General features: G+C 34.1%; 2 protein-coding genes and 3 pseudogenes across 2 annotated transcripts; 4 read left to right on the forward strand and 1 right to left on the reverse strand.

Annotated features, from left to right (window-relative positions):
* The first annotated feature begins 25,909 nt into the window (after positions 1 to 25,909).
* LOC120197123 lies at positions 25,910 to 30,040 on the forward strand (annotated as a pseudogene).
* A 5,113-nt stretch (positions 30,041 to 35,153) lies between these two features.
* On the forward strand, positions 35,154 to 68,779 carry LOC120197106 (annotated as a pseudogene).
* A 2,051-nt stretch (positions 68,780 to 70,830) lies between these two features.
* On the forward strand, positions 70,831 to 71,965 carry LOC120197102 (annotated as a pseudogene).
* A 232-nt stretch (positions 71,966 to 72,197) lies between these two features.
* LOC120197107 (peptidyl-prolyl cis-trans isomerase, chloroplastic-like) lies at positions 72,198 to 96,345 on the reverse strand. The gene is made up of 5 exons (XM_039198722.1): positions 96,288 to 96,345; positions 95,978 to 96,043; positions 73,008 to 73,091; positions 72,798 to 72,883; positions 72,198 to 72,497 (listed from the first exon to the last, which is right to left on the reverse strand). The coding sequence occupies exons 1-5, from the start codon at positions 96,343 to 96,345 to the stop codon at positions 72,342 to 72,344; spliced, it is 450 nt and encodes a 149-aa protein (XP_039054653.1). The 3' UTR covers positions 72,198 to 72,341.
* A 2,128-nt stretch (positions 96,346 to 98,473) lies between these two features.
* On the forward strand, positions 98,474 to 105,064 carry LOC120197095 (conserved oligomeric Golgi complex subunit 2-like). Its single transcript, XM_039198713.1, is given in 16 exon segments — positions 98,474 to 98,631; positions 98,899 to 99,347; positions 99,350 to 99,369; positions 99,448 to 99,645; positions 100,424 to 100,760; positions 101,044 to 101,058; positions 101,061 to 101,204; positions 101,346 to 101,445; positions 101,530 to 101,745; positions 101,823 to 101,931; positions 102,695 to 102,895; positions 103,484 to 103,588; positions 103,902 to 104,027; positions 104,116 to 104,250; positions 104,353 to 104,502; positions 104,716 to 105,064. Coding segments are annotated over 14 exon segments (2,256 nt in total). The 5' UTR covers positions 98,474 to 98,631; positions 98,899 to 98,911; the 3' UTR covers positions 104,467 to 104,502; positions 104,716 to 105,064.
* The last annotated feature ends 10,908 nt before the right edge of the window (positions 105,065 to 115,972 follow it).

Raw genomic sequence — 115,972 nt, forward strand, 5'->3', positions numbered from 1 at the left:
GAACAATATTTATAAATCACTATGGTAGGACCAACTCCCAAACTAAACACATAGCCAAGAATAAAACCAAAAGTTCAAATGGAATTCAAAGGTAATTTAAAAGTTATTTTCCACTCACCACAATTATATTCACCTAAGGCTAAGTACTGCCGTTTACCCAACTATCTTAAAGCCCAAATTAAATTAAATTTGACCTAAAATCAAAACCACACTCTGTCAAACCTAAACCTTTATCCCTCTATGCGTCGTTTATACTCTTTCAAACAACATCTCTCTTCATTTTCTTCATTTGTAGTACACAAAACCATATTCCAGCAGAACCAAAGCCTCCTCAACCTATTTCCCTAAAAGATACCCAAAATCCGGGTTCAAAACCTCAAAGTAGGAAAATATTTACCCTCAGCGACCTATGATACCTAACTGCCGAGAACTACCATGACAACAGCCCCAACGCTCGGTCAAGATAAGTTCTCTTTCTCTCTCGCTCTTACTAATTTTAATTAAAAAAAATTCATTTACTAAGACTAACATCAGGGTTTTTTCTTTGGCGACTGAATCCGAATGGTTATAGCATGAATTTTCCAACTGGAACTCGAACGATTCAGGTAAATCCACCCCAGATCATCTTTGTTTTATTATTATTTTTATATCAACCTACTTATTTTGCTTATGATTGGACATGTAATGATTTCTTTGGGTTAATTACTGGAATATGAAAATAGTTACAAACATAAAGAACATATTTTTTTACTGCTGATTTGGGTTCGAAATAAAAAATAATAAAGCAACATATACTGAAATTAAAAAAAAACGAAACTAGGATTACCTCAAAAATGTTTTTATTGCTTTCGAATAGAGAGATGGAATATTTCCCTGTTTACAATTTTTTTTTCAAAGAAAAAAAATCCCCTTCTTTCCTTTTTTTTTAAGATTCGGATCCCCCCTTTTTATGGTCGAGAGCCTCCTGTTTTTTTATCTTCATTTTCTTCACCAAATTCTTTGTCGTTGCATGTTGATTTTCTTCATTTTGGTGAGACTTTGATTGGAGCAGGTAAAGTGAAATCCCAAAATTTTCGGGATTAAATTGCTTTCTTTTTCTTTTGACTTTGGTTGATGTTGATGATATTTTGATTTCTTGCTTGCTATTGGGTGCAGATTTGGTGGGGAGAATGGCGTGCGTTACTGGCTTCACGTGGGAGGCATGAGTGGTGGCAACCTTCTCTCATTTTCTTCTATTCCCCTTTTTTTTAATCTACTCATTTTCAATCTTGCGTGTAGTTGGAGTTGTTGAATTGGGGTAGATGAAATGTTGACAGGACATGGGTCTACTCAATTGGTAGTGCTTCACATAGGGTGTTGCAAAATACTTAATAATAATAAGTAATAATAATAATAATACTTATATTTAGGACGGAAAAAACGAGTGTCAACAAATCGTTGACCTATATTTTTTTCTTATATTGTATTTTTTATATCATGTCATAATTTTAGATATTATTACTAATGAATCGGTGGGAACGATTTAGTTATTAGAAGTACATAAAAATAATTTATTATAACCTCATTCGACTTTTATTAGTTTCAATAATCACATTAGGGTTGAAAAAGAGTTTGAGATAAGTTTGAACGTGATTTTTAATTCCTGGATTGAGTATTAATATTGAACTAATTGGTACATAAATTGTTCTTGGGAGTCAAAATCTAGGATTTCTATGAGGGATTGTTGATATTCTTTGCACGGGATATCGATATTGATGGTGTGATATTGATATCGTAGCTAATTATTCAAACAAGAGACTAGTTTTGATATCAACACTCATCACGTGAGTAATGATACTAGTGAATAATGTTCAGTTTTGAGAATTAAAATAGTATTGATATCCAAAGAAAGAATCAGTACTCTTCAGAAAAGTATCAATACACGTTTGGTGATATCACTACTATGGGTTAATATTGAGACATATTTTGGTATTAATACTCATCAAGGGCATCAATAGTCATGTATAAGTATCGATATCCTCAGTGAAAAATGATTTCTGTTATCAATAAAGACTTGAGAGAAATGAATCTAGTATGATTGTGATCGATTAATAGTCTCGAGAGAGAGGACTTGACTAAATGTATAACCACGAAAAAGATATAATGTGAGATTTTATTAAACTTATACAATAACACTTTAAATTATGTGTACGACGATAGTCTAATAATGTATGAGGGTTGTCGAAAAATGATAATAGTTTAACATACTTTATAACATTTTATATATATGTTATAGTAGTTTAATATATTATTTGAAAAAATAATATATATTGTAATATATTATAATATAATATTGTTATAATTGATAAATGTTTATCGTATATTTTTATATGTTAGAGTTGGCATTTTTATCTCATTTTAATGTTTGGATTTATAGAATATTTCTTTATTTCTCCACCCATCAGAACATAAAAGAAATGAGGAAAGAAATGCTAGAGACGTGTCAAATTATAAGCTAAGCTCTCCTACATTACTCAACCATGTATATTGCTGTTTTATGCATATTATATTATTAGTAAATCATAATATGCCAACATGACTTTTTGAAGATTCTTTTTATTTCTCCCTTTTTTACAATTTTCTTATTTTTTTTAAATTAATATGAAATTTTTTAAGGATCGAATTGCCTGGTCATTCCCTTCAAAATAATAAGCTTGATTTTGTTTTTATCAGATTTTAAAGTTATTAATATTTCCAATCTCTTTAATTCATTTCAAATTATTATTATTTTATAATTGAGAAAAATATAAAATTATAATGTTGAATATATATATTATTTAATTATTTGGACAATAAGAGTACAATAATGGCGTATTTCCTGAAATATCACCCTAACCCTATATATTTCCCTGTCAGACACCGTTCAGACTATATTTCTCAATCTAACACCCTTTGTAGGAAGGCGCGCCACTGCACCGCGCTTTACGCCACGTGATCGCCTTACCAAATGTGTAAAAACCCCGAGTGCTAATTTTATAAATATTTTTAAACGGGTGCCAAATCGTCATTAATTTCTATTATGATGACATTTGTATAAAAACGTCAGTATTTTGAATTGTGCAAACACCCCACATCGTACGATTCTGGTTGTGAGCTAGATGGGATCTTGTCACAAGTTAATGAAGTGGGCAGTGTGTATAGTGGTTGAGTTTATTAGTAATTTAGTGTCACAAGTTTATTTTTTATAATAATAATTTTTTATAATTTTAAAAATTATAAATTTCATATATTTTGAAAAAATTATTGAATAATAATTTATTTGATCCCTCAATTGTAATTAAAAGTTTATTTTAATATTTTTTATATTTTTAAACAATTAATTTTAAAAGGCAATAATTTTTTCAAAAATATATGAAATTTATAATTTTTTAAATTATAAAATATTTATCATCATCATCATTTTGTAAAATAAATACTAGTTATAAAACTTTTATAAAATTATTCATATTTTAAAATACATATCTCAAAGTTTTTATATACTAGATTATATGTATTGTGTAATTTTAATGCAAATTTTAAATAATTTTATTAAAAATGAATAAATATTATTAATGTTGTTAAAAATTAAAAATTAATGAATAATAATTCATTTGATCCCTCAATTATAATTAAAAGTTTATTTTAATATTTTTTTATATTTTTAAACAATTAATTTTAAAATGTAATAATTTTTTCAAAAATATATAAAATTTATAATTTTTAAAATTATAAAATATTTATTATTATCATCATCATCATTTTGTAAAAGAAATACTAGTTATAAAACTTTTATAAAATTATTCATATTTTAAAATGTTACCTCAAAGTTTTCCTATACTAGATTATACGTATTGTGTAATTTTAATGCAAAAATTAAAATAATTTTATTAAAAATAAATAAACATTATTAAATGTTGTTAAAAATAAAAATTAAAGAATAATAATTCACTTAATCCCTTAATTGTAATTAAAAGTTTATTTTAATATTTTTTATATTTTTAAACAATTAATTTTAAAAGAAAATAAATTTTTCAAAATATATGAAATTTATAATTTTTAAAATTATAAAAAATTTATTATTATAAAAAATAAACTTGTGACACTAAAATACTAATAAACTCAACCACTACACACACTGCCACTTCATTAAAACCCCAGCTAGTTCACAACCTAAAACTGTGTTGTCTCTCAATTCAAAATGCTGACGTTTTTACACAAATGTCATTATAATAGAAATTAATGATGTATCTGTCACCTGTTTAAAAATATTTACAAAATTAACACCCGAATTTTTTACACATTTGGTAAGACGCTCCCCCGGAGGCACGCCTTCGACCACATTGCGTAAAGCACGGTGCAGGGGCGCGCCTTCCTATAAAAGGTGTTAGATCAAAAAATATAATCTGAACGGTACCTGACAGGAAAGTATATAGGGTTATGGCGATATTTCGAGAGAAACGCCTACAATAATTAGAATCGTTATATAATAATTAAAAGTACTTAATTTAATATAAAAGTATTAATGTAAAACAATTTTATATTGATATTGAATATATATAGTAAATTGGAGCTTGCGGCTCGAGGCATCAAATTGTAGCCTATCTTCAATACATTGTATTTACGTATCTTTTTCAACCAATACCAGTAGTTCCAAATAAAAATTTAGGTAAATTATATGTTTAATATCTTAATTATTAATTTTTTCATTTCGATCACTTATTTTTTTTTAAATCATGTCTAACGCTTAATTTTTGTTTTATTTTAGTCATCTATTGTTAAAGAATTAATAATGACGCTAATGTGTCATCATAAAATAATGTCATATCATTATCGAAAAATTAAAAAATCACATCAGTAATTTTATAATTTTTTAACGGTGTGTAACCAAAATAAAATCAAAATATAACTGATAACCGTCGTTTTGCTATCAAAATAATTCATGGCTTCTTAATAAAAAAAATGAAAATTTAGTATAGAAAGCATGGTCGATCCATAGGGATTGTGGTGTTTCTGATTTAATAAAACTCTTTCTTGATTTTCGAAAAAGATACAATTTTAGATGAAGTTGAAAAAATATATTAAAATAAAATAAATAAATAAAAAAGAAAAATAATATAATAATAAATATTAATAGTAATAAATATAAAAGGAGATTTTTTTAAAAGTTGTGGTTAAAATAAAAAATAAGAATTAAATAAAAAATAATTGAATAAACAAGTTAAAGAGATTAAGATAAAGAGAAACTTATTGTGAAAGCAGTCTCAGACTTCAGCTTCGCCTCAAATTCCTCGGATCATCGAAACAAATTTTTACTTCAAGATTCACGTAAGCTTACAAGAACAATTCTTCGCAACCAACTCGGATTATGTCGTTTCAACAACAATTGATTCTGATCTCAGTTTCCTCTTATCAAACAATTTTGCTAAGTGTGTTATCAGGAAGTTGAATATGCTTCAATAAGCAAATTCTTCTTCAAACATTAACCATAACAATATCCGGACCAATGTCGAAATAGTTTTGATTTGAAAAGTAAGCTTCAGAAAACAGCGAGAAAATCTGAAGCGATTTAAGTACCTTACAATTTTCACGTTTGGAATTGAGCCTTCGCTTTAGTCTTCGGCTTGAAAGAAAATTAGCTAAGCATAACCAAAGTCATACTTAGCATAATAGAAAAGTATGCGAAAAATAGAGAGAAAGCTAGAGAGAAAAAGAAGATTTTTTTCTCAAATGAGAGAGATATGTTTCTAGGCTCACCCTTAGAGGGTATTTATAGCCTTCAAAATCCTAAAAACAAGCTAAAACATCTTAAATCCTAATTAAAACACTTAAAATTATTTAAACTAAAATACCTAAAAAATAATATAATATTCTAAATCCTAATTAAAATACTAAAACATATTTAAACTAAAATACAAAGATAAAGATAAAATATAAAAATAATATCCTAAAACTTAATTAAAATACTAAACACCTATTTAAACTAAAATACAAAGATAAAATATAATGTTTAAAATATTATCCTAAATTTGAGTTTAATCCAAATCTGAATTCCAGCCAGCTTTGATTCCGAAAATAAAAAATCTGCAGAATTATGTCCTTTTTGTGCAATTTCCATAATCTTATGTCATGTACAGAAAATGAATTAAAATGAACAAATAAGCCACAAAAATCAATGATTAAAGAATAATTTAAAAGTAAAATATTAACTAAATTAAGCACTTATCAAATCCCCCCTTACTTATTCAATGCTTGTCCTCAAGCATTCTTCAATTAATATATCAAAATCATAAGTTGTCATCTTCAATTTCAATTTATTCCTCAAACTTCCAATCGAATTAAGTCCATAACATTTGTCGAATTCAAGTTACAATCAAGCAAAAACATTACCAAGAAAATTTTAAAGTAGGCAAGATATCTCAATTAATTGCCAACTTCAATGAAACATGACTCAATACCTTACAAAGATTCACACATATCCGCTCAAAGTGTTTGGGGTAAATAGAACCGCTCAAACCGAAACTAACCAAAATATTACATAGGCTTGGAATCCAATCAAGTCTCCACCACGAAAAATGAACATAATACAATAATCAAGGGGTCATTAAACAAGGTGTAACGGGGTTTAAGTTAGGGTAAGGAAAGACCGAAAAGAAAGATTTAAAATACCGAAACAAGATATCAAAATAATTAAGAACAATCCACGAATTAACATGAAGCGCAATGAAAAACAAAACAAGGAAAAAGAATAGGTGAAAGACAATTAAAGCGATCGATTTTTTTCCTTCCTTTTTTTTCGAACAAAGGGTCTTTTTTTGCTGTTCGATACAGTGAACAACTTGTTTTTTTTAAACATTGAATTCATTTTCTTCTGGAACAACAATGATACAAGATCTCAAGTCTCGGTAAGGATGTGAAAAGAGAGGAAAAAAAAGGCTTCGGGTTTAATTATGAGGTGTAAAAACAATGAAAGAGAAATAGGCTCAAATGTGATTCACTAGTGGATATATAAATGGGTAGGTTTTTTGGGAAAAGTCGGTTTATCCTAGGTGCCCCTATCACATTAAAACATTACGTTCAACATGTAGTCTCGATATTCATTGTGATTACAAGTTCTAGAATATCCTAATTAGTTCTGCACACAATATTCAAACAATGAGCTAGAAAGAAAATGTATGCTCGTTAGGCTCAAATCTCACAAGAAAAATTTATATGCATTCAATCAAGTTCATCTCTATTGACAAAAGCATGAAATATCAATACTTAAAAAAAAATTTACTAGCTATATCAATCACCAATCATGCAAATTAAATTCGATAAAAAACATGGTCATAATCCAAAAGGAAGCAAGAGTATAAAGCGAAATTCAAGACTAGCAACCAACGATTACAATATATCAACATCAGAATAACTCAATTCCAAACGATTAAACAAGTCAAGAAAAATTTGACACATGTTTATCCTTCCCCCCTCACTTATTACGTTTTGTCCCAAAACGTATATCAAATTTAAAAACAAAGAGAGGAAAAAAATACTCCCCAATCTAATGGCGATCACGGCCACGTCGAGACAAGCTGTTGTAGAGTAAACTGTCCGATGATGCACTGTTTTGTTTGAACTTTTCTGCACAGTTCGAACAAATCTATTTTTTTTGCACTGTTTTTTTCTACACTTCGTATTTTGAATCTACTGTGTATTTTTCTGCACTGTTTGAACCAAATCAGTTTTTTCTGCACTGTTCTGTTCGAATTTTTCTGCATAGTTCGAACCAAGTCAGTTTTTCTGCACTGTTTTTTTCCGTTAAATATTCGATCGAAATTCAGATCTGTTCAGAAAAAATAAAATTAATCAAAATAAAATAAATAGAATGAAATAAAGTTCGCTAAAAAATAATATAAAAAAAGCGAAAATAAAAAAAAATAAAAACAAAAATATAACGAACTGGGTTGCCTCCCATCAAGCGCTTTTGTTTAACATGTTAGCTCGACGACCTGATTTTTTAAAGGTGGGTTCCTCTAAATTGATTTCTTCGATTAGACCAACCGGTGCATTTTCATAATTTGGCTTCAATCTTTGACCATTAACTTTAAATCGTACTCCTGAGTTACCTTCAATTTCAACAGCACCATGAGAAAATACTTGAGTAACTGTAAGCGGTCCGAGCCATTTTGATTTGAGTTTTCCTGTAAAAAGTTTAAATTTGGAGTTAAATAATAAAACCTTTTGACCGACAAATTTTTTTTAAAGAAATTCTACTATCGTGAAATTCTTTTGTTTTTCTTTAAATATTCGAGCATTATCATAGGCATTTCTTCGGATTTCCTCAAGTTCTTGAATGTGTAATTTTCGAGCTTCACCAATTGCATCAATGTCCATGTTACATTGTTTAACGGCCCAATAAGCCCGATGTTCTAACTCGACTGGTAAATGGCATGGTTTACCGAAAACAAACCGGTATGGTGACATCCCAATGGGACCTTTATAAGCAGTTCGATATGCCCAAAGTGCATCGGTTAATTTTAAACTCCAATCCTTTCGGTCCGGTTTAACAATTTTCTCAAGAATTGTTTTAATTTCTCGATTTGATACTTCTGCCTGTCCATTTGTTTGTGGATGGTAAGCATAGCAATTATTTGAGTTACTCCAAATTTCTTCATTAGCGACTCGATTACTCGGTTGATGAAATATGTTCCTATGTGCTTATTATAGCCCGTGGCGTGCCAAACCTGGAAAAAATATTTTTCAAAAAATTAACAGTAGTTTTAGCATAATTATTCCGAGTGGCTTTAGCTTCCACCCATTTAGAAGCATAATCCACAGCTAAAATAATATAAGTATTTCCAAATGACAAAGTAAAAGGACCCATATAGTCGATTCCCTAAACATCAAAAATTTCACAAACTTGTATAGAATTAAGCGGCATTTCATTCCTACGGCTTAAATTACTTGTACGTTGACATCTTTCAAAGTTTTACAAAATAGATAAGAATCCCGAAAGATGTTAGGCCAATAGAAACCGCATTTAAGAATTTTATGAGCTGTACGTTTTTATCCAAAATGACCACCGCAAGAGTAAGAATGACAAAATTGTAAAATTGAGTTTACCTCACTTTCGCAATACATCGTCGAATTACCTGATCCGAGCAGTGCTTCCATAGATAAGGATTGTCCCAAATATAGTATCGTGATTCTCGCTTAATTCGATTGATTTCAGCTCTCATCAAATCTAATGGTAACTTACCTGTGGCCAAATAATTAACCATGTCTGCAAACCATGGAGTTATGCTTTGCGCCACCATCAGGTTTTCTTCAGGAAATTCTTCTCTAAGTAGTGGTTCGGATGTGGAAAGGGGAATTCGACTCAAGTGATCTGCTACCAGATTTTCGCATCCTTTTTTGTCTTTAATTTCCAAGTTAAATTCCTGTAAAAGCATGATCCACCGGATAAGCCTTGGTTTTGCTCATCAAATACCTTATAGCTGCATGATCAGAAAAAAAACAATAATTTTAGTACCAAGCAAATAGGATCTAAATTTTTCTAAAACAAAAATTATAGCAAAAAGTTCTTTTTCCGTTGTCGAATAATTTTTCTAAGTCGAGTCCAAAGTTTAGGACGCATAGGCTATGACATATGGCTCTTTCCCTATTTTTTGGCCGAGAACGACTCCAACGCTAGTGTTCGATGCGTCACACATAAGTTCAAAGGGATGATTCCAATCTGGTGGCTGAACAATTGGAGCGGAAATAAGCTTTTCCTTTAATGAATCAAAAGACTCTTTGCATTTTGAATTAAAGTCAAAGTCTTGATCCTTTTGAAGTAGATTGCATAAAGGTTGTGCTATCTTCGAAAAGTCCTTAATAAACCTGCAGTAAACTTCTGCATGGCCAAGAAAAGAATGAATTTCCCTCACAGTTGTGGGGTAAGGAAGTGAGCGTATAACATCTGTTTTAGCTTTATCAACCGCAATCCCTTTTGAGGAAACAATATAACCTAAAATTAACCCTTTATCAACCATAAAATGACATTTTTCATAATTCAAAACAAGGTTATATTCTAAGCATCTTTTAAGCACATTAGTTAAATTATCAAGACATTCATTAAAAGAGTTACCATAAACATTGAAGTCATCCATAAAGACTTCGATGCCCTTCTCCACATAGTCAGAAAATATACTTAGTATGCATCTTTGGAAGGTGGCTGGTGCGTTACAAAGACCAAAGGGCATTCGTCTATATGCAAACGTACCAAAGGGACAAGTAAAAGTCATTTTTTCTTGATCCTCTACGCCATTGGGATTTGGAAAAAACCTGAAAAACCATCAAGACAACAATAATAAGTTTTCCCAGCTAATCTTTCAATCATTTAATCTATAAAATGAAGAGGAAAATGATCTTTTCTAGTAAGAGAGTTCAACTTCATGTAATCAATACAAACTTGCCATCCATTTTGAACTCTTGTTGGCACTAACTCCCCTTCTTGATTTTCGACCACTGTGACTCCCGTTTTCTTGGGAACCACATGAATCGGACTAACCCAATTACTATCCAAAATTGGATAGATTACGTCAGCGTCAAGGAGTTTCTGAATTTCTTTCTTTACTATTTCCATCACAGTGGATTTAATCGACGTTGTCCTTCACGTGATGACTTTGCTCCTTCTTCGAATTTGATCTTATGCATGCAAGTCGAGGGACTTAATCCTTTAATGTCGGCAATGGTCCATCCTATGACTTCTTTGTGAGAGCGTATATCTCTACCAAAGCTTCGTCTTCTCCTTTGGATAATTTACTTGAGATGATCACTGGTAAAGTTTCATTTTCGCCCAAAAAGACATATTTCAAATGCTCCGGTAATTACTTCAATTATACCTCAGGTGCCTGTAAAACAGAAGGTAAATTTTAGTTTTAGAGGAATATAAAGATAAATCAGAATTGATTGAATTAATATTTTCAAACTCCCTTTCTTCATCTTCGTGGCAAAGTTTAGGATCCTTAAAAAGATCATAAGAAAAATTAGATTCAATATATTCATCAATTAAAGGATCTATAATATCAACAAAATTAATTCTTTCAACATGATCAGGGCATTTCATTGCTTTGTAAACATCAATTTCAATGATCTCACCATCAAATTCCATTGTTAGTATACCACTTCTAACATCGATCTTTGTATGTGCTGTTAGGGGTGTGCAAAATTACCCGACCCGGTTGACCCGACCTGCCGACCCGGATCTAAAAAAACCGGGTAATTCTCTAAAAATAATTACCCGGCCGGGTCAGGTACCCGGCCCGACATTTCCCGGGTCGGGCCTGGGTCACAAAATCTAGTTTTTCCGGGTACCCGAGTACCCGGTTAGTTATTATTTTTTTATATATAATTATATGAAATATAATGAATTATTTATATTATGGATTATTATATTTTGTATTTTGAACTTTTAAATTTTATGTTCGGATATTAGAGTATGTAATTCGAAGTTTCGAACATTTAAATTTGTGTATATATATTTTTTAAATTAATAATTTGAAAATAAAAATTAAAAAATGGGTATCGGGTACCGATTACCGGGTACCCGCAAAATCCAGGTCGGGACACGGGCCGAGAAATCGTCGACCCGAAGTTCCGGGTACCCAGAAATCGGGTACCGAAAATCCGGGTACCCGATTTGCACACCCCTATGTGCTGTGCTTAGGAAGGGTCGGCCTAAGAGTACCTCATAATAAGAATTTGACCTATCATGTTCCATGTCAATGACATAGAAATCTGCATGAAAGAATAATACATCGACCTTTACCAAGACGTTTTCCATTACTCCCACTGGATAGATCACAGATCGATCAACCAACTGTATGGTTATTCATGTTTCCTTCAAAGGCTCGTTAGTAATCATTTTATATATAGAAAATGTCATAACATTAATTGAAGCTCCTAAGTCACACATTGCACGTTTAATTTTGAAATTACCTATTTTGCAAGGTATAACGAATATACCTTGATCCTTCATCTTTGGTGGGAGTTTTCGTTAAAAAATTGCAGAAACATGTTCTCCAAAATTTACCTTTTCGTGTCCCATTAATTTTCTGTTTGTAATGCAAAGTTCTTTTAAAAATCGAGTATACCTTGGTACTTGTCGAATTACTTCAAGAAGAGGTATGTTGACTTGAACTTTTTGGAAAACCTCTAAGATCTCCCTTTCTTCAGCTCTTTTATCACGCTTCATTAATCTTGATGGGAAGGGTGGTGGCGTGATTTCATAAGAAGAAAGAGAAGGATGTGAGTCAGACGTACCTTATATTTATGGAGGTGGTGTTTCCTCTTGTTCTTCCTGATGTGCGTCTTTTTCTGTTGGAACTTCGGGTGAGATAACTTTTCCACTTCTGAGTGTGATGGCACTAACATTCTCTCTCGGATTTAACTCCGTTTGAGAAGGTAGTTTTCCTTGTGATTCCAATTTTCCCATAGTTTGAGCTAGTCGGTTTACTTGATTATCTAACTCTTGAAGATGTGTTTCGGTTCAGTTTTGGAATTTTTCTTGGATGCAATGATTTTTTCTTGTGAAATTGCCAATTTTCCTATGAGTTCCTCCAATGATGAGTTTTGCGTTTGTTGTTGAGAAGGAGGCCTTTGTTGATAAGTTGGTCTATGATTTGCCGCATAGTTGAAGTTTAGGTGGTCTCGCCATCCTGGATTGTAAGTATTGTTGTATGGGTTATATTGTCTTTGTGAAAGACCTGGAAAGTTCCCTACTGCATTATTTATGCATTGCCTCTTTCTTGTATCAGCGGGCAGCAATCCGTCGGATGGTCTAGCTTTGTGCGTATCCCACATGCTCTTGTTACTCCAGATTTTCCTGCAACAAGTGAATTAACTACTTCAGTTAATTTATCTAACTTATTTTCAAGGGAAAATGTACTTATCTCGTGAACCCGTCGGCTGGGTTCACTCGAAAATTGTTGAGAGTTGGCTGCCATGGTTGAAATCAATTCCCTTGCTGTTGTTGGGGTCATGTTAACTAATGCTCCTCCACTGGCAGCATCCACCATTTTCATCTCCATTGGTAAAAGACCTTCATAAAAGTATTGAAGTAATGTTTCCTCACTTAATCCGTGTTGCGGACAACGTGCGCAAATCTTTTTAAATCGCTCCCAATAGTCATAAAGACTTTCTTCGCTCTTTTGCTGAATGGAAAGAATGCTCCTTCGCAACTCACTTGCTTTAGCCACTGGAAAGAACTTGTCAAGAAAAATTCGATTCATGTCAGCCCATGAATTAACTGAATTTGGAGGTAAATAAAATAACCAATCTTTAGCCAAGTCAGATAAAGAGAAAGGGAAAGCTCTCAATTTAATTTGATCCTCGGTAACTCCTTGTGGTTTCATGCTAGTGCAAACCATGTGGAATTCCAACAAGTGTTTGTATGGATCTTTAGTGGGAAAGCCGTGGAAAATGGGAAGAAGATGAATGAGTCATGTCTTTAATTGAAACGAAGTCCCGCCACTAGGAAAATTAATGCATAATGGCGTCTGAGTGACAGGAGCTGTGGCTAGCTCTCGGATCGTTTGTTTTTCTTCTGCCATCGAGATGTTGTATGCGTCTGCTTTAAAATCTGTCTCTGGAATTGATTATGCTTCTGAACTTTGCTCTTGTTCTTCTTGTCTTTTTCTCTTTTCTCGAAGCGTTTGTGAGTGGATTCTTCGTGCTCGTGCTTCGATCTCTGGATCTAGATCTACTAATTCACCTGGGTTACTTCTGGTCATAAATAAAAAACTAGAAAAATAAATCAGTACTTGCCGTTAGTCCCCGGCAACGGCGCCAATTTGATAACCGTCGTTTTGCTATCAAAATAATTCATGGCTTCTTAATAAATAAAAATGAAAATTTAGTATAGAGAAACAGGTCGATCCACAGGGACTGTGGTGTTTCTGATTTAATAAAACTCTTTCTTGATTTTAGAAAAAGATAGAATTCCATATGAAATTGAAAAGATATATTAAAATAAAATAAATAAAAAAAAGAAAAAATATAATAATAAATATTAATAGTAATAAATATAAAAGGGAGATTTTTTTTAAAAGTTGTGGTTAAAATAAAAAATAAGAATTAAATAAAAAATAATTAAATAAACAAATTAAAGAGATTAAGATAAAGAGAAACTTATTGTGAAAGCAGTCTCAGACTCAGCTTCGCCTCAAATTCCTCGGATCATCGAAACAAATTTTTACTTCAAGATTCACGTAAGCTTACAAGAACAATTCTTCGCTGCCAACTCGGATTATGTCATTTCAACAACAACTGATTCCGATCTCAGTTTCATCTTATCAAACAATTTTGCTAAGTGTGTTCTCGGAAGTTGAATATGCTTCAATAAGCAAATCCTTCTTCAAACATTAACCATAACAATATCCGGACCAATGTCGAAATAGTTTTGATTTGAAAAGTAAGCTTCAGAAAACAGAGAGAAAATCTGAAGCGATTTAAGTACCTTACAATTCTCACGTTTGGAATTGAGCCTTCGCTTTAGTCTTCGGCTTGAAAGAAAATTAGCTAAGCATAACCAAAGTCATACTTAGCATAATAGAAAAGTATGCAAAAAATAGAGAGAAAACTAGAGAGAAAAAGAAGATTTTATTCTCAAATGAGAGAGATATGTTTCTAGGCTCACCCTTAGAGGGTATTTATAGCCTTCAAAATCCTAAAAACAAGCTAAAATCTTAAATCCTAATTAAAACACTTAAAATTATTTAAACTAAAATGCCTAAAAAATAATATAATATTCTAAATCCTAATTAAAAAACTAAAACCTATTTAAACTAAAATACAAAGATAAAGATAAAATATAAAAATAATATCCTAAAACTTAATTATAATACTAAAAACTTATTTAAACTAAATTACAAAGATAAAATAATGTTTAAAATATTATCCTAAATTTGAGTTTAATCCAAATCCGAATTCCAGTCAGCTTTTATTTCGAAAATAAAAAATCTACAGAATTGTGTCTTTTTTGTGCAATTTCCATAATCTTACGTCATGCACAGAAAATGAATTAAAATGAACAAATAAGCCACAAAAATCAATGATTAAAGAGTAATTTAAAAGTAAAATATTAACTAAATTAAAAACTTATCAATAACGTTAAATATGATTTAAAAAATAATTAGATGACTAAAACAGAACAAAAATAATATAATATAATTTATCCCAAAAAATTGTGCAAAGCAGGTTTCAATATGTATGGAAAACAAGGGAGTACTGAGATTCGTGTAAGAAAAAAAGTAAAATAACCTCTAAGACCCGTCAAAATTTCAAAATGGGTAAATTAATCTCTTAAAAAATTGAACAAGATGATTAATACTATAATTTAATAGTGAAATGGGGATTTTGTCATGGAACTCGAGGTGTTAGTATAATAAAACTCTTAGAAAAGTTTGATATTTCCATTTTGAGGTACAAACGGATATAACTAAAACTAATGAAATTCAATAAAAGATGTAAAAGTCTGAGGGGAAGAACAGAGTGGAATGAGCAGGGTTTGATGGTGGATTGAGGGCATTAGCCATTTAGCATAAACTGAAAAAGAAAGGGAAAGAATAATTTGTAAAACAGCTAAGGAAGTGACAAGCTCTTCTTTCTGTACATGTGATGGAAAGACACGATTGACTCACTATTCACCTCTAATCCCAAGTTGCCCCCACGTTCCCTTCCCACCATTTGTGGTCTCTCTCTCTCTCTCTCTCTACCAATTTCCTCAAAAGAAAAGAATAGGAGGGGGGCAGCCTTTTCCTTTTCGGCTTTCCCTTTGTTTTATTGCCCAAAATCAACGGGATTGTCTCAGAAAGGCCGGTTAATATATGGCTAATATACGATATTACCGATACATTAAAAGATATTTAATAAATTTGGTTTAGCGCTACCGGAAATGTTGATTAATAATAATGTAGTAGGTCTAAGTTATGAAGAAATATTAAAAAATTATGCAACCGGCAAACTTAACTTGTCGGTTCGTGTCGATCCAAATTAAAAATGTGTCGATCCAAAACGATATAACAGGTAAAACTACGACAAAACCGGTATTGAAATGATAAAACTGGTAAAGCGCTACCGAATACATTTAAAGTGTCGGTACTTTAATATAAGGATCGACACTTCGTGAATTTAAAAGAGAAGCAGTTTTAAATCCTATAAAGTGTCGATACTTTTAAAAAATGTATCGATCCAAAACGATATACCAGGTAAAAATATGATAAAACCCGTATCAAAATGATAAAACCCGTAAAACGTTACCAGATATATTGAAAGTATCGATACTTTATATAAGGATCGACACTTTGTGAATTTAAAAGAGAAGCAGTTTTAGCGCCTATAATGTGTCGATACTTTAAAAAATATATCGATCCACAACGATATAACAGGTAAAAATATGATAAAACCGGTATCAAAATGATAAAACCGGTAAAATGATACCAGATATATTGAAAATGTCGATACTTTCGTAAGTACGTGTAATAAATTATCGACACTTTCAAAGAAATAGGTAATTATCCTTTCGAAAGTATCGTCACCTGACATAAAAGTATCGACACTTTTGTATTTGTATCGATTAAATATAAATAACATATCCGATGAAAATATAAAGGCCATAGCTAAATATCCTCTGAAAATAGATAGAACGGACGAGTTTTTGAAATCGAAGCGTAATTGTTGCTGCATTTCAGAATGCGTTTCTAAAGCGAAGTTTGTTTGTTTGTTGCTGCAGTCGAATCGAAAAGTATGTTGTCGAAACCCTATTTTTTTATTATTACAGTAATCACGATAGGGTTTTTATGTGTTGTTTGGGGTTTTGGAGTAAAGATGCATTTGGGACCGATTGCAGGTAGAAAGTGATATTCAAGGAAAAATATAAATGTCGATACTTTTATTAAATATTATACGTAGAAAATGATATTATAGGTTGTATAAATGTGCCGACACATTTTGGTGTGGCCATTCAAATTCTTTTGAAAAAAACTGTTTTACCACAAGAGTAGTTATCTATATTTGTATATTGAATAAATGTATGTAACAAAATAATTTGATTTGCGTAAACTGATATATGAAGGAAAAATGGAGTCAATGGGTTGGAAAATTGTTGGTGGAGCAGATGACTTTGAAATTGAGGCGGAGACTCGAAAGCAACCAAAGGGTGGATATATGTACTTCTAGTAAGTATCAATGTCTTTTTGTTATTATTGTTGAAATGGTAATTGGATTAAAGTATCGATAAACTTTAAATTGATTACAAATTTTAAATGTTGACAGTATGGCCGAATGCAAAAGGATGAAGGAAGATGGCACACAGAGCGGTTCGGTATGTAAAATGAAATTGACATTGAGTAGTATTTAGTGTTAATGTATTGATTAAGAAACGTTTATGTTTAATATTAGGTGACAAAAGATGTGAGGTCCAAATGGAATTCAATGAGTGATGCTAAAAAGGAACCTTACATCACACAGTCAATGAATGATAGTAAAGAATACAAAGAACGGAGGAAAGCACATGAAAATAAGGTATTCATTAAACTTGTAAATACGTTGATACAAAATATAAGAACTAAACATTATATATTGTTAAAAAATGTAGGAAGTGTCGACAAGATGCAGCATTAAAAGGGTGAATTCATTAATTAAACACCTTAAGGAGAAGGGTCAGTTGAATGTGCTGGGAGAAACAGGTTTTGGATTGTTGGTAGGAGTAAGGGATCGACCTATTCGGAGGGAATTGTGTCGATCCTTGATGGCGCAATTTGATGTCAGACAATGTATTGCTAAGTATGGTGATTTTTCATTTCCTCTCAGGATCCCATGTGCTGCAGCCGTATTGGGGGTAGAAAATGAAGGCAAAAGTGTTGTAGAAGTCTGTAAGAGTAAGGACTGGAAAGCACTTGCCTCCAAATATGGTTTGAAGCATAAGGTGACATATGCTGAAATTGAAGAGGAAATAAAAAGTGGATCTTACGTTGGGGATGAGCTGAAGGCCAGAGTTCTATTATACCTTGTCGGTATCTTTCTTTGTCCAACGGGTAATACGTCAACGAACAAGGAACATATGAAGCTCATTTGCGATGAAGGCTTGAAGGGTGAATTCAATTGGGCTGAATATATCCATTCGAGATTGATTGAATCAATAATCATCTTTAAAAAGGGCAGCCAGAGATACCTCAAAGGGTGCATAGCAATCTTAGAGGTAAATGAGTTGAAGAACTTTTTTGTGTTTTTATATAAAAATATAAATTTTATTATAAATGTAGGTTGCACTGTTTGATTTTTGGTCGGGCTGTGAGGCAGTGCCGGCTTATGAAAGAACCGGAGTGGCACGCATCCATGCATGGGGGAAGGAAGAGGTGGTTAGAGTGATGGTGAAGTTGAAGTTGGATAGAGCGAAGAAGCAAGAAAGGGTAATAAATGTAATTAAATAATATTAAGAATATAGTCAATGTCTTAATATTGTAATTTAATTTTGAAGGTTATTGGCAAGGATGTAGAGGAGGCAGTGGAGGCAGAGGAGAAGAAAGGAGAGATGGTTGTATTGGGGGATGACGGTGAGTGGGACGATGGTGAGGGAAAACATAGTAACTTCGACATTTTGATGTCTGAATTGGCTGATATCAAAAAAATCCAATTTGATATCATGCAAAGACAATCAAGAGTCGAAGAGAAACTTGATAGAGTCGAAGAGAAACTTGAGAGAGTCGAAGATACACTTGAGAGGCATAAGGGGGTAGTGGAAGGAAAAATAGATGGAGTGGTGAAAGAAGTAGAGGTGTTGAGGGGTGAAGTGGTGAAAGAAGATGGGGTGTTAAGGGGTGATATTAAGATGGTGACGGGTGAAAAATTTGAGGGAGTGGTGAAGGAGGTTGTGGAATTGAGGAGTGAACTTACGGGGGTGAAGGGGGTGGTTGATAAATACTTGAATGAAGGAGATCAATTGAAGGGTGAAATAAAAGAGATGAAGAGCTATGTAGAAAAAAAATACGATGAACTGAAAAAATATGAAGAAGAAAATAGGGAGGAGGAAGAAGAAGAGATGGAAAAAATGAGGAGGAAGGAAGTCGATGTCATTTATACACCGGAGAGTGTTGTAGCAGCAGATTTGGATTCGGAATGTCCTGCACCCCAGAAGAAGAAGCAGAAGGTAATTTGAATAAAAGAAAACTTAATTTGTTTTTTATTATGTTGTTGTGACAAAAATTTGTATGCAAAATTGTAGGTTGAAAAAGCGGATATTCCAAGCGGAATGATGACATCGAAGCTGCAATTTGTGATTATTTATGGAATAGTGAGTTAGAATCGGAGTAAGTGAAATATATTGCTTTGTGAGTTATATTTAAATATTTCATGACAACATATTAATCTTAATGATTCATACAGATATTCTGTAATCTCAATGGGAAATCAATTCGCTAGTGTATACGACGTTGCAACGTTGAAGCCTACGGAATGGGTTGGCGGTGTGGTAAGTAGAAAGTAGAAAATGTTAAAACTTATTGAATATGTTCTGATTGTGTAATTAGTTTTGTTAGGTTATTGATTTGCTCGCCTGGACAGTATGCTACGATTCTCAGAAGTCACTCCGGAGGATTGGCTACCTTCCATACCACTTAGCGGTGAGTTAAATTAATAAATGGATATAAGTAGTGTTATAGACGGTAAATTAATAATGTTTGTTGCGTAATTGCAGCAGCATGCGTTGGATGCAAACAACAAAGAAAGTGTTGAGAGTATTGCTACCTTCTGGGGTCCCATACTGAATAACTATGTGAAATTCACCGACTGTGAGAAGGTAAGACACCATACCAATTGCAAATGATGTTTTCGGATATAGAATGTTGAATTTTGTCAAATTGGGTGTGAAATTTGTTGCAGATCATGATCACAATAAACTACCATAATTCACATTGGTATCTGTTGGTGTTGGATATGGTAGATCGTGTTGCAACAATATATGATAGTATGTTTACAACTGAAGCAGCTAAACAGAGAGTGAAGGATGCTAAGAGATTGGTATATATGTATGTATGAAAGGACATTATGTAAATTATAATGCATAATTTTTTTGGATCATAACTTCTTCTATTTTAATGCAGATTAAAATATTAGATTCTTATAATAAGAAACGCATTTGGTTTGAATCCTGTGGATCTCTAGGAAAGTATCCCTTGAAAAATTTCAAATTTGTGGAGCATAAGAAGAATAAGCAATTGAATGGGTATGAGATGTTATCACAAATAGAAAGCTTAATTTATGCAGTATTCATCATAATTGACATGTGTGGTTTTCAAATTTTGTAACAGACATGATTGCGGCATGTATGTGATGATGTGGATGGAATCGATCGGTTCTACAGGGGCAACTGGTGATTTTGTAAGTGGAAAGAAAAATTTGTTTGTGGTAAAATTGTTAAAAGTCGTAGATTGAATGCTGTAGTTTACAATACTTAACGTTCTGACAATTTGAATATAGGTTGTTGGAGAGTGGGATCGATCGCGAATATTAAACGATCTCGTAAGCCACAATCAAAATGAACGAAGACAGGAGATAACAAAAACTGCCATGATACATAAGAATAACAAAAGGATGCAATGATGTAAATATAGGGTTAATTTTGTATAAGATTTATAATTTTGTATACGATTTATAATTTTGTATGTGAATATAATTATGAATGAGATGAGAAAAGTTAGCAGTATATTGTTGTACATGTTTCTTATACACATTAAGGGTCATGTTGATACTTTAAAGTAAAAGGCAAATTTACAATATGGCAAACAGGGTGCAACCATAAAGTGTCGATCCATATATAAAAAGTGTCGATCCCAAAAACATCGAAAACCAAAAGTATAATGTAATATGTAATTTTTCAATCTAATCTAACCGGTACAAGTATACCGGTTTTATGAGAGAATATGTCTAAATAATGTGTCGACACTTTTTTAGTTTGTGTCGATATTTTTGGTCCATAATGAATGGAAAACAGGGTGCAACCATAAAGTGTCGATCCATATATAAAAAGTGTCGATCTCAAAAACATCGAAAACCAAAAGTATAATGTAATATGTAATTTTTCAATCTAACCGGTACAAGTATACCGGTTTTATGAGATAATAGGTCTAAATAATGTGTCGACACTTTTTTAGTTTGTGTCGATACTAATTTAAATATCAAGTGTTTTTCCACCGTTTACTATATATAGTACTCTAAATCGAAAAACCCTAAACATAAAGGCAAGCAGGCAGAAGATAACTCTTCCTCTCCGAAGAATACTAGCGTTATCATAACAGTGACGATCAGATATTTAGGTAAATTTATCGATATTTTATGGGTTTGATTGATTTCTATATTGGAGTTTTTTTCCTGAATGTGTTTGTGTTCCATTGTAATAGCATCCAACCAAAATGGATCCAAAACGTCAGCGTCAGAAGCGCGGTCTTTATCAAAGCTCTTCTCAACCACAACCTCCTTCTATAACAAACGATTCTTCTGAGGAAATCAGGTCCTTCGAAACTCTGAACTTTAGATCCGATATGGAGAAACAAAGATGGCAGACGAGTTTTAAAGTAAGGAAGATTCGTCCCAAACGTGTCATTGACCTGGGTTTCTTGTTTGATGATAAATATGCATTTAGTTTTAAATCTACATTTACATCTTGGGGTTGGCTTGAATTCCTTGGTGTAGAACCAAGATATTATCCCAACCTAGTTAGAGTCTTCTACAACAATGCTTCCTTACAGCACGATCCTAATAAGACTAATATAATAGGAATTAATACACATGTCATGGGGAAGGATATATATATATCTCTGGAAACTATTGCGGAGGGTTTAGGTGTAGCGAATAAAGGGGATTCAGATGAAAATGGTGTAGATTGGTCTACAATTAAACGGGTTGCTAGAAATAGCCCAATTCACCTCGATGTAGAGTCGAGAGTGTTTCACAAAAATACTCACATGGTATATCCGGCTTAGTGGGGGAAAACATTCAACGCTTCGAGACAACCATTATTGGTGGATAGCAAAGTATAAATCCAAATCCAAAACGGCTCCAAACATTGCAAAACTCATATTTAATACAATTGTATATATGGTCACAAAGGGAGCAACAATTTCAACTACACTACCATATGGATGTGTCATCACCCATATGTTGAAGAAGAAGGAAGTTGATTTTTCGCATGACGCCCCTGTTCTATTAACCCGCAAGATTGACATGGTATTTATTAAAAAAGCGGGATATGATTTTGTTGAAAAACTCGGTTGGAAGCGTGTCAAGGAGGTCGGATTAGATCAAGAGAGGGAGGAAATAGACCCCGTTGGCCATGAAGAAGAGCAACCAAGTGGAGACGCAATGATGGAAGAAGCTCCAGTTGCAGAGGATGTCACAATTAAGACCGTGATGGAATACATGGTCAATTTTCGGGAGCATATTGATTCCCTTGTGAGTGGAATGCGATCCGATATTTCATCATTGCTACATGAAGTCTCCATGTTGCGTGACGAATTACGTCAACGACATCAAACGAGTTAGGTAATTCATTATTTATGTTTCTAAACATTTACACGTTCTGAACTGTATTTTATTTTCTTTTAACAGATGTGGACAACCAAGCGGTCAATGAAGATGAAGCTGACGATGAAGCTGACGATGAAGATGACGATGACGATGACGATGATGATGACGATGAAGCTGACGATGAAGATGACGATGAAGATGATGACGATGATGATGATGATGATGATCCAAACAAGTATATCGTGTCTGCAACGCCGCCTTCAAGAAAAATTTTAATTTTTGATCTCAATGGTGTCCTTGCCTACATCCCAAGACTGCCTGCAGGTTTTAATTCTATTATTTTGTATCCATTATTTTAACATATAAGCGTAGAACTTTAATCTCATTTTCTTCATGTTGTAGATGTTGTCCTGAGAAGAGGATTATTTGAATTTATGCAATTTTGTGTCGACAATTTTGTTGTTGCCCTTTGGTCTTCAAAGATGAGGTTAGAACATGTTTGGAGCAATTGAATTACTGTAGTCAAAATCGTTAATATACATTTGAATGTTAACATTCAAACTTGATTACAATCTCAGGCATAACGTCGACCGTGTACCTGAGAAACTACATTTATTTTCTGAGCATTTTCTATTCGTATGGGTAAGATGAATGTCATTATAGTTTGCTGACTTTTCGTTGTCTATGATTCCTACATATTTATTTTCGACTGTTTGTGAACATGATCAAGAAAAATGCAAAACATACGATTCTGTTACCTACTGTAAAGATCTCAATGATGTTTGAAACGCGTGTCCAGATTTTAACGAGCTAAATACACTTTTGGTCGATGATTCAGCGGAAAAAATGATTTATAATCTGGTAAGTTGCATTTATGCAATATGTTTTTCCAGTTGAACAGGTGTTCAGACATTTATTATTTTAACAACTTATGTGTTTATATAGAAATACAATTACATATGTCCACATACCTTTGACGCTGCTTCCCATTCGAACGACAATGCTCTAGGTATGACACAAATTTATTCATGCTTATGCGAATTTAGTTTATTGTTAGTAAAATTGCACCTCATTAGTTTGATAATTGAAATTATTTATGTATGTCATCAGAAAAAGACGGAAACATACGATAGTATTTGGAAAATTTGTTGAAGGCCTCTAATGTTCCGGACTTCGTTAGAAATAACCCTTTTTCATCAGATTAATTTCGTTTGTCGGTACATTATTTGAACATTCTTGTGTATTTATATTTTGGTGTGATTATATTGTGTGTATATTTTCATTAATTATTCCATATTTGCTTCTTTGTATACATATACATTTGAGGATTGTTGAAATATCAATACTAGTTATTAATGTATTTTACATCTGCTTGCAAATGTATCGAAACACATTACTATATCATTGTTTTCCATGATATCCACAACAAAGTTTTGACACTTTTTAATATTGTGTCTGTACTTTATGTCCAGAATGGAAGAAAAATGTGTCGATACCTTGTCAAAAAGTGTCGACATTTACACATCGGAACCCAGAATTATAATGTAATAGATAATTTTGTAATATATACGGTATAAATATACCGGTTTTATGAGCGAATAGGTCTACAACCTATATCGACACTTTTTAATATTGTGTCTATACTTTATGTCCAGAATGGAAGAAAAATGTATCGATACCTTGTCAAAAAGTGTCGACATTTACACATCGGAACCCAGAATTATAATGTAATAGATAATTTTATAATATAACCGGTATAAATATACCGGTTTTATGAGCGAATAAGTCTACAACCTATATCGACACTTTTTAATATTGTGTCTGTACTTTATGTCCAGAATGGAAGAAAAATGTGTCGATACATTGTCAAAAAGTGTCGACATTTACACATCGAAACCCAAAATTGTAATGTAATAGATAATTTTGTAATATAACCGGTATAAATATACCGGTTTTATGAGCGAATAGGTCTACAACCTATATCGACACTTTTTAATATTGTGTCGGTACTTTATGTCCAGATTGGAAGAAAAATGTGTCGATACCTTGTCAAAAAGTGTCGACATTTACACATCGGAACCCAGAATTATAATGTAATAGATAATTTTGTAATATAACCGGTATAAATATACCGGTTTTATGAGCGAATAGGTCTACAACCTATATCGACACTTTTTAATATTGTGTCGGTACTTTATGTCCAGATTGGAAGAAAAATGTGTCGATACCTTGTCAAAAAGTGTCGACATTTACACATCGGAACCCAGAATTATAATGTAATAGATAATTTTGTAATATAACCGGTATAAATATACCGGTTTTATGAGCGAATAGGTATACAACCTATATCGACACTTTTTAATATTGTGTCGGTACTTTACAATAGGAGTCATGTTGATACTTACGATATATGGAGATCGTTGTCATTCTATTCCGTCTTCGAAAAAATCAGTTGATGTAGGCTGTGTGCTTGTACTCAAACTGAGCTTGACTTGAGGACATGTTAGTTTGTTATGTCCCTCACCGTTTATATAATGTAATAGGTAGTGCTTATATTGTAAAGTATCTATCATTTTTATAAAAGTGTCCATACTTATTTCACTGTGGAAAACATTGATTTAAGGTTATCTTTTGAGTGAGTTTTAAGATATCAATTTAGTAATTATATGTATCTAATGATTTATTTTTTATGTTACGGTATATATTATCATTAAATTAAAAATAATAAACATATATATTACATATTTATTATTATCTTTGGTTAATATTGTTAAATTTAAATTCTAAATATTATTTTATAAAATATCAAAACAATCAAATAATTTTTTGTGCAAATGAAATTATTAAATTAATATTATAGGTGGAAAACATGAAATACTATTAAAAAATTGAAACATAAATTACATAACTTTAAAAAAAATATCGATCTTTTTTATAAAAAAGTATAGACACTTTTAACATATTATAATGTAATACGTAAATTTGCAATCCTATCGGTATAAATATACCGGTTTACTTATAAAATAGGTCAATATAAGCGCTACCTATTACATTATATAAGCGCTATCTAGTATGTTATTATACTTTAAAATATTTTCGATTAAATAATATAATATAACCGGTCTAAATTTTAACCGATTACACCGTATATTAACCGTTTTTTAGACGCAGCACCGGAGAACTACCTAAAATCAACACCTTCATCTTTTGATGCTTTTTCAGATTCAAGTTTTCTTCACTTGTTGGAGACATTGGTATGCATTTCTTCTTCACTTTGCACCTTCTTATTCTTATTTTGCTTTTAATTTCCAGTTTTCATCCATATGGTAATCTTGCATTTTGCTTATTAACAGTTGCTTTAGCATTCTGGATTTGCATGGAAGAGAGAACTTAGTCCACTGATGTAAAATTTTGAATTTGGTGAGCTGGGTATTTCTTGTAGAAGGATTTTGAGCTCTGGGTTTTCCTCATTTCTGGTGAAGTTTTAGGTTTTAGAGGTTATTGGAGTATACAATCTAGTTGGTTTAGTTTTTTTTTTTTATTTGGCCGAGACTGATTTGTTGAGACATTTCTTTCGGTTTTTTTGAGGGTTTCTGTTGTCAATTCTTTGTAGTTTTCTTTGTAATTTTAGCCAAGGAGCTTTCGATACACGTTTAGAGGCTTGGATTTTGGCTTTTGGTGCTGTGGAATGATAAGAGATTTGGGTGTTTAGAATTTTCTAAAATGGATATGACAGTGTAGGGAATTTATATTAGTGTTGATCATTTATAGAAATATGAGTTCAATTTTACCTTCTGTAATTGCACCAACTTCTGGTGATATCTCACCACCACCTTCACCTCCTACCTTGTTCTCTAATTCCTCAACCACTTCACCATCCCCCACATCATCTCAGCCAAATCAAACTACTGATCCCCCACCATCCTCCTCACCACCCCCAGCAGTCCCTACAACTCCTCCTCCATCACCGCCTATTTCGCCCCCACCGGCATTGACCGCTCCTCCACCTTCGACCCCAGCTTCTCCTTCCCCTCCAGCTTCCCCACCTCCATCACTGCCCACATCTCCTCCACCTTCAGCTCCTGTTGTTCCCCCACCCTCGGATAATTCACCACCATCTCCAATTTTATCTCCCCCACCGAAATCCAATGATCCTTCCCCTCCCCAAGCTGCACCGGTACCTCCGGTTGCAACTTCACCTCCACCTCAGGTCGTTTCGCGTTCCCCGCCGCCTCCCTATAATGTTCCAACACCTCCTTCCTCAAAGTCTCCACCTTCACCATCAGCAACACCGCCAGAAAGCTCGTCCTCGAATCCTGCTCCTGCTCTTACACCTCCACCATCTAGCTCTCAGGCTGCTCCCCCTGCTGCCACAACTTCTCCCACGACACCCGCATTATCACCTCCTCCTCCAGTTCCCTCAACCTCATCACCACCTACAATTTCATCTCCGGAAACTCGAAGTAATCCATCGGTAACTGGAAGCCCTAGTTCATTGCCTGAAATTCCAACTTAAAAACCAACTGCTAAGTCAACTAATGGCACCAGTGGATCTGTAACAAGTAAAAATGGTTTAAGCAGTGGTGTTGCTGCGGGAATTGGCATTGTTGTTGGGTTTATAGTGCTCAGTCTTCTTGTGATGGCTGTGTGGTTTATAAAAAAACGAAAGAGGAAGAATGCTAGACCTAAAATCGGGTACACCATGCCTTCTCCATTTGCCTCTTCTCAGAATTCAGGTAAATAATTGAAACACTGCTTTTGTACGGGATTTTATGTGTTTGATATTTGGCTTCTTTATGCATATTATGTGTTAACTTGCTATGTTATTGACAAATGAAATATGTATTCTATGATGCTTGTTGATCGATCTATCCTAAATTGTCGGTTGCCAAAAATTTCAAGTTATCAAAGGGTAAAAGTATATTTCTGGTTAATTGTTTCAGGGGCTCTTAGGTCGCATGTAATTTGTGCAGATGATATTTCTATTCCTTTTGAATAGTACTTCAATTGCACCCTATAATGATATAGGAACTTCTATTGCTCCACAGATTCAGCGTTTCTCAGGCCCCAGTCTCCACATAAACTAGTCGGAGGTGGTCCTAGTGGTACATACTATTCATCAGACACTGGTGGTGTCAATAATTCCAGGTCATGGCTTGCATATGATGAGCTAGTCCGAGCGACCGATGGATTTTCAGAACATAATCTTTTGGGTGAAGGTGGATTTGGTTGTGTATACAAGGGTATCCTCACAGACGGTAGAGAAGTGGCTGTAAAACAGCTAAAAATTGGTGGTGGACAGGGGGAGCGTGAGTTCAGAGCGGAAGTTGATATTATTAGCCGAGTACATCATCGCCATTTGGTTTCACTGGTGGGTTACTGTATATCAGAGCATCAAAGGTTGCTTGTCTATGATTATGTCCCGAACGGTACCCTTCATTACCATCTCCATGGTAAGACAACTTCCATACATGCATTCTTTGGTTATGATGAAGTAGGTTATAATTAAGTTCAAAAATCAAAGTAGTTTTCAAATTCAGTGAGAGGATTCCCTTTCATTACCTTGTTTGGAATCTGCTTGAGCATCCGTGCTTGAATTGCGCGGCTCCATAGTCCTTACTCTCCCCCAATGAACACTTTCATGAACAAGAACATTTGTATGGATGATGATGCTTTAGTTTCATGCACTTTTATGGAATTTTGCAGGTAGAGGCAGGCCAGTTATGGATTGGGCTGTCCGAGTCAAGGTCGCTGCCGGTGCAGCTCGTGGGATAGCTTACCTCCATGAAGACTGTAATGCTTTGTTCTTCTTTTTGTCGTTTCTTTTGTACTTTGAGACCCTGACATATTCAGCAAACTACTATTAATTAAACTGAACAAGAACAGTAAAGTTTAAACACCTAAAAGATCTGTTTGCTAGGTTATAAAGTAATATATACTTGAAAACCTATAAAACTTATTTTTCCTTTGATCAGGTCATCCCCGTATCATTCACAGGGACATCAAGTCATCAAATATTCTTCTCGACAACAATTTCGAGGCTCAGGTATGCCTATTTCAGCAAATATAAATTCTTGCAAATCCCAATATTTTGATCTTGAATTGCTTTGGAGGATTTGGCTACAATTCTACTTTAGGACCTACATTGGCAATTTTTTCCCATTATTTTGATTTACCTCTTTCCAGTCTAACTTTCTGTCTTGCAATTCAGGTTTCAGATTTTGGGCTTGCAAAATTAGCTTTGGATTCAAACACCCATGTAACCACGCGGGTGATGGGAACCTTCGGGTAAGTTAACATTCGATTTTGATAATTGAAAAATTAAATACCAAATCTGTATCATGAAAATTATTTAGTATATTACTGAAAATTAAGTATTGAATATTCAGGTTTTTTCTGATAAAATGATTTGTTCTTGTACAGATATATGGCACCAGAGTATGCAACAAGTGGCAAGTTAACTGAAAAATCCGATGTTTATTCCTTTGGTGTTGTTCTCTTGGAGTTTATTACCGGGCGCAAGCCTGTCGATGGTTCTCAGGCACTAGGCGATGAGAGCCTCGTTGAATGGGTAAGGCTACACCGCTATGTTTAGGGTCGTTATAAAAAATTTATGCTTGCTTTGTCATGCATTTTTCTTTGATTCTTTGTAAGTAGTTTTAGCTTATACTGTTCTAATCTTTAAGAAATTCGATTTTTCTCGAATTAAATCCGAATTGGCGATCTAATGTCATATGACATTGATCCTTTGTTCATAACGGAACCCTTGGCAATATTCCGATTCCAAACGTTATTAATGTGATACAAACTTGTTATTCAGGCTCGACCATTGCTTGCTGAAGCAATTGAATATCAAAACTTTGATGCGTTGGTGGATCCAAGGTTGGAAAAGAACTACGTAGATTTTGAAATGTTTCGAATGATAGAGGCAGCTGCTGCTTGCGTACGACATTCAGCTGCTAAAAGGCCGAAAATGAGTCAGGTAATTAGGTTTGAGTACTAAGGAACTATGTTGCTCGGACTCGAATATGTTATTTTAAAGGTTTTTCATATATTTTGAGGATCATGTCTCGTATCCACATCCGAATGTGTAGGATCTGGATACTTAATGCAAACTGAAGAATCCAAGCAATAAAGGTAAGGAACTTATACGTTTATTATTGTTTCGACTCTACTTTCTTAGGTGGTGAGAGCTCTAGACTCGTTGGATGAGTCATCGGACCTCACAAACGGAATGAAACCTGGCCAAAGTGAGGTTTTTGGTTCGACACAACAATCGGCTCAAATTAGAATGTTTCAGAGGCTAGCATTTGGCAGTCAAGATTACAGTTCAAGTTTCTATAATCACTCTCAGAGCAGTTGGAGGAGTCGAGACAGCGGTAGTCAAGGTAGTTGGAGGAGTCGAGGTTACGGGAATCCAAGCGGCGGCTGGAGTCAAGGGCAGAGGGATCGAGACATTCCTTAATGCGACGAATGCGTCGCCGATTAAAGCAAATCTGATGGGTTTTTAATGGTTATGGAGATTGAATTGCCATTACATGACAGAGTCCAAAGGGGGATGCTTTAACTCTAAATTTTGGATCAGAATTCATTAACATCACTGAATCAGGTCACTTGATGTGTAATAGCTGATAATTATGGTCATTTTTAGCCTCTCTCACGTGATTTTTTTTTGGAACAAAAAAAACCTTGTATTTTTTCCCTGTAAGAATGCGTGTATTTTCTGCAATATATAATTTCCTTGTATTTGCAGTTGTTTATAGCTCAACATAAGTTTCCTTCACGTTTGTAAGTCTTCTTTTTCTTGTTTGACTTCTATTGCGTTATGATATTCTTGTTATAAATGATGTATTGATTAATAAATATTTTTTATATGTTAAAAGTGAATCTAAAAATAAACATCAATATATATTTGTTTTTGTATTTTGACAGTTTTTTTAACCTAAAAACCAAGTTTATTAAGATCATAATAATTTGTTTATACCGATAATATAATGGCATGCATATATTTTTAAGAAATTTTGACAAAAAATAAACGTTTTTTAAATAAAAAATAAAAACATTTTTTTATCTTTGAATTTGGAATGAATACCGCAGAGAGGAACGTTCGCGGTTACAGAAATCGAGAGTCGGATGGTTAAGCGAAAGAGATGAGAACACAAGGTATTTTTCACCTTTCAGCATCAAATAGAAGAAGGCTGAATTCGATCGCCCCATTAAAGTGAATGGTGTTGCAATTAGTGAGCCTGATCAAGCCAAACATTTTGTATTCAAATATTTCCAAAACACTAATTCAGCAATAGGGGTAGGGGATCTCAACCTGCAGTTTAATAGACTAAGTGCTGATCAATCTTTCCTCCTGGAGAAAAATTTTCGGAAGAAAGAATCTACCACGTTATAAAGGGATTAGAGGGGAACCGTGCTCCGGGACCTGATAGTTTCAACTTAATTTTTTTTAAAAAGTATTTGGCCAGAGTTAAAAGGGGATATCCTTCTTCTTCTTCTAATAATTCCAAGAAAAAAGGGAGTTGGAAGATGGGTTAAATGAATCCCAAAGAAGTCCATTCTTTCCTCTTTGGACGAATACAGATCCATAAGCCTTATAAGCGGACTGTACAAAATTTTGAGCAAGGTATTGATCAATAGAATGAGGTTGTGCTTGGACTCTCTCGTGAGTAATGAACAGTTCGCATTTATACCAGGACGTCAGATTCTATACTGTTCGTTGATAGATAATGAAGTTATCGACGCGGTAGCTAAAAGCAGCAGAAGTGGAGTAATTTTTAAGATCGACTTCAGTAAAGCATTTGATTCGGTGGATTGAAACTTTTCAATCTGACGCAAATGGATATATAATTGTATTTCTTCGGTTACTATTTCGATTCTAGTCAACGGGTCTCCTACAAATAAATTCGTTTTGTCGGGAGGGCTTAGACAAGGTGTCCGTTATCCCCATTGCTGTTTATTTTAGTTAGGGAAGCGCTGAATTTGATTATCAAAAAGGCAGTCACGACTGATCTATTTTCGGGCTGCATGGTGGGTAATATCGAAAATAACATGGATGCTACTCATTTTGATTATTTATACGTTTTAATTATAATTATTTATCAATAGAATCTCTCAAGTGATTTCAGTGCTAATACCCCAAACATCGGTCAGTAAATATAATGTAATGATTTAAAATTTAGTGGTTTAATTTGAATAAATTGAAAAGTACAATGACTGTTTTCGAAAATTATGTTTAAGACTTATCAGTAAGGATGGATGAATGGAGGGGTGTTATGATCTTTTAGAAGGAAATAAATTTAATATTAATTTCTTTTATAGATATTTATTAAGTGATAAATAGGGGAAAAAAGCTGGAACTTTGATTCTCTACTCTTCTTCTTCTTTCCCCGTAACTCCATTGCTAAGGTAAGATATGTTCAAGTTGGTTTTTCCTTTCATTTTTGGGATGATTAAAACTAAGAGATTAGTGAATTAGTAAAATGAGTTTCTAAGTGATTTGATGAAATTTAGTCCATAATTGGATTTTAAAAGCATATTTGACTTGTCAAATATGTAAGCAAGAGATTTGGAGTCTTAGAAGTGATTGAAAACATGTTTGAATATTTGATGTGACTTTTAGTTTTAAGTGTTCTTTGGAGAATTTGGATGTTATAAGGATATTTACGAATGTAAGTTAGTTGGGATAATGGATGATGAGTTTGATGGCATGGTTGGAGATAAAAAAAAGAGATTTAGGTGAAAATTGTGTAAAAATCAAAGTGAAATAAATAAAATATGGGTAAGGGTATCGGTATACAAGAACAATACCGATATTATAAGGTTAAATTGCAGGAAAGAGTATGAATACGATGAATAATATCCATGATTGAAGTAGTATCAATACTGATGTGGAGGCATCGATACCAAGAGGAAGGTATCAATACTGTAATTGAAAAATTGGATTCCAGAAAGAAAAAATGGTATCAATATTGAAGTGAGTATCGGTACCATAGAAGAGAAGTATCGATATTGTAGGAGGGGTACCGATACTTTTCAATCTGAAATTTTAAGTTGATGGTTTATTTCGTTTATGTAAATGTGAATTTGTTAATATTAATGTATACTACTGAAATTATTGTTTGAGGGTTGAAATTGAAATTAGAATGTGAAAATAAGCCATTCTGGAAAGTGGTAAAGTTTAAAGCCATTCTGGAAAGTGGTAAAGTTTAAGTACAAATGGCGAACATTTAGAAAGTTAATAGCTTAAGTGATAATTTTGAGTATTATTACTTGGTATAAATGTTAGTAAGTATACTAACATTATATTTTATATTTGTATGTGTGATTATGGATGTTGGTGTAGATCGAAATCAAATTCATGAGTCAAACAAATAAAAATGCAAGGATAAGGTTGCAGAATAGTCGGATTACTTTAAGGGTGCGTTTGGTTCACGGAATGTAAGATTACCAGGGAATATGATTACTGGTTGGCGTAGCAGGAATGTAAGATTACCGTGTTTGGTTAAAAGGAATAAAATATTATTGGAATGTATATTTCACCAAATTGTCTTTATTATATATTTGTTTTTTTAACAAGTTGGAAAATATTTATATATTTTCTTTAAAAAATTAAATTCATAAAATTTATATAAAATTTTTTACAAAATTGAATATTTCACCAAAGTTTATGACTTCTAATGCATATGTTGCATTTTCGTGTCAGTACTATGTGTGCATCCATTGTATTCATAATGAGTTTGTGAATTATCATTTCGACACTATTTGTGCATCCATAGTATTCATAATGAGTTTGTGAATTACTATTTCGGCACTATGTGTGCATCAATGGTATTCATAATGAGTTTGTGAATTACCATTTCGACACTATGTGTGCATCCATGATATTCATAATGAGTTTGTGAATTACCATTTCGACACTATGTCTACATTCATGGTATTCATAACGAGTTTGTGAATTACCATTTCGGCACTATGTGTGCATCCATGGTATTCATAATGAGTATGTGAATTTTCATTTTGTTACTTTAGTATAGTGTTGTTGTCACCACAGAATCTATGCTTTCGTTTAGCACTTAAGTGCAACTCACGTACCTTGCATTTTCATTTGACATACATTGGGAAAATAAATTGATACTTTGGAAAATTACTGATTTATGTGTATGTTAGGCATACTAAATATTGTTTCGCAGGTTATATGAAAGAAATTTGGCTTATCAAATCAGGTTTATGTATTACTATTATTTATACGATTAAATTCGTATTTTGATATTTTATGATATGATTATGTTTTGATTTACCTTTTTATATTATTATGCCTCACTAAGTGAATACTTAGCGTATAATGATTTCATGCATAGGAAATAGTGTACGAGCGGAGTAAGGAGTGCAGCTGACATCGTGAATCAAAGCTTGCCTCATCAATAACTGTATGACAATTATGTCTACTTTTGATATTACTAGCTGGCATGTAATAATTTATGATAATGCTCTGGAATGTATTTAACTTATGATGTTGTAGTATTTATTATGTTAGAACTTTAAGACTATTTTACATAATATTAGTTAATGAACGATTTTATTATTATTATATTAAATTATTTATTTATAGAAATAAAATTTTTACTGATTTTATAATACAAAAATGTTTTAAAAGTCATATGACATCTCTGACTCGTGTACTGAGATGTATACATGAAATGAGTGTAACATTTATTGGTATCAAACTATAGGTTTAGCTGATTCTCAGCCGAAATCGGGTGTATTTTACTTTAAAAAGGGTTTACATGTCACTAGGATGTTAAAGTTACTGATATGATGTCGTTAGGATATGATTGATGTCACTCCTTACTAACTTGATGTTATTATTATGTATGTCGTATAAGATGTCAGAATCTATGAATTCACGGAGAGCGTCTGAACAAGAAGTTTGAGAAGGGTCGGGCAGCAAGAGAAATGAAGTTAATAGTGAGCTTCTGATCCAATCTGAAAACGTTAGCACACCGGTACCTCAAGGTATGCCAGTGCCAGAGTATAGAGGTTTTATGCAGGCTCTTGATGCGATCTTTACTCGATTTCAACCTCCTCCGCCTCCTTTACTCCTCCAGTACCACAGATGTTAATCCCAAAAGAGCTGAAAAGTTTGAGAGCAGCATAGTTCGGGGAGAAGAGGATGAATATCCTATAAATGCTGATTTATTAAAGCTGGGTGGAGCTGTATCTTTACTTCGAGTATCAGCTCGAGTGTGGTGGATAAATATTACGATGTATGCACCACTTGAGCAAGTGACCTGACAGTTCTTTCAGGATGAATTTTCAGGATGAATTTAAGAACAAGTACATCGGTGAGTAGTTTATGCGGGCGATGCTGCTGAAGTTTGTTAATTTGAAACAAGGTGATCGAGCAATACATGGGTATGAGGCTGAGTATAACAAGTTAAACCGTTTCGCTACTGAAGTAGTTCCCAATGATAAGGCTCGACGTGATTGGTTTATCGAGGGATTAAGGCCTAAGCTGAAAGAGATGATGTTGGCTTTAAACTTTCTACCCTGCAAGAAGTCTTTTTAGTGTTTTGAACTCAACCAACATGTATAAAAATATAAAACAGATCATATTACGGCTGCCCGATGACTCAGAAGTGAGCGATGAACTATGGGACGAGGTGATAGAGTTAATGAAATTTCGGGTGGTGGACAAGGTTCCCTTAACTTGTACACTTGCAGTTAGGGCGCTTTCGCGATTTGTAAACGATTCTGAAAATACTGACATTCTTGATGTGTTTCTGGAGGTCCTTCCTTTGGAGCAGAACTCGGTCAGTCTCCTAACTTATACTTTGTTTCTTGTTTTCTGGTCTGCTGGTTTTGGCATGGATACTTTAATTTATTGGAACTTTTAATAATCAAATTAATTAATGTTCTTTTATAAGAATTCTGGAGCTTCTGTTTACAGGAGGTTCGTAAGACCATTGTGTTATCTTTGCCTCCTTCGAATACAACTTCCCAACTAATCATAGATTGTACAATGGATGTTAGTGAGCCAGTCCGCAAAGCAGCGTACTGTGTTATAGCTAACAAGTTTCCTCTTCAAAGCCTAAGGTAGGACGACCTTAATCTCGTGGTTTTGCTATATTATTTGTGTTTTTTAGTGAGTTCTTAAATCTTCTTTTTCTTAATTTGCTTGGTCCCCTAGTATCAAGCATAGGACAACAATTCTTCAGAGAGGACTTGCTGATCGTTCTTTGGCTGTTTCAAAGGAGTGTTTAAAGTTAATGATAGATCAGTGGCTTGCAAAGTGCAGCAATGGAGATCCTGTCAAACTTCTCAAATATCTCGATGTTGAAACCTATGAATCAGTAGGGGAGTCTATTATGGAGTCTCTTCTGAAAGCTGGTTTAGTGAAACCGCAAAATCTGGAAAGTATCCAGCAGTACATATTAAGAGCATCAACAAATGAAATAAAAGAAGGTTTGTGGAGATTTTAGATATTTTTTGCCAAATGAATAAATATTATCACCTTTATTTTCATTTCCGGTCCTGCCATTTTGGTAACAAACTATAATGGTGACTTTGTAAACATCAGTATAGTGATGGTGTAACACGTCTGTTTATACAGAAATATTCGCATGCCAATTATCTTGATTATTTCCTGATATTATTCTAGGATATTCAGTGGATCATTCTGTTAGGATCAAGCTAATGGAACCTGAGGTCTCTCTGTATTGGAGGATGGTATGCAAACATTTACAGATGGAAGCACAAGCAAGCTTTTAATTCATTTGTTTTTCTGCTTATTTATTATTCCCAGTGTTGTGGAACATATATTTAAGCAAGTGATTTATTTATTTATTTTTTCATTCATCTGGTTTTGTGATGAATATAAGTTGTTTTTATTAATATTATATCAATATCCTCTTCTTTCATACTTATATAGCATTTGCAGACGCAAGCAATTGATTTTGGACAGAGAAGCTGATTGAACAAATCAAATATCTAGTTCTTTTTTAATTACTCTGTTTATGTTTTGTTGCATTTTTTTAGTCTCTAGGTTATTCTGGGGGTAATATTTCCAGTTCCTTGTTTCTTTTTTCCCCACAAACCTCTCTTTCTCCTCGATCCCCTCTTGCTTCTTGTTTCTGTTATCCCTTTTCTTGGTCTTCATTTCTTATGCAATGATCTTATTTCATTCCTCGTAACATATAGTTGTTAGACATAACCTTTAACGGTCTATATCCCTGTTATTCATAATTAAAACTAAGTACAACACTCTAAAATATTTATTTGCAAATGTACTACTGCGTCACTTTCTTATACTCTTGAATTGGTTCTTAGACCTTTGGTGATTATGACTTGTTTAAGTATTATTTGTGAATTTAATGACAATACATGCACTTTCATGATAATATGCAAAGTACCACCTTGTTGAACAGGGAAAAGGTTCTGATGCTGCTGCTACAATGGGCACTGAAGAGCTATATACGCTGCTGAAGCCTCAGACAACAATGATTTGTTAGATAGAATTCTTCCTGAAACTGTCTCCGATTACGTAGATTTGTTCAAGGCTCATATTGATGCAGGTGGCTCAGGTTCTTTTGATCAGCAAATGTATAAAGAATTTATTCAACTTTAATATTCTAATTTTACCAAATAATTTTAGGGGTGAACTACCACTTTGCATCTCGACAGCTACTATTGCTAGGTGAAATGCTTGATTTTTTGATTCTACAATCAGAAAGATAGCTAGTTCCTTTGTGCAGGTGTCGTAACCGTTTTTTTGGCGGAACAATCGTTTAATGTTTAAAAAATAGTTTCGACTTTAATTTTGGAAAAATCTGGTAGTTTTGAATTAATTTGGATAGAGTTGAAAAGAGTCGCCATCGACCTTTGGGTTAGGTAGGTCAAACACTTAAAAATATCTTTTAAAAACAATTTTAAGAAAAATCATTTTAAGACAAATCATTTTAAGACAAAAATTGGTATGTGTTTACCAAAAATTTGATTAAAATGGGTTCGGGAGTCAGTTACACGTGGGGAAGGATTAGCACCCCCACAGCGCCCAAAATTGGTACTGTTTCGCTTACACGTTGTCGTAAATAGTGGAAATCCTGAATCAAATATCAAGTTAAAATATGATACATTTATTAAATATTGATTAACTTGCTTCAAATTAATTTTACTAGAATAAGAAATCTTGAAAACATGAACTTAAAGTATTAAAATAACTTAAACGAAAATTTAAGGGATTAAATAGCAAAAACATACATTTAAATGACAAAAATAGAAAAAATAAAAATTTGTAGAATAGAACCACAAATATAAATAAAAGAGTTTCTATCATGTAATCTAATATATCAAACCAACCCCCCACTTGTTTTCAATAATTGCATCCGTTTTCTTTATAAGGAAAACACATCTAGCAAATATTAATTTATGGGGTCTAACTTAATGTTGTTATTAAATAATGCTTAATTAATTATTATTTATATGACATTAAAGTCAAAATTGAAAGACAATGGCATGTGAACTGTCGGCAAGCATGGTTTCCAACTTTCAAATATCATCAAAATTAACATTATTTTATTCATACTTTTTTTTCTCTTACTTTTATAATATTCTAATATTATAAACTAATAAAATAATTATTAAAACTTATGGACAACATAAACTATATACTTCGTTTATAATTTTCTTTTAAAATTGAAATCAATTAATCTATTGCAAATTTCTTAAATCAAAATATTAAATAATACCTATACTAAAAGTAAAAATAATCCAAGAAAAAAAACCTTAGAAAAAAATAAACAAAAAAAATTACAAGGATTAAATAATAATTAAACCTAATGCTAGATATTGACTAAAATGAATTATTTACTAATATGGTATCTAAATTCGAATATTAATAAAAATTATAAAATAAATAAATTAGGACTAAAAAGAAACATGCAGAAATATAGAATCCTAATGTCTAAACAACAAAAATTAAATAAATTAACATTTAGACTAAAATTAAATGAACATAAAATAAAAAGACAAAATTGTAAACTCACAAACTATTAATTAGGGACTAAAATGATGAAATTAAAACATACAGCTTAATTTAAGATTTATCCTAAAATACAAAATAATGACTAAAATACAAGTTTCATAAACCAAGAGAATAATTTATAATATATACGAAATCCATGTAGTAATATTCAAGTGATCAAAATATAATATTACAAATGTGACACATGGAATATAATATAAATAAAATATAATAGGTAACTATATCATAAATGTACAAAACAAGGAAGTCGTTTAAGTATAATTAACCCATAATAAAATTACAAACAAGTCCCTTGTTAAACTACGTCGTTTTAACAATTGTATATAACTCTAAAACAAAGCCAAAAATTGGCTAAACACTTCATTTTACCCAGTTTCAAAACTGAGAAAGGAGAGAATTTGAAATTCTCTCCACTTATTCATCGGAGAGGAGAGAACACCTGCCGCTGATGGCGGCATACATCGGACTTACTGTGGTCAGAGGGACCAAATGGTCCCAAAAGCTTCCTCTCGCTCCCTACTTCCCGATTATCCCCTTAATTCGGCCTATAAACAACCCTACAAGTCTAGATCTAGAATAATACCTTTCGAAAAACACCACTCTGACGACTTTTTGATACTTCTCCGATCAAGGTAAGGGTTATATCCCTCTCTCTTTGTTTTTTTTCTTTTTTCTGTTCGAAAGCCCCCAGTTCGAATATGGCCTCACCGTTACCCCCTCCTTCGAATGGTTACCTCCTTTTATACTGAAATTTTGTTGTTGCTTAATGGATGTTGCAATGGTATACGAAATAGTGGTAGGGTATTTTAGGTGATAATACCTAAATTTCGGGATTTAATTTGTTTTAAAATGTTTTAGTGGATGTTTATGATGGATGGTTGATTCAACTGACATGGTTTTGTGGTTGCTGATGTAGGCAATGACGACTATGACCTTTGGTGACTGGTGACTCGGCGATGACTCGGTGGTGGTTTGGTCGTCGTGGCGTCCGGCTGGAGCATGCGGCGACGTGGGCAGTGAACTGGTCAATGTTGGAGGCGGCTGAAGATAATTAGGGTAAACCCTAATCTGCATCTGGGTTACTTGAACAGGTCTGGAACTGGGTTTGGGTCAGCATCTTAGTGTTGGACTTGTAATGGACTATTGGCTTTTGATTTGTAATTTGGGCTGCACATTAAGCCTGCCAAATATGTAAATAAAATGATATTAATAATAATAATAATAATAAATATAATAATAAATATAATAATAAATATAATAATAATAAATATAATAATAATATTTTTTTAAGTCTGGTAAAAAACGGGTGTCTACAGCTGCCCCTCTTTGCACATTCTTGTGTTAACAAGAATAGGACAAAGATGAAAAAGACAACCAGTTTTTGTCCGGCTCTTTTTTTTTGGTTTTGAAATTTGTTGTTGATTCGAAATGTCGTGAATCAAACAATGGAAATGTTGAAAACATCCAGCACTGAAGGTCTTACGGATGGCCCAAAGGACTTATCATCTTGCTCGAAAGACTTATAGATGACCCGAATGATTTAAAAATCAAGAAACCCCCGAAGGCTTAGTTTCTTAAAATCTCATTTGAAAACATCCTGCACTGAAGGTCTTATGGATGGCCCGAAGGACTTACGCATCATGCTCTGAAGACTTATTGATGGCCCGGAGGACTTACAAATCAAGAAACCCCCAAAGGCTTAGTTTCTAAAATATCATTTGAAAACATCCTGCACTGAAGGTCTTATGGATGGCCCGGAGGACTTACACATCATGCTCGGAAGACTTACTGATGGCCCGGAGGACTTACAAATCAAGAAACCCCCAAAGGCTTAGTTTTTAAAATATCATTTGAAAACATCCTGCACTGAAGGTCTTAAGGATGGCCCGGAGGACTTACGCATCATGCTCGGAAGACTTATTGATGGCCCGGAGGACTTACAAATCAAGAAACCCCCGAAGGGTTAGTTTCTAAAATATCATTTGAAAATATCATGTTATTTGGGTAACGTGACCCCACATCAAAGTAATGATTCTTCTTGGATTGGGCTCCTCAATTCTTGAGGTTTTTCCGATCGAAATATAATTCCCTTCATTCAAGGCTTGAATTATGTCTTTTTCTTCTATTCTTTTCTTGGAAAACCTGTAAAAAATATGCTTTGATCCATGCAATATGAATGCAACATGTAATGCATGACTTTCTTACGTGCAGAAATATTTATCAGTAATCATCTTTTGACTTCAAAACAAAGATCTTGGTCTTACTTCACTCTTGTATGGAGTTGGCCCCTAACATCAGCATGGTCAAACTAATCTTGTGGAACAATCATGTCCCTCTCATATTCTATCTTTTGTATTGCTTCTTCAACATGATTCTAGAAGAAGTACTTCCTCATTTGAAATCTTATTGCAATCTAGTAGATGACTGGGCACCTTACATGTCTTTGACTTGATTTTTCACCCAGAATTGTTTCTCTAGAGTCATTGGCTAACTGTAGCATGAAGTATTCATTTATCTGGGTAAGCTCTGCTTGTGTTCATCTTTCGACCTTGGCACTCAAGGTGACTGGGGTCATTGGTTTGAATCTTGTTAACGAAATCTGGCTTTGGTAATGCCTCAATGTGGGTTCTCATGGCTCTCTTTGTGCCAAAATATTTATCTTGAAGGTTCTTGCTCTTGTATCGCTAACCTGTAATGTTAACGAATAACTTGAGGGCTTCTCTTCATGATGCCATCATCAGATCGACACTTAAGGAATGATCAATTCCTCTAACATGATTATCTTCCACCTTTGCTATGAGCTAGGATATGTGTCACCTAAGGCGATCATCTGATTCTTACAATGTCACATTGAAGAGTTAGAAGTTCCGTCCTCTAGTCCTTATGATCTCTCAGACTATCTTCTTTCAAGAAATGCTTCATTATTCTGGAATTGTTTGCTCTTTTCTTCGCTAGAGGTAGAATGAGCTTTATCAGCTTCAAGAACCTTTTTCACTTGAGACTGTCCTGCTTGAAAATGTTTCTCTTTCTTTTATTTTAAAAATGTGAAAAAATGTTATCATTTTCTTCTGACTCACAATCAAAACAAATTGTAAAACGAGAATTCATTGAATATCAAATAAACTAAATTTTCTTTCAATCCTTCAAAAATTATATACATTTGAAAAGTGTAAAGATTAATACTGATAAAAGGCTTAGGCTGACTTAGGAAGGTAATGTGTTTCAGTTTAATTTGCGGAGGTAATGTGTTTCAGGTAGGCTTATTGAGTTCTCGATTCAGGTGTTCATTGATCTGATGAAGCAACAATCATGCTTCTCTTCTAGAAATGTTCACTGGTTCCCAGTCCTCGCGAGCGCCTTTGGACTGTGCAATGCTTTATCAAGAGATGTATAAGATTCTCCTTCTATACAATGGTTGACAATCTTCGTGTTCGAGTTGCCTTTTCAGGTTTTCAACTCAAATCCTACTTTGGTTTCAAGACATCATCTAAAATTATGTCTTGAACCCTCCTTTTATTTTTCCCCTATCATGCATTAAAAATTTTAGAAAACTAATTTTTGCAAATAAAATTAACCCTGAGGGGCAAAATAAAATTTGAAGATAATATCTCTACTTTAAATCCATGTATAATTAGAATGGAATTTTCAGGCACGTAACGTAGGCTAGGGTTCATGGTTATCAAAGAAAAGGATAAAAAGGCCCAAACAAGTGTTTAAGGGTAATTGAACCAAAGATAATTCATTCTGATGCCTTCAATCTTGCCTTGCTTGACTTGGATATGCTTTGCTACTTGTATTTCATCATTTCTTTTTTCGGATCCCTCTAGACTGTCAATTATGTTATATTTCCAGCATTTCTTACGCTTCTTGTTGAATATGAATCTTTGAACTTGATAAACCTTAAAACTTGAGGTTCAATGAATCATCCATCTTGATTCAATTTAATTTCTTTTTTCATTTTTTTTCATTTTTTTTTTTTTTTCTTTTTCTTTTCTTTCTTTTTTTCTTTTTTTTTTTTTTTTTTTCTCTCTGATGGATGAGTATAAGACTTCAATTGCTTTGAGTACCTCCTTTTACTCTTGTATTCTTTATTATTGACTGGATTTGATCTTCAAGCACCTCATATTTGACCTGCCTTGTGGTTCAAAACTCTCTTTATTTTATGGAGATTTGCCTTCGTAATAAAACTGGATTGACAATTTTTATTCATGCGAACAGATATCCTTCACCTTGCCCCCCAATGTGAAGGGTGATCCTTGGTTAGGATTGAATCAGAAAAAAATCATCCAGGCTCAAATGGGGACAACAAAAGATATTTTTTCTCTTTTTGCGAAGGGATAAATGAAAGAATGTCGTTCATCATCTCATACACGAAAGTCTTTGTAAAAGAGGTATCCCCAGGGGGTGAGTTTTCAGGATTAACCTTATTTACATGAAAACAATGCATGATAGAATTTTTCAATGATTTCCTTTATTTATACTTCAGTTTGCTCCTAGTATGCCCCAATTATTCGAATTCTCAAAACTTGATCCACAACACTACATCTTGTCTTTCTTGCAGGAAAGGTCCTCGTCATGCCCCCAGGATTTATTGAGGATGGGAAACGAATGTTGGTTCTATGTCTATGAAGGGAAATATGTGACTTTAAAGTCTTTATTCTGAAAAAGGTATTGTTATTGAAAGGTTATTTCTATCTGGGAAGGTAAAAATACAGATTTCTGTGCCTCGGGGAGGATAAGAGCATGACTTTATTATTTCGAAGGAAGTGATATCAAAGTTCGGTCTTTTGGGAGTAGATGTGTGTTGTTTCGGGTAAAGAACCCAACAATGGTTATTTCGGTTTTGGATGGGGTATGAAAGGTCTAATCTTGCCCCTTGTCAAATATCTATAATTAATAAAGTAGTAAAAGAACCTTTAATTCATTTGATATTCAAAGAATTACAAGATTAAAACTTGATTTATTGCTCATAATCTTAGAAAATGAGTTTATTTAAAAATCCTTTCAAAAAGCTAGGAAAAAAGGACAAAAACAAGTCCTAAACAAGATACTGCAAATGACATAAAGTTTCATGATGGATGAAATGATTTCTGCATAGTCAGGATGTCCCCATTACTCATCTGATGCAATGGCGTTCAATTCGATCAGATGTTACATATTGGCTCTGATGCCCCATTCGAGTTTGTCATCCATTGTTCAACCAACTCTCAAGTTAACGTTCTATTACTGACGAGCATCTCTATTTTTTTCATCAATTGACTGCAACTTTCCGTAGAATGCCCAGATGCCCCCATGTGGAAATCACAAACACTGTCTTCGTCATAACTATGACCAGAAGGATTCGGTATTACTTTCATCAGTCTCGGAGTGATATGCTAACTTTTAACAAGATGCAAGAATAATTCTGATATGGGTGTCTGGAACACCTCCAATTTTTTTCTAACTCAAGGAATATTCTTTGGTTGATCTGAGTGACCTCTCTTGCGGCTGTGGGGGATCTGGACGTGACATTCATTTACCTCATTATCTTTTGATTTTTGAGTAGTTGATCCTTCGGAGGTAGTCTTCAAATTCCCCTTGGCGATTACATACTCTATTTGTTCCCCACTTGACACAAGATTTTCAAAATCGTTTGTTGAATTTGCAAGCAACAACTCAAAGAAAGATCCGGAAGGGTGCTATGAAACATACGTGACATTTCCTTTTTTAGCATCAGAGGCTGTACTTGAGCCGCCATGCTTCTCCATCTCAGTGCGTATTCTCTAAAGCCTTCAGTAGCTTTCATCTTCAATTTCTGGAGATCTTGACGATTTGGAGCCAAGTCTTTAACATATTTATATTGATCCAAGAAAACATTGGCCAAATCGATCCATGACTTAATTTGGTTTCTGCTCAAGCGGTTATACCACACCATTGCTGGTCCTGCAAGACTTTCGTGGAAGCAATGAATTAGTAAATTATCGTCATTCAAGTACCCCTCCATCTTTTTATAGAACATCTTCAAATGTATTAAAGGGCAACTGGTACCATCATATTTTTCAAACTTAGTGTTTAAAACATTTTGATATTTCGATATAACAAATTAAGTTAAATGAATTTTAAGATTTTCCAAAATGATTTTCTAAGTATATCGATATAATTATTCGAATATCAAAACATTACTCCAAATATTTCAAAATTCATTTTTAATCCTTACTTAAGTGTAAAATTAAGTTTTAATCTTAAAACAATTTCAAAATAATCTTTCAAAGTATTTCGAACCATTTCAAAGCCAAAAATTCCAGATTGCTCAGAGGGAACCGATTCCCCCCAAGGGGGTACCGATCCCCCCAAGGGGGTACCGATCCCCCCTGAATGGTTTGGCTCCGAGATTTCCAGAATGCTCGGAGGGAACCGATTCCCCCATAGGGGGTACGATTCCCCCCTGTTCAAACGGTCGAAATATTTGAATTTTACACTTAGGGAACCGATCCCCTATGAGGGGGAACCGATTCCCCCCACGCTCCAAGCATTTTTATTAAATGTTTTCACACTTAAACGGCTATATTATCTTCATTAATTATCCCCAACGTTCAGAAGTGATTCAAGGTGTATTTAAACAAGTTCTTAAGCCCTTGTTCAACAAGAAATCATAGAGAAACAAGAGAGAAAGCATCAAACACCAAGTTTGTGCAAATCAAGCCAATTTTCCTTTCAATATTCATTTTGCTTTCAAGAACACCATTTGTGCTCATTTGTAATTATCTTTGAGTGTTCTTTTCTTGTTCTAGAATTGTGCAAACATCTTACCTTGTGAGGTTTTCCTTGTAAGTTTGCAAATTTGTAATCTTCTCTTTGAGAAAGAGTGTTCTCAAGAATTGGGGTATATTCTTGAGGGTGTTGTAAGGTTATCTCTTTGGCCTCAAAAGAAAGAACAAATTAGTGAATTTGTTGGGAAATCCTTAGTGTGGATAGCTAAGGTAGTGGACGTAGACTTTGATTGAGAAAGTCGAACCACTCTAAATCGCTGTGTAATTACTTTCAATTTTCTGCAAAAGCTTCCACCAAATTTTTAATTGCCAATTCACCCCCCTCTTGGCCAAATCTGTCAATTGATTAACTCAACAATTGGCATCAGAGCCTAACTCATTTGAAGGTTTAATCGCCTCTTGAGTCGATTCGGGAAGAGTTATATCAATTATCAAAGTCATCAATGGCCTCCGCTTCAAACTTCGACTCTGGTCTCGATTCGATGCCCGTCAACAAGCCTCCTTTCTTCAATGGAGCCAACTATTCTTATTGGAAGAATAGAATGATGTACTTCATTCAAGCAAGTGACATGGGAGCATGGAATGCTGTAGAAGAAGGATACATCAAACCTCTCACTCATCCAAGGTTGTGGAGTGAAGGAGAGACAAGAATGTTCCAGCTCAACTCCAAAGCCATCCATATCATTTTTTGTGCTCTTGGACCAGATGAATACGGAAGAGTTTCATCGTGTACAACCGCAAAAAAAATATGGGACAAACTTCAAGTAACTCATGAAGGTACCGATGAGGTAAAGAAATCTAAAATTAGTATTCTAACGCATAGCTATGAAAATTTCAGGATGAAACCAAATGAAGATATCAAAGCTATGACGGGTAGATTTTCAACGATTGTCAATGGTCTCAAATCATATGGAGAGATCATTTCAAATGAAAAGCTTGTGAGGAAGTTAGTCTACTCCCTCCCAAAATCGTGGCAATCAAAGAAGACGACAATCATCGAGTCTAAGGACTTAACGTCCTTAACTCTTGAAGAGCTAATTGGGTCACTCCTGACTCATGAAATGATGCTCGAAGATGAGGTGAACCTCGACAAAATTGACGAGACACCAAAGGAGAAGGAGAAGAAGAAAAACATTGGAGTTGCTCTCAAATCCTCAAAAGATGAGAGTGATTCGAATAACGATGACGATGACGAGGAAATGGCATTATTTGCCAAACGGTTCAGAAAAATGATGAGACCTTATCGAGGAAGAAAATTCAAACGAAATGAAGGCCTAAAAATGAACCGAAAGAGAAGACCCAATCATTTGCTACGAATGCAAAAAGCCAGGGCATGTTAAATATGATTGCCCACAATTGAAGAAAAAGGGTCAATCAAAGAATAAGCACAAGGCTCATGTGGCTACATGGAGCGATGAAGAAAGTTCGATGAAGAGGAACAAGAAGTAGCTAACTGTGCTTGATGGCATTTGGGGAAGATTCTAAGGTAACTTCTAACTCATCCGATTTTGATGATTTATCCTATGATGAGTTATTAGAGGATTATAATGGGTTGGCTTGATTATGAGAAATTATATTTAAAATATAAAAACGATGTTTCAAAATTGAAAAATGAAAACAAACTCATATCCAAACAACAACGATCTTGAAAGTAAAATCAAAGATTTGCAAATCAAACTAGAAGAGTTTGAAAAGAAAAAATTAGATTTGCAAAATTTACTTTCAAAGATCAATGATGATCATCAAAAGAAAATTGATGATCTTAAAATTTCTTTTGATAAAGTTGGAACAAAACATTTTGAAAAAGGTGGAAATTCAAAATCCAACTTTGTTAGAAAAAGTTTTAGAAACTACAATCATAGAGGTCCCCAAAGAACCTCTAATGGAAAAATCATTAGAAGTATGTGGGTTCCTAAAGAACTCATTACTACTAAAGATAAAAATATCCTACACAAATGGATACCTAAGGGGACTAGGATTTTGGAAACTAATGAATATGGACCCAAAAGAATTTGGGTACCAAAAATCAAAAATTAATCTATGTTTGTAGGGAAAGGAGCATTACTACAAGGCACGGGAAACAAATTCAAATTCATGGTACCTTGATAGTGGATGCTCAAGACACATGACCGGAGACAAAAGCCGGTTCATTGAGCTTAACGCTAAAAATGGAGGAGAAGTGACTTTTGGAGACAATTCAAAAGGTCACATTGAAGGTATTGGTACAATAGGTAATACCTCTTCCATACAAATTAAGAATGTTTTATATGTGAATGGATTAAAGCATAATCTATTGAGTATTAGTCAATTATGCGATAAAGGATTCAATGTCTTATTTGAAATTAATGGTTGTAAAGTCATTGACATTGCATCTAATCGGATTATGCTTATTGGTCATAGAATAGGGAACATTTACATGGTGCATTTAGATTCTTTTGATATGACTAATTTATGCCTAGTTGCTAAGGATGAACATGATAGTTGGTTATGGCATAGAGACTAGGACATGCTAGTATGAGTGTTTTGCAACGGCTAATTCAAGGTGATTTAGTTCGAGGGTTGCCTAAGCTTAAATTTTATAATGATAAAATCTGTGATGCTTGTGCTAAAGGAAAACAAAAGCGTGTTTCTTTTAAATCTATTAATGACGTATCAACTAGTAGAGTATTACAATTGATCCATGTAATCTTTTTGGGCCAACTAGGACTACTAGCTTGGGTGGAAAACAATATGCATTTGTCTTGGTAGATGACTATTCTAGATATACTTGGGTTCTATTTTTAAGTACTAAAGATGAAGCATTAGAACAGTTCATCACATTTTCAAAAATAATCCAAAATGAAAAGGGTTACTCTATAACTAGTGTTAGGAGTGATCATGGCACTGAATTTGAAAATCTTGGATTTATTGAATTTTGTAATTCTAATGGTATTAGTCATAATTTTTCAGCACCTAGAACCCCTCAACAAAATGGAGTTGTTAAGAGGAAAAATCAAACTTTAGAAGAAATGGCTAGAACCATGCTTTGTGAAAATAATTTGCCAAAATATTTTTGGGCGGAAAGCCACAAATACTGCTTGTTATGTTATTAATCGAGTAATGATTAGGCCAATTTTAAAGAAAACTCCATATGAAATTTTCAAAAATAAAAAACTAACATTAGCTATTTTCATCCTTTTGGATGTAAATGTTTTGTTTTAAACAACGGTAAAGAAAACCTTGGCAAATTTGATGCTAAAAGTGATGAAGGAATTTTTCTGGGTTACTCCTTAAATTCTAAAGCTTATCGAGTATTTAATAAAATAACTTTAGTTGTAGAAGAGTCTATACATGTTGTTTTCGATGATAATCCCCTTCCAAGGAAGGATTCTTGTGTGAATGATGATGTAGGTGTTATAAATACAAATGATGTTAGACATGAAGTTGGAGAACCATCATCAAAGGAAGAAACGAAAAATGAGGAAACTCATGATCCTCTTGAGAATCCAACCATTGAAGAAAGGGAAGTATCTTATCCAAGAGAGTACAACTATGTCAAGGGTGGTGAGATTATAGGTGATCCATCCAAAGGGGTAACAACTAGATCTTCTCTTAGAAATATTTGTAATTATGTTGCATTTATTTCATGCATAGAGCCTAAGAATATTAAAGAAGCATTAAATGATGAACATTGGATTATGGCTATGCAAGAAGAATTAAATCAATTTGAGAGAAGTAAAATATGGACATTAGTTGAAAGGCCTAGTAATAAATCTACTGTAGTACTAGATGGGTATTTAGGAATAAGCTTGATGAGAGTGGTAATATAGTGAGAAACAAGGCTAGACTTGTTGCTCAAGGGTATACTCAAGAAGAGGGTATAGACTATGATGAAACATATGCTCCCGTAGCTAGGATGGAAGCAATTAGAATGTTATTAGCATTTGCATGTTTTCATGAATTTAAATTATATCAAATGGATGTTAAAAGTGCATTTTTAAATGGTTTTATAAAAGAAGAAGTGTATGTGGAACAACCTCCAGGATTTGAAGATTCAAAATTTCCAGATCATGTTCTTAAATTGACAAAAGCTCTTTATGGTTTAAAACAAGCTCCTAGAGCTTGGTATGAAAAATTGTCAAATTTTTTAATTGAAAAAGGTTTTTCAAAAGGAAAGGTTGACACTACATTGTTTTTAAAGCATAAAGGTAAAGATTTATTAGTAGTTCAAATTTATGTTGATGATATAATATTTGGTTCTACTAATGATGTTCTTTGCCAAGAATTTTCTAAGCTAATACAAAGTGAGTTTGAGATGAGCATGATGGGGGAGCTCTCATTTTTCTTGGGACTCCAAATCAAGCAAAGAAAAGATGGCATCTTCATTAATCAAGCTAAGTACGTCAAAGATATGCTCAAGAAGTTTGGACTGGAAAATGAGAAACCTCATGACACTCCAATGAGCTCTTCAACAAAGCTTGACTTAGATGAAGGAGGTAAATGTGTAGATGTTAAATTATATAGGTCAATGATTGAATCTCTACTTTATCTAACTGCAAGTAGACCAGACATTATGTTTAGTGTTTGCTTATGTGCTAGATTTCAATCATGCCCTAAGGAATCACATTTACTAGGTGTTAAGAGAATCTTTAGATACCTTAAGGACACTCCTAGTTTAGGACTTTGGTATCCTAGAGACTCTAGCTTTAGCTTGCATGCTTTTTCTGATGCGGATTATGGAGGATGCAAATTAGATAGGAAAAGCACCTCCGGTACTTGCCAATTCCTTGGAAATATGCTGATTTCTTGGTTTTCAAAGAAACAAAATTGTGTTGCATTATCTACCACTGAAGCAGAATATATTTCAATCGGTAGTTGTTGTGCACAAGTTTTATGGATGAAACAACAACTTTTTGATTATGGAATTGAAGTAGGTACTATTCCTATCAAGTGTAACAATACTAGTGCTATTTGTCTCACTAAAAATCCCATCCAACACTCTAGAACTAAACACATTGAAATTAGACATCACTTCATTAGAGACCATGTCACTAAGGAAGATGTAGTTCTAGAATTTGTTGATACTTTGCATCAATTAGCGGATATTTTTACAAAACCCTTAGATAAGGAAAGATTTTGGACACTTAGGAGAGAATAGGTTTAACTGACCTATCTTCACTTAGTGTTTAAAATAATTAAGCACTTTTAATAAATATTGAAAAATGCTCATAATAGTAATTTTTGATTGCATTCATTACTATTAGTTAGGGGGAGTTTATGATTCTTGATTAAAAAAATTAACTTTATGTTCAAATATTGATTAAAGATTAATTTAATTGTTTGAACATAATTTTTTTCAATATATGAGTTGCCTATACCACTAGAGAAGACTAATTTAGCATTTTGTGTGCTTAAAAGTCGGATTTTAGCATTTTGGTGCAGAGGGAATCGATCCCCCCATGAGGGAACCGATTCCCCTTTGAAGGGGAATCGATTACCCCCCACAGGGGAATCGATACCCCCCTGGGGTTCTGTTAAAATCGGGCAGAACACCCCAAAACCCAAAACCTTTCTGCCGTTTCTCACCCTCAAACACTCAAATCTCCATTCTTGCCTCAAATCATTGATTTTAATCGGAATTCACTTCAAATATCATCTCCTAAACTTGAAATCATCATTAAAATCGTGCAAACAACATCTAAATCCCCTCAATCTTCATCTTTCAAGGTAAATTTTTCTAAACTCTCTGTTTCATTGATTTTGAACATATGATTAGTTTTAATTAGTTCTAGGTTGAAATAGTGATCGGGCATTGATTGTTTAGTGATTAGAAACTAGATGTTACAACTAATTTCATCAAAAACACAAGAATTTTCCAAAAATTTTAAATTTTCGAAATTAAAAATTTTTTTTTGTTGTTTTTCAAATTATTGTGTTTTGATTAGGTTATGTTGTTGTTATGAAAACTATAATATATTGTTTCTCAAAACCATATTTTTCAAAAGTTTTCAAAAAATTTGCCCATTAGGATTGATTTAGAGAACCTTGAAATATTGAGGGCTCAATTAAGTTTTGGAATTAATTGAATTGCATACATTTGTTTTTAAAATTGCAGGTTATCAATCTATTCCGATTTCCTTCACCATATCTAATCCTAAACGTGCTAGGTCTTCATCTAGTCATTCTAGTCGTCAACCAAATCCTCCTCCTATTCCTCAAAATCTATTCCAAATCTTGATCCTAACTTGACTATCCAAAATTCTTGTTTCAATCAACCGGTCCTAAAGATTATCGTTATTGGTTTTACCAATATTTTACTCGTATAAGATTAGGGAAGAACGTATCCCATCTCTTCAAGCTATGGTTGCTATTAACTTTAAATATCTCCCTATCTTGCACGAATGGAAATTTGATAAACTTTTCGAACTTGAACCCATTGTCTATCATCAACTTGTTCGTATCTTCTACTGTAATGTTTTGTATCAAAAATCGTGACAAAACCAAAACAATAGGAGTACATTCCTACCTCCTAGGTCAATATTTCCATCTTGATCCGGATTACATAGCCAATGCCTTAGGCTTGGATAATGAAGATTTATCAAATGAAAAACAAGTTTTAGGCTCACGATATAAACGAAATGATAGTGCAAGTGTTCTAGATCTTCATGAGCGTTTTCTTCATCTCATGATCACTTGGTGGTTTCGACCATCCGGGGGTCATTATTCCACTCTCATAGCTTTAGACCTTTGGTGGTTGCATTGTTTTGAACACAACATAAAAATAAACCTTTCCGAGATTATCTTTGCTGAGATCGTTGAAACCGTTAACCTAGTGCCAAATAAGAAACTCTGTTCTTCACTAGTTTACGGTTGTATCCTTAGTAATCTCTTTTCTAAAGCCGAGCTTCGAGTTGGTCTAGATGCCGCTTTTCCTCTTAAGAAACAAATCAATTTCTTTCTTTAACAAGAGCGGGATGGGTCAAAAATAAAGAAACCGGTGAATGGGTTCGATCTTCTGCAACTACTCCGGGAGCTAGTTCTTCACAAGCTCCACCCGAAGCTGACGAAGATCTCGAGCTTGAGCAATTAATGCGAGACATCGATGAAGCTGAAGATGAACCTGAGCAGCCCGAGGAGCATCCCGAAGAGCAAGCACAACAATCGACTCAAATGCCTCCATATTTTCAATCTTTTATGGAGACATTTGATTACCGATATGCGACCATGGATTCGTGCTTTAATTCAATAGAGTCTCATTTAATCACAATGGGAACTCAACAATTAGAAATTCTTCAGGAAATACGTGCAAATAATGAAGCAACCAACGCACGTATTAATGACCTCACTAACGAAATGACCGCTATGCGAGCTCGTTTTCCTCATCCTGACCCGGATATATGATTAAATGTTTTACTTTGAACTCCAAATTTATTGTTTTAACATTTTTGAATATTTTGAAATGTTTGAATTTGTGGATTGTGAATTTGTTTGGATTTATGGATGGTGTGAACTTATATGTTTATTGCATCATTTATCATTATTAGCAATATGACCAATTTTACCATATCACATTGTTTATGAATATTGATTATGGAACTAATGGCTAACGTTTCTCTTGATTGTGATCTTAGCAGCTTATGCATACATATACCTAATCAATTGGCTAAATGTTTTTCACGTTTCTTTGAATCTTTTTGATTTAACAAAAAGGGGGAGAAGTGTGTGTTTTAAGTGTGTTTTAAAAATGATAAATGGAGAAGTGTTAAAGTAAGGGGGAGTAATTTCAAAACTTGATTTCAAAATCTTAAAATTACTAAAATGTTTTGTTATATCAAAAAGGGGGAGATTGTTGAAAACATTTTGATATTTCGATATAACAAATTAAGTTAAATGAATTTTAAGATTTTCCAAAATGATTTTCTAAGTATATTCGATATAATTATTCGAATATCAAAACATTACTCCAAATATTTCAAAAATCATTTTTAATCCTTACTTAAGTGTAAAATTAAGTTTTAATCTTAAAACAATTTCAAAATAATCTTTCAAAGTATTTCGAACCATTTCAAAGCCAAAAATTCCAGATTGCTCAGAGGGAACCGATTCCCCCCAAGGGGGTATCGATCCCCCCCTAAATGGTTTAGCTTCGAGATTTCCAGAATGCTCGGAGGGAACCGATTCCCCCCTATTCAAACGGTCAAAATATTTGAATTTTACACTTAGAGAACCGATCCCCTATGAGGGGGAACCGATTCCCCCCATGCTCCAAGTATTTTTATTAAATGTTTTCACACTTAAACGGCTATATTATCTTCATTAATTATCCCCAACGTTCAGAAGTGATTCAAGGTGTATTTAAACAAGTTATGAAGCCCTTGATCAACAAGAAATCATAGAGAAACAAGAGAGAAAGCATCAAACACCTTTGTGCAAATCAAGCCAATTTTCCTTTCAATATTCATTTTGCTTTCAAGAACACCATTTGTGCTCATTTGTAATTATCTTTGAGTGTTCTTTTCTTGTTCTAGAATTGTGCAAACATCTTACCTTGTGAGGTTTTCCTTGTAAGTTTGCAAATTTGTAATCTTCTCTTTGAGAAAGAGTGTTCTCAAGAATTGGAGTATATTCTTGAGGGTGTTGTAAGGTTATCTCTTTGGCCTCAAAAGAAAGAACAAATTAGTGAATTTGTTGGAAATCCTTAGTGTGGATAGCTAAGGTAGTGGACGTAGACTTTGATTGAGAAAGTCGAACCACTCTAAATCGCTGTGCATTTACTTTCAATTTTCTGCAAAAGCTTCCACCAAATTTTTAATTGCCAATTCACCCCCCTCTTGGCCAAATCGTCAATTGATTAACTCAACACTTAGGTACCCTAAACTTATGGGGAATGACCAAAGTGGGGACTAAGCTTAATTCTCTTGCGTCTAAGTTTGCACGAGATGCCTCACCAGCTTTTATTGCCTTAATCGACCCTTCTAACTGCTTAATTCTTCATTTGACATGCTCAATGACCGCGAGATCTTTCCCTCCAGCCCCATAGGATGCCCCAGGGTGGTCAACCAACCTTGATGTGCCAATTTGTTGATGTCTCTCAGCAGACACCTTTTCTCGGTTATCAACCAATATAGCCAATACTCTAGTCATCTGACCCAATACTTCTTCTTGAGAGACTAAGGCTTGACTCTTTATCCTCTGTTGCAGATGGTCGTTTGATACCGCATTTAATCCTGTAACTCTCCTTGGGACTGCTCTATTCCTTCTAACCTCTTATCCATCGAGAGTGGAAGAAAAATGTAAATGGGTGATCTTGGTATTACTGTCATGTAAGCTTTCAAAAATTAATCTGATGATTTTTTATATTAACAATGTATTTAAAAATTAAATCAAAATAAATGCAATGCATGCAAAAGAAAGATGTCAATCCAGAGTAACCATCCTAAAATGATTTTCATTGATCACAAAAGGTTTTAGTACATCGGATAACCAAGCTACAGATAATGAATAACTTTAGCTCCTAATTTTTCTATCTCATGTAGGAGCCAGGTTGTCTTCCAAGCATGGTCTGGTGTTGAGTCATCAATCTGCTTCAAATCCCCTGCAAAGGCAGCTAAGTCGACCAACTTGTGAGCCACGTTGCTTGCTTGAGTAATTGCTTCATTTATCGCGTTATCTTTTTTCTCCAGTTTACATTTAAACTCTTGAAGCTGTAGGCGATATTGGTCATTTTCTTTTTCAAAAGACTCGACACGATCATAAAGTTCTCATGCCAAGTTCTTACAGTCAACTATTAGTTCGGTCAATGTTTTATTTTCAGCTTTACTAGCTTCTAACTTGGTTTTTGAGTCAATGAAAGAGGTTGTCCACAATTCAATCTTCTTTTTCCAAAGCCCCAAATCTTGTAAGGCTCCCTACGTTCACCTTCTGCAATCTGCAGATCTTGAGAGTACTTCTTAGCCCGTCCTTCATGCATTTTGCAATTTATTTTCCATCGTTCAAAATCATTTTTTAATTTAGAGGCCTCATTTACCCACTCTCCCAGAATAATGCCTAAACCAATACTTTGGAAGGTTTGACTGATTCTTTGAAACTATCTTTCATAGCTTCCAAATCTTTGTTATGAATGTCATTTTCTCTCTGCAACTGTTGTACTTGAGCTTCGTATTTCAGCAGATGCTCTTCATTTTGGCTTTTCTCACTTATGCTTTTGTCATTAGACTTCATTGGCTTCACTTTAATCAGATGTTCAGTTATTGAACCAGGATGACATTCCTTCTCGAATTCCAGTATTCCATGCTCTATTAGGCAATAAACTCGATGTTTAAATGCCACACAGGTATCAATATAATGTCCTTGGGCTCTTGCGTGATATTCACATTGGCATTGGCATTGTACCACTCTGAATACGGAGGTTGTAGAGGCTTCACATACTGCGGGGTCACTTCTCGTGCTTCTAGAAACTTAATATACAAATCTCCATATGCGATAGGAATAAGATCAAAGTCAGGTTCACTCCCTCCTATATCTCGGTCATTCATGAGGCGCGTCTCTCATTTGAAGTGATTATATGTTTTTTCTTCCTCCATATTTCCTTGAAAGTTTACAGTTGTCACTGTTTCTTTTGTACCTCCTGATAACTTATTGATGCGGGCAATGATTGTGCGAGGCTTCTTAAGTTTGCTTGGGTCACTTTGTTCACAAGTAGCCTCTTGTGTTACATTTTTATTTTTGTCGAGTTCTTCCTCTAATTGCACATCAACCTCTTTTCCTTTGGCCATCATATTTATTCTATCATTATCTTGGACATTTGTTCCCTCATTTGTTGCAGTTCTCTTTGTTCTTATTCAGACATGTGATCCTCGAATGTACCATTCTCTGTTTTTATTAGAACTTCTTTCGAATGCCATTTCTTGGTTGTATCATGGTTTGCCTGATTATGAAACCCCTTGTCCATTGTGAAAACCTTTTAATTGGTGACTACTCAGAATTGACACCTTTTATGTCATGAACATGTGATGCAAGAAAAAAAACAACATATAAATTAGTTAGTACAAAAATGAGAATAAGATGACAAGAATTATTATAGGAGCAAATAACAAAATAAATAAATTAATAAGCTAATGCAAAACGAGAATGCAAATGCTAATACAAATGCACAAGGTGTTAATCCCGAAAGTGACCACCATAGAACAACCTTCATTTAGACAACAAGATTTTATTACACTATATAGTCAAAATACAATTGTAACTTTTCATTTCCTTGAGTCGTACTCTTCATGGAATCTAACATTGCATCCAAAGTTTTTGGTGTACTTTATCACATTTGACGATGTCTGATGTCCTTAAATTGAATCTTGAAATCTCCATTTTTACTTCCAATGCGAAGTAGTCTTCATGTCTTTGTGAAGGGTCTTCTCGTCCTTGATATGACTGTATCTGTCTCCTGAGGGAGCATCTCAACCTTTGCACCTTTAAAGGAAGTCTTCAATCAGCTTTATATTTCTTCATTCATCGGATGACCTTCTTCATGGATCATTTGAACATTTTTGGATCTCCCGATATTGACTACATGGTTAAGAATTTCTTGTCTCATTATGACCAGCCTTCTTATTAGTCAATCACTTGCGAATTAACACCTTTGGATGACATGAAGATGCAAATGCAATAAATCCATAAAACCAAAATAGGTTAGTACACATAATATAAACAAAATAATAAAACCTACCCTCACATGCTAACTACCCAATCATGCTTTAATAGATCCTACCCAACATGATATCTACCCCCATGCTTTGTCATTTACAAAAAATCCTAACCGCATGATATTTAATTCGTATACTTTTTTGAAAAACAAACCTAACCACATGATCTCTAATTCACATGCATTTATTCGAAAGGAAAAATATATTCTACGAATTTAAAGCAAAAGGGTTTAGAAACACTCCTCCTATATGTACACTTAATTTTGAGTACCTACTGGCAGATAGAGGTTCAGTATAGTTATACCTAGGGTGACCGTTCTATGGTTCATTATATGCATGGTTTCATCTCTATAAGGGAAAATGTAATCGAATTGTCCTTGATGTTAGTGCCCCTTTGGGCTGCCAAACCCTCAATCCTCACCCATTATAGGCTTAAATGGATCGAGTTCAATTCAAGAGGATACATTCCCTTATGCCTATGCGGAGAATAAATTTACACGAAGACATAAGGTATATGAATCCCGAAGGTTACTTGCTAGGCCTGCACGGAGAATAAATTCTCACAAAGGCGTCGCTTTGCCCCCACTTAGAAAGGTTCGGAGCTCGGGTATAGAGCTTATGTTATGCAAATGCCGTGACGTGTGTGAGAATGAACATTCAATCCTTTGACTCAAAAGGAAAACAACACCACTCGATAAAAATTTGGACAAATCTGAAAGAAAAAAAAAATCAAATGTTAGTATGACAATAAAAAATGAAGCAATTAAAAAACTTCAATAAATGAATCATAAGTTAACTAAAGACTTGAACTCATAATTTTCACCACAACAACAATGAGTAAGCGACTTACAGACTGACTCTCTAAAAATCCCCAGCAGAGTCGCCAATCTGTCGTAACCATTTTTTCGGCGGAACAATTGTTTAATGTTTAAAAAACAGTTTCGACTTTAATTTTGAAAAAATCTGGTAGTTTTGAATTAATTTGGATAGAATTGAAAAGAGTCGCCATCGACCTCTGGGTTAGGTAGGTCGAACACCTAAAAATGTCTTTTAAAAACAATTTTAAGAAAAATCATTTTAAGACAAAAATTGGTCTGCGTTTACCAAAAATTCGATTAAAATGGGTTCGGGAGTCGGTTACACGTGGGGAAGGATTAGCACCCCTACAGCGCCCAAAATTGGTACTGTTTCGCTTACACGTGGTCGTAAATAGTGGAAATCCTGAATCAAATATCAAGTTAAAATATGATACATTTATTAAATATTGATTAACTTGCTTCAAATTAATTTTACTCGAATAAGAAATCTTGAAAACATGAACTTAAAGGATTAAAATAACATAAACGAAAATTTAAGGATTACATAGAAAAACATACATTTAAATGACAAAAATAGAAAAAATAAAAATTCGTAGAATAGAACCACAAATATAAATAAAAGAGTTTCTATCATGTAATCTAATATATCAAACCAACCCCACTTATTTTCAATAATTGCATCCGTTCTTCTTTATAAGGAAAACACATCCCATATGAATACAAAACCTTGTAGAAAACATTAATTTATGGGGTCTAATTTATATGCTATTATTAAATAATGTTTAATTAATTAATTATTTATATTTATGACATTAAAGTCAAAATTGAAAGACAATGGCATGTGAACTGTCGGCAAGCATGGTTTCCAACTTTCAAATATCATCAAAATTAATATTATTTTATTCATACTTTTTTCTCTTACTTTTATAATATTCTAATATTATAAACTAATAAAATAATTATTAAAACTTATGGACAACATAAACTATATACTTCGTTTATAATTTTCTTTTGAAATTGAAATCAATTAATCTATTGCAAATTTCTTAAATCAAAATATTAAATAATACCTATACTAAAAGTAAAAATAATCCAAGAATAAAAAACCTTAGAAAAAAATAAACAAAAAAATTACAAGGATTAAATAATAATTAAACCTAATGCTAGATATTGACTAAAATGAATTATTTACTAATATGTATCTAAATTCGAATATTAATAAAAATTATAAAATAACTAAATTAGGACTAAAAAGAAACATGCAGAAATATAGAATCCTAATGTCTAAACAACAAAAAATAAATAAATTAACATTTAGACTAAAATTAAATGAACATAAAATAAAAAGACAAAATTGTAAACTCACAAACTATTAATTAGGGACTAAAATGATGAAATTAAAACATACAACTTAATTTAAGATTTATCCTAAAATACAAAATAATGACTAAAATACAAGTTTCATAAACCAAGAGAATAATTTATAATATATACGAAATCCATGTAGTAATATTCAAGTGATCAAAATATAATATTTACAAATGTGACACATGGAATATAATATAAATTAAATATAATAGGTAACCATATCATAAATGTACAAAACAAGGAAGTCGTTTAAGTATAATTAACCCACAATAAAATTACAAACAAGTCCCTTGTTAAACTACGTCGTTTTAACAATTGTATATAACTCTAAAACAAAGCCAAAAATTGGCTAAACACTTCATTTTACTCAATTTCAAAACTGAGAAAGGAGAGAATTTCAAATTCTCTCCACTTATTCATCGGAGAGGAGAGGATCACCCGTCACCGACGGCGGCGTACGGCAGACTTACAGTGGTCAGAGGGGCCAAATGGTCCCAAAAGTTTCCTTGCTCCCTACTTCCCGATTATCCCCTTAATTCGGCCTATAAACAACCCTACAAGTCTAGATCTAGAATAATACCTTTCGAAAAATACCACTCCGACGACTTTTTGATGCTTCTTCGATCAAGGTAAGGGTTTTATCCCTCTCTCTTTGTTTTTTTTCTTTTTTTGTTCGAAAGCCCCCTGTTCGAATATGGCCACACTATTCCCCCCTCATTCGAATGGTTACCTCCTTTTATATTGAAATTTTGTTGTTGCTTAATGGATGTTGCACTGGTATACGAAATAGTGGTAGGGTATATTAGGTGATAATACCTAAATTTCAGGATTTAATTTGGTTTTAAAATGTTTTAGTGGATGTTTATAATGGATGGTTGATTAGCTGACATGGTTTTATGGTTGCTGATATAGGCGATGACGACCATGAGCATTGGTGACTGGTGACTCGGCGATGACTTGGTGGTGGTTTGGTCGTCGTGGCGTCCGGCTGAAGCATGCGGCGGCGTGGGCAGTGAACTGGTCACTGTTGGAGGCGGCTGAAGATAATTAGGGTAAACCTTAATCTGTATCTGGGTTACTTGAACATGTCTGGAACTGGGTTTGGGTCAGCATCTTAGTGTTGGACTTGTAATGGACTGTTGGCTTTTGATTTGTAATTTGGGCTGCACATTAAGTCTGCCAAATATGTAAATAAAATGATATTAATAATAATAATAATAAATATAATAATAATCTTTTTTTAAGTCTGGTCAAAAACGGGTGTCTACAGCAGGACTTACTGCACAAGCCTCTTGAACATGAAGTGGATGATGAAGGCAACAGAGTTGTGATTGGAGATGGCATAAATCTGGGTGGCGACCGAGATTGGGTTGTTGCAGTGGCAAGGTTGGCTAGGAGTTTCACTCTGCTGCTGGTCCTTGCAGGGAGAGAACTGCTGACTTTATAAAATGGATGCACTGCCTCACTGTTACTGGTCTTCTATTGGAAAATGCAAAATCATTCCATTGGAGTATTGAACTTACTGAACTGCTTCAATCTGTTGGTTTTTTGGCAAAATCCCACATTGGTTGTGTATAAGGAGGAGGGGAAATTCTTTTGTTATAAATAGAGCCCTCTTCCTCCTTAGTTTAGTATCCCACAAATATAAGCCTTCTTCACTATTAAAGGCTATTGTACTCTTTCTCTCTTTGAAATATTTACTCTATTAGTGAAATATTATTTTAGTAGTGTTCGAGGAGGTAGGCATAATTTTGGCCTAACCTCGTTAAATTTTGGTGTTCTCTTTATGTCTATTTAATAGCTATTATCGGGTATAGTTGTTGTTAATTATTTTCCTATTAAAATTACTTGTCTTGGTAGTTCTGTCTAAGGAAAGTGGATTTTAAGAGGGACCATTGTGACCCCTCCTCTTTCTTGGGAATCTACCTTGGGGTGATTTTTAGTACAACGTTTTCACACTAGTCACCTAGATAATAGTTTTCAAGGTGAATTTATTATTATTGGTGGAAATTAACCCGAATCCACAACAATTGGTATCAAAGTTCTTGGTTTATTTTAGTATGCTCTGTGGTTGCGGCTTAGGTTGATCTTCACATCAGAAAAAATTTCCTTGGGGTAATTGACATTCCACATTGGCAACTATTAAATAGAATTTATAGCAGAAATGGCAGACGACACAAAAACATCCGCAAGAAATGTTGTGACAAATTTTAGATTTGCAATGGAGATTTTTTATGGCACCGGTCATTTCGGCATGTGGCAAAGTGAGGTTCTAGATGCCCTATTTCAGCAGGGTCTAGACAGTGCTATTGAAGGAGAGAAACCAGATGATGTTGAGGAGAAAAAATGGAAGAGGATCAATAGATTGGCATGTGGTACTATTTGATCGTGTCTTTCTAGAGAGAAGAAGTATGCATTTTCTAAGGAAACTTCTGCAAGTAAATTGTGGAAGGCATTGGAGGAGAAATTTTTGAAGAAAAGCGGTCAGAACAAGCTCTACATGAAAAAGAGATTGTTCCGCTTCAACTATGTACCAGGTACCACTATGAATGATCACATTACTAGCTTTAATCAGCTGGTTACTGATCTGATGAATATGGACGTGACTTTTGAAGACGAAGATCTGGCTCTGATGTTGATGGGATCACTTCCTAATGAGTTTGAGTATCTTGAAACTACTCTACTTCATGGGAAAGTTGATGTGTCTCTCAGTGAAGTAACTGCTATATTGTATAGTTATGAATTGAGAAAGAAAGACAAACAAGAAAATACAAGTGTCGAAGCAGAAGCTCTTGTTGTTAGAGGTCGTTCGAAGAGTCAGAATAAAGGAAGGAGAGGGAGATCGAAGTCAAAGTCCAGATTGAGCAAAGATGAATGCGCCTTTTGTCGAGAAAAAGGGCACTGGAAGAAAGAATGTCCCAGGCTAAAGAATAAAGGCAAACCTGAAAGGGGAAAGGCTGTCTCAGAATCAAATGTGGTCAAGTATGATGATACAGATTCAGATTTCGCATTTGCTGCTACGCCATCAACCAGGTGTTCCAGTTCATGGCTGTTAGATTTAGCTTGTAGCCACCATATGACCCCCAATAGAGAATGGTTCTTTGATTTTAAAGAACTAAAAGGTGGAATTGTCTACACAGTAAATAACTCCCCTCTTGACACACATGGGATTGGTTCAATTCATTTGAGGAATCAGGATGGATCAATCAGAACCTTAACAGTGTCCATTATGTACCAGATTTAATGAGAAATCTCATCTCTGTGGGAACCTTAGAGTCAAAAGGTTTAGAAGTGAGGGCAAAAGATGAGATTATGAGGATTATCTCTGGTGCACTGGTGATAATGAAGGGAATCCAGAAAAGAAACAATGTGTATTACTTTCTGGGTAGTACAATTGTTGGGACAGCAGCATGGATAGCTTCTACTGATGAACAGGAGTCAGAAACAACCAGGTTATGGCATATGCGCTTGGGGCATGTTGGTGAAAAATCCTTGAAATTGATGATAGATCAAGGATTATTGAAGGGTGCTCGGGCTTGCAAATTAGCTTTTTGTGAGCATTGCATCAAAGGGAAGAAGACGAGGGTGAAATTTAGAACAACAATCCATGATACTAAAGGTATTTTGGATTATGTTCATTCAGATGTATGGAAGCCTTCCAAGATAACTTCATTGGGAGGAACACACTATTATGTCACCTTTGTTGATGATTTTTCCCGGAGAGTTTGGGTGTATACAATGAAGACAAAGGATGAGGTGCTAGGATTTTTCCTTAAATGGAAAAAGATGGTGGAGACTCAAACAGGCAGAAAAATCAAACGTCTCCGTACAGACAATGGTGGAGAGTACAAAAATGATCCATTTCTGAAAGTCTGTGAAGAAGAAGGTATTGTCAGGCATTTCACTGTCAGATCTACACCACAACAGAATGGGGGTGGCAGAGCGTATGAACCGGACATTAGTGGAGAAGGTTCGGTGTATGTTGTCTAATACTGGGTTAGGCAAAGAATTTTGGGCTGAGGCTTTGGTCTATGCTTGTCACCTTGTCAACCGCTTACCATCGACTGCTATTGGTGGTAAAACACCATTAGAGAAATGGTTTGGAGAACCTGCTATAGATTATGATTCCTTACATGTATTTGGTTCCACTGCATACTACTATGTTAAGGAGTCAAAGCTGGATCCAAGAGCAAAGAAGGCGATCTTTATGGGGATCACCTCTGGTGTGAAAGGCTATCGTCTTTGGTGTCCAGAAACAAAGAAAATAATCTTCAGCAGGGATGTTACCTTTGATGAATCTATCATGTTGAGAAAGGTGACTTTAGAAAAATTAGAGCATACAGATGGAACTCCCAAACAGGTGGAGTTTGAAGGAAGCAGAATTGACCCAGCTAGTAAAGAAACTGATGTTGACTCTCCTATGGTAGAAGAAGAGTCAGATGAAGAAGAGGTTCAGACCCAAGAACCTCCACATCAACATGAATCAATTGCACTCAGAAAGGGGAAGAGGACCATTAGACAACCTGCTCGTTATACTGATATGGTCTCTTTTGCATCACTAATTGCAATTGATGACGTTCCTGCTACTTTTAATGAAGCAGTCCAAAGTTCAGAACATAAAAAGTGGAGGATCGCCATGAATGAAGAAATGCAATCCCTTCAAAAGAATCAGACGTGGAAACTAGCTAGTCTTCCAAAGGGAAAGAAGGCAATTGGGTGCAAGTGGGTATATGCAAAGAAAGATGGATTTCCTGAAAAGAATAACATCCGCTACAAAGCAAGATTGGTGGCTAAAGGCTACGCTCAAACGAAGGGAGTTGATTATAATAAAGTATTTTCTTCAGTTGTAAAACATTCCTCCATCAGAATTTTGTTGGCTTTGGTAGCATAGTTGGATTTGGAACTAGTTCAGATGGATGTAAAAACTGCATTTTTACATGGGGAGACTTGGATGAGGAAATCTACATGACTCAGCCAGATGGATTCAAAGTTGCTGAAAAAGAAGAGATGGTGTGCAAATTAGAAAAATCGTTGTACGAATTAAAGCAATCTCCAAGGCAGTACAAGCGATTTGACAAGTTTATGATAGGGCAGAAGTACACAAGAAGCAAATATGATCATTTTGTATATTTACGCAAGCTATAAGATGGATCTTATATATATCTTCTTCTTTATGTTGATGATATGCTGATAGATTCTAGGAGTCAGATAGAAATTGCGAAACTAAAGACTCAATTGAACAGGGAGTTTGAGATGAATGATCTTGGTGAAGCGAAGAATATTCTAGGCATAAAGATATCAAGGGATAAGAAATTGGGGAGGCTTTGTTTTTCTTAGAAAGAATATCTGAGGAAGGTACTAAAACGTTTTGGCATGAATGAGAAGTCAAAACCAGTTAGTACACCTCTTGCTCCTCATTTCAAGCTCGATGCATCCATGTCACCTAAGGATGATGCAAAACGGGAATACATGTCAAAGGTTCCGTATGCAAGTGCTGTTGGTAGCTTGATGTATGCAATGGTGTGTACAAGACCCGATATTTCACAGGCAGTTGGGGTTGTAAGCATGTATATGCATGATCCTGGAAAGGAGCATTGGCAAACTGTGAAATGGATTATGCGGTATATTCTGAATACCGTAGATGTTGGTTTGGTCTTTCAGCAAGACAAACAAGATGGTCAGTGCGTAGTTGGGTATTGTGATTCAGACTATGCAGGTGATTTGGACAAGCGTCGATCAACTACTGGTTATGTGTTTACATTTGCAAAGGCACCAGTCAGTTGGAAGTCCACCTTACAGTCAACAGTGGCTTTGTCTACTACAAAGGCAGAGTATATGTCAGTTACAGAGGTTGTGAAGGAGGAAATTTGGCTTCATAGGTTGCTTGGTGAATTGGGAATGGAACAGAAGCACATCAAAGTGTATTGTGATAGTCAGAGTGCTATTCATTTAGCAAAGAACCAGGTTTACCATGCAAGGACGAAGCACATCGATGTTCGATATCACTTTGTACGAGAGATTCTAGAAGAAGGTGGAGTCATAATCCAGAAGATTCGGACCACTGAGAATCCTGCTGATATGTTGACAAAAGTGATAACTGCGGTCAAGTTTAAACATTGTTTAGACTTGGTCAATATTGTTACAAATTGAAAGATGAATTTACAGCACTACTGAAGATTGGATTTTTGAGAGATGTGTGTGGAATTTGCCAAGGTGGAGATTTGTTGGTTTTTTGGCAAAATCTCACATTGGTTGTGTATAAGGAGGAGGGGAAATTCTTTTGTTATAAATAGAGCCCTCCTCCTCCTTAGTTTAGTATACCACAAATATAAGCCTTCTTCACTATTAAAGGCTATCTTTACTCTTTCTCTCTTTGTAATATTTACTCTATTAGTGAAATATTATTTTAGTAGTGTTCGAGGAGGTAGGCATAATTTTGGCCTAACCTCATTAAATTTTGGTGTTCTCTTTATGTCTATTTAATAATTATTGTCGGGTATAGTTGTTGTTAATTATTGTCCTATTAAAATTACTTGTCTTGGTAGTTCTGTCTAAGGAAAGTGGATTTTAAGAGGGACCATTGTGACCCCTCCTCTTTCTTGGGAATCTACCTTGGGGTGATTTTTAGTACAATCGTTTTCACACTAGTCACCTAGATAATAGTTTTCAAGGTGAATTTGTTATTATTGGTGGAAATTAACCCAAATTCCACAACACAGTCGTTGTTGCTTCTGGGGTATGTGCCTGGTCTCATCTTTTTGTCTATTTGCATTCCACTTTGTTATTTGTAATCAATCAAATCCTTAAGGTCTAAATATAACAGCCTCAACTTTTCAAAAGCATGGTTTTCTATTTGCACATTTTAATTTATATGGAAGACAAAATAAGAGTTTGGCTATTAACCTGTGATTATGTTCATATTTCCATGTGTGATTTTACTAGGAAGTACCTATTCAAAGGGACTTAAGAATTTGTAGTTATTGACAGGCAGCTTCTCTTTAGGCGTTAAACTTGACATAATTTTACATGATATGCATCCCATTTACATGTCATTTTCATGGTTTGAACAGATTTTGGATATTTTAAATTGCCTATTAATAAATCATCTAAAAATTGTTTTTGGAAGGATTTAATAACTGATATGGAGTATAAATTGCAGGCAAAACATGTTCACTTGGATGTGCAGAGGGTATCTGTCCGGTGCCTAGGTCTGTTTGGGTTGTTAGAGAATAAGACAAGTGAAGAACTAGTAAAGCAGTTGAGGATATCCTATGTTAAGGGCCCCTCTCCAATTAGAACAGTTGCTTGTAAGGCTTTATTTGATATTGGGATGTGGCATGGTCCTCAGGAAGTTGATAGGGCTTTGGGACTTGATTTTTCATCACAGTTTGAAGAAGATACTCTGCCCTCTAGTCCTGTAAACTTTACAGACACAGATGGAGATTTGGATATTAAATTGGTTGATCTCTTATATGCTGGATTTGCGACAAAAAATGGGGGCAGAGCTCTAGAAAATGATGATAGTGAATCAGCCCAGGCTGTTCTTGGAGAGGGGTTTGCCAAGATTCTTCTTCTTAGTGAGAAGTATCCAAGTATTCCTACCTCATTTCATCCTTTGCTCTTATCCAAGCTGATTAGCTTATATTTCAGTAATGAATCAAAGGACCTCTTGAGGTGGGTATATATGATTCTGTCTCTACCCCTCTCTCTTTTACTTTTCTTTTCCAATATGACTGCCATTACAACATATTTGTCTTTCATTGTTGACTAGATTGAAACAGTGTTTATCTGTTTTCTTTTCGCATCACGCTTCTCTCTCAGAAAATCACAAGGTATTTAGCACTGATTCCTCGATGATATGCATCTCTTGTCACACAGAAGTAATATGTCTATAGATTCATAGTCTTGTTTGTTGATGATAAATAAATTTGATTTTTCAACTACAGAAGTGATTGTCCAAGGCTTTCATTCCTGTCATGCGTTCTATGTGGCCTGGAATAGATGATAATTCTGGTGGTTCTACTTCTATAATATACAGCATGCGTAAGCGTGCCATACAAGCTTCAAGATTCATGCTACAGATGATGCAGACTCCCCTTTATGCAAAGGGGACTGAAGCAGAGGATGATAATGGTTGTAAGGGATCACCAGAAATCATAGATGGCTCGGCAAAGCCTTCAGTTGATATGGGGAAGAGGGGCTTTCAATACGCATAGCAACAGAGGTAATTCTTTGCGACTGTTAATTTATTCTGCAGTTATATAGTACCTGATGAACACTCGGACAAAATGTCTTCACTCAATCCTAATATGAAAATTTCAATTGCTTAAACTCAATTCTTCAGTTTTTTCCAATTCAAATCTTGATTCACGATATAAATAATCAGAATCTGACTTCAACGTCTTATAAAACCTACACCCACCCACTAATTCACACACAGACTTGTTTAGAAATTTCACTTCATAGAAAATCTCATATTCTAATGATTTATGTTTCTCCATGGATGCACAAAAAAGTGTTACGTTGCTGCATTGAAAGCCAGGAATTGCTGTTTACGAGGAATGCCTAATCTATGAACAAAACAACTTGCTACTTGCGAATTTGTTATTGTTATATTTTTCCGAAGGTGTTGAGGTTCCAAGCAAAGAAGACATCTGCAGAGAAGTCATATATGTTGCTGCTCTTTGCAGAATACTTGACTCTCTCCATTTCAGCTCATCAGAGCAAGGGCCAGTAAAGATTATGAGGAGGCTTTTGAGTAGTGTGTGTGAATGTGTTCTAGGTGAGAAATATCTTTTAAAGGAGTTGAAGCTGATGGCTGAACGTCTTAAGGACTAGATATAAATCCAGATCACGATTTGTTGGAAGACGAAGCTAAGTATATTTTCGGTGAGTAATAAATATATTCATGTCAAGTGGAAATTTTAGAGTATATTATACAAAATCTGCTTCATCACATGAAGAATGCTTTTCTGGAAACAAATTACAAAAAATGCTCAGAGCATTTATTACCTCTGTTTAATTCTCGTGTTTCGGATGATAAATATAAAATCTCATACCAACTTATTTCATGCGATATTTTTTTGTTTCTCGTTTTCTTTTGGTTCTTACTATTTATTGGGTTTGTTTTTGGTCATTAATACCAAACTATATTGTCTCCCAATATTTTGCAGGAAAGTTAGACCTGGATTTCAACATGGATTTTGATGGTTCCACTGCAGTTCCGCAAACGCCAGCCCCATGCTCAACTCGGTCGAATTGTTTGAGGAGACGAGTGAGACGTGAAGAAGTTAGTTCTGATGAAGAAAGCTCGCCTGAGTATGCTAAGTCTGTGGCTCCTACCAATCCTGGCACTATAGGCCCTCGCTCACAAAGAGCAAGCAAGACTGCAGCATTGACCAAGATAACCTCAAGTAGAGCTGTAAGGATACAAGAAGGTTTTGACGAAGAAAATGATGAAGACTCGGATGTTACATCTGATGATTCTCACGAATCAGATTCGTTAACCGAATAAAATCAAGGCGGTTAATTATCATTGCCTGAGCCATTGTCCTTTATCTGTTGCTGCATACGATCATGTTTACTTCTAAATATCAAAATAGATCTCAGGGTCTTATATAGATAGATATGCAGTACTTTTGCTATATTTGTTGTATCAATATGCATGATGTTTGTGCCTCATAGGTCATTACAGACATGGTATTGTTGTTGTATGCATTTGGGGTTAAGGTTTGTTCGATTTGTTGTAACACAATTCGGGAAATGTTTGTTAATCAGAGCATATTTTCCATGCTTTTTTAGGATGCTTCAGACAAAAAGAGAGTATAAAATGCATTGTGAATTTGTGATGTGTCATCTGCAGATAAGAAGTTGAACTTGAGTTGGTTTATTTGAAATTTGAAGTTTACTCGAGTTTAATAAAAAGTTTTATATGTAAGCCATATAAATAGTTACTAAAGTATGAGTAAGTTCTATTTTTAGCACTAAAATTTTAAAAGTAAGGAAATTGTCAATAATACTACTGTTTTGTAATAAATTAGTTATTTAGTCGTTAACAGTCATTGTTGAGGTTACAGAAGTCAAACGCGGAATGTTTGGCCAACCACATTGACTTCCACTTAAGAACCGTAAATCTCGACCATTCTTCCTCTACTCGTCACTGACTAGTTTCACCAAAGTTTGGCTTAGCTGTGCCCTCCATGAGACGAAGGATTGAGTTGAACTGTTTGCGCACTTCCTCAACCATCTTCTGAGTTGCACTTTCCACTCATTTCGTGGTCATAGCTAGGGGTGTTTATTGCGTTGAGCAACTCGAATTCAACTCGGTCAAAATTCTCGACTCGAACTCGACTCGAAACCTTAACGAGCTGAGTCGAACAAAGTTCAACTCGACTTGATAAGTTCACAATCAACTCGTTAATTTTTTTAATAACTTTTTAGTAGTTATATTAAAAAATTATTTCATTAACAAAATTACTAATTTACTAATAGATAATATACAATATGATAAATTACTAATATATTAATTTTCTAATAAATAATTAAAAATACTAAAATTTTAATTAATAATTATTATTTAACTACACCCAAAAATCAAACTCTAATTATCATTTTAATTTATTTATGGATTGTTATTTTGGTGTTTAAACTTTAATTTTATTTCATAACTCTTTTAATATTTTTTGGTTAAATTTATTAATTTATGTTTATATTAAATGCTATATAATATTAATAGATTTTATTTTAGGGGTCAATACATCCATCGTTGTGATGGCAGCACGTCTCAGAAGACACCAAAGAGAGTTGGTGAACCGATGGCAAAACCCTGAAAGAAATGCATCATGTTCTTCCCAACTGCCTCTAAATCCAATAATGTAACTCCTCAAAATATTATGTAGAATTTGTACTAATAAGTTGGACTGGCCATCGTTCTACAAATGAAAAGTCGTACCGAAATCAAATCTGTTTTGTACAATTTCTTCCATGATTAGAAATATTCAACACTGACACATTAGGTAATCCCACAATCTTAATAATGTATAGTTTAACTAGTTTCTGTAAAGGATAATCTGTACGAAATGATAGGAAATGAGCCGACTTAATCACATCATCCAATGCATTTTTCTTTTGAAAGAAACCCATTGCATTAACCCTTCAAAGCATTCAAAACCACAAAGTTTGTAATACAAGAAGGAAGATCTAAAACAAACCGAACAGGAGTTGTGCAACTAAATGCCCATTGAGTTTGTAGGTTCCATACATGTCGTTTATTTGTAGTTAAAATAATATTGGTGTGTTGAGTTTGTATTTTTTTATACTCTTAATCATTTAACCGTGAATATTCGATCACCCTATTACAGTTGTTAGTGTTTGAATCCGTGATTTTTAGAAATAACAACAATTCTTTTAACCACTAAGATAAATTAGTTTGTGATACATACTTTTTTTTTATAATAACTTTATTAAAATAATTGTATTTTTTTACAAATAAAGTTTTAATATAAATATAAAAATTAGTATATGTCCAAATATTGATTGTTTTTCTATTTTCTCTCTCTCTCTCTCTCTCTATATATATATATATACCAATCGGAAGACGAGCCAAAGCAATGGATGCCCCTCCAAAGTCGAGCACTCTTTCACCCAATTTCTGATTCTTTTTAATTCTTTTATCGACAAATCTCCTCACTTTGTTCCTATCTTCCTCTCTTTACCCTTCTTGTTCAGTCCGGTCCCTCACTTCCACCGCCGCAGCCACTACCACCGCTGACCGAGTCGGATTTTCCGGCCAGCTTACTTCACAATCCGACGATCGATTACTTACCTTCGTTTCTCAACAGTCACTCCCTTTAGGATTCAACGCAAATTTCGGCTCCAACATAATCTATTCTCCCGTGGGAAGCGCATGCTCTCTCTTCCCAGATGAACTCCGAAGTTACATGTCTTACAACGTTAATGGTTCATGTCCCGACGATGAGCTCCTTGCCCAGAAACTTCTCCTCAAGGACTGCGAGCCACTGCCACGCCGCCGTTTCCGACCCGCTGCTCCGCTTCGATACCCCGAACCCCATCCGCTACCACTCAGCCTATGGACAACGCCACCCGATTCATCAGTCGTGTGGACAGCTTATTCTTGAAAGAACTACACTTGTTTGATCAACCGAAAGAAGAACCAAAAGGGCTTCGACGATTGCAAAGATTGCTTTGATCTGAAAGGTCGCGAGAGAACTCGTTGGACGACACCCGACGGCGAACTTAATTGATCCATCGACAAAGTGCTGACGACGGGAAAACCGGGTACGATCCGAATAGGTCTCGATATCGGCGGCGGGGTGGTGACTTTCTCCGTGAAATTAAACGGTCCGTTCAATAGTTTCATTGCTTCAAGAGGGGTTGTCCCTTTGTACATGAGCATATCGCAGAGACTGCCGTTTTTCGATAACACGTTGGATATAGTTCACTCGATGCATGTTCTGAGCAACTGGGTTCCGACAACGGAGCTCCATTTCTTGATGTTTGATGTTTACAGGGTGTTAAGGCCGGGAGGTTTGTTTTGGTTGGATCATTTCTTTTGTGCCGGCGAGCAGTTGGAGTAGGTGTACGCGCCGCTTATTCGGAGCGTCGGATTGAATGAGTTGAAGTGGGTGGTCGGAAAGCTCGATAGGGGAGCGGAGCTTAGGCTGTCGGCTTTGCTGGAAAAGCCGTTGAACAACTCTTGGTGATTTATTTATGGACATTTGTCCAAAGTATGGTGTTGAGGAGTAGGGCTGGACCACTGCCTCGGAAACTTTTAATCCCAACTTCATTCCGATATGTTGGAATGGCTCATTTTTACTACTTTAAAATTAATAAATTGTAAAAAGGATAAATTACAAATTTGGTAACTAAACTTTACTTTCTCTTCTATTTCACTAATTATACTAATTAATAAATTGTAAAAAGGATAAATTATACTGATAAGAACAACACTGTCCTGGGCTCATGGCAAGAGCTTACAGAGTATAAATCCAAAATTCTCATAGAAATCACATATTACCAGGTAAAGTCATCCTGCTGCAGGAAAAAAAAGCAATATTAAAATGTGCATTACTTGTTTTTGTGGTTACATGAACAGGCTGTGTTAGCCTTCTATCGGCAGCTCTCCACAATTAACAATTCTGCATGGAAACTTTGGGCTATCTGACCTGCTCGTCTCTTGGGATTCCAGTTTGCGCACAACATCCATTCCATCAATAACATGCCCAAAAACGACATGTCGATTATCTAGCCATGGAGTCTGTAAAACACAGACACAATGAGCCTGGGGGGGGGGGCAAAAAGTGAACGAAAAACTTAAACCAGATAAAAATTTTGGGGCAACTGAAAATTCAAGCTTTGCAACTGATTCAGCAGCATGATCAATTAGGTAAGTATCAGCAGAGCTGAGCAGTAATCAGCTATAAGTGAGTATACACAAAGAAACATCTATCTTCTAGTGAACATTTACACATTCTTGATTCCCAAAGACCATCATAAAACATACTTCCAAAAAATAATGGTAAAAATGAAGGAATCAAGGCAGCAGAAGTTAGCTCACCTTTACTGTGCAAATGAAGAATTGGCTCCCATTGGTATTAGGACCTGCATTAGCCATGCTTAATACTCCAGGTCCAACATGCTTCACTGCAGATAAAAAGCTCAAAATATCATAACCAGGATAACAATTCATTAAGGAATATAGATTAGCATAACAACACGGAATGAAGCTCCCAAAATTTGAGCTTAGCATGCTCATTCTACAACTTACAGGCAAAGCTCTCATCTTTGAACATGGATCCGTAAATACTCTTTCCACCAGTTCCCTGCAACCAGCAAAAGCACCAGTTTTCTACTGATCAACGGGAAGTTCCTCTTACAAAAAGATAGCAATACATCTTCAGAAAGCCAAAAGATAAATAAAGAGAGGGCTTACATCGGTTTATCGCCACTAACGATTTAAAGACAGAGTGACAAAAAACCCAATGTATTAAGTTTAGTGAGGAAATTAAAAAAATTTAAAGTTCAAGGAGAAAAATAGGAGAGAGGGTAAAATTTTGTGATGAAATTTGTAATTTACCCTTGTAAAAAAATACTTTTACATTAACACTTTTTTTATTAGTTTGCATTAACACTTTTTTTATTAGTTTGCATAAATTACAAGAGATTATTTATTCGAAATATTCTTAACTATTTAAGAATGAATGTTTAAATATTTATGTAAATAACATACTAAAACCTGAAATCTTTAGATATAATTATCCCTCCAACGACTTGAGTTGTTTGGGTCGTACAGTTTTACATTAACATTTAATTGTTGAAAAAATGAATGAATTTCATTGATTGATTTAATAATTAAATTAAATTCATATACCTTTTGAATATTTCAAACTAAAAGATATTTATCTCTTTAAATTGAATATCAGTAGGATAATTATTATTTTGAAATATTTCAAATTAAAAGGTATTTATTATCTATTTAACTTTGAATATTAAAAGACAATTATATTCTTTTGATTATTTCAAATTAAAACAATATCTATTTAAGTTTGGATGTTAAAAGGTCTATATTATTTGAATATTTGAAATTAAAATATATCATTATCTATTTAAATTAAAATATTAAAAGATATCTATTTTGAGTAAATATCTTTTGAAAATCCCCTATAAATCTTGAGCTAATCTATTAGGTTAAACACATCTAAGAATTCAAGAACATCAAATAACTTAAATTTCTTTCTCTTTATCTAGTTTTCCGACGATAGACAAAGGCAAGGGATAGTTTGTGATCTCAACAGTTGTGCTATTGTACGTCAATCATTTAGTTGTTGTATCGTGGGAGACAAATGACTATTGATCTTGAGCACTAATGAGTGACTGAAAATCTATCTTAAGGAAACTGTGTTGCGATAGGCCTCAACTCATTTCTGATCGATGGAACAATAAAAAAGTATTTCTCCTTCTATATATTTTTATATTATTTTTTAAAGAAGTTTAACTTCTTTTGTTTTATTTTTTCAAGTTCGATTTCATCTCGGAATGTTATTTTTATAACAATCTTAAGACCGAAAATCTATCTTAAGGAAAATCTTTTTTTTGACCAAAAATTTATTTTGGGATTTATGTTGTCATCTTAATGGGTTTGCTTAAATCCCAAAGTGGATAAATCTATTTAATGTAAATTATCATGCAAGTAGCATTGATTAATGATGTCATTTAAGAAAGTTGATTCTATTCAATAACAAGATCAAAAATAAACAAAAATTAATTTTCTATTTATTGAAGTTATTACTAATTCCAATTTCGTTTCTTTTGCAAAAATAGAGACAATAAACTCCCCCGGTTTACCTAACTTGGATGCTAAAATGATGGTAACGATTCATAATTCAAATATGAATGTGAGTCAACCAGCAGTGACAGTTAACCACAACGATAAGTAGACAAATTTTTTGGAGAGGATTTCAAGATGTGAAAATAAAAGATGTTTTTCTATCTGACCGCAATGAACCTTTCTAAGTTCTTGAAGGAAGATCCTCCTATTTTTAAAGAGGGAGAATGTAACACCTCGAAAACTGGGTTAGTAGATTCAGGTATTTTCGTTTGGATTAGAATGCTTATAAGATTAATTTAAATCATTTGAGTCAAAAATAAAGGGGATTGGGCTTGTAAGAACGCCCAATAGTTGATAAAAATGGCATTTTTTATTTGGATTTGGAAGAGCAATGACTAAAGGGGAAATTAGACCATTGTTTAAAAACAATGTTGATTTTCATTTAACTTCGATGATGTAAACGGGGAAGAAAAAGCTAAAAAGTCTTCTCTCATTTTCCTCACCATTTGTCTTTTTCTCTTCTCAATCTTCTTCATCTTTCCTTCTTGTAAGCTTCAAAGGTGGAAATTTTAGTGTCTTGTAAAATTAATTTATAAGTTTGAAGGTAAGAAAAGAAACCACATTCCTTAGAGCTTCAATTCAAGCTCACTATTACAACCTTTGGTTATGGTGGCTTTAGAGGGTTTTAAGGTTTTAGGATTCTAAAATGTTTCCAATTCATTTTTAAGGGCTTGGAAACATGTTTCTAACTCCTCTTAAGTTCTGAAACAAGTTTTAATCCATTCTCTTGCTTTGTTTAGTGAGAGAAGTGGGGGATAGCTCCAAGAGAAAGAACAAGGAGAAACTTGTGCTAGGTGACCTTTGTGGACTCTTCCATCAGCTAGAGATAAGGAAACACATAAATAACTTCCCTCTACCACATGTAGGTCATGAAACTATGTTTTGTTCGCTTGTTGTGTTCATGGGTTTTATGGTAGCATTCCTATTTGATGTTTTGTTGTGTTAAAATGGCTCTATATGATGTTAAAAACCCCATATGACTTAACAAACACTGAGTAGACTTAAGAGGGCTTATGAGAAACTCTAGAAAGTCACTTTCGTTCCTAAACATGTATTTTCGAGCAGGGGTATCGGTATCGAAGAATTGTACCGATACTTCCCTTTTTAATAGGGTAAAAACAAGGGAATTGTGAAAGAGGTATCGATACACCTTCAAGGGTATCGATACTCTAGGCCCGATATCGATACTCAAAGGGTATTATCGATACTGGTGACAATTTAAGGATTCTAGTAGCCAATTTTGATATCAATACTCATGAGTGTATTAATACCAAAAGAATAGTATCGATACTCTCTATCGGGGTATCGATACTAGTAAATAAATTGAAATATAGAAGCTAAAATTGGTATCGATAGTCGGGGCAATATCGATACTCTAAGGCCAATATCGATACTGAAAGGACCAATATAGGTATTGACATCTTATTATTGGGCAAAAAACTTTGCTAACTTCGTAAGCTTAAAAAGGGGGATTATGAGGGCATCAAGGTTTCTTAAATAAGACTACAAGTGAGAATATTATTGAAAACTTTTATGAACAACAACATTAAATTATCTGGCATAAAAACTAGCCTTTGTTTGACGCTCAGGAAACAACAAGGACACATTGGTTACTTGAGCGTATGCATGTACTATTCGAATATGTTTGTAGAGATATCCATATTCTCTTCCCTAGTGCTATGACACTTTTGTATCAGTGTTAATGCACTTTTATATTAGTGCCGAGGCACTTTAGTATTAGTGCTAAGGCACTTCCGTGATTTAATGGCAAGCCTATATTATGATTCATATGATGTATCGTTACATATCCTATTGCAATGATCTATACTTAATGCATTTCGTTGCAACATGACTTAACTTGCTAAGCATTCATAGTTAATGGATGCATGTAGTATAGTGGAGTCGTCTATGTAACACTAAACTCGTAGCACAATGTTCGAAATTGTTTCTGTTCGCAAATTAGTAGATGCCAGACTCGAAAGCTTAACGCCAGTTAGTCAGATTCCAGATATCACCAGCTGCAGAGTATATCTTGATTTTCTTTGTGGGCATGTATTTTATAGACACTTTTGTATTCGAGTCATAACTTTGGATTACTATATTTTGATATTTATGTTTGGGAGCTCCCCGCTTTTGTAAACCTAATTATTATTATCTTATTTTGTTTAATGTGATGATTTATGATTTGGAAAATTGGAATGTATTAAGAAATTTTTTGGTTAGCCATGTAATACCCCAAGTTTTGGTTAGTTACTAAAATATAAGTTTTGAAAGTTTAGTGGATAAAGTATAAACTTTGAAAAAGTCAGGGACCAATATTGTAATTTTAAAAAGTTATATATTTAGCCCGTAAATGAATTGTTTGGCCTAAAACAAGATTTTTCGTGGTAATCAAATTTTCAGTACGAGATTTGTGTTAAAAGCTATAAAGCAATAAAGTTCGGTATAAAAATTGGGTAATCGGATCGAACAAAAATATTATGCAAATTTGAAAAATGTGAGATAAGGGTTGGAAATATTATTTTTCATATTTTAGATCAGAGAAATTTAGCAGATATCACTGTAATATTTCAGATTTGGCAGAACAGTGAAAATTTAGTGACTAAAATGCAATTTTTGAAAATTGCATGGCCAAAGTAGAAATTCAAAGCTAAGTTGATTCATTTTTGGCTATTGAATATTTTAATGGAAGATAATGCAATGATAATTGGTAATTATAAAGTTTCATTAATGATAATTTTGGGGTTTCTCATTAATTGAATTTTAAATTCAATTATATTATAAATAAGGCATGTGTTAAGGATTATTAATACTAGAATAATCAACAAATAAACACATTTTCAACCATATTCAATCTTGGGGCCGAATACACCATAGCTAATACATAAAAATTTTATTTTTGATTTTTAAAGCTACATGATTGATTTTTGGACTAAGTTGTGAAATAAAGAATTGATCTTACATCAAAATCTCTATCATTTGGTATAAGAAATTCATGTTAAACATGTTTTGATGTTGAGATTTGGTGATTAGGGTTTATGAAGGGTTTATAGATTTTGAAGATTTAATAGAAGATCATTATGTTAGTGATGTTGTGGATTAATTCTAGAGCATGTGTGATGATTAAAACCATGTAAAGAGCCTTGTAGTAGATTCGACCATGACTAGGGTCTTATGAGATTAGTTGATTTTGATTCAATTTGATGTTATAATAGTTGAAATTGCATGAATTTGCTCATAGGAATTTGAATTCATGCTTGAAAATGAATGAAATCTTACAGTAATGCACTAGGAAAGTTCAAACATATTAAGAAAATTGGGGAGGGATATTGAAAAATTTACGATGGTCTAGAATTGATATTGGAAGTGTTCTATGTGATTTGGAGATCAATTTGGAAGCCTGAAATAGAAGAAGGGCTAATTTTCAAGTTTTGAGAATTGTATAGCATTACAACAAGAATGTGATAATTGGGGTGTTCAATGTAGAATTTTAATTATGCAATGTTGTAATTTAAGTTGAAAAGTTGTTTGGAACAAAATTATAAATTTGGTAAATTACAAGGTGGAATTCGAAAGGTCTGGACACTTTAGGGACTTAGTAGCAAGCTTATTAAATGTGAATGTATCATTTGGGTAAAATATTGGATTACTGAAAATTTTATTTACATTTTAATTTTTTTTAGTTTAAATGTTGAGTTGGGATCAAGTTACAAGTTTATAAAGATTGATGGTTGAATTCGAAAAGTCAAAGAAACTTTGGGATGAAATTGCAAGTTTTTGAATGTTATAGTATTGATTTGAGAATTTTATTAAGGCGATGGAAATTTTAGTAATTAAAGTGCAATGATCATAATGGTAAAGGATCATTATGAATTTAATGGAAAATTAAGGTGAATTCTAGAAAGAATTCATAATTAGTGACTTGATTGTGTAATTGGCAAAAGTTGAGGGGTTAATAATAGAAATCAATATTTATGGAATTTAAAGAGTATGTTTGAGAAGTTTGAAATTATGATGAGAGTATGGTTTAGTTTTATATCAATTAAGTATTGATTTTATTTTACATATTTTTATTTTATATTATTAAGTTTAGATTATATTAGTACGTTACTAACATATAGTTGAATATTTTATGTTATTATATGACATTGTCAGATCACGATAAACCTAGAAAATCAAGTGATCCGAATGGAAAGAATAAATCACAAGAGTAAGGAGCATTATATAAAAGTTAGGTAGTGAGGCAAAGGTGAGTGCAATTTATTTATTTAATTATTTTGAACGAGGATGACTTGCAATATGTTAACCTCATAGTATTTTTCAAGTATGTTTTCTAATTTAATTAATATTATTTTTGTAATGTTTATATAAATGTTTTATGGATGATTCAGGGTATGAACTGCCCAAATTTATGTTTTTATGATGATGATTTAAAAATAATTATGATATGATCTAAAGCCCATTGCATTTTGCATTGAGAGTCGTTGGTACATTTGACATGTCATTAAGTTGAGTAAATTCAAGTTAAGTTATGGTACATTCGTGTACATTATGATTAGCACTTTTGATTCATATGTACTGGTATGCACTTGGAGTGTATCTTATGATAAGTTATGATTGACACCGTGATGTGTCTAGTGTGCACCTTTTGTTATATTCACGTACCTTATATTCTCTTAAATATAATTTGGGCTAAGAAAGTGAAATATGAAAGTTAAGAATATATTTTATGTTGGCAAAAAATATGATATGTACATGTTATTTTTTAATATGATTTTTATAAGAATTTGAAACAAGTTGATTTTCAAGTTACGATGAAGTATCGAGCATCTTTTTGGGAATCACACCTACTACATGTATCAGTAAGACATATTTGTTGTTACTTTTGACTAGTATTGGCATGTATACTTATGTTACTAGTTTTTTGTTTGGATTTTAATTAAACAACATGTAACAGTAATCTAGGACCATTTTATCTTGTCTAGTTTAGTTATCGATATTTATCAATGAGTATATATATATATAATATATTATGTTTTAAATGGTTTGAAAATTTATCATAATTTAGGTATTTTAAAATAGTTTGAGAAATATCACTAAATTGTCTAATCGTTTCTTGAATATGGATTTATTTTCAATGTTTAAATATTAATTTATGACTTTATTGATTTAGAAAATAGTTTTAAAGTTAGAAAGGAACATTTTTTTAAAGAAACAAAATTTTAAGCATTTATGTTTAATGAATGTTTGTAAAGTTGGTGAGACATCTTTAGCTTGTATTTCGAGACGTATATGGGCTATGGGTGTTACATTTATTGGTATCAGAGCTGCAAGTTTAGCCAATTCTCAGCCTAAACCGAGCCTATGTTATGTTGGAAATATGTACATACCACTAGGATGTTGAAATTATTGATTTGGTATGGATTGATGATTTTATTTATGATGTTACTCCTTACTAGCGTAAAGTTTTGTGATTATGTTTATATGAAGAATTTGGAGGGCTCGAGATGAGCTATCGAACAGGAGGTTCTAGAGGGAATCGATTGTGGAAGTAGTAATGAGGTGGATCATGTACCTCAGCAGCAGGGATCCCAGTCACATCAGAGTGTGCCAGCTCCAGATCAGGGGACGTTCTTGCAGAAGTTATAGGCTATCTTGGCTAGATATCAGCCAGCAGCAGCACCTCCCCCTCCTACTTCTCCGGCCTCAAGAGTGTCGATTCTAAAAGAATTAAAAAATTTAAGGAGCAACTAAATTTAAAGGTTAAGATCATGTTAGACAATCTTCATTGCTTTTCATTGCTTAGAAGAGGAAATACTGGAGGGCGTAGTCTCACGTTGCACAACCAGGCTTGTATATGGTGGACGAATGTGACTACGTGTGTTTCTGCTGATCAGATTACTTAGCAGTTCTTCCATGAAGTTTTTCAGAAGAAATATATTGGGAAGCTGTTTATTACCAAGATGAAGCTATAATTTTTCAATCTGATACAGGGTAACATACATGTTTATGAGTATGAGTGTGAATTTAATAAAATTACTTGATATGCTTCTGAGATGGTCCACACGGAGAAAGATGTATGTCAGAAGTTTATTCGAGGTCTTCATCCTAGACTGAAGGAACTTCTACTGACTACAAATCTGACCACTTTTCAAGAAGTGGTAAATAAAGCTAAGGATTTGGAACTCAAGATGAAATTTATTATTGATCAGAGATGACAGTTAAAGAGATCATGAGCATGATCCTCGTCCCAATCTAAAAGAGGTCAAGTTTCAGGTTTTCAGTACCATAATAAGCCTGAAGGTGGAGCTTCTAGTCATAAGGGATCTAAGGTAAAGGAAAAAGGTCGTTAGACTCAGACAAAAACTATTGGAACTGGTAGATCAGCTCAGCGCAGGGTCAATTTCCACTATGTCAGCAGTGTGATAAATATTACCCTGGAACATGTAGAGAGGTTCAGGAGCTTGTTTCTGTTGCGGAGATACTGGCCACTTTATCAGAGATTAATTATTAGCAGGTGAGAGATCAGTGCAGACAAAGAGGTTTGTAGCCGTGTCTCATAGAGGTGGTCGAGGCAGAGGTAGAGGAAGGGGATATTCAGAGACAACCTCCTTGTCCAATGTTCATGCTCCAGCCAAAATTTATAATATCAAGACTAATGAGGATCGCGATGACCCCGGGATTATAACAAGTACTTTCTATCTTTATGATGAGCATGTATTTGTTTTGTTTGATTTGGGTTCTACACATTCCTATGTTAGTTTGAAATTAGTGACATATAAAAGTATTCAGTTAAAACCCATTGACAGTGAAATGTTAGCCACGAATCCGCTGAGTCATAGTGCTAGAGTTACACAGATTAGTATAAATTGTCTGGTAAAGGGGTTGTATTCTGGACGAATCTTATGGAAATATCATTTGACGAGTTCAATAATATATTGGGCATGGATTGGTTATATCGGCATTATGGTTGGGTTGATTGTCACATTAAGAGATTATTTATAAAAGATGCAGAGGGTACCGAGATAATATTAATTGGTGAAAAAGAGAAATCATTGCCCAACATGATATCAACATTGATGATAACAAACTTTATGTCAAAAGGTTGTACACATTTTCTGGAAAATGTGATTGACACCCTAACATTTGAAGTTCGACTGGAGGATATTTTGATAGTTAGAGAATTTCTAGATGTATTTCCTGATGAGTTACCTGAATTACCTCATGAGCGAGAGGTAGATTTTAAGATTGATATTTTTTTGGGACTACGCCTATTTTGATGGCCCATTATCGAATGGCTCTAACAGAACTCAAAGAGCTTAAGGCTCAGTTACATGAGCTACTTGACTGAGGCTTTATCAGACCAATTGTGTCTCTTTAGGGTGTACCAGTATTATTTTTTAAAAAGAAATACGGACTGATGCGACTATATATAGACTACCATCAGTTAAATAAAGTGTCAGTAAAGAACAAGTACCCTCTTTCAAGGATCGAGGATCTGTTTGATCAATTCAATGGTGCTTCAGTATTTTCGAAGCTTGATCTTTAGTCTAGGTATCACCAGTTAAAGATTAAGGAAAAAGATATTCTAAAAACGACCTTTAGAACCTAATATGATCACTATGAGTTCGTAGTGATGCCATTTGGATTGACCAATGATCAAGTAGAATTCATGGATTTGATGAATCGGGTATTTCAGCCTTATTTAAATCAGTTCATGGTTGCATTCATCGATGATATTTTAGTGTATTATAAGACCAAAGAAGAGCACGATGCATATCTCTGCATGGTACTTCAGACTTTGTGGGATAAAAGCTTTATGCCAAGTTTTTAAAATGTGAATTCAAGATGTCAGAAGTTACTTTTCTTTGTCACGTGATTTCAATTGAGGGAATCAGTGTAGATCCCAAGAAAAATACAAGCTATAGTGGAGTGAAAAACTCTGAAGAATGTTTTTGAAGTTTGAAGTTTTTTGGGATTAGTCGGCTATTATCGGAGATTCGTGAAAATTTTCTTGATGATTGTTTCTATGCTTACCAAGTTACTCAGAAAGGATGTACCATTTGTCTGGACTGAACAATGCCAAGAAAGCCTTGATATACTTAAAAAGATTTTGACAGAAGTCCAATTTTAGTACAACCAGAGTTAGGCAAAGATTATGTGATTTACAGTGATGCGTCTCATAATGGTTTGGGATGTGTTTTGATGCAAGATGGTAAAGTGGTAGCCTATGCTTCAAGATATTTAAAGAAAAACGAATGAAATTATCCAACTCATGATTTGGAGCTAGCAGCTATAGTGTTCGTTTTGAAGATTTAGTGCCACTACTTATATAGTGAGCAATGATATATTTATATAAATAATAAAAGTTTGAAGTATTTGATCACCTAGAAAGAATTGAATCAAAGATAAAGGAGATGTATTGAGCTTCTAAAAGACTATGATGTGATTATTGATTATCATCCTGGAAAGGCTAATGTGGTAGCTGACGCACTTAGCCGAAATACATTTTCTACTTTACGAGCTTTGAATGCTCGATTATCAATGAAAAATGATGGTGCACTTATTGCAAAATTGATATTGAGGCCTGCACTACTAGATCAAATTAAATATCTTTAGAGCAAAGATAAAAAGTTTCTAGAAAAGATCAATCATATGAATAACGATGAAATGAAAGACTTTAAAATTAAGTCTGATGGATGTTTGTATTATCAGGGTCGAGTTTGCTTACCTGATGATGAAGAACTGAAGAAAGATATTCTCTCTAAAGTTCATTATAGTCCTTTAACTATGCATCAAGGAGGAAATAAAATGTATCAAGATCTAAAGAGTCGATTTTGGTGGGCAGGTATGCAAATGGCTATAACTGAGTTTATATCTAAATGTTTAACCTGTCAGAACGTAAAAGAAGAGCATCAGGTTCTATCTAGATTGCTACAAGCTATTTTCATTCCTCAGTGGAAGTGGGAAATAGTTACCATGGATTTCGTGATATACCTTTGACACCCAATAAGGAAAAATTGATCTGGTGATTGTGGATAGATTGATTAAGATGAAACACTTTATTCCAGTTCAAGAGGATTACTCGATGGATAAGTATGTTGAATTATATATCAGAGAGATTATACGACCTTATGGAGTAAATGTCTATATAGTTTTTTTACCGAGATCCGAGGTTTACTTCGAGATTTTGGAAGTCTCTACATGAAGCCTTGAGAACTCGATTGAACTTCAGCATAACTTATCATTTTCAGACATATAGTCAATCTGAGCAAACTATCCAGATACTTGAAGACATACTAAGGGAGTGTGTTATTGATTGCAAAGGATCATGGAAAAAGTATTTGCCATTAGCAGAGTTCGCTTATAACAACAGTTATCAGTCGAGTATCAAGATGGCTCCTTTTGAAGCAATATATATAAGAAAATGTCAGATGCCATTGAACTGGTATGAACTAAAATATCGAGATATAATTGGTACATAAATGATCAAGGAAGTGGAAGGCAAAGGAAAGTAATTCAAGATAATCTCAAGATAGTTGTTGATAGACATAAATCTTACGCTGATTTGAAGAGAAAATAAATCGAATATCAAGAGGGTGATAAAGTATTTTATAGTATCACCCTAAAAAAAGGTTCTGAGATTGGGCACAAAGGAAAGTTAAGTCCGAGATTTATTGGCCCATAGGAGATTATAAAAAAAGATGGTCCGATAGCTTATCAGTTAGCATTACCACAAGAGATGGATAAGATTCATAATGTGTTTCATGTATTGATGCTTCAGAAATATCGATCAGACCCTTCACTGTTATTACACCAAAGGAAATCAAAATTCAGGTGGATCTATCGTACGAGGAGAAACCAATAAAAATTTTAGCTTATGGAGTAAAAGATGGATGGTTGAATTCGAAAAGCCTAAGAAACTTTGGGATGAAATTGAAAGTTTTTTAATGTTAAAGTATTGATTTGAGAATTTTATTAAGGCACTGGAAATTTTAGTAATTAAAGTGCAATGATCATAATGGTGAAAGATCATTATGAATTTATTGGAAAAGTTAAGGTGAATTCTAGAAAGAATTCATAATCAATGACTTGATTGTGTAATTGGAAAAGTTGAGGATTTTATGATAAAATAAATATTTATTGAATTTAAAGAGTATGTTTGAGAAGTTTGAAATTATGATGGGAGTACGATTTAGTTATATATCGATTTTATTTTATATATTTTTATTTTATATTATTAAGTTTAGATTATGCTAGTACGATACTAATATATAGTTGAATATTTTATGTTATTATATGATGTTGTCAGATCATGATAAACCTAGCAATTCGAGCGATCCAAAAGGAAAGAACAAAACCCAAGAGTAAGGAGCATTATATAAAAGTTAGGTAGTGAGGCAAAGGTGAGTTCAATTTATTTATTTAATTATTTTGAACAAGGACGATTTGCGATAAGTCAACCTCATAATATTTTCCAAATATGTTTTATACTCTAATTAATATTATTTCCATAATGTTTATATAAATGTTTTATGGATGATTCAGGGTATGAGCTGCCCAAATTTATGTTTTTAGGATGATGAATTAAAAATAATTATGATATGATTTAAAGCCTATGTATGTTGCATTGAAAGTCTTGGTACATTTGGCATGCCATTAAGTTGAGTACATTCAAGTTACGTTATGATGCATTCGTGTACATTATGATTAGCACCGTTGGTGCATATGTTATGATTTGCACTTGGAGTGCAGCTTATGATAAGTTATGATTGACACAGTGATGTGTTTAGTGCGCACCTTATGTTCTACTCACGTACCTTATATTCTATGAAATATACTTTGGGCTAAAAAAGTGAAATATAAAAGTTATGAATATGTTAAGTTGGCAGGAAATATGATATGTTCATGTTATTTGATATTAGTTATTATGATTTTTATAATTGGTATTGAGGCCTACACTACAAGATCGAATTAAAGATCTTTAGAGAAAAGATAAAAATGCCTAGAAAATATCAATCAGGTGAAGAAATATGAAATAAAAGACTTTGAAGTTAAGTCTGATGGATGTTTGTATTATCGAGGTCGAGTTTGCTTACCCGATGATGAAGTACTAAAGAAATATATTCTCTCTGAAGCTCATTATAGTCTTTCAACTATGCATCTAGGAGGAAATAAAATGTATCAAGATCTGAAGAGTCGATTTTGGGGGACATATAAGAGCTATAACTGAGTTTGCATCTAATTGTCTAACTTTTCAGCAGGTAAAAGCAGAGGATCAGGTGTCATCTGGATTGTTGCAACCTATTTTCATTCCTTAGTAGAAGTGGGAAAAAGTTACCATGGATTTTGTGATAGGTTGACCTTTGACACCCAATAAGAGAAATACTTGATCTAGGTGATTGCAGATAGATTGAATAAGAAAACACACTTTATTATAGTTCGAGAGGATTACTCAATAGACAAGTATGTTGAATTATATATTAGAGAGATAGTACAACTTCATAGAGTATCTGTCTCGATAGTTTTTGAAAAATATTCGAGGTTTACTTCGAGATTTTGGAAGTCTCTGCATGAAGCCTTGGGAACTCGACTGAACTTCAACACAACTTATCATCCTTATACAGATGAGTCAATCTAAGCGAACCATCCAGATACTTGATGACATGCTAAGGGTGTGTGTTATTGATTTCAAAGGATCATGGGAAAAGTATTTGCCTTTAATAGAGCTTGCTTATAACAACAGAGTCGAGTATCAAGATGGCTCCTTTTGAAGCATTGTATAGAAGAAAATATCGGACGCCATTGAACTGATATGAACTAAAAGATTGAGATATAATTGGTCCAGATCTGATCAAGGAAGTGGAAGACAAAGTGAAAGTAATTCAAGATAATCTCAAGATAGCTGCCGAAAGACATAAATCTTATGCTGATTTGAAGAGAAAAGAATCTGAATATCAAGAGGGTGATAAAGTATTTATTATAGTATCACCCTAGAAAAAGGTTCTGAGATTCGGGCGTAAAGGAAAGTTAAGTCCGAGATTTTTTGGCCCATACGAGATTTTAAAAAGAGCTAGTACGGTAGCTTATCAGCTAGCTTTACCATAAGAGATGGATAAGATTCATAATGTGTTTCATGTATCGATGCTTTAGAAATATTGATCAAATCCTTCACTATTATTACACCAAAGGAAATTGAAATTCAGGTGGATCTATAGTACGAGGAGGAACCAATAAAAATTTTAGCTTTGGAGTCAAAGATGGATGGTTGAATTCGAAAAGTCTAAGAAACTTTGGGATGAAATTGCAAGTTTTTGAATGTTCAAGTAGTGATTTGATAATTTTATTAAGGCGTTGGAAATTTTAGTAATTAAAGTGCAATGATCATGATGGTGAAGGATCATTATGAATTTAATGGAAAAGTTAAGGTGAATTCTAGAAAGAATTCATAATTAGTGACTTGATTTTGTAATTGTCAAAAGTTGAGGAGTTTATGATAGAAATAAATATTTATGGAATTTAAAGAGTATGTTTGAGAAGTTTGAAATTATGATGTGAGTACCATTTAGTTTTACATCAATTAAGTATCGATTTTATTTTATTATAAGTTTTGAAAATTTGGTGGCTAAAGTTTAAACTCTGTAAAAGTTAAATGACCAAAATTGTAATTTTGAAAGTTATATATGTTAGCCCGTAAATTAACAGTTTGGTCTAAAACAAGAATTTTTTTGGTAATTAGATTTTCGATACGAGATTTGTGTTAAAAATTATAAAAGCGATAAAGTTCGATATAGAAATCGGGTAATCGGATCTAACTGAAATTGTACAAAAATTTGAAGGATGTGAGATAAGGGTTGGAAATATTATATCCATATTTTAGATCAGAGAAATTTAGCACAAATCAATGTAATTTTTCAAATTTGGTCGGATAGTGGAAAATTTAGTGACTAAAATGCAATTTTTAAAAATTGCATGGTAAAATTAGAAATTCAAAGCCAAGTTTATTCATCTTTGACTATGGAATATTTTAATGGAAGATAATGCAATGACAATTGGTAATTATCAAGTTTCTTTAATGGCAATTTGGGGATTTCTCATTAATTGAATTTTAAATTCAATTATATTATGAATAAGCCATGTGTCAAGAAATAAACACATTTTTTATTTTTAAAGATACATGATTGACTTTTGGAATAAGTTGTGAAATAGAGAATTGATCTACATCAAATTATCTACTCATTTGAAGAAATTCATGTTAAACATGCTTGGATGTTGAGATTTGGTGAACAGGGTTTATGGATTTTGAAGATTTAATGGAAGATTATTATGTTAGTGATGTTGTGGATTAATTCTAGAGCATGTGTGATGATTAAAACCATATGTAGAGCCTTATAGTAGATTTGACCATGACTAGGGTTTTATGAGATTGGTTGATATTGATTCAATTTGATGTTATAATAGTTGGAATTGCATGAATTTGATCATAGGAGGTTGAATTCATGCTTGAAAATGAATGAAATCCTTGCCTTATTGCACTAGTAAGGTTCAGTCATATGAAGAAAATTGGGGTAAAATGTTGAAAAAATTACGATGGTCTAGAATTGATATTGGAAGTGTTCTATGTGGTTTGGAGATCAATTTGGATAAATTTAGAAGCTTGAAATAGCAAAAGGGCTAATTTTTAATTTTGAGAATTGTGGGTCATTATAGAAAGAATGTGGTAATTGGGGTGTTCAATGTTGAATTTTAATTATGCAATGCTGCAATTTAAGTTGAAAAGTTGTTTGGAACGAAATTGTAAATTTGGTAAATAACAAGGTGGAATTCGAAAGGTCTTGACACTTTAGGGACATAGTAGCAAGCTTATTAAATGTGAAAGTATCATTTGGGTAAAATATTGAATTGATGGATATTTTATTTACATGCTGATTTTTTAGTTTAAATGTTGATTTGGGATCAAGTTACAAGTTTAGAAAGTTGGGTGGTTGAATTCAAAAAGTATAAGCAATTTTTGGATGAAATTGCAAGTTTTTTAATGCTAAAGTATTGATTTGAGAATTTTATTAAGGCGCTGGAAATTTTAGTAATTAAAGTGCAATGATCATAATGGTGAAGGATCATTGTAAATTTAATGGAAAAGTTAAGGTGAATCTAGAAAGAATTTATAATTCGTGACTTGATTGTGTAATTGGCAAAGTTTAGGGGTTTCTGATAGAAATAAATATTTATGGAATTTAAAGAGTATGTTTGGGAAGTTTGAAATTATGATGGAGTACGATTTAGTTTTACATCGATTAAGTATCAATTTTATTTTATATTATTAAGTTTAGATTATGTTAGTACAATACTAACATATAGTTGAATATTTTATGTTATTATATGATGTTGTCAGATTACGATAAACATAGCAAATCGAGTGATCCGAAAGGAAAGAATAAAACACAAGTGTAAGGAGTATTATATAAAAGTTAGGTAGTGAGGCAAAGGTGAGTGCAATTTAATTATTTAATTTTTTTGAACGAGGACGACTTGCGATAAGTCAACCTCATTGTATTTTTCAAGTATGTTTACTACTCTAATTAATATTATTTCCATAATGTTTATATAAATTTTTTATGGATGATTTAGGGTATGAACTTCCCAAATTTATGTTTTTACGATGATCAATTAAAAATAAGTATGATATGATCTAAAACCCATTGTATGTTGCATTGAGAGTCTTAGTACATTTGGCATGCCATTAAGTTGAGTACATTCAAGTTAAGTTATGGTACATTCGTGTACATTATGATTTGCACCGTTGGTGCATATGTTATGATTTGCACTTGGAGTGCATCTTATGATAAGTTATGATTGACAATGTGGTGTGTCTAGTGCGCACCTTATGTTCTACTCATGTACCTTATATTCTCTTAAATATACTTTAGGATAAGAAAGTGAAATATGAAAGTTATTAATATGTTAAGTTGGTATGAAATATGATATGTTCATGTTATTTGATATTTGTCATTATGATTTTTATAAGAATATGATTTTCAGGTTACGATGAAGTATCGATCATCTTTTTGTGAATCACACCTACTACTTGTATCAGTAAGATAGCTTTGATGTTCCTTTTGACTAGTAGTGGCATGTATACTTATGTTATTAGTTTGTTATTTGGATTTGAATTAAATGGCATGTAATAGTAAACCGGGACATCTTATTTTGTCTAGTTTAGTTATCAGTATTTATGAATGAGTAGAATATATATATAATTGGTTCAAAAATTTAGCAGAGTTTAGGCAGGTTTAAATAGTTTGTGAAATATCAATAAACTGTTTAATCGGTGCATGAATATGGATTTGTTTTCAATGTTTAAATATTAATTTATGACTTTATTGATTTAGAAAATAGTTTTAAAGTTGGAAAGGGACATTTTTTTAAAGAAACAAAATTTTAAGCATTTATGTTCATTGAATGTTTGTAAAGTTGGAGTGACATATTTACTCGTATTTCGAGATATATACGAGCTATAGGTGTTACAAGCCACTTCGATGGTCCCGTGTAATGGCTAAACCCATCGGGTTTCATTTTAATCGGACTTGGGTGTTACAGAGAAGAAGAAGAGGTAGATAATATTACTACCTTCAATATTGTTGATTTGGAAGCACACTGATTATATATGTTGAAACTATATTTTGAATAGTCTACTACGATTCACTATATTCGGAATAGGTTGGTTATAAAACATCTAAGAAATTGTGGGAGGCATTGGAGCACAAATACAAAGTTGAACATGCTGGAGCTAAAAAGTTTTTAGTTGTCAAATTCTAGAATTTTACTATGGTTGACTCAAAACCAATAGAAAAATAAGTGGAAGAACTTCAACTAATTGTTAATAGAATTACTGTGGAAAGGATGGTCATAGGCGAGCCCTTCTAGGGAGCCACTATTATTAAAAAAAATTACCCCTCAGATGGAGTGACTTCAAGAATTATCTAAAGCACAAAAGGAATGAAATAATTGTGGAATAACTTATTGTCAGACTTGAGTAGAAGAGGAAAATTAGGAATGTCAACGGGTCAGGTCGGATTGAATTTTTGTCTGCTCTGACTCTGATGTGACATAGTAAGACTCTAATATGACTTCGACCCAACTCTGACTTTAATATTATTTAATTTGACATGATTCTGACTGTAAAATTAAAATTAAAACTCAATTTCAACCCAAATACATTACTAAAAAGAAAAAAACAAATCGAACAAAATCACTAAAGAACAATATTCAACATTGTTAAATATGAAGAAAAGAATCGGTTTTTTATAACAGTTTTTTAGAAAAAAAATTGCTAACTAAAAATAGAAAATCAAGTTAAATAAAATGGTAAAGAAACATTCAAAATTTTTATGAAATAAATGAAACGAAACAATAATAGGAATAAGAAGAACAAGAGAAAGAAGAATAAAAGGGAAGAATTGTATTATTATCTCAATATGAGTGGTGTACAATGTTTTCTCTGAACTCCATATTTATAAGCATAAGGAGTAGATATCTTATAGAAATCTAACTCTAATTGATATTAAAGTCCTAACAATAAAGTATATAAAAACCCTATCTTATAGATAGAGATAAAAGATAGAGATAGACATCCATATAAATAAATATTCATAATACCCCTTTAGATGTCTATGAAGATAATGTGCCTCGTTAAAACATTACTAAGATAAAAACCCTGTGGGAAAAAAACCTCAATGAAGGAAAAAGAGTACACGTATCTTTAATACATATAACATGTTGCCTCATTAAAAACCTTACCAGGAAAACCTAGTGGGACAAAACCTTGGTTAAGGAAAAAGAGCACAACGCGTATTTACTCCCCCTCATAATAATATCACATAAGATCTTTGAGTATTACAACTCAATCTTGAATATAATATTCAAATGTTCAAGTAAATGATATATCAATGAATAAATCTTTTCAAATTACTACTTGAAAAGATTCTTCAAATATTTATATTATTCTTCTTTCGAAGACCATGAGGGAGGAAACTTAAAAAAATGTTTGCTTTTATTTATCATCTTTTCAACTTATCTAATTTAAGTACTCGATCTATATGTCGAGACAAAACTTGATTTCAAGATTCTTTATCTCAAATATTCTTTAAACAATCAAGATACTTTGAAACTCTTCAGAAAATATATTTTAAAGCCTTTCAGGAGTTTCAATTCAAAGTAAACATTATCATAATTTGATCTTGATGTCTTTATAGAACATATGAGCAAGTAGGCTCTCAGCGATTCAGATATACCATATACACTAATAATGATCCATTCTATCTAAATATTTAAGCAAATGTATTTGTACAAATTTCCAAAAAGTTTTTAAAATGTTTCAGGCATTTTAGTCCTTCAAGATAAATATCACTACATATGGATCCACGAATCATTAAATGTGTCCTTTAACTTTAACACAATTATTAGGCGCGGAACAGGGGTCGCGTCTTAGCTTTATCTGATATAATTATGTAAGGCGCGGTGTAGGTACCGCGTCTTGTAGTTTTTCCTGGCTATAAATACCCTTTCCCCAGCGTAACTCCTCACATCTCCTCTCGATTAGAAAATAATTAATACAACAATCCAACAATCTTCTCATATTTAATTCAATGTTCGTGCGAGTTTTCGTTATAAGTTAATTTTGTGATAATTTTTTTATTATACTTATTGTTTATTATGATTATTTGAAAAAATATTATACTAATTGTTGTCAATTAATTTCTATGTTTATAAAATTAGAAAATGAGAATATACGTCGAAATAGTTTTGCGGTATAGGTAATAATATAAAATTATATTATTTAAATTATTTACGTTTATGTGTAAAAATTTTATTGTGTTATATTTTCGTTCATATATTATTTATTTAATCACATTGTTTCAGTTGTTTTTTTTGCATATATAATATTACCGCACTTTTAAACTCAAAGAATGACGCGGCTTTCAGCTATTGTTTATTATGATGGAGAAATTCGAGAAGATGAAACCGGCATTGTTTTCGTATCAAATGAGCGTGTTAAAATATCATTGAAGAGAAACATAACTCTTGAGGAGCTGATAACGAAGATTTCGAGGAAGATTCATGTTGGAAGTAGTAGAAGAATGTCGTCGTTGCAGTACAGATTTCCAACATCATTGTTGACATTAACTTATACATCGTTCGAACTTTCGAACAATGATGATGTTGAAATGATGGTTGAAGCTCAAAGTAATTATTCAGACGCCGATATTGAGATGTATGCAAATTTTATTCAAGTGCATGCTGTTGAGGTCAATCATTAAGCTCCCACTATGGGCTGGCTGAACAAGTTGATCAAGTTGATAGCCCGACAACAGTAATATGTAATGATTTTAATGCCATAATGGGGAGAGATTCATCCGCAACTCCTTACGATATGTACCGGGGTGGGTCGACGAACAATTCGTATGGCAACATTGCATCCAGTTCAAGGGGAATGCATTCATCTGCAAATCCCTTTGTCCTTAATATGAAGATGCTATCGACGCAACAATCTGTTCAGTTTCTATTTGACACGATGGCTTCAAGCTCCAGGGGGAGGCATTCGACTACGAGCTTTTTGATATGAATGTCGATATGCCTTTCAGTTCAAGGGAAAGGCGTGCAAGTAGTAGTTCTTCGACCTAAATATGGAGAGCATGGAGGAACCATCATCTCCACTAGAAGAACCGCTTCGTGAGCCTGGTACGGATGGTGCTGAGACTGGACTATTCATTCACCCAGAATCACCGCAATTCAACTCTGATGATGATGATAATGTGGATGAAGTTCCAGCAAATATGGAACAAACTGACCCTCCAGCACACATGTATGAAGCTGATTATGGTGCAATGTATGGGCCAGAATTTACGGATATGCCTCATCTTGGTGACTATGGATATTACTCATCAATAAATAATGGTGAGTTATATTTAGGCATGGACTTTTCAAGCAAAGAAGAAGTGATGATGGCTATAAAAAATTACAATATCTGTAATTTTGTTCAATCGAGAGTCGATCGCTCCACGACAGAAAAATATGTATGCTACAGTGTCCGACACAAAAACGGATGCAATTGGATGGTTCGCGTATCGAAGAGGAAGAGTAAAACAACAGATGGGAACTAACAGTATACAACGGTCCTTACACATGTTGTGCTGAGGGGTCAACCAAGATCATCCCAACTTAGACTCTGAAGTGATATGCCAAGCCATCATGCCCATGGTAAAAGCAAGCTCTCATATAGTTGTTGTTGTGTTGATTTCAGCTATACAATCGCAGTATGGGTACACTGTCTCCTATAAAAAATCTTGGTTGGCAAAACAAAATGCCATTGTCAAACTTCATGGCGAATGGGATGCATCTTACAACGAACTTCCAGGCTGGTTTAGGCTGGTGCGGAGGTTGAATCCTGGGATAATTATGGACTTCGAAACCTCCTATGCATACCATAATGATCGATTTCTCCGCGATCGATGCCAATTCTACCGGGTTTTTTGGACTTACCCACAGTGCGTTAATGCTGTCAAATACTGCAAGCATGTGGTCCAGATCGACGGGACTTTATTGTATGGAAAATACAAGCAAGTTTTATTATTGGCAGTTGTCCAAGATGGCAATCGCAACATTCTTCCAGTTAATTTTGCTCTTGTCGAAGGAGAAGATACAAATTCTTGGGCTTTTTTCCTCCGAAATTTACGTGCACATGTTATCACGAGGGAAAAAATATGTGTCATTTCAGATCGCGGAGCTGGGATCAAAGCAGTAATGGATTCTTTGGGTCCAATGTGGAAACCACCCTTTGTCCAACATAGGTATTATCTCCGACACATTGCTGCGAATTACCATGGAAGATACAAGAAGAATGATGAGCGTCAATTACTTGTGCGCATGGGTAAGTGAAACTGATGTAGTTTGTTTTCTTTCGATCCTTTTGATCATGTTAGTAAATTATACATTTTTTGATCAGGTTACGAACTACTTCCTCGAATCTTTGAATCAATACTTCAAGATTTGCGGGCGAAGAACGAGGAAGGATATGATTACATCAGCCTCATCGATAAATAAATATGGACAAATGCATATGATGGTGGATATCGATATGAACACATGACGACCAACTTGGCAGAGGCAATCAATTCAACCTTAAAGGGTGCACGTCACTTACCTGTAGCGGCTTTGGTAAAGACTACATATTTTTGTTTAGGGGCACTTTTTGCGAAGCTCGGGGGACAAGCTCAAACCTGGATGCAAGGCGGTCATGTGTATCACCCTAGATTAGTTGCAGATATACATAAAAAAAATTACTGCATCAAATGGGATGTCTGTAACAAGTTTCTCTAGAAGGCATGAAATGTTTCGTGTCACAAAGTTGTCGCGACCTCTTCAAAGGATTGAAGTTGTGTCGTTAAGAGTAAATCTAAGGGATAGAACGTGCGACTGCGGGTTTTTTCAAGCTCTGAAATATCCATGCTCTCATGTGATAACACCTTGCTCGCATACACGTCAAGACTATAACCATTTTATGGATCACATATACCTACTATATGAAGTTTTTAAGGTATACAAATTTGAGTTCCCCCCATAGGTAATGACAAAGACCCTGATGAGGTTCAAGATTGGCTTCCGATTGTATCAAATCCGATTTTATTGAGGGAGCGTGGTCGTCCAAAAATCCAATTGAATTCATTGCGATATGGATATTCGAGAAAGATCTAGACAAGACAGAAGATGTGGGCATTGTAGAAACCCAGGACACACTAGAAAAACATGTCCACTTCTGTTGTCATCAAGTAACAATTGATGAGGAAATGATGTAGTTGTTTATCAATTAATAATTATTATACTTTAATTTGCATTTACTTCAAGTTAATGTTATTCGATAACGCTGATGAAGATTAAAAAAATGATACAATTATACGAGATTGGACGTTGGCGTTATATTAACAAATAACTGATATTAACGATACAATAAGTATTAAATGGTAAATGATAACCAAATTACAATAACTAATATTAAATGGTAATAAACAAAATTAAGCAAAATAAATTAACAAAAAGTCCACAAATTTATCAAAATAAATTAAAATAAATCCAACTATATTAACAAATTAAAGTAAGTATTAAATGATAAATAATAAAAAAATTACAATAAAAAAGTCCAATAAACAACTACAATAAAAAGTACTAAATACAAATATAATAAAAAAACAAAATCTATCGATGCCTGCGACACGAATGTGTTACGCAGGGCGGTGGTTGTCGGTCTCGAGGAGGATTTCTTCATATCACTAGTTGTGACTCCTCGCTGTCATCACCATCATCATCATCGTCGTCGTCCTCCTCGTCGTCGTCATTAGCAGCAAAATTTTGTTGACGAGGAGCTGATGACGATGAAGCACCTCCATAGAATAAGGACCCTGGAGGTGTATGACTGACTATCCCACCGGCCTGAAAACTAGGAAAACTCATAAAAACCAGACATCGCTGAGTGTGAAAACTGTACAGGAGGTGTTTGTGCTATGGCCATGGGTGATGAGGTTGAACCCGCTAAATATCCAGTATATGAACCCCAAGTCGGATCTACAAACATCGACCCATAATAGCCTCCAGGAGGGGTCATATAACTCTGTGAAGGTGGCGGCGGTGGGGTCATAAAACCAGGTGATGGTGGCGGCAACGGCATCGGTAAGGGAATGGCGGTGGCGGCATAACATATGGCTGCGGTATGTAAGTTGCTGTAGACGGTGGCTGCTGTGAAGGTCTTGCTGGTGCAGTTGAGGATGAACCGGAAGCACCTGCTCTCCGTCCACGAGTCAGGGGACGATGGTGTTGTGTCAGTGAACGTCTCTATCGACGTCATGGAAATGTCCGCCCTCGTACATCATCGGGAAGTAGAAACGGTTTCCTGTTTCTGTTGAACCACTCATAATAATCATCACCAACCGTCAAGTCATCAACATAAATGGGCTCTCTACGGGGAATGCACCGATGTCGATCTCCCATAACACGACCCACTCATGATGCCTCACCAGCCAATCTGTATCGGTCTTGCCGCGTCTATCTGTGGCATGCAAGTCGTCCATATTGTGAGGTGCTTCCGGAATTGGTTGAAAACAACCAAATTGTCGGAGCACGCGATCAGTGGAGTGCCACTCGATGGTCGCATAACATATCAAATGGACCATCACCATTCAAACATTTGATAGGCCCCTCAACTCAGGTTGGATCACCGTCCTCACATCATCATTAGAATATGACACCCATTCAACTAAAACAAATATATATAATTTTTATCAAAATAATAATCTAATTATATAACTATAATCTAAAATCAATTTTAAACATTTAAATTCATACCTATGTACCAGCCTTCTGATCGATGAGCACCCTAATTTTTTTTAAATCATCAGGTAGCTCCTGATGATTTTTCCTATCAGTAGACCACATATTCAAGAAAAAAAAATTATTATACGCTATATAAAATGATTAATATACGAAATCAGTTTTATAATTACCTCAAGAGTAGCAGAAATATGAATGTGTTCTTCATAACGGGACATAAAAAGGGCAATCGATACCATGTCCAAGACTGCAGCAGGAAGAGATATCCGCCGATAGCATTTCTCCTGTAGTCAGTGGCTCGACACATCTCCCTGTACAATAAAGCCAAAACTGCCGAGCCCCAACTGAGTGATCCATCCAGACGAAAGTCGACAAGATATCGCAACCACATACAGTGAACTTGGTTGCTCGATTTGTCCGACATCAACAACCCTCCTATCAGCTGCAGTATGCATGCCCGTGCATACATTTTAACTTCATCATCTGACGCGTCATCGCTCAACTCTCCAAAATTGGCATCTAACCAATTTAACGGTATCGACAACCGTTAAAACTTTCGGGACACGTCCTAGATTATCCCGACACAAAGCAGTCCAGGAACCCTGCGCTATCCCCGATATCACATCTCCATCCACCGGAAGCCCCAGGTGCATAGCAACATCCTCAAGTGTAATCGTGCACTCTCCGCACGGAAGATGGAATGTATGAGTCTCCGGCCTCCACTGCTCTACTAAGGCAGAAATAAGGTATGGTTCTATCTTACAATGACCATGATATCTACCTATGTAACTGAATCCACCTCTACTAAATACGGCAAGACACGGCTAGGTATCACTAACTTAAGATTCCTAATAAATGGATCTAATACACGGTCATTCTCTTAAAATTAAATAATTACAAAAATTAATTCTTAATCTAATAATCATGCATTAAATAAATCAACAAATAATTACTAATAATTTAAATTAAATTAAAACGTTAAAATGTTACGTATCAGCAAAGTGTCGAGATATATAATTTCATCCAAGCGAAGTAGATCGTCTTCAATTTTATATATGCAAAAAAATTAATTAAATAAAATATTAAATAAATTAAATACTTAAATAAATTAAATACAAAATATTAAAAATATAATAAAATATACCTTAGACAGAGATTATAAGAGTATTTGAGAGAAGTTGAGAGAATTTGATGTGATGAAAGTGATTGAAGATGAAGGTATTTATAGGAGACTGAAGTGTAAAACGTCGGGGAGGTTGATAATTATATCCAAGGCGCTCGCCTGACGCATGACAGATTCTGGGGTAAGGCGTGACATCAAATCAACGTAAAACATCTTTCTATAAAAAGATATTAGATCGATAAATATAATCTGAATGGTTTGGTGTCTGATCGACTGTTCAACGGTGATATATAGGAAATTCGCTTCTGGATCTGCCTCGATTGTTTTTTCTTTTTCTTCTTGCTTAAGCAGTCCCTCCGCTCTCCCCTTTACTGACGCCTCCTCTTGCTGCTGTACTTCTAACGGCGGTGGCCTCCTCCCTTTCTTTACTTCTTGTTTTACCATTCATTTGTTTTAATCCGACGCTTTGCCTTTTAGATTCGTCCTGCTCACGACGTTGTATAGGTCAGCTTGTCCTTTTTCTTGCTATTAATCTATAGATTTCTTATTTGGTTAGAATTTTTCTTCATTTTCGAAGTAATTCATTCAAATTTATATCTGGAGATCGTTTATTTCGTATATTTATTGATATTTCAGTAATTGAGTTTGAATGGGAAAAAAAACAATATCAAATCGGGTGCATATTGATTTTTTTATTTTATTTATGGCAATATGTCTGTTTACAATATAGGAATTGTTATAATTTAAATCTGATTTGGACTTGAATTCCAGTCGAAGTGTGAAAATGTCGGATCAAATCCCATCTCCAGCCCCAAGATCCGCCACGGATCTGTTCTCGGACCCGCTTGACTCTCACCCAATGTGGTTCAAGCCCTCTCTCTTCCTTTCCCCTGATTTCGACTCCGAATCGTACATTGCGGACCTCCGAACCTTTGTTCCATTTGACACCCTCCGATCTGAACTCCAGGCTCATCTCTCATCTCTCAACCATGAACTGATCGATCTCATCAACCGTGATTACGCCGACTTTGTAAACCTTTCCACCAAACTGGTCGATGTGGATTCTGCAGTGCTTCGGATGCGTGCTCCACTTCTTGAGCTCCGTGACAAGATGCAAGGCTTTAGGGGAGCTGTTGAGAGCTCACTTACCTCATTGAAGAACGGACTGAGCCAACGGGCTGAGGCTACTGCTGCCAGAGAGGTGCTGGAGCTGCTGCTTGACACTTTCATGTTGTTTCCAAGGTATTGCAGTTGTATACTTGATGATCTATTTCCATTTCAGTTTCTAATAGTTTTGATGTAAACCAACTCCTTTATTAGGTTGAAAAGCTTATAAAGGAGCTTCCTAGCGTGTCTTCAGATTTGTCGAATGGAGATGTTGATTCAATTCAAAAGAGTAATGCTTTGAACTCACATGTTGAGAATGGAACAACAAATATCAGAGAGACCCAAAGCATGCTTCTTGAGAGAATTGCCAGTGAGATGAATCGCCTCCACTTTTATATTGACCATGCACAGGTACCTCCCTTTCTTTTTAGTCTCAAATTTTATGTTGTAACTGCTGAAATATTTCACATCTAATTATGTAATTTCCTTTAGAATTTGTTTTCTGAATTTACTTTTATATTTTTTGTATTTATAGTAATGGAAATTTATTACAAAGTAACTTATTCTTTGATTCTCTATATCATAGAAAGAAGAATGTGCTTAAGAGTCGATATACAGCCAGTTTAGATATAAGTTTTTTGAAGAACATTGCATAAAACTTATTGGTCTAGAGTCCAACATCCTCTCCATATTCTTACAGTTAAAAAACTAGCACTATTTAGTATGGTTAATCAGATCATCAAAATCACTATTCTTTAGAAAATCCAGAACAACTTTGGTAACATCACCATTAACAGCATGCCAATAGTTTTGTAAAACATTTAATTCATACCATCAGGTCATGGCAATTTAGAAGGATGCATTTGAGTAAGAGCAGTGTGAAGTGTGAACCTCTTCATTAATAAACGCATGAGCCAAATGTTTTTTAAGCATAATGTATTATGTATATATGGCTCATATCAGCTATAAACATAGCATTCATATCAAATCTCACAACTTATAAGAATGGTTGACAATTAGGGTAATTTTGCTTCGTGGTGACTGACACTAAAATGATTTTACTAAAGTCGATATCATGTGCATTATGGATATGTACCTCATAATGATGTGACCAACAGCAGGTCAAAATCTTTTTTCTTGGGATGTAGAAATTCATAGAATATCTGTTTTCTATATTATGCAAATGCAGAACCTGCCTTTCGTTCAGAACATTGAGAAGAGGATTCTGAGTGCTAGCCAACTGTTAAATGCAAGCTTGGGACACTGTTTTGTTGATGGGCTGGAACACAGGGATGTCACTGCAATTTATAATTGCTTACGTGCTTATGCTGCTATCGATAACACAGGTAATGCAGAAGAAATTTTTCGCACAACCATTGTGGCTCCATTGATACAAAATGTTATTCCACATGGATCTTCTGGAGTTGTCGCTGGGGCATCTGGAGATGAACTTGAGAATGATTATGGACAAATTAAAAAGCTTGTTGAGAAGGATTTTAAGTTCCTACTGGAAATTGCTTCTGCAGGTACATATCTACTTGTTTCTATCCCATATCAATCCTATTAATACTGTGACTTAATCTAGTTTTTCATTGGGTCTTTACTATCATTTATATTGAATTTGGTGCTAGACATGTTTGTGTCCTGACAAGAATTTGTTTTGAGCTTGTGGAATATAGAAACCAGAGTTGTTAAAACCCATTGTCCATTTGGTGCATGATATCTGTCTTCTCATGGTCTTTGCATATCTAACTTCAGTTTGCTACATGTAAAGGCTGTTGAAGTTTTGTTATGGTTTTTTTTTTCCAGAAAATTCAGGATTACATTATTTGACTTCTTGGCAAATTCAATTCTGAAGGAGGCCTTAGAAGCCATCCAAAAGGGAAAGCCTGGTGCATTTTCTCCAGGAAGACCTAAGGAATTCCTCAAAAACTACAAATCAAGCCTAGATTTTGTGGCTTATCTTGAAGGTAGTCATCTGACTTTTTGTTTTCCATCTAAGACAAAAAATTTCATAAAGGATAATTTGGTAAAGAATTAAAGTGTCTAAATTAAAGTGTCTAAACTTTAGTCCATTTTATTATTTGTATATAAGAATTTTCCATTTTCAGGCTATTGCCCAACCAGAGCTGCTGTTACTAAATTTCGTGCAGCATCTTTTTATGTTGAATTCATGAAGCAGTGGAATGTTGGTGTTTATTTCTCGTTAAGGTATTGAGTGGAATGTAGATGTTTATTAATACAGTATCGTATTATTACTTAGATATGAACTGCTCTTGTTTTCAACTGCTTCAGGTTTCAAGAAATTGCAGGTGCTCTGGACTCTACACTTACAGCTCCTAGTATTGTTCTTGTCCAAAATTCTGGTTCTGGTGAAGAATATTCCCAGAACTTATCACTTAAACAAAGTGTTACTCTTTTGGATAGCTTGAGATCCTGCTGGAATGAAGAAGTTCTTGTCCTTTCTTGTTCTGACAAGTTTCTTCGCTTGTCCCTGCAACTGCTCTCAAGGTCATTCCTCAGATCAAATAGTTTTGAGTAGTCTAGATACACCGGCTATCATCATCTGATTGTATTTTGTGTGATAGATATTCAAATTGGTTGTCCTCTGGATTGGCTGCACGGAAGAAGGGTAGTGCTGGCTCCAACCCGGGATGTGAGTGGGCTCTTTCAGCTGTTCCAGATGATTTTGTTTATGTACGCCCATGTCTTTATTCTATTATGTTTCCAACTTAAATTCATTGAGCCTTATTTAACCCATAGATGTTTGATCAATGGTGTTCTTATGTTTGAGTTTTGAGATTTAAAATTTAGAGAATTGAAGGAAGAATTAAGAATTATTTTTGTTCGGGTACCTGAATGGGGAGATAAATATGGAGAAACTATTAGTTCTCCACTTATCCACTTGATTATTTCTAATCTAGAAATATCTAGAAAGAAATTAAAACTGGTAATTATACTTTCTTATAACTTTAAAATATATACCTAAATTTCTTTATTAAAAATGTGGGAAATAAGTAACGTAGTTATGTAATTATTAGGCATATACAGAGATGTGTTAATTGGAAGGCGGATAAGTTAGCTAAGCTAGGCATAGGGTAATTGGTTTGTATCTTGTATGGCTGGTTAGGTTGTTTTGCTTCTTTGAGGGATGGGTTTAGGTTTGTGGGTGTGTTGGTTGTAATAATCTGGTTGTGTATGCTTGGTGTACTTTTTATTTTAGCAATAAAATTATGAGGTACTCTTTTCCTCCTTCCAATGTCCGTTGAGATACTTATGTAGCTTGACGGTTATGAAGGGGTTTTTTGATGAGATCTCTTATTCTTATCAAAAAAAAAAAAATTCTACTTATAGGTTACTTTCATTCTCCAAGTTGAGCACCATATAAGTATATAATGTAGACTTGATTATTGTTTATCCAGACTTTTGAGCATATGTATGAACACACTCGTGCTTGCAGGTTATTCATGACATAAATTGTCTGTCCAAGGAGATTTCTGGTTCTTACCTTGATCATGTACTTCATGTTCTATCTTCATGCTCTGCTGAAGTCTGTGACCTCGTAAAGCAGAGCATTTTGTACTGTGGAAAATCATTGGATGATTTGTTACCCTTAGTTATCAACACAATTAAAGAGGCTTTAGTTCAGAAATCTGTCGAGGTAAGCAGTACAATGTTAACATTTAACTTGTTTGCACGATGGTTGTTACGGCGTGTGCCTAGGTCCTAAGCTGCCAAACAACGAAAGCATCCATACCCTTTCAAGTGAGGCACATGCCTGCTGTACATAGACATGTTTTTCTGTAAGGCAATAAATGCAAAAGGAGACCTTCTAACTGAAATTCTCTTGCGTTTGTTTATTTTTATTTTATTTTGCATTAGCCGTACATTTAATAGTAAAATTGAGTATAATATCAAACTCCATGCTCAATATGAAAACATACCTGATATCATAGACAAATCATGCATATTAGCAAAAAACGCTGAAAAAATAATTTTTGCATATTTGGTTGGATTTCTGAAACCCTTTGAATTTATTAACAAAATCATGTATCTTGAGTGTATTTTCTACACATCCACATTGCGCCTCGCCACTATGAGCACATTTCTTCTTTTTGTCTAGAGCCTTGAGTCACCATGTGCTATGAAATGACTGTGACAAGCTTTATGGGTTCAATTTTTTTTTTCATGCAATTTCATTATACTCGGTAATTTTTTGTTCATTCTTTGCTTATCTTAAATTCCACAGGAATTGAGACAGCTGAAGGGTATAACTGCAACTTACAGGATGACAAACAAACCTCTTCCTGTCAGACATTCACCTTATGTGGCAGGAGTATTGCGCCCATTGAAGGTATGTAATCTTTTAATATTTCCATCAAGACACACACACCCTTTCTCCACCTTTTTTACTTAAAGAAAAGAAAATAATCCAAGGAACATAAAATTGAAATACAAAATCTGATAGAAAATATATATATATATATATATATATATTTGCTTAGAAATATACAATTTTAGCCGCAGTCAGATTATTTACTTATTTGGCATGTATTTTCCATGGAGAATGTGTTTTATACTTTTACATCAAGTGTTTGCTGTCTGCTGCACACAATGGCAATCAGTGGATATTACTTTGTTTAATCAGCATTTTTCAATGCTTTCAGACTTTCCTGGATGGTGAACAAGCTAAAAAGTATTTGACAAGCAATGCGAGGAATAATGTACTGCTAGGTACTGCAACAGACATAACTACTCGCTATTATGAATTAGCTGCTGACCTCGTCAGTGTGGTTAGTATCACAAACAATTTCTTTCCCTGGTTTTTTTCTCTTTATATTAAACATGCTTTGAATAAAACCTTTAAATCGTCTTGTCCAGGCACGGAAGACAGAGTCTTCACTTCAAAGAATAAGGCAAGGTGCACAAAGACGGGCTGGGGCGAGCTCAGATATCTCGGATCATAATGTGTCCGATACTGACAAAATTTGCATGCAATTATTTCTTGATATTCAGGTGAGAATGACATCCTTAGAATTTGGAATCCTTCCCTCAATCCTGTCATTGAATATCTTATGCAGCTCGATTTTATTGTATTGAACTGTATACTGTTACCAGGAGTACGGGCGGAACCTTGCTGCCTTGGGAGTGGAAGCTGCCGGTATAGATGCATATCGATCCCTATGGCAGTTTGTCGCACCTGCAAATAGGCAGAATGAGATCAAGTTTTGAAATCAATATTGCATTGGCATCTGGTTGCTTCACATGGTAAAACATTTTCCCTGATCTTTAAGTAGATCTTATTGTCATTTTTCTTTGTGAAAAAGAAATTGGACGCCGTTGCTCTGCATATATTATATTTATTGTTGATTTTTTTTCTACAATAACATGAAAATTTGGACAAAAAACTTCTCAACATCTTAAAGGTATTTGATTAAGTTGTGTCGGATGAACAATGATCATTTTTTCATTCCCTTTCAGAGATCTCGAATTTGTCTCTACACTCTGCAGAGGAAAAAGAAAAGAGATAATAATATATAATCACCAAAAAGATTGAGCAACTTTGAAACTGTGATTCAGGAAACCATTTCAAGCGTCACAATATTCATCAGCCACACAATATGTGTTCAGATTTAGTGCTGGCAGAGGCTGCGGCAGAGACCAAAAGTCAAGAGAATGAGAGATTTGAAAAAATAGGGCAGCCTTGACATCTTTGCACTTAATTTCCTCGACGTTTACTTGTTTGCACTTTTCTTTATAACAGAATTAAACCCATAAGAAAAGGGGAGTTTCGATCCACCAATCAATCCATGTAATTCTTTTATGTTTTTACCTTCAGATTTTGAATGCATTTTTAGATCAAATCAAGTTTAGTCATGCAGCAGATTGAACCAAAAATGTCTTGAAGCCACCTGATATGAGCTCCTAACCGAGACCACAACATAGTTTAAACATAAATTGCGAGTTATGCAAAGGAAGCAAGCAAAAGAAATAAAAGCACTAAGGATAACATGTTCTACAATAAGTTTTGCAGATTTCACTTCAGTTTGCCCCCCCAAGGGACTAAATATGTGTACTTGAACCAACACATTTAACATACAAGAGTAGAATTAAAAGACTTGCCATAAATAACTAAATAAAACTCGAACAAAAGTTATATCCGTAGATGAATGTTGTACACCCGCCATTGAATTCCTATCCTTCTACATATGACACTATGGGTCATAAGTTGGTATGTGAACGTCATCATCCAAGGATAAAGAACAGTCTGTTATGTTTTAGGATCAGAAATAGAAGAATTTTAGGGATTTCAGAAATAGAGAGATTTTAGGTACAGAAAACGTTCTTCATTCATAAGATGAAAAAATCCTTAAAGGATTGGTACAAGTTATATATCTACAGTACCAGCTGTCCAAACAGAATCTAAAACAAAATAACCACCTATGCTGACTCACCATTCCCTCTTTTATCACCAGACTCTTCTAACAGACTCAAGCCCCATCTTAAAGGCCCAACAGTAATTAAAAGAGAATTAACCTATAGACCCATTAACCCCTCATATGCCTCAGCCGACTCTTCTAATTTCTTCAATTCCCAATTCTTCAGGTATCTCGATCCCTAGCCTTCCAGAGAAATCCCTAATTTCCTTCGAGTCTCCCCCAATTTCTGCTGTTTCTTCCCAACTCTTCCCTTCGCAATTTCCCCCAAATCAACACTATCAAACCCTAACCTTCCTGTCATCATAACAATACCCCCTTCTCTAGATGATTCTTGTCCCCAAGGATCGAACTGAGGAAATTGTTGTCTTAAAACTGTATAATCCTCCCAAGTTGCCTTTGTCTCTCCCATATTCGTCCACTGAATGAGCAGTTGAATGACTGCTCGATTCTGTCTTGTAATCACTCGCTGATCCAAAACAAGGGCTGGGTAAATCTTCAATTGTCCAGCCGGCGCGACCTCTGGAGGATCGATCGAGATAAGTCTTTTGTTCCCTACTTTCTTTTTAAGTAAACTCACGTGAAAAACTGGATGGATCTTCGAATTTGCTGGCAACTCTAGTTTATAAGCAAATTGACCAATTTTGTTTTATATCTTGTAGGGTCCAAAATAACGAGCAGCAAGCTTCAAATTTCTTCTGAGGGCCAGTGATGTTTTCTATATGGTTGAAGCTTCAGGTAAACTTCATCTCCAATTTGAAACTCCCTGTCTGTTCTATGCTTGTCACTCATCTGCTTCATTTTGTTAGAAGCTTTAAGTAATTGCTCTCGTAGTAGTAAATTTAACTGTTCCCTGTGTTGCATGACATCTTTCACTGCTTCCACCCTAGATTATGTTGTCCATGTCACATTAGGGGCTTTATACCCATATAAAGCTTCAAATGGTGTCATCTGTAGAGCAGAGTGGTAGTTAGTATTGTACCACCACTCAGCCTGAGCTAACCATTTGGACCAAGTCTTTGGTTTCAAGAAACACATACACCTCAAATACTGCTCCAAGCACTGATTCAACCTCTCTGTCTGGCCATCTGTCTCAGGATGATAGGCAGTACTAAATAATGTAGTTGACCCCAATTGCTTCATTAATTCTTGCCAAAACAGACCAGTAAAAGACTTGTCCCTATCAGAAATAGCCACCTTATGAGGACCATGTAATTTGTAAACCTGATCAAGATAAACTCTAGCAACCTCCACTACTGTATAGGGATGAGATAGTGGCATAAAATGAGCATATTTAGTGAATTTATCAATCACCACTAAAATGCAATTATACTTTGTTGAAGGTGGCAATCCTTCAATGAAGTCCATTGTAATCACTTCCCAAGCATTGTTTGGGACTGCAATAGGCTGTAACAACCCTGGCTTAGAAATATGTTCTATTTTAGTCCTCTGACAAATATCACACTACTGTATATGCTCCTGAACTTGAATTTTCATCCTTGGCCAGAAAAAATAAGACTTAATTTTCCGATAAGTAGCTTGAATTCCTGAGTGACCTCCTTGTGGTGAATCATGCAAAGCCACAATTATATTCTGCCTCAAATTCCTTTGCTGCCCACATAAATCCTATTTTTGAAATACAAGACTCCCTTCAGTAATTTCCAGTACTGTAATTGATCTGGATTAATAACCAGAATAGGTTTATTTTCTTGAGCTAGAGCATCTTCTTCATAACACTTTTCAATATCTTGTATCCAAGTAGGAGTTATAAAAGTAACTCCCATTTGATCAAATTCACCAGAATCCATTTGTTGTCTAGAGAGTGCATCTGCAGCTTTATTAGACTTACCCTTCCTGTACTGAATAATATAATCCAACCCCAATAACTTTGTAAGCCCTTTCCTCTGAATAGTTGTAGTTAACTTCTGATCAAGTAAATGTTTCAAGGACTCATGATCTGTTTTAATGACAAAAGAACCACTCTCTAGATAATGCCTCCAATGTGAAACTGCCATCAAAATGGCCAAATACTCCTTCTCATAAATGGATAGATCTGCATGCTTAGGACCCAAAGCTTTACTCAAATAGGCTATAGGTCTTCATGCTTGAGAAAGAACAGCCCCAATCCCTTTAGAACTCGCATCAGTTTCCAAAAAAAAATTCTGCTCAAAATTAGGCAAAGCCAAAACTGGAGCATTACACATAACTTCCTTTAACCTTTCAAAGGTTGTAATAGCTTCTTGAGACCAATAAAACCCATCCTTTTTCAACATATTTGTTAAAGGCTTACTCAGTTCCCCATATCCTCTGATGAATTTTTGTAGTATCCAGTTAAACCCAAAAATCCTCTTAAGGCTTTCAGATTTTTAGGCAAAGGCCACTGCTGCATGGCTTTAATTTTTGTAGGATCTGTAGCCACCCCATCAGCTGATATCAAATGCCCTAGATATTCCACTTACTGTTGTCCAAAGAAGCACTTACTTCTTTTAGCATATAACTTGTTTTCCAACAGCACCTCCAACACTGTTCTTAGGTGCTGTTTATGCTCTGCCAAGCTAGGACTGTAAACCAAGATATCATCAAAAAATACAAGAACAAATTTCCTTAGATATGCTCCAAACAAATCATTCATTAAAGCCTGAAAAGTAGCTGGAGCATTAGTAAGACCAAATGGCATTACTTTAAACTCATAGTGTCCTTGATGAGTCCTAAAAGCAGTCTTGTAAATATCTTCCTCATTGATTCTAATTTGCCAATATCCTGACCTCAAATCAATTTTTGAGAAGAAAACAGCCCCATTCAATTCATCTAACAAATCCTCCACTATAGGAATAGGAAACTTATTTTTAACTGTAGCAGAATTAAGTTTCCTATAATCCACACAAAATCTCCAAGTTCCATCTTTCTTTTTAATAAGTAAACATGGAGAAGCAAAAGGACTTTTACTCACCTGAATAATAGAAGAGGACAGCATTTCAGTAATATGTTTCTCAACTTCAGCCTTATGATGATGAGCAAATCTATAAGGTCTAAGGTTTACTGGTTGTGTTCCCTGTTTAAGGACAATTGCATGATCATGTTGTCTACTAGGAGGCATTCCTCTTGGTTCTTTAAAAAAACTTCTTTAAACTCTTCTAGTAGGTCTTCTAGTGGTAAAGGAATTTCACTGCCTTCTACTTCAGCACTTAACAAATAAATCTCTCCATTCAATTCAGTGTCCTTTTCTGCTAACTTCTGTAATTTGTCACCTGTGATAGATCTGATTAATGGTAGCTTCTGAGACCCTTTAATAACTACAGTTTCTTCATTCTTCTCAAAACTGATAGTTTTAGTTTTAAAATCCATCATTATAGGGCTGAATTCTTCCATCCAATCCACCCCCAAAACCATATCACTACCTCCCAAAGCTAATACTCTGAAGTCATGTTGAAAATCATAGCCTTGCATCTTCCAGCTCACCTTATTACTCCTAGCAGTACTGAACAGCTTCTCCCCATTAGCTACTGTGATGACTAATGGTTGGGTATGTACTAATTCAACCCCTTCCTTGGCCCATTTAGGAGTTACAAAACTATGGGTGCTGCCACTATCAATTAGCACATTAATAGGTTTTCCTCTGATAAAACCTTGGATTCTCAGGGTAGTATGCCCCACATTCCCTGTAATAGCATTAATAGAAATTTCCAGAGTCTCTTTAGCTTGATCTTCCCCCTATCTAATCTCTCATTCTACTAATTCTTGTTCAGCAGAATCAGTAGGTTCCTCTTCCTCCATACAGTTGAGCTGTCTCACTTTGCACTGATGTCCGGGAGCAAATTTTTCCCCACATTTAAAACACAAGTTATTGGCTCTTCTGTAATCCAATAAACTCTGTTTGTTACTAGTATTAGGAGGGGGCTGTCTTAGGCAAAAACCCCTTATTCCCACTGCTCTGTTGAATATTTAAGGGATTATAAGAAAAAATTTTATTAGCCACTTTATACTTCTTCCCTTCAATCTCATTAGCCAATTCATAAAGTTTTGCTTGCCTGTAAGCTTCAGATAACTTCTTTGGCTCTAACCCCTTCACCTTGTGCTTTAATTCTTCCTTGAGACCACTAATGAAGCTGGACACAAAATAAGCCTCCTCCAGATGCATGTTCTGTTGCAGTAAATAGGGTTTTAGCTCTTCAAATTTTTCTTGATATTCCTCCACACTCCCCTTCTGCATTAACTTATTGAATTCTTCAATAATATCAGAATAGTTTCTGTCCCCAAATCTGTGACACAAATCAGCCTCAAATTCCTGCCAAGTAACTCTATATTTCTGCAATATATAACCATCAAACCAGGTTTCAGCCTTCCCTACTAAGTACATAGCAGCTAATTCCAGTTTTTGCTCATTTGGAATTCCAAACAAATTAAAGAACTTCTGACATTTCCTAACCCAACCCCTGGAGTTGTTACCATCAAACATTGGTAACTCCAATTTGGGTCTCTGTAACACATCATTTGTATTCCCAAAAGGGTTTTTACAGTAGCTTCTATTATCAACATGTTCATCTCCTTCCCCCTTAGTCTCACTAGAACTACCCATCCTATTTTCTTCTTGCAACTTTGGATTAACAGTTTGATGACCAGTAAACCCCACAGGTTTAGAAGCTAATATCCCATGTTCATTCGGTTGAAAAGTATATTTCTCATGCTCGTTAAGAACCGTAATCAAACAGGGTTGTTTACCTCCATTTTTGTCCTGTTTCTCAACTGCTGTTGGTTGGTTCTTCACTGACTGAGGTGAATCTTTCTCCTCAGCTGCTTGATTGACCAGCTGCAGGATTCTCTGCAAATACCCCATGTTCTCAGTCATTCCTTCTTCTAGTGTTTGAATCCTTCCTTCCAACTCAGCTTTCTGCTCGGTCCACCACGACGGTAAAGATTCCTCTTTCACCTCCATGGTCTGTTCTGGTACCTCACTAGTTCCAATCTTCTGCATCTTCCTTGTCTTTCCCAGCTTGAACTACTTGATTTTGGATCACAAAACCAGCTCTGATTACCAATTTGTTATGTTTTAGGATCAGAAATAGAAGAATTTTAGGGATTTCAGAAATAGAGATTTTAGGTACAGAAAACGTTCTTCATTCATAAGATGAAAAAATCCTTAAAGGATTGGTACAAGTTATATATCTACAGTACCAGCTGTCCAAACAGGATCTAAAACAAAATAACCACCTATGTTGACTCACCATTCCCTCTTTTATCACCAGACTCTTCTAACAGACTCAAGCCCCATCTTAAAGGCCCAACAGTAATTAAAAGAGAATTAACCTATAGACCCATTAACCCCTCATATGCCTCAGTCGACTCTTCTAATTTCTTCAATTCCCAATTCTTCAGGTATCTCGATCCCTAGCCTTCCAGAGAAATCCCTAATTTCCTTCTAGTCTCCCCCAATTTCTGCTGTTTCTTCCCAACTCTTCCCTTCGCGATTTCCCCCAAATCAACACTATCAAACCCTAACCTTCCTGTCATCATAACACAGTCAGAGAGAAATATACGAAATATACTGGAGAAATTAACCACTCAACTAATTGAGTCGAGTTACAAGCCAAAGTCATGTTCAGCTCGCTTCAGCACGGATGTCATCCTGTTGAAAAATTCTGGTTCGTTTGCTTTGATATCATCAAGACTTCTCTGCTCATGTTCATCAGCCTTCCAATAATATCACATCAAAATAGAAAACAACAATAAGCTCATTCCACGGTGACTAAATTATTAAAGTAAATTAGACATTAGTTGTTACATCAAAGAGTTTGCTTGCATGGGATCATTTGAAAAGTAAAATACTTATACATAAATAATTCATAATACTTGGAAAAGTATAGTATTAAGTGACAAAGACAATGACTTTGCTAAGACTATTACCTCTTTAAATTTTAAAATAACTAAATTTGATACAGATGCTGCCTTTGCCTGATCCCATCTGAAATGAATAATGGATAATAATGCGTTGAAGTTAAATAAAATATCACCATAGACGTATAAGGCGAGTATGATTTCAATTCCTAACCTCTATATATTTATAATACAGCTCAAGTAACATATATTGTGCTTTAAGTAGATAAAAAGTACAAGCAAAGGTTATGAACCAATCAATAGGCTACAGTTAGGCTTGAACATGTGCAACTGCAAGATGGCTGGAAATGGACTAGTGACAGGGTAAAAAAATAGCTCTGGTCAAAGTTCATGGCGGGAAGACTGATCCAATTTCCTCTAAAATGAGCTTGAAATGTTATCCATGCACTACATAAAAATATTGTTATCCAATATATATTTGGACGCGTGGACGTATCCATAATTGAATTAGTGAGGGCAACTACCCCCACTAGGATTGAAACAATATACACATACATATATAAAATGATACTAGCTCTATACAAGGTAAAGTCCCCCAGTCTTTGTACAAGGCACCTATTTCCAGTTTCAACTGTAAGAGGACTAATAAAAACAAAAATAAGAGAATCCAAGGGAGACGGAATTCCTAATACTCGTATCATAGTACATGATAAGATTCTACAGAGTTACAGTCTAGTTGTTTGGACAGCACCTTTTCGCAATTTCACCCTCACTGGGGGAGCTTTACAGGAAAGTAAGTACTATAGGACTAAAAAAACCACCATAAATCGACAATACCAAATAAGGGTAAATTACGTGTTTAGTATCTAATCTATCAATTTTAATCCATTTTAGTACCTAAACTTTCAATTTTTCAAAATTATACCTAAAGTTTAGTTTTTGTTTCATTTTAGTACCCTTGTTCAAAATTTAACATTAAGTTTTGAAAAAATTGAAAGTTTAGGTACTAAACCAAAATTGATAGTTTAGGTACTAATCACGTTATGTTTTTAATGATGTGTTATTAAAATGAAATAAAAACTAAACATTAGGTATGGTTTTGAAAAAATTGAAAGTTTAGTTACTAAATGCATAGTTAACCCAAATAAAAAATAAGACATGTTTCAGCATGTGCCCAGACCATAACAAATAAACATAAAAAACACTAGCAAATTGTAATATCCTCGATATCAGAAAAAGCATGATGATCCTATGCAACTATATCCAAAAAAAATTGTGAAAGCCAAATGCTCCAAGTTATACAGCATGAAGCAAACCATACTCTTTTTTTTATAAAGTAGGATGTCCCATTAAAAAACCCCTTCATAATTGATCCTTTCCAAAAGAAAATGAGCAACTAGCGGAAGGAGGAAAAAATACCTCATTTTATTGATATAACATAACAACAATAATCCTTTGCTTTACATCAGAAAAGACTGTCCTCAATAAATGCAGAAATCATCCTAAATAAAGCCAAACAGTCACCCAACCCATTCTTTAGCTAACTTATCATCCTCCCAATTACAACCCCTAGGAATTAACTTCACTATCAATGCCCTAGACAATACAAAATACCCAATCTCCTTTATTAGATTACTAAAGTACACAAGAGCCAGGGATTCAAAAAACGGTCGTGTAACGGTATAACGACCGTTATATTGCGGTATCGACGGCCCCCGTTACCAATATCAACGGAAATCACAGTGTGAAACGGAATCACGCCCATAACGACCGTAATTTAGCGGGTAACAGTCGATCGCGGCTATAACAGACTGTTTTTCCTGTTAATCCTCGTTACAACATCAGACATCACCAACAACACACTTACTTAAAAAAAATAGCAATTTAGTTTCCTTTACAGCAAAAGTAAAAAAAAAGTACAAATGAAAGAATATATTCTCTGTAAATCATGTAAAAATCAATTTACTTTACATCAAAATTGAAAAAAAAGTAATGACAAATTCACAATTATTGAATCGGTACAAAATATAAAACCAACCCCAAATTGAAATCTAAAATTTTTTGCTTGCAACTTCAAAAATCCTCTCAAATTTTACTGTCCCAAGCTCAAAATCAAAGAAAATTCAGAAGGAAAAAAAGCTTTCACTTTGAAGAGAATCTCACAATTTCAAGTAAGTAAAATATCTGATTGTTAAGTTCTTCCTACTTGCTTCTTGTAACATACATCAACCAACATAGGTATGAAAAACAATTTGACAGAAAATCTTCACAAATCCATCAATTTTTGTAGTTTTATGGATATTTTTGGTAGAAATAACAAGAAAAATTTAAGAAAGGTAACAAAGAAAAGAAAAGGGATGCATTTGAAAAAAAAAAGACATCTTTGCTGCTTTTGCGTTCTGCCTCCAACCCTATGCCCCTCCATTTTCACGTTAGAAGAAGATGATAGGTTTTTTATGTTTTATCTTTACCCGTTAGGGATTTAAAGATTTTTTTATGTTTTATTTCTTCTTCTTATTATTTTTTACTTTTAATTCTAGGCTTTTTGGGTTTGAAGTTTGGACCCAAAAGAAGGTCCAAAGAACCATATAAAAATTTAAATGGAGTATTTGGGTTATTGTTATGTTATGGCCTTGTGAATTTACCCCATATAATTAAATAGATTAGGCTCTTTAATTAGTTATCATTATGGCCTTATGAATTTTTTAAAACAAATGTTGAATTTAAATTTTATATACTTCAATTATTTTTATTATTTATTAGTTTATGTAATAAACTTATTTTTTCACTGTTAATAATGTTTATTGTTTATTGTATTATATTATTGATAAGAGAAATGATGAATTGCTTATATTTCTAAATTCTAATTTTTTTGGCTTTATGTTTCTTGTATATAAATAAAAATAAAGCATGCCACCATGTGAAGAGTTTCCGACGAAAGGATCAGAAGGTGCACCGAGTAATGATATAGGTTGGCACTTTGGTACTCCAGTGCCAAATGCGAGAGGAAGCACTGCATGTAAACTATGTGGTAAAGTTGTGAAAGGAGGAATAACACGATTTAAAGAACACATTGCTCATAAAACCAGAAATGTTGCACCATCCCCTAATGTTATTGGTATATGATATTTTTATTATTTTTTTAAATTTTACTATAAATTTATTGATATAGATTATATATAATTGATAACAATACAAAATTGACATTATTTTTATTTTATTAACAGGTGTCATTAGGGAAAGTATGATGAATTTATTAAAAGAAGGTAACAAAAAAATAGACAAAAAGAAGAGAACAGAAGAATTTTTGTCCCAGTTAAGAGAAGAGGGGGATGAAAATGAAGGATTCATTGATGAGATTGATGCAAGGAAAGCAACTCGAAAAAGTATCACAATATGAGTGGCATAGAGGAGAAGAATTCAGACGAAGTATTGGTGGTTAGAGTAATTTATGAAGAAGGGAGACCTTCCCATAGATCAGTTGGAGGATATCGTCGAGAAAGAACAAGTAAATCCATCCCGAGTGAGTCTGAGTTTACCTTACGAGGAGCTACACCTGAATTGGTTAGAAGTACAAGCTCAAAACAACCAAAGGTTAATGGTTCTTTTTAAAAGACTTTACACAAGAAGATGGGTGAAGTGGTATCTAATTTTTAATATATGAACGACTTCTTTTTCAATTAGCAAGTTCTCCATGGTTATATAATTTAATTCAAGTGTCAATAGAAGTTGGACAAGGTGTAAAGCTGCCAACACCTTATGAGGTTTCAGATATGTATTTGGAGTCAAAATTTGAACGAGTTTGTGATTGGGTAAATGGACTGAAGACTCATTGGAAAGATTTCGGTGCAACTCTAATGTGTGATGGTTAGACCAACAGTTTAAACCAAATGCACATCATTAATTTCCTTGTTTATTGCAGTAAAGGAACCGTTTTCTGGAAATCCATAGATGTCTCAAGTGTTCGTAGCATAGATGTTGAGCTCTACTACAACTTGTTAGATTCAGTTGTAAAAGAAATTGGAGAAAGCTACATTATCCAAATAGTGACTAATAATGAGGCAGCAATGAAAGCCGCTGGAAAAATTAATGTTAAAAAGAAAGCATCTATATTGGACCTCATGTGCAACTTATTGTTTGGATTTATGCCTTGAAGATATTGGAAAAAGGCCTAGTGTAGCAAAAGTGTTAGAAGAGGCTCATAAAGTGACTTGTTTCATATACAATCACATTTGGACTGTTGATCTAATGAAGAACTATACACAAGGGAAGCAAATACTTTGACCTGCTCTTACTCGATTTGCAACTCATTTCATCCAACTTGAAGAGATAACAAGACAAAAGCAAGGTCTGAGAGAAATGTTTAATTCTGTTTTATTTCTCAATAATGATTAGTTTTGGGCTAATATTTTACCGGACTCATCTCCTGGCATTTCTTCAGATTATCTTACAACATGGAATCAGTCAAC

This window comes from Hibiscus syriacus, unplaced genomic scaffold (assembly GCF_006381635.1).
Source record: "Hibiscus syriacus cultivar Baekdansim isolate YM2019G1 unplaced genomic scaffold, ASM638163v2 tig00117046_pilon, whole genome shotgun sequence".
Taxonomy (NCBI): domain Eukaryota; kingdom Viridiplantae; phylum Streptophyta; class Magnoliopsida; order Malvales; family Malvaceae; genus Hibiscus; species Hibiscus syriacus.

Excerpts from the sequence above, each read along its gene's own strand:
- LOC120197107 (XM_039198722.1), bottom strand. The coding sequence starts at position 96,345 with ATGCCGTTGCCGCCACCATCACCTGGTTTTATGACCCCACCGCCGCCA. Across the intron at positions 72,884-73,007 it reads CAAAGATGAGAGCTTTGCCT|TGAAGCATGTTGGACCTGGA; the intron begins GTAAGTTGTAGA and ends TTTTATCTGCAG. Across the intron at positions 72,498-72,797 it reads TCTTCATTTGCACAGTAAAG|ACTCCATGGCTAGATAATCG; the intron begins GTGAGCTAACTT and ends TGTGTTTTACAG.